This window comes from Salvia miltiorrhiza, chromosome 4, assembly GCF_028751815.1.
Source record: "Salvia miltiorrhiza cultivar Shanhuang (shh) chromosome 4, IMPLAD_Smil_shh, whole genome shotgun sequence".
Taxonomy (NCBI): domain Eukaryota; kingdom Viridiplantae; phylum Streptophyta; class Magnoliopsida; order Lamiales; family Lamiaceae; genus Salvia; species Salvia miltiorrhiza.
The window spans coordinates 31,323,930-31,467,741 of NC_080390.1; the positions used below are offsets into that span (position 1 = coordinate 31,323,930).

The following is a 143,812-nucleotide window of genomic DNA, read 5'->3' on the forward strand; positions in this document are numbered from 1 at the left end:
TAAAAATAATAGAGTCCAAACAATATATATATTAGCCCAATGGAAATAAAATAAGCAAAGCCCAATTGAATTAATCTCCGGCCCAATAAAATAAACTAGGCCCAAAATGAATTTAATTTGAGCCCAAATGAATAAATTCAAAGCCCAATGCATTAATAATATTAGGCCCAACATCAATTAAATTCTAGAGCCCAAATAATATAAATTCGAGACCCATTATTAATAAATAATAGGAATCCAAGTAATAATTAATGTGGACTGGAAAGAATTAATCTTAGTCCAATAGACACTTTAATCGGCCCAAATGACGAATTAACAGCTGGATTGAACTAAACAAATCTGAAACAGGCCCAATAGAATTAAATAAATTCCAGCCCAAGAACATTAAATAAATTCGGCCCAGTTAGAAATAAAAAGATGGCCCAATAAAAGAGTCCAAAAATTCTCCCCATAAATCTTCACTCTCGGTTCTCTCACTACCGACAATTCTCCTCTCTTTCTCTAAATTATCGGTTCTCTCCCTTTCTTTTTTTTTTTTTTAATTTAAAGCAGCCACTCTCTCTCTCTCTCAATTATCAAGAACACTCTCTCTCTCTCTCAATTATCAAGAACACTCTCTCTCTCTCCCAATTATCAGCCGCTCGGCTCTCTCTCTCTCAATCAAGAAAGAACACTGTTCATCATCTCTCTCTCTCGCTCGATTCTCCTCCGGCCGCCTCCTCACGAGCTCCACCGCGGACGGTTCCAGCGAACATCGTCGACCGGGAGTCATCGCCGCTCCGCCCTCTGGACGTTCCAGCCGTCGCCGAGGAACTCGCCGTCGACTGCTGCTGTTCCCGGAATCGCGGCCTGGAGTTGCAGAGCTCCGAAATCCGGCGAATCGGCCTCTATTGCGCCGAGGTCCGGCCCTCCTTCTCTCTTCCTCAACCTCTATCTCTCTCGCTCTCTCGGCCGCTGGACCCAGGCGCAGCAGACACCACCACCGCGGTGTGCCGCCATCGCCGGGCCGCCGCCTGCTCCCTCATCCTCGCGGCAGATCCGCCGCCGCCGTTCAACGCCACGGCCGCCTGGAGCTGCTGCTGTTCGCCTGGGGTCGACGGATCTGGCCTTCGGTCGTTCGTCTTGCTCGGAGTTCCCGCCGCCGTTGGCTTGCCCGGAGTCGCCGCTGGCTGGCCCGCGATCGACGGCCAGCAGCTCGCTGGAGGAGCGCCGCCGTCAGCCGCTGCCGTTGGCAGCAAGAATCCGGCAGCCGCCTCTCCTGGAGTCGCCGTCGCCGTGAGTCGCAGAGCTCCGACAATCCACCATCCTTTCTCTCTCGTTTTATCACTCACGATAGGTTCGTAAATTTGAATAATTTACAGAAAATTCAACTTTGTATAAAGACTTGATTTTGGAATGAAAACTTGGTTTTCTGTATTCTTATTTTTACAACATATCATAGCTCATTATGTAACACAGAAACGAATGGTTTGCTATATTTGCTATGTCCATTTATGCATATGTAGGTTCTCTACCATTCTGTATTCCTAATTAAACCGAAGCGTGCAAATGAGATAGTGAATACCTTGAAAGTTTTGTTTGTTGGTTGTTGTTGCTGAGTTATATATGGTGATCTTGTTTCGTCTAAAATTCTTTGCAGCTGCTAAGGATTTTAGGTAAGTGAGGATGCCTTTTATAGGGAGTAAATACTGAAGCTGCTAGTGTGAAAAATATGGTGAATAGTGCGGCTAAGTTTTAGGCGTGGTTGAAGAATTCAATGAGATTATATTTGCTGCTGACAAATTAGATTTGTCTGTTGAATGTTTGAGATTTAGCTTGCTGCAAACTGAAACCAATGAAGGTGTTCGGGTGTGAAAATTTTGCAGATATGCTGCTGGAGCTGGAGTCAAAAAAAAAAAATGTCAATAGGTGGCTGAGCATGCTTGAGCATGCTTAAAGGATATCTGCAGATTTTCTTCACACACATACACTATTCCATTTTTTTTTTTTTTTTTATGTTGGTAGATAGATAGAAAAATAGGGGTTTGTAAAGTGAAGTATAAACAGAAGCAATAATTCTTGTCTTGGAATTTCTATATCTGTAATATTGTATTGCGTTTTTAAATAAAAACAACTCCCGGGTTTTGTTAATATCGCGTGTTTATAAAACTACTCGATATCATGCTTCCGTGCTTAGCTAAAATAATTCTAAATTAAATCCGTAGATTTAATTCTTCATAAGCCGGAATAAATTCACGACTCAAGAAATAATAATAAAAATAGAAAAATAATTCTATTGTGATTAATAAATAACATGACTTAGCTAAGTCATTTATGAATCTGAAATGAATAATTATTGGTTTAAATATAATAAAAGAGCGGGTTGTTACATACTACCCCTCTTAACAAAAATTTCGTCCCGAAATTTGCATACCTATGTGAAAAGTTCTGGGTATTTTTCTTTCATCTGGTCCTCAAGTTCCCACGTTGCTTCTTCCGGTCCATGGTGTCTCCATAGTATTTTGACTGACGCGATCGATTTATTCCTCAACTCTTGCACCTTTCGGTCCAAAATGGCTTCAGGTTTTTCTTCGTACGTCAAATCTGGGTTAAGAATCATTTCATCTTGGTGAATCACGTGTTTGGGGTCAAACACGTATCGTCTCAGCTGTGACACGTGGAACACATTGTGGACGTTTCCAAAGCTAGGTGGCAGTGCCAACCTATACGCTACGGGACCTATTCTTTCTAGGATCTCATAAGGTCCTACAAAACGGGGTCTCAACTTACCCTTAACACCGAATCTAACGATCCCTTTCGAGGGTGATATTTTAAGGAAAACCTTGTCTCCAATCTGAAATTGTAATTCAGTTCGTCGGGTATCAGCATAAGACTTCTGTCTGTCCTGGGCCTCTTTAATTCTTGCTCTAATCTGGCGGATGGTCTCAATCATCTCGCTTACTGCATCTGGCCCAAGGATCTTTCTTTCACCCACTTCATCCCAGTAAAGTGGTGATCTACACTTCCTTCCATACAGCGCCTCATAAGGTGCCATATCAATGGTTGCCTGGTAACTATTGTTGTAGGCGAATTCGATTAACGGCAGCACTGATTCCCAACTTCCTCCTCGGTCTAGCACCACTGTCCTCAACATATCTTCAAGGGTCTGAATTGTCCTTTCTGATTGTCCATCTGTTTGAGGGTGAAAGGCGGTGCTAAAGTTTAATCTCGTTCCCAACTCTTTCTGCAAACTGATCCAAAATCTAGAAGTAAATTTTGAATCTCTATCTGAAGTAATGGATATTGGTATTCCATGTAGCCGTACAATCTCACGAATGTACAGTTGGGCTAGTTTCTCCGATCCATGGGTAATTGGAATCGGTATAAAATGAGCGCTCTTTGTGAGACGGTCTACTATTACCCAAATAGATGTGTTGCCCCTATTTGTCTTGGGTAGACCCGTCACGAAATCCATCGCTATGTGCTCCCACTTCCATTCTGGGATTTCCAATGGCTGTAATTTCCCATATGGTCGTTGATGTAAAGCTTTCACTTGCTGGCATGCAAGGCAACGCTCTACAAACGAGGCTATATCTCGTTTCATCCCGTCCCACCAAAATTTCTGTTTTAGATCTTGGTACATTTTGGTACTTCCGGGATGAGCGGTATAGGGCGTATCATGAGCTTCACTCATGATCACGTTTCTCAGTTCCTCGTTATGGGGAACACACAATCTTCCTTCAAAAAGAACTGCGTTATCCGTTGCCTCTTGGTAGCCTCCTGGCGTGCCTGTTCGGATCTTGAGACGAACTTTTTCCAAGCTTTCATCCGCTCTCTGGGCACTGACGATCCTTTCTCTGAGGTCTGGGACGGCTACTAGAGTTGCAATAATTGCTCTTGTCGTTGCCGGTGGCTGAACCACTTCTATCTTCAATTTGTCAAAATCCCTTACAAGTGTGTCCTCTTGAGTGAGAAGAAGTCCTAACTCGGATTGAGTTTTACGACTTAAAGCATCAGCTACTACATTAGCTTTTCCCGGGTGGTAGTTGATACCGCAGTCGTAATCCTTTACGAGTTCGAGCCATCTCCTCTGTCTCATATTCAAGTCTTTCTGCTCGAAAAAATACTTAAGGCTTTTGTGATCAGTGAAGATTTCACATCTAACTCCGTATAGATGGTGTCTCCAAATTTTCAAAGCATGCACAATTGCTGCCAGTTCCAGATCATGAGTGGGGTAGTTCAATTCATGTGGCCTTAGTTGTCGCGAGGCGTAGGCAATGACCTTTCCTTCTTGCATCAACACACAACCTAGCCCATTTTTGGACGCGTCTGTGAAGATCACGTATTCTTTATCGGCTGCTGGAACTGCTAACACTGGTGCAGTTGTCAATTTCTTCTTCAGCTCTTGGAAGCTGGCTTCACACTCTTCGTTCCACTTATACTTGATTCCTTTGCGAAGTAATTGCGTCATTGGTCTCGCTATTTTAGAGAATCCTTCGATGAATCTCCGGTAGTATCCTGCCAAACCTAAGAAACTTCGGATTTCATTAGGTGTGGTTGGTGATTTCCACTCGCGCACTGCTTGCACCTTGGCGGGGTCCACCTTGATTCCATCTGCTGATACGATGTGCCCTAGAAACATTACTTCTTTCAACCAAAATTCGCACTTGCTGAATTTGGCGAACAACTTCTCCGTCTTTAATGTTTCCAGGATGATTCTTAAATGATTTTCATGTTCTTGGTCATTCTTAGAATAGATGAGGATATCATCTATAAATACTAAGACAAATTTGTCTAAGTATGGATGGAAAACTCGATTCATGAGGTCCATGAATACTGCCGGTGCATTGGTTAGACCAAATGGCATGACAACGAATTCATAGTGACCATATCTTGTGCGGAAAGCGGTCTTAGATATATCCTCTGGTCTGATCTTCAGTTGATGATACCCAGACCTTAAATCTATTTTTGAGAATACACTGGCTCCTTTGAGTTGATCGAACAAATCATCTATCCTTGGGAGAGGGTATTTGTTTTTAAGCGTCAGTTTGTTCAACTCTCGATAATCAATGCACATCCTCATGGTTCCATCTTTCTTCTTGACAAAGAGTACAGGCGCTCCCCAAGGCGAGACACTGGGTCTGATGAAACCCAAGTCCAAGAGTTCCTGTAGTTGCACCTTTAATTCTTGTAGTTCCTTTGGGGCCATCCTGTACGGTGCCTTTGATACTGGGGCAGATCCAGGTTCTAGATCAATGGTGAAATCTAGTTGCCTGTCTGGAGGTAGTCCTGGCAATATTTCAGGAAAAACTTCTGGAAAGTCTCGTACTATTGCCACATCTTCCACCTTCTTGTCTTCACTAGCTTCCCCGTTTAGGTAGACGAGATAAGCTGTGCTTCCTTCCTTCATCATCTCTTTTCTGGCTTGTAATGCGGATATCACTGGTACTCTTTTCTTCATACCTATGCCGTGAAATTCCGTCGGTTCCTTTCCAGGTGGTCGAAGAGAAATTTTTCGTTCACTACAAAGGATGGTGGCGTGATTCTCAGCTAGCCAGTCCATTCCTAAGATCATATCTACGTCCCACATGAGCAGAATATTAAGATTGTTCGCTACCATCTTAAGTTCTCCTATTTCAAATTCTACGTTCGAGCAAACATGTGTGGTGGTAGATCTTTCTCCTGAGGGTGTAGTGATTTTTAAGGCACACTTAGCTCGTTCTGATTCGATTTCTAAGGTATCTACGCAAGGGGCAGATATAAAAGAATGCGAGGCACCAGTATCGAACAGAATCATTATGGAAAAACCTTTAAGCTTGCCCATACCTGCCAGGTTTCCTTGGTTTTTCTCGGGCTGGTTTTGGGTGAGAGCAAAGGCTCTCGCCTGCTGCGGCAATGGTTGTTGCCGCCTCTGTTGCTGCTGGCGCTGTTGGTTCTTGTGTTGGTATTGCTGCTGGTATGGCTGTTGTTGGCGGGGCTGGTGTTGCCCTTGAACTGCTTGCAGGGGCTGGGCATAAGTGGCCCTGATTGCCGCGCCCTGCTGTTTGTTGGGGCATTGTGACGAGTAGTGGCCCTTCTGGCCACACGTGTAGCAACTGTCAGTTCCAGCCTTACAGACACCACGATGTGGTTTGTGGCATTTTGGACAAAGGGGAACTTCATTTTGTCTTTGGCTGCCTCCAGCCGGGGCAGGACCCTGTTGCTTCCCTTGTCCTTGTTGCTGATATTGTCTCAACGGCGCATTTCCTTGCCATGGCCTCTTGTTAGTCTGGTTTTCATTTCCTCCATGGTCGTTCCAGTTGCGCTTCCCTTTAAAGTTCTGAGGGCGTGCAGGTGGGTTGGCTGGCGCTGAGGTCTGTGGCGGAGCCAACCTTTCTACTGGCATCGCAGCTTCGATGTCCAGTGCCCTGTTCAAAGACTCAGTGTATGAGAGTCCACCATGACTAGCTAGAGTCATCCGAATCTCGTGCCTCAGACCGGCACAAAATTTCTCCGCCATTTTCTCATCAGTATCCACCTGTTGCGGAGCATAACGCGATAGATCGCAGAACTCTCTGTCATACTCTGTCACCGTCTTCTTCCCTTGTTTCAGGCTATAAAACTCAGCCTCCTTCTTCTTTCTGTAGCTCTTGGGAATATACTTATCATATAATCCCGTCTTAAAGTCTTCCCAAGTGTATGCTGCCCATTGTTCGGGAGTCAGAGTCTTTCGGCGGGCTTCCCACCAAAAGTCAGCCGATCCGGCTAGTTGGAAAGACATACACGAGAGTCGCTCCTCTTCTGTGCAGTGTAGGAAAGTGAAGATACGCTCCAAGGCGCGTATCCAAGCTTCGGCCTCGGCTGGGTCGCCTGTCCCAGTAAATGTAGGCGGATTCTGTCGAAGAAACAGTTCTTCAGTCCTTCTAGCAGGGGGTGGAGGGGGTGGGGTAGGTTCCCTGTCGTTTCGCCGCCCTTCAGGTATTTCATCGCGATTTCCATCATTGTTAACGTTTCTCCTAGGGGGGCGACCTCGTTTAGGCGGCATTCTGCAAATTACAAACACCCTTTTTAATACATTCTATACAGGAATCTCTAAGGCAATTAAGAAAGAACTGTTTGTTAATTTTAACTTATCATAACTCCAAAACTAAGACATTAACAGGAACCGTTGTATATACAAGTCACATTATTCAAAGTTACTACATTCTTAACTGACTCGTGAAGAATAAAACCCGTAGAGAAACATAAAACATACACGAGATCGTCGTAGAAAACCCATGCTAGGGTCATTTATATCTCATGGAAAATTGTCTCATCGAGGGCTTTTACATTGTCAACCCAAAATGTAAGTAAAGTCTATCTAGTACTCCCTATGATGTATCGGCTTACTAGTTAAGCAATCACAAAAGGGTTTTTATTCGCGGAATGTCCTAGAGACCAACATTTCCGTACTAATGCTAGCTAAAAACAACATAATTAAAAACATAGTCATTGGAACGAATTATCATTTCCGGAGTACATTCACAAGCTAAAACTATCAAATCTGTGAACTCTGAGTCGCGGTACGACTGTTCCTCGGTGACGCCAGGGGGTCCTCTTCTGGATCCTCCTCGGGGTCTTCCTCCTCATCCTCGCCCGGCTCCCAGCTGGGCAACGGAGTCTCTCCCTGGCCCTCGCCTGTCTCCTGCATGATCTGGGCTGAGCGGAAGATATCGTCCGCAATCTCACGGATCGGATCGTCTCTGGTGCTGATCCTGGCCGTGGCACGAGGCTTGATCGGAGCTGGAGTTGGCACGGGCTCGGGATGAGTACTCCTCATCGTACCATACGGTACTGTACCATCATCCTCCTGTATAGGGGCTTTGCCCCTATCTATGAACTCCCTCAGGTTGGACATGACCCTGTCAGCGTTGGCCATGGCAGTCGAAAGCCTTGCTTCTGCCGTAGGTATCATTGGTGGTGGAGGAGTAGCAGCCCGGGCTGATGAGTCAGGAGGCGATGGGAAATCCCTGCGAGCCCGTGGACGAGAAGGGCCTGCCTCGTCATCGTGCCTACCACGGCGCCCTAGAACTGAGGCACGTGGTGGAGAATCTCGTGGCAAGGCCATCGGAGACTCAGGGGCAGTAGCGGGTGTCTCCGCTGGCAAAGGCGTCCCCACTTGTACATAGTCTCCCGGAAGGATGTAGGGCCCTAGAGGGGCGCGGCCCCACAAGGTGAAACAGATCTGAAGCTCCGCAATAAAGCTAGGGAAGTCTCCCATGAGGTCGTGGTAATCTTCTCGGCGAAAGATGTAGTGAGCAGAAATCTGTCTAGCCCATCCCTGCCACTCGGAAGGTAGCAGTAAGATCAACCTCTGGATACCGTCATACCCTGATACTCCATGTGCACTCGCCTCGACCCAGTGTCTGTGAAAACCTGCGAGGAACTGTCCGAGGTTATCCCCGTGACATGGAGCATAGGTGCGGTAGGACCGCTCGACCTCCTCTGGACTAGCCCATGGGGGCAGTGGTCGTCGTCGGGTGAAAACAGTCCTCGCCATCTAACAAAGGAAGTTCTATCGTCAAAAGTAGCACACGACAAGTAACTTAAGGCGATAAGGTTCTAAATATCTAAAATCGGAAAACAAGTTTGGTTCAATAACCATAACGTGCAAAAACACCTCATCATCTAAATCTAGCATTTACACAAGCCATACAGGTTCTTAATACTTAATCACAGATTACCAATTCGACTATCATATAGTTCTAGTGTCGTTGTTTCCCGAACTTAGGGCTTGTTATGTGATGATGATATTTTCTTAAATCTAGCAACGAGCACTAAAAGTTTCAACAAAATAAGTTCAAAAGGCCAAGCTAATTCGAGATCTCATCGTAGAAAAACACTCGAATATTTAAGTTATGCCCTTGCCATCAACGTATTATTGGCGTTCGTTACGCTGCTCAATCTTCATGCTCGTGGTTTCATCATGCAACCCTTCGTGTGATTCTTCTTTCTCTATTTCGACCATCATTGTCGATGTCATCGTAACATGAAGAAAAAGTTAAGGCATCTCCCTAAGTTCTCTTCTATGTTCCGTCGTGAGAGTGAGCATATATAACTTAACAGTTCTAAGTTCTTGTGATTCATACCATAGTCATACTTATTCATGCTTCATACATTTCAAGAAATTAACTTAATTAAAACTTGAAAGTACTTACCATAACCTCCGTTGAGCGTGACGAGATGTAGTGCCAAGCTTTTGTCAACTAGTTCAAAGTATATTTACTTACTTAATCTAGACTCAACTTAGAAGGAATGAGTAGTACTCAGAGCAAAAGAAACGCTCTGATACCATTCTGTCACGACCGCACTTGCTAAGGATAGCAAATTCGGGAAAATCGCGACTAAGGGAGGGAATTTAGGAGCGGGATTTAGAAAGGGCATATTCGTTTTCTTGATGACTCGACTTGTATAAAGAAATCAATCGAAATATCTAGATATCAATGAAGGCCACAAGGGGACCGTACATAATATTATTCAAAGGGGTACTCAACGAGTTTGAGTACATTATTAAATAGTACATATTGTTTTGACAGATAACATAATGTCTTAGTAAAATCAGTGTTTGCAGCGGAATAATAATTTGAATATATGTATGAAGACATATACTCTACTCTGAGGTACTCGTCCTAGATTGACAGAAGCTCCGCTTGCACACTACATCCTCGATCACCGCTCAACCTGCACATTTAAAAATACATGCAGGGCTAAGTACAAAAGTACTTAGTGGACACTTGCCGAAATTTACATACATGCATAATATTTTATTGTCAAGCCTTTCAACAGTAGTAAAATACGAGGGTTTTCCTTTAAAGACTCGTATTTACCAAACATAATATCATTTCTTTCATCAATAACCCGCGCAGGTATTTTATATCATTAATCACCATATCAGTAACTCGTGCCGAGAGGGAGGCCTCCCTCTACGGACACTATGATCGGCCAACCCGCTAGATGACTCACGATCACAAGGTGTACACTAATTCCGAAGGGATTTGCGGTCCCATCCAGAATCCGAATTCGATTAACATCAGATAGGCAATTAATAATAAAACATAAAGCATTTAGGCATTGACAATATCATTTAAATTCATAAGCATAAAGTCTTAACAATTCTAATATATAATTTTAGTTTATACGTAGAAAGCCTACCTGAATAGCAGACTCACGGTTTAGCTCTAACTCTGGTGCTTGACCTTTAATCCGAGAAAATAAAATAAGATTCTAATTCTCGAAAAATCTCAATAAATGAGGATGCGTGAAATGATTATGCATGACTCATATTCCTTTAGTTAAATTATGGGATGTTAATCCTATTTAAGGAATTAAAGCTCGTCTTATGAGGTCGGATTATTAATCTTTAATAATCTACTCATCTTAAAATAATCTAATTTACTTACTAATTAATGATTAGTAAGTCTTAAAAATTTATCACTAATAAAAATAATTAGGATTAAATAATGGGGCCTAAATTAATAAATTTCATTGGGCTTAACTAATAAATTTCATTGAACTTAATCAATTAAAATAGTAGAAGTTCAATTAATAAAAATAATAAATCCATTATTAACAATTAATAGAAGCCCAATCAAAATAAATAATAAGAGCCCATTTATAAAAATAATAGAGTCCAAACAATATATATATTAGCCCAATGGAAATAAAATAAGCAAAGCCCAATTGAATTAATCTCCGGCCCAATAAAATAAACTAGGCCCAAAATGAATTTAATTTGAGCCCAAATGAATAAATTCAAAGCCCAATGCATTAATAATATTAGGCCCAACATCAATTAAATTCTAGAGCCCAAATAATATAAATTCGAGACCCATTATTAATAAATAATAGGAATCCAAGTAATAATTAATGTGGACTGGAAAGAATTAATCTTAGTCCAATAGACACTTTAATCGGCCCAAATGACGAATTAACAGCTGGATTGAACTAAACAAATCTGAAACAGGCCCAATAGAATTAAATAAATTCCAGCCCAAGAACATTAAATAAATTCGGCCCAGTTAGAAATAAAAAGATGGCCCAATAAAAGAGTCCAAAAATTCTCCCCATAAATCTTCACTCTCGGTTCTCTCACTACCGACAATTCTCCTCTCTTTCTCTAAATTATCGGTTCTCTCCCTTTCTTTTTTTTTTTTTTTATTTAAAGCAGCCACTCTCTCTCTCTCTCAATTATCAAGAACACTCTCTCTCTCTCTCAATTATCAAGAACACTCTCTCTCTCTCCCAATTATCAGCCGCTCGGCTCTCTCTCTCTCAATCAAGAAAGAACACTGTTCATCATCTCTCTCTCTCGCTCGATTCTCCTCCGGCCGCCTCCTCACGAGCTCCACCGCGGACGGTTCCAGCGAACATCGTCGACCGGGAGTCATCGCCGCTCCGCCCTCTGGACGTTCCAGCCGTCGCCGAGGAACTCGCCGTCGACTGCTGCTGTTCCCGGAATCGCGGCCTGGAGTTGCAGAGCTCCGAAATCCGGCGAATCGGCCTCTATTGCGCCGAGGTCCGGCCCTCTTTCTCTCTTCCTCAACCTCTATCTCTCTCGCTCTCTCGGCCGCTGGACCCAGGCGCAGCAGACACCACCACCGCGGTGTGCCGCCATCGCCGGGCCGCCGCCTGCTCCCTCATCCTCGCGGCAGATCCGCCGCCGCCGTTCAACGCCACGGCCGCCTGGAGCTGCTGCTGTTCGCCTGGGGTCGACGGATCTGGCCTTCGGTCGTTCGTCTTGCTCGGAGTTCCCGCCGCCGTTGGCTTGCCCGGAGTCGCCGCTGGCTGGCCCGCGATCGACGGCCAGCAGCTCGCTGGAGGAGCGCCGCCGTCAGCCGCTGCCGTTGGCAGCAAGAATCCGGCAGCCGCCTCTCCTGGAGTCGCCGTCGCCGTGAGTCGCAGAGCTCCGACAATCCACCATCCTTTCTCTCTCGTTTTATCACTCACGATAGGTTCGTAAATTTGAATAATTTACAGAAAATTCAACTTTGTATAAAGACTTGATTTTGGAATGAAAACTTGGTTTTCTGTATTCTTATTTTTACAACATATCATAGCTCATTATGTAACACAGAAACGAATGGTTTGCTATATTTGCTATGTCCATTTATGCATATGTAGGTTCTCTACCATTCTGTATTCCTAATTAAACCGAAGCGTGCAAATGAGATAGTGAATACCTTGAAAGTTTTGTTTGTTGGTTGTTGTTGCTGAGTTATATATGGTGATCTTGTTTCGTCTAAAATTCTTTGCAGCTGCTAAGGATTTTAGGTAAGTGAGGATGCCTTTTATAGGGAGTAAATACTGAAGCTGCTAGTGTGAAAAATATGGTGAATAGTGCGGCTAAGTTTTAGGCGTGGTTGAAGAATTCAATGAGATTATATTTGCTGCTGACAAATTAGATTTGTCTGTTGAATGTTTGAGATTTAGCTTGCTGCAAACTGAAACCAATGAAGGTGTTCGGGTGTGAAAATTTTGCAGATATGCTGCTGGAGCTGGAGTAAAAAAAAAAAAATGTCAATAGGTGGCTGAGCATGCTTGAGCATGCTTAAAGGATATCTGCAGATTTTCTTCACACACATACACTATTCCATTTTTTTTTTTTTTTTTTTTTTTTATGTTGGTAGATAGATAGAAAAATAGGGGTTTGTAAAGTGAAGTATAAACAGAAGCAATAATTCTTGTCTTGGAATTTCTATATCTGTAATATTGTATTGCGTTTTTAAATAAAAACAACTCCCGGGTTTTGTTAATATCGCGTGTTTATAAAACTACTCGATATCATGCTTCCGTGCTTAGCTAAAATAATTCTAAATTAAATCCGTAGATTTAATTCTTCATAAGCCGGAATAAATTCACGACTCAAGAAATAATAATAAAAATAGAAAAATAATTCTATTGTGATTAATAAATAACATGACTTAGCTAAGTCATTTATGAATCTGAAATGAATAATTATTGGTTTAAATATAATAAAAGAGCGGGTTGTTACACCACCACAGCCGCTTCCCCTACCCCTTGCCGCCGCCACTTCCTCCGCCCCCTCTATCTCTCTTCTCCACTTGATTCCCGACGAAATCTCAGCCATATATAAAGCCACCGCCTGAATACCCCTTTCTCCTGTCCCCAATCGACCACATCTTATCGTCGTCGTCGATTTCCTCGTTGCCAGCTGCTGTTGGCACGCGGTGGAGGGGCTGTTGACGAAGAAGGTGGTGCCGAGGTAGACCGACGAAGATAATTCAAGCCGAAAATTGCAATTTGGTGTCTGAAATTTGGCGACTGCAATTTGGTGTCTGAAATTTGAGGATTGTAGAGTTGTGTTTGAGGTTGTTGGTGCGACGATTCTGTTGGTGGGGGAAGGCAACAGAGAGGGATAATTTGCTGGTGGGGAAGGCCAACGGAGGGAGAGGTCGGCAGAGAGGGAGAGTTTGCTGGTGGGGGAGGGCGGCGGAGGCGGTGGTCGGCGAAGCTACCGACAGGAGAAGTGGCGACGGTCAAGGGAAATTCCAGCTGAAGAAATAATTGTGAATCTAGGAGAGAGAGAGGTGACGTGTGAGAGAGAGTGTGGGGTGTGTGTGTATGTGAGAGAGAGAGAGAGAGAGGAGAGAGAGAGAGAGTGCGTGTGACGTGGTGACTCCGGCTGCCATATTGGCATTCCGGCTGTCGCGTTGGCGTTTCGGCTGCCAAATCAGATTTGATTTAGGCGAATTTGTAATTTGTGGGAAAATTGCGAATCAATTACAAATTGATGTATTTGAAAGTCAAATTAGAGGGTCATGGTATGTTGGGAACTTAATGGAATATCCTAATCCTTGTTTTGATGATACCAAAATCCATAGGCTTTAATTGTAATAGACTAGAATTGTTCGAACTCAAGTGTTAGAGTTCTTTTCTAGTTTAGTTGCTGTTCTGAAGACTGAAGACTAAAGACTAAAGGACAAAGCACAGAAGACTGAAGACTGAAGTTGCCAACGGAAGTATCAGTTGAAGAATCAGTCTGGAACTGATTACTTAATGCGTGCCACGAGGAAACAGCGGACTGATACTAAAGTCAAGTATCAGTTAAACATTCTTCCTCGGACTGAACTTCCAACGTTCAAAGGAAGCCACGTACTCCAGAAGTACAGCCGCATTAAATGCAGAGATCTCAGGATCCTCCTTTCTCTGCAGAGGTCATTCCTATTTGGTGGCTACTTTATCAGAGACGTCGCATCTCCTGCTCTTCAACATAGCCAGTCTCACCGAACAAGGAACCTCGAAGATTGAAGCCTCAGCCCAAATTCAAATTGCTCTCCAACGGAAGAATTCTTGAAGACCTTCTCCGCCAACGGATCTATTCAAGACCTCTCCAATAAATAGCGCTCGAGGATCACTTCAATCTTCACCGATTCAACAACTCAAGCTGAAGCTCTGCCAAAATTACGACTCAGCCCAAAGCTTAACCTCTCCAAAGCTTGAATCGAAGAAGAGAATACCAAAGCCAAAAATCAATCACTGCTGATTACATACATTCTCTTAGACCTTAGGCAAACCCCTGTTTACCCAGAGCCTAGGTCAAAACTAACTCCAAAGAACTTGTTCTTTGAAGTTTAGTTGGCAAGATTTCAAACCTCCCTTCGACCGATATAATCGAGTGTTTGAGTTGAAAAAGAGTTCAGGAAGGTACTCTGACTCCGTGAGATCCTAGTGCCAATTCGTGCTAGGAGTGAGAAATCTAACACGAGTGAAGTCGTTGGTACTGAAGATTGGATCTTCAGTTGATTCGGTTGTGTGCACTCGGCTAAGCACACGGATTCGGTTTGCTGTGCACCCGTAAGCACAAGCATCAGTTTGCAGTGCACCCGTAAGCACTTGCAGAGTGAAGTTGTTGGTCTGATCAACCGACCGTGGATGTAGGAAGTGTTTTCCGAACCACGTAAAAATCTCTGTGTTATTTACAGCTTTCAGTTTTACTTTCATACTTGTGTTCTTACTTTGATAAACTGAATACTGATTAATTGCAAAGAGAAACTTAAGACTAACAACGTGCTCAACAAAGGCTATTGCGAAACAAAAGTATTTGCGCTGCGTATGTTATCAGTCTGACTGATCTATCCTCTGATAGTGAGGAAGATTTATAACATCTCTGTTTTGGCAAACTCGACTGAAGCCTTACGTGCATCAGTTAAGTTCCAGTGACTTAACTGATAACTCATTACTGAAGAGTCTTTCAGTATCAGTCATCAGCCCTGTTTGGTCAAAACTCTTTTCAGTAAACAGGCGTCTAAGTTTGTGTGTAAAGTTTCGCTCTGATCTCTATCTTGAGATCCTTCTGATTTCAGAAAAATAGCCAAAAGGTGTATTCCCCCCTTATCCATTTTTTGTGCTAAATAACTAAACTACCCCTAAGATTAAAATTAAAAAAATACCCACACCTCATTTCTATCACACTCCTCTCTCTCTCTCTCTCCCCACTCTTCGACCACCCACCCCCAAGCCAAAAAAAAATCTTTTACTCCCCCTGCCCACCCCCGACCACCCACCCCCAAGTAAAAAAAAAATAAAATTCTTTTACTCCCCCATCTACCCACCCCCGATCACCTACCCCCAAGTAAAAAAAAAAAATCTTTTAAAGGGGTAAAATGGTAAGTGTGAGTATCTTTTTAAAATTTTTATTTTAGTGGATAATTTTTAAGTTTATTAAAAAAAATAGGCTATTTTCAAAATCCACTCTAGTAAAAAACCTATCTTTTCCATCAAAAGAAGAACGCACCCTTAAACGATTTTAGTGAGCATGCAAATGATATTCTAACAAATTATTTCAAGTAAGGTATCGAAGTACGTAATGTTGGTTTGATTATTTCAAGATAGGCGGGGACGGTTATTCACAATGGTTAATTGGTTATGTTTTTACTTTTTTCTAAATAATAATTTTTTTATCTATATTTTAATATTTTATTTTCTAATTATAAATGGAATAGTAAATAAATAAAGATTGGCCCTCACCAGCTGCCTTGCTTCGGATATGTGATCTGAATCTGTGGGATCAATTTGTTCAAATTTCAAGCTGCAAAGTTGGTTGGATGAGAGGGAAAAAAAAAAGACATCTTCACTGCACTGCGATTGGTTGTCGATTGAAAAATTTTAAATTCCTCTAACACCCACCCCAATCTTTTTTTTTTTGGTCAGAAAAAGAGATAAAATTAAAACCAGAAAGTCTTGGTACAAGAAGTACCAACAAGGTTAAACAAGAAAGTGAGAAAAATCAGAGAACCATGAAACAAAATCGGTTCCCAAATCAGCCAAACCAAAACTCTTGTTCCAACTCCATATCCTTGCTTTAATTTCTCCCATCATCTTGGTGACTTCCCAGTTCTTACCTCCAAATCTGCTTTCATTTCGACTTTTCCAGACGAGCCAAATGATACACACCCATAATGCTTCCAAGAATTTTCTGCTTTGCTTTCCCTTTCCAAGGTTAGTGAAAGAGTCGAAATGTGCTTCAATGTTGTTAGGCCGAACAGAATGGACTCCCAACCATTTTTGAATTCCATTCCAAATCATTTCTGTCTTCGGGCAAAGCAAAAACAAGTGCTGGACTGTTTCTTCCCGGTAGCAGCAAGCATTACACATGGACTCAGCCTCTTCAAGTGGGATTCTCCTCTTTTTCAAGTTGTCGCACGTAGGTAACCGGTTTCTGAAGCTTCTCCACATCGTCACTTTTGCTTTTTGAGGAGCACTAATTTTCCATGCTTTCGCCGACCTCATTGCATTAGCCTCCAAAATCCTCCCTGCCGTTCGCAAATCTTTGATTAAAGAGTACGCCGACTTAGTTGTGAACACACCTTCTGTTGATGCTTTTCATGTCCACCTATCTTCTTTACCTGCATGTGGAGAAATGGAGGAGATGACAGATATCAGTTCGTTTACCCGCCCACTTTCTCTCTGGAAAAGCTCTCTATTCCACTTCAGATTCCACGCCCAGACATCATCTTCCCAACTACCCATGTCACTGATGGAGTTTCCTTTCTGTGAACTAATAAAATAAAGTCTTGGAAACCTAATTTTTAACGGTTGATTTCCCACCCACCTATGCTCCCAAAACAACGTTTCTCTCCCATTTCCAATACTTTTCACAAGATTATTCTCAAACCACTTCGTTGTCACCCCTCTTCCTCCCTCGACGATTTTTCCCCACCAGCTACTTTTAGACCTCTGATTCCCTCTAATTTCCAGCCCCTCTGAACCCCACACCACATCCCCATAAACAGATCTAATAATTTTTGCCCACAAATTCCCACCCCCTGTAAGAAATCTCCATAGCCATTTTTTGACCAACGCTTCATTGAACCACTATAAATTTCTAAGACCAAGACCCCCCTCCCACAAATTTTCACAAAGCTCTGCCCATTTAACCCAAGTAATTTTCCCCGAATTCAACCTCCCGCCCCAAAGAAAATTACCACACAAAGAGTTGATAGAATGGACTGTGGTTTTGGGAATCAAAGCAAAGGAGAGATGGAAAACCGGAATAGCCTGCAACACCGCTTTAACCAAAGTGATACGCCCCTCCAACGCAAGTTTTTGATTCTTCCAGCTTTCAATTCTTCTCTTGATCTTTTCCTCTAAGAACTGCCAATCTGCGACCTTATTGTTTCCACCACCAATGATCTGACCTAAGTATGAAAAAGGGCAGCAGTCAACTTTGCAGTTCAGTTCAGCGGCCATGCGAGTAAGCTTGTCACCGTCAACCATTATGCCGATTAAGCTGCATTTCTTGAAATTCACAGTGAGCCCAGATAAAAAGTGGAAGAGCTTCAAGAGCCATTTCACCGCTTCAATGTTACCATCGGAGTCTTCTAAAAGGAAGATTGTATCGTCGGCATATTGAAGGTGTGACACTTTAATCTTATCTTTTCCAATCTCCATTGGTTGGATCATCTGTCTCTCCACAGCTCTGTCAACAAGGGACTGGAGACCCTCGGCGACGATGAGGAAAAGAAAAGGTGACAGAGGGTCACCTTGACGTAGGCCTCTTTCAAGACGAAATTCAGCCGACGGGGAACCGTTGACTAAGACGTTTGCCGTTGCCGAAGACAGGCAACCTTTGATCCATTTTTTCTCCAAGTCAAATTGAAATTTAACCGCTCAAGCATGACGTCTAAAAAATCCCATTCAACGGAGTCGTAGGCTTTTGCGTAGTCAATTTTGAACAGAATTCTCCCCCGATTTCTTTTCTTGGCTTCCGCCACTGCCTCATTTAAGATCGCGACCCCATCAAGGATGTATCGGTTGCTAATAAAGGCAGTTTGATTTTTCGAGATAATGGATTCAATAACCTTTCTCATCCTCCCAGCTAAAATTTTAGCTATCACCTTGTATAAGCTGCAGATCAATGAAATGGGTCGAAATTCTTCGAGAGCAGTCGCTTCCTCTTTTTTCGGAATCAAAACGATGAAAGAAGTATTACATCCTCTAGGTATCTTCCCGTTGGCGTGGAACTCGTTCATAACTTGTAGGAAGTCCCTCTTAATGACTTCCCAAGATGACTTCCAGAAATGAAGGTTGAATCCATCTGGTCCCGGGCTTTTATCTCCCTCGCAATTCCAAATTGCTTCTTTGATCTCCCCTTCCGTGAAAGGCCTGGTTAACCAGCATTTATCCTCTTCTGAAAGCCTTTTCGCCGTGAAGCTCTGCGGTAACTCTGGTAAGCATCTGTTCCTTTTCCTGTAAAAGTTTTCGAAGTGATTTTTGACTTCCTCCTTCATAGCGTTTGGTTCGTCCAACCATCTACTTCCAATTTGTAAACCTGCCAGTTCGTTTTTTTTCCGTCGGCCAACAATGGCTTTGTGATAGAATCTGGAATTGACGTCGACCTCTTTGAGCCATCTGACCTTACTCTTTTGTTGGAGAAGACTAATTTTGTGCCTTGACCGGAGGAAGAGTGTAGCTCTCACTTCGTTTCTTTTGGTCATCTCGTGATCCTCCAAGCCTTGCATTTCATCAAGTAAATCAAGCTCCTGGAGATCTTTCTTAAGGGCTTCGATGTTCTGATCGATCGATCCAAAGGTGTTTTTATTCCATTCTTTGAGAGTCTCCTTCATGTTCTTGAGCTTTTCTTTGAATTTAAAGCAGCTCCATCCTTGACATTCGCTTTCTCTCCACTTTTGCTTGACCAAGTCTAAGAATTGAGGATGTGAAGACCAAGCATTAATAAACCTAAAAGGTTTCGGACCCCAGTCCACTGTCTTTGTGGATAGAAGAATCGGACAATGGTCGGAGAAAGTTCTTTACAGTCCACGACCAATTGACGAAGGCCACGCATTGATCCACCTATCATTAACAAGGAACCTGTCCAGCTTACTTTTACGACCCCCGGTAGGCTGGTACCATGTAAACTTTCTACCTTGGATTCTAATATCAATCAAGCCATTATCACGAATAAACGAATCAAAATTTCTTGCTTCAACGATCCCGTACCTATCACTACTGCCCACTCTTTCTTCCTGGTTTCTAACCGCATTAAAATCTCCCAAAATACACAAACATATATCAACATTCTGGTTTACAATCATGTTCAGCTTGTCCCAAAGTAACAACTTCTCATTTCCGTCAATAGGAGCATAAATATTGACGAAGCAACAAGGTAAGTTACCTGATTGCCACCATCCATTAAGAACCACAGCTCCCGGGAAGTCCCAACTGCTTGAAGCAACGAACTTTTCTTTATTCCAAGCACAAAGAATGCCTCCTGATCTTCCTTCAGAATTCCTAACTGCCGTTTCCGTGGAGTTATGTCCCCACCAAGATCTGCACACTTCTTCTTTAAACTCGATCATCTTTGTTTCCTGAATGAAACACATGTCCACTTTCTGATTTCTGATGATGTCCCTTTGTTTGATGATGCTCCCCAAGCCTCTGATGTTGTAGGATAACACTATCATGATTAAACTCTTGTATGCTCTCCAAGCTTCGCTTTGATTTCCGATTTTTCCCCAAAGGAGGTGATGACTGCAGCCATTTCTTCATCTTGTAAGTTGCTCTGTAACCCTAATTCTTTGCCAAAATGCCAGATTTTCGCCCCTTCTGCGAAAGTTTCAACGGAGTTGGTCTCAATTGTAGCTGATTTTGTTGTACGAGGTTCCGGCGACATCCCACTCTCAGAGTCCCGCTTCGATTGCTCCCCCTCCGTTTCAATCTGAGCAATAAAGTTCCTCCACTTTCTATTTTCGATCTTTTTTTCTTTCAATTTTCGATGGGCCTTGGAGGCTTTTTTGTGTTTACCTGAACGCGCCTTTTCTTTCTCTCTGCTCAAGGTAACAGCTGCATTCTTTGTAACCATGGCATTATCATCTTGTTTGCTAGAGCACTGCTGCACCCTCAAAACATCATTAGAGGCTTGCCCTTTGTTCCTTTGACTATTCTGTTCATCTTGCTCCATCTGCGCATCTGCCCACTCGAGCTCTCTTGTCTCTTTAGTTTTTGAAAACCGACTTGTACTATCTCCTCTCGCCTCTGTCTCCTGCGATTCGAGAAATCCGTCTTCATTCTGATTAGAGAGATTAATTGGGGGAAAAAGGGAGTCTCTCTGTTCTGTCTGAATAATCTCCGTGTTTTGGACTTCGGTTTGGTCTCTGACTTGGGCTGACCCGATAAGTGGGCTCTCCTCCCGACTTTGGTTTGGGCCGTGTCTAAAGTTACCACCTTTTGAATCGTAGTTGAGGCCCACTACCTCCGTTGGGTTTAATGTCACGCCCACAGAGATAGCATGCGTATCTGAACTAGGAATTCTCGAAGGAGAAACAGCCGCCAAGTCTTTATTAATCGCCTCGTTTGTCGCTTCAATAACGGTGTTATTCTCGGTAACTGAAACGTCTCTGTCAAGATTGATTGTCTCCGACTTTTCAAGTTCTTCGAGGTCCCGCGCCGAAGGGAAGCCGATAGTTGCTTTCGCCGGTGACAAGGAAATTTTGTCCGACGACCATTCTGAGTCCCATTCCGAATCATCTTCTTCATCAACCTCCTTTGTTGATGGCATGTGGTAAGATTGCAACTCTTTGATTCGAATGGAGAAGGCTGCGCCGTCGATTTTACATTGCAGAATTCTATCAACTGGACTCAGCCCGGTCGAAATTTGAATGATTGCAACGTCCAGTCTATCTCTCTTACTCGTGCCTTCGTCGATCTTGAGAACCAATCCCAGCTTTGCACTTGCTAGATGAAAAAATCTAGGATTCCACACATGTAAAGGTACTCCGGTCCACTTGGTCCAAACTGTCCGTTGCTGGTTAACGTCAATGTAGCTCCAAGGTCTACACCACTCGAACCAGAACTCGCCCCATTCTTTTAGGTCTTGGAGGATATTGTCAACTGTTGTTTCCCCGACTCTTTGAATGAGCACTAAATTTCCTCCCAAAGAATTCACTTTAAGCAGCCCCTGACACTCGCTGTTGATTTCTTCCTTATAATATTCCCAAAGAAACTCATTTTTTAAATAGCCAGTGAAAGCACCTTCTAGCCACTGCTTTTCCTCTTGCATGGTTTGAAAATGGAACGTTTCATCCAATGTTGGGGCGGTTGATTTCTTCCCAGACAAGGCTTCAAGAAAGGAAACCCCCGTTTTCCTCATTTTATCTTGGAAGAAAAAGTTGGCCTTTTGGAATGTAGACGGATTCAGTTGCCTCCTTCCGTTATCAACAACATTCGGGGGGGCTGTCTTTCTTTCGAATTTTGGTTTAAAGACCCTTATTTTAAAACTTCCGATCCATAAGCTGTTAAGCTCTTTGAGAAGAGCCTCTTCCAGATCGACATTTTCGAACCTCACAAATCCAAACGACTTGCCTTTGATATCACGTTTTCTCGGGCAGAAGATGTCTTTCGGCTTTTTGATAGAGCTGAACTTTCTCATTAGAAAATCGACGCTGCAATCCTCTGGAATATTGTTGAAGAAAAAAGTGGTGACGCCAAGATCTTTCCCTCCTTCTGTTCTTGCGTTTTCAGCGTCCATACCCAGGTTGCTGAATGTAGCTCGGCTGTTCCCTGTCTCTGCTCTCCATTGCTTGATTTTTGGGTTCCTAGGGTTTGGTTGGAATTTTTGCCTTACCGGATTGCTCTCGTGACGGGACGGACCTACCCCTCTCCTCCTTACCTCTCTCCATTCTCTCTCCATCGCTCATCCACCCCAATCTTTAGTTGAAAACTATTCAGGGTCCTACACCACACACAATCTAAAGAAACTAAATTGTGAGAGACAATGTTAACCCCAATAATATTAGATGAAATATTGTTAATATTTTGTTATCAGTTAAATATTTTGAAAGTCTTCTTTAAAATTGAATTTTCACTCTTTAAAAGTAACAATATATTATTAATTTTTTCATTCCTTTTACATTTTCTTCTTCTTTGTTTATTAGTAACTTATTTTGAATAATTAACCATATTTAAATAAGTATGTCGAAAATATGTTAGATCATGGTTCAAATTAATGGGACAATTTGTTTCTATTTTTCAAGGAGGTGTCTTGGGTACACCCGGGTGTACCGTACAACCGGGTCACACCTTCACTTAAACTTTGACCCGCACTCTGATTTGAACCCATATCCTGACCCAACTCATATAAATAACACTATTTTGGGTACGGGTCAACCCGGTTGTACGGTACACCCAGGTGTACCCAAGATTTTATGTTTTTCAAGAACATGATTCAACCAATATTTCATAAATAGGCTGGTTGGCGATTTTTTAGAGAGGAATGCAACAGTTGTACGAGGGTTATAGAAGTGAAAAGTTGAGCAAACTTACCATAACATGAGACTCTATAATGACTGCGAGATAACTCTCTTATGTATAGCTTGAAAGTGTATTTTCACCGAGCTAACATTCATCACAACCATTTCGTCATTTTTCTACTGTAAAATATGAAACAATTGCTTCAAGTTTTGCTTGTCTCTGTATTTCCGAGAAGGTAAGGATTGAAGACGTCTTTATTATTTGATCGTTTAACCTTCGGTTATTCTATTGAGTTTTTTCTGTGTTGAATCAACATTTTAAGTACATTAATTTAATACTCCATTTGACAGCTAACTAATATGTAAAAGATGATCATTAAGTGATTGTATACTGTATCTTGTAATGTTGTTAAATAGAGTGAATTTAGCCATGAGTCACTCAAAGATTATTTTTATATAATACGTAAAAAAAATATCATTTGCATTTTTTTTTATTTTCCGTTGCGTGTTAGCTTGAATGTTATTAATATTCCTATTAACATTGTTCTTGGTACACATTTTATTTATATAGTAATTTAAGACACTAATTTTTTTATAATTTTTTTTTCTAATCACGTTATTTTGTAAATATTGTGATATTTTTGTTCTAGAAAAAATGCAGTATGGTTTTATAATTGAACATACGGACATCCTAAAAGGTATTGATATGATTGAATCCATAATTTTTGAGACATGATTTCGCAACTTTATTGTCGTCTAACGAGGTAGCAAAACAAAATTCATAGTCTAATAATCGGTAAAGTCTATGCTACGCTGAGTTTTTTACGCCCCAATGCCAAGATGATGACACCTGTACAACATACTTTTCCAACCAATTTGATTTTGACCCTCTCAAAAATCTTTATTTGCATAATAGACCCCTTACTTTGCTAAAAAGGCGACAGAAAATCCCAAATTTATTCTGGAAAATTTTTCTATAATTTATCAAAATCTTTTGCATCCCGCGATCCTTAAAATGGTATCAGAGCGGGTTTTAATTGAGGAATTATATTATATTTATTTTATTTTATGATTTTACCTTTGGGATTAACCTATATGGGGGGAGACTCCATAAAAGTATATGAATCCGGACGAATGTCCGAGATGTTTGGTTTACAGGATTTCTCTTCAATCTATGAAGAGAGAAAATGACCGCCTACTTGGCGCACTACGAGTGTACTGTCGAGCCTTAATGGTTCACATTAACGAAGACGAGGAAACTGTGCGTGAAATCATCACGTACATCCAGGGATACCTTGATGCCCTATTGGAGAATGCCGAGGCCATATCGGCAAACCGACGAGCGAGAGACAACCTCCATCAACAATATCATACTTGATGGAACCAAAAAACAAGGCAGGAGTAGCTTATCCAAGCTACCACAAGATCGAGCCAGACTCTTCCGAGAATGTCAACCTACGGGAGATTCAAAAGACGGTGGAGTATTACGGCAGCAAGCTGTATGAGCTACCGATGGAGATGAGCAAAATATCACTCAAACAAGAGGAAATACTAACCCTCTTGCGTGATATCCAGAAAAGAATGGAGGAGATTGAAAGGCGAAAACCATGTTCCGGAAAAATTCGGAATCAATGGTCCAAAGACCCAACGAATCTATCTCTATTTGATGCAACACCCAAGGAGTTGCAGCCGAAGGACATAATCCGAATCATGAAAGGCAAATATCATGAATAGCCTTGACAGAATCGGATTAGAAGATCTACAAGAGTTAGCAGAATCTTTTGCTAACCTCAATATGGTGGATCTAAAGATGAACCAAGGAGATGAGGTCCCCAAAACCGAGTCTCAAGAAGGAGAACCGTCGAAGAAAGGGTCAGCTCAAGACGATGCAGGCCAGTTCCAACGAACCAGACGACGGAGGCCTCAGATGCAGGACACTCATGTAGGAAAAGTCACACTGGAACCAGTCCATCCATATGGATTGATTCTCAACCTCGACGAAGCCAGTTTCAAAGAATGGGAGGGTCTCATCGACGAATGGGCTTCATCATTAAAAGTCGTGATTGCCACAATTGATTACGACAAAAAAGAATTTGCCAGAGTCTTCGAAGCTAGCTTGGCAGGCATGGCAAAACAGTACTGGGAAAAATTGGAAGTCATGACAAGGGAGGAGTTGTTTAGTAATCCGTCAATGTATGAAATCATTAAGGATACTACTAAACAGATTAAAATCCATTTCTTGGGAATGGGTTTTTTCGAAGGATCCGCAGAGGAGAAGCGCAAGAAATACCAACAGGCACTTTACAATCTAAGATTGATGGTGCTAGAGCCAAAAGCTCTCGATGAATTTCTGCGCCTATACACCCTATATGTCCATATGGGGGATATTGAAGATCAGAAGGCCATGGACCTTTTCTTCCCAAAGTTTCCAAGTCCATGGAGGGAAATGCTCATCAATGAGTATGTTTCACCAGGAGGATATCCACTTGATAGCGCTTCAAGGAGGATGTCTTATGTCCACAAGAAGCTGTCCGAATGGTGCCAGAAGGCAGCGGACCAGAGGAATCTCAAGAGATTGAGGAGACTCAATAAGAAATCCCCATTGATGTGCGACAACATTGATCTTCCAACAGAGATTGGTGCTGAGTTGCTGTATCAACGGAGGAGCAAGAAGAAACATAGGTACCAACCCTATGAAAGAAAGTCCAGAAGAAGTTCTTGGAAGCCAAGAACTATGTGGACCAGACAGAAGGCGCGCTCCTACAAATCAGGCCAACGGAGCGGACCATCTAGAAACCGATTCTCATCTCAAAAGAGAATCCCGGCGAAGAAAACTTTCAGGCGAACCCAAGCCAAAACAAATGAAAGTTTTAAGGATTGCAACTGCTGGACATGTGGTGCAAAAGGGCATATATCAACCAATTGCCCTGACAACGAGAGAAAGAAGATAAGGAGATTCGAATCCACACCGGATATCGAAGACGCTATCTACAACCAGGAATTGATACCCGTGTATCAGTTCGAAGATATATCCTCTGATGAGAGTATATATGAGCAGGAAGAAGTCTTTAGTTCTGAAGATTCGGAGATGACCGATGGATCAACCGGAGACGAGTCAGACTAAAGAAGAACACGAGGTCCACCACATCCAAAAGGAGGATCAGAATGGATTCACCAGCCATTTTCTGATTCCACAGGAAGAGGTGGTAAAGAAGCTCGTGAAAAAACTCAAGAAGGAAACCGAAGAGGTACGAGCATACCAATGGTTTTCCAATGGGAGACTGAATCGAGTTTTTCATAGCTTGATTCCAACCAAAAGGAAGCATCATGTCTATTTTGGCATCACAAGCCAAGAAATGGCGCTACCAATTGAGATCATAAGTAATCAGGTGGAAATTCAGTTGGTTCCAGCTGAAGATATTAAGCAGGATCTCAAGAAAATGAAGCCAGAAGTCGCAAGTACGATGAAATGGATTCATATTGGAGCAATTCAGTTGGTAATCAAATCCTCCCTCTTCCCAGGGACAGACCAACCGATTGACGTTGCACTTTGCGACAAAAGGATCAGAGATGCTAGAGCATCAGTTCTTGGAGCATTCTCGGGCAATCTCTATGCCAAGAGGATTATAACCGAATTCTACCCACAGATCGCTTATAATCTGCAGGATTCATCCTTCAGTCGAGCCCTGACTCTCTATCAGGACTACAAGAAGAAGGAACTTATGACGGGAGGAAATAGGCCATACTCACTGACTTATCAAGTCTCGTATGCCTTATCAAATTCCCATCATACGGAGTTATTTCTGGGAAAAGAATTTATTGAAATTCCAGAAATATTCAAGGAGGTAGCCAAGGCAGTCAATCCAAACCGAGTGGAGATTCCTCAGATCGGAGAAATCGACATCGACATTGGAGACAAGCAGGTGCTTAGCCATACCCAGAGTCTCAGATTGGGAGCACCAAGACTATCATTCCAAGGAAATAGGCTAACTTCAGGGCCTATAACAAGGAGCTTCTCTCATTCGTATGAGAGAAGGGCGATCCAGGAAACACCAGTTCCGGACATGAGAATCAAGCTCAAATGTCCCGAAGGATGGAGACAAGTTTCCACAAGATTTGATACAACAAGCAGGGAAAACAAGTTTCCTTGTAGTTCGTTGTATTATTTGGCGAATCCAGGAGACAACCGATACATCGGAACTCTTGAGGTGGGAGGTTTTGAAATCCAAACCGAAGGCCAAGCCGGACAAGAAGCAGATGTCCTGATCTTAGGACGAGATTTCCTTGACAAATATAAACCATGGTCATGGAAATCAGGAAGAATGGAGATCACAATCGGGCGTCAAAGATTGATGATCCAATGACGAGTCCATTCTCAATATACATCTCTGTAGGGATGAAATATGAGAAATTCAAAGCAGAATATTTTGCTGCTTATGTGGATTCAGGAGCAGGAATCTGTACAGCAAAGCGAGGAGTCTATCCAGCAGAAGTGGAAGAAGATCTACCTCGAATTGCAGGAAGGGATTTCTCCAAAAAGATCTTACTTCTATCAAAAGGAGTAAAACAAATGGAGATATTGATCGGAGGAGCAGGACAGACACCTTGGTACAAGGTCAAGACTCCACCAATCTATTTCCATGATACCGGAGCAGATATATTATTCGGAAATAATTTTCTACAAAGCTTCAAGCGGTATATACAAGACAATGAAGCCAGGAGGCTAGTGTTCACAACCAATTGTGACCACAAGATCATTGTGCAAAGGCTCAATGGAGCTTTTCATCGATCGATGCCAATCAAATTCCGCAGCAAGCGTGGTGATGATGGCAGACTCCAGAGACCTCAGATGAAGGATCAAAGGAGATTCGGAGAAGTTTTGCTCAAATGCAGAACTGAGGGATTCCCAGATCTCTCCGAAGAAGAAACTCAAATCCTCAAAGTATCCCTGATATCACACAAAGAAATCAAGGAAGAAGAACAGGTGTCCATTGCCGACGTCAAAAGAAGAATCCATAAGTGTTACCACGAGGATCCTTTGGCATGGTGGGACAAGAACCAGCTCAGGGCAACCTTGAAAGTTAAAATTGGAAAGGAGCATGAGTTCGTAAGGTTCAGACCTATCCTGATGAACCCTAGAGATCAACAGGATATGATGAGTATAATCAAGGAACATCTTGATTTAAAGCTGATCGAAGAAGGAAGATCACCCTACAGCAGTCCTGGAATTCTGGTGAGAAATCATGGGGAGATCAAGCGAGGAAAGCCAAGATTAGTCATTAATTATAAAGGGATTAATGACATTCTTGAGTTCGACGGATATTTCATCCCGAGCAGAGAACACCTCATTAACTGCATCAGAAGTGCAAGGGTATTCTCAAAATTCGATTGCAAGTCAGGTTTTTACCAGATTCGCATGGAGGAAGGGAGTAAGAAGTTCACAGCCTTCTCAACTCCACAAGGACATTATGTCTGGAATGTCATGCCAATGGGGTTAGCCAACGCGCCCCAGATATTCCAAAGGAAGATGGATAATCTCTTTAAAGATTATTCTGCGTTTATGTTTGTTTATATTGATGACATTCTTATTGCATCAAAGAACATTCATGAACATGTCAGGCATCTGGAGATCTTTGCGGATGTTTGTCAACAAGAAGGACTAGTGCTGTCTGAAAAGAAGGCAGTCATAGCCACCCAGAAGATGGAGTTTCTGGGAATTGAGATCGATGAATCTGGAATCATTCTACAGGATCATATTGTGGAAAAGGTCCAGAATTTCCCGGAGGATCTCAAAGAAAAGAAACAGCTCCAAAGTTTTCTCGGAGTTGTCAACTTTGCAGGAATGTTTATCAAAAATCTTGCAGAGTACCGGAAAGTCTTCAGTCCGCTACTAAAGAAAGATGTTCCATTCATATGGAAAGAGGAGCATCGGGAGGGTATGAAGAAGTTAAAAGAGATTTGCAAAAATCTCCCAAAACTTTCAATACCACAAGATGAGGATGATCTGGTCCTCTATACAGATGCAAGTGATTTCTGGTGGGCAGCAGTGCTCGCAAAGATCACCCCTTATGGAGAAGAACCTTGCAGATACTGTAGCGGTCTGTTATCCGACAACAAAGCTGTGCGATGGCACATCAACGAGAAGGAATTCTTTGCAGTGCGAAAGGCGTTTAAAAAATGGCCGCTTTTCTTACTTGCTAAAAAATTCGTTTTGAAAGTTGATAACACTAACGTTAAAGCTTTCTTAACAAAAAAGATTGAATCTAAACCTGAAAAGGCTAGATTACTTAGATGGCAAGCAGAATGCCAATATTATGATTATGATATTGTCATCTTGAAATCTGATCAGAATGTTCTTGCAGATTTCCTTACAAGGGATGGAGCTCCCTGAAGTGGAGGCCATCGAGGCAATACAGGGGCAGCTCTTTGAAAGTCTAGAGCTGCTACAACAAGAATGGCAAAAGTGTGTCCTACACACCAAACAAGCGGGAAAGATACAAGCGGCTGATGAAGCCCAAGTATCCAACCAAATCGATGTTTGCTTCATGAAGATGTTCAATCTTCAGGAAGTACTCAACAAGCCGCTCTTGCGCGTTATTCAGGATAACCGGATTAAAGCAATGCTTTCCGTACAGGGCGGATTACCTGTAGCAGGGGATTCAAGTACCCCTAGCACAAGTTCTGAGGCAATGGTTTCACAGCCGGACCCTCGAGGAAAAGATGTTGTTAAGAGGTCACACCCTGAATCAACATGTCAACCCTCCACCTCTGGGGTAAAAGAGGAAGAGATCAATCTTAGGCCCATGACAGGCCAAGTTAAGATTGATACTGACTTTATTGAAATTTCTCATTCTTGGCAGATGTATCAAGATAGGTGGGAGAAACTTCTCACAAGGAAGGGCATTAATCCGGGAAATTGCCGGGTTGATGTTGCCGGAAAATATCCAAGGGTTTGGACGACTCCAGGAGCCAATCCAAACGATGTCAAGGAATGGTATGAATTTGGGGCTTTGGCTTCAGTTTATACCACCGCTCCAGCCTTCACCGAGATCAAGGGTCTACCCAAATGGATCCAGAAAACGGTGTTTGACACATGGGAGAACAACGAGTCCCTCAAAAGGGGAGATGTTCTGGAATTGTACTGTTTTAGTGCAGCGCCAGAGCCAGTTGGAAAAGGAATCCGAGAAGCTTTCCATTTCATTAAGCTTCGGAGACCTGATACGGGAGCCCTTAATCGGATCAAAGTTCCAGACTTCCAGGCCGCAATCGTCTCAACATTCACGGAGGACCAAATCTCCACTAGACGAGCATGGGGTCTATGGGTCTGTCTCACAGAGATGGACAAAATGAAGTCCAGATTCAAGTTCTACCAAAGCTCGGATCTGGGAACGTTCCTAGTCAATACTATGACAGGAACAACAACTCCTTTTGCCGAACAATCCTTCGAGAAGAAACGGCGAATGTTGTGGGAGAACAAGATGGCGGGGAGCCAGGAGACTCGTCGCAAGTTTTGCAATATGGCTCATCTGGGCCATTGGATCGAGAAAGTCTGCGATCAATGCTCATCGCAGAAGGAGCCGGAATTCGGCAAAGGATTTTTTCCAAAGCCGGATAAAAGGAGGTTCCGGTCTGATGAACATGATAAGCATCAGACTCCGAAGGGAAGGACACCTCGGGCACCAAAAAAGTAAGGTGGCCGACAAAGCTAAGTGAATCATGTGATTCACAGCAAGGATCGCACCCACAAAAGAAACGACAAAAAGTGGGTGGAATGACAGGAGGACCACTCACCAAACGCTCCGAGACAAACGTGAGTGGAAGGAAAAGCAGCCGGCCCCTACCAGCATTATCACAAAGCGATAAAGCAAGGGTCCAGCACCATGTGATGACACTAACAAATGTCGGCAATCAAGGCCGACAAAAGAAGGTGGATGTCATATTCAAGAGAGCTGGCCACAAAGATGGAATCCGAGGCCACCAACCGAGCAATTATAGAGGGGATCAAACCTCTATATAAACACAAGTGCTGAAGAGAAGAGATTATCGAAAAATCTCAACACATTCACACATCACACTCTCTCTTCAGAAACTATCTTTGTATTTTAATTTTTTCAAAGTCTTTAAAATTTTAGTTTAGTTTCTTTTATTTTATGTATACAAGAATTAGCTACTATGAGTAGCTAAACAAGTTAGTCTCCTCCCTTAGGGAGATTATTATGAAATAAAATAAATATTTTATAATTCCTCTTTTAACGCTTTGTTTTTAGCCTAATTTCCGGTTTAGTAAAAATATTTTCTTTTCATTTATCAACAAATATATTTGACGACGGAACACAGTGAAGGAGGAAGGTTGCAACCATCTCTTGCGAGTGCGTGGTTGGACAGGAACCTAGAGGGTGGAAGGTCCGTAAAACGCGACAAAGACTGACTCTTGAAGGTGACCATTCGTCGAAAGGTATACTGTTGATTTATGTTTTGAATTATTTTGAAGTGTTACGGAAGCATGTTGGGCCATATTTTGTTAATTGCATGATTTTATAATTATTGAAAATGATGTGGACTTTTTCTGTCTATATTGAAAATTGTGAGGGGCTGTTGGTGTTTATAAATTTCTATGAAGGGCCAATTTGTTATTTCATGATTTTGGGGAAAAGAAGTGTACACTTGTCATCATCTTAGCCTTGGTGTGTAGAAAACTCAGCTTAGAGTATACTGAACCCTAATAATCTGCATAGCTCATGCAGATGATGAAATCGCTTTAAATAATTCAAATGTTACCAAAATCTTTCCTCCCGAATCCCAATCCACTCTTCTGCTTCCAATTGCCCAATTCTCTGTCTCTCTCTCACACTCAAATTAAACTCTTTATTTCAATAATTAATTCTTAATTAGCAACATTAGCTAGGAACAATAAGTGACATTTATTGTGCGTGTGTTGGCCAAACGATAAAGGGTTAATGCCTAAGGCGGCCAAAGGTCTCGAATTCGAGTCTCCTGTGGCGCGACCTTATAATTTCTTTATTTAATATTATAAATTTATCCCAAAAAAAAGTAACCTTTGCTCGAAGAAACATGTTAGCATTGTGCAGCTGTAGCTTGTGATACATCAACACCCATCCATCATTAATGGTGTCAAGTTAATTTCGTCAGAAAAATCAGTAAAGGAGGAGAGACCGTCGATGGAGCGAAGGTGGCTTAAGTGGCGGTGGTCACCGATTTGTGGCTCAGCTCTCTGATTTGATGTGCTGCTCTGGGAGATTTTGATTTTGATCGTGAAATTGAAACATTTTGATTAATGTTTTTGAATTTACAACCAGATCTATGAATTCACAACTTAATGTTCTTGAATTCACGATCAGATCTATGAATTCACAATTTAATGTTCTTGAATTCACAATCAGATCTATGAATTCACAACCAACTCGATGAATTAATAACTGAATCGTCAGTATTGGTTGTGAATTCGAATTTAAAAGCTCCAATTCACAACTGAGAGTGTTTTTGTTGTGAATTCGAGTTCTAAAACTAAAATTCACAACCAATTTCACGAATTCACAACTGAATTTGCTAGTGTTAGTTGTGAATTTAAGTTTTAAAGCTCGAATTCACAACCATTTCTATTGCTAATTGTAAATTTAAATTTAAAGTTTGAATTCACAGCTAGAAATAGTAGTAGTCATGAATTTGAGTTTTAAAGTTTGAATTCATAACTAGAAATAATTATAGTCGTGAAACTGAGTTTTAAACATTGAATTCACGACTAAAACTATTTCTAATTGTGCTCGAATTCACAACCAACACTAGCTACTCAGTTGTGAATTTGAATTTTAAAGCTTGAATTCACAACTAAAATTAGTGCTAGTTGTGAATTTGACTTGATTATGAATTTGTGGATAATTTTTAAGTTGTTTATGTGAAGGGTAAAATGGTAAGCGTGACTAATTTTTAATTTTTTATTTTTTATCTTAGTGGCCAATTTTTATTTTTACATTCCAAAGTGGCTATTTTCAAAATCCACTCTTTTTTTCTTTCATTTTTTTTTTCAATTTCAGTTTCAATTTCAATTTTACAATTATATATAATTTATTTCGCCCAATAAAATATAGGGTTAATTACGTAAAAAATCATGAACTTTGGGCCGATTTTCAAGTTTTCCATGAACTTTTTTTTTATCAAATTTTCCCTGAACTTAACCAAATGATCAATTTTTCCATGGTTTTCAAAAATCCCCAAATTGAATGCTGACATGGCACTTTTCAGTGACCTAAAATATGACATGGCGCCGCCGGACGGAAACCAAAACGACGTCGTTTAGTTGGGGGTAAAACGACGTCGTTTTACCTCAAATTCCAGCCCCCGTCTTCTCGACACCACCATCGTCGTCGGAAAGAAATCCGCAGCGACTACATCCGGTCCACCCCCAACTGAATCGCTTCTATTCCTAGAAGCCACCATGTCTGATAGGGCAGCGGCGCCTTAGGCGGCTAGGGTTTCTGCGTCGCCACCCTTATTTTCTAGGGTTTCCACGCAACCGACTTCATCTTCTTCGACGTTGGCTAACAACAGCATAGCCAGCAACCCTATCCGATATTTGCTTGATTTTCAACACCAGCAACGCTAACACACACACAAGATCAAAATCGAAAATTTCCCAACAATTAAAGGAAACCCATTCCCCAAATCGACAAATTTTCAATTCACCCATCTGATTCCTTCAATGGAGGCCCCAGGCTCATCGAAGAAGATGATAGCGATGCAGGAGGAGATGGTGGAGGCGAAAGTGCTGCTCATCCTCCTCAACAAATGCCAACAGACGGAGCTCTAGTGATGGGGGTGGAGGAGCGGAGGGCGTGGCGGATCTGGTGATGGTGGTGGGGAAGGCCGGTGGAGAAAGAGGTGTGGTGGTGGAGAAGGGCGGTGGGGCGGCGGCAGAATTCTTCAATTCCAGAGCTGACTAAGTATTCTTCAATTCCATAGCAAAGTATTCTTCAATTCCAGAGCTGACTAAGCCTTGCCAGAGTGCAGCGCTGCTAGAGGCAGCTCTGCTGACTCTGCCCGACTCTGCGACTCAGCTCTGCCGACTCTGCCAGAGATAGCTCTGCCCGACTCTGCTCTGCCGACTCCCCGAATCTACCCTGCACGGTCGCTGCCTTGCTGCCGTCAACCTGAGAAGAGATCCGAGGGAGAGAGTTTTCAGAGAGGATTTTGAGCGAATGGAATCGGGGATCTAGGGCTCCGGTGGCGGCTGGGTCGCTGTCAATCGGAGGGAGAGAGATAGAGGGAGGCGGCGGCGCCTCGCCGTCGCCAAGGAGGAGGAAGGTGGAGGCGGCGTGGAGGCGCTTTTCGCCGGGTTCAGTGAGGCAGAGGGTGAGAGAAAGGGGGGGCGGAGTGGCAGGCTCGTCGCTGCTGCAGTCGCCGGAAGAGAAGAGAGACTCCGAAGGTGGTAAGTCGAGCAAGGGCTCGGCGAGCCTGAATCCGAGAGGGAGACAGAGGCGGTGAGAAATGAGGGAGTCGAAGGGAGCGGCAGCTCAACATCGCTGCCCTAGGCCGGAGATCGGTGGTGGCGTGTGGCGGAACTCATGGCTGATGAGGAGACGCCGATTTTGGGAATTCAAAGAGAGGGGCTGAGCAGATTTTCTTTTGAGAGACAGAGAGAGGCGTGCGTTCATTGAGAAAGAGGATGAAGGGGAGGAAAATAATCGATTTTCTATTTTTTTTTTTTATCAAGTAGGCGCCACATCAGCTCGATATTACCACGTAGGCGCCATGTCAGCTCGGTATTGCCACGTAGGCGCCAGCTAAGACCGGACCTTCACCGGAGGTAAAAACCATGGCAAAATTGATCAGTTGGTTAAGTTCAGGGAAAATTTGATAAAAAAAAAGTTCATGGCAAACTTGAAAATCTGACCAAAGTTCATGATTTTTCGCGTAATTAACCCTAAAATATATACTCCCTCCGTCCACCAATTAAAGCCCCATTTGAGGGTGGGCACGGAGACTAAGAAAACTGAAAAAGGTGTTGTGGGTGAAATATAAGGGTAGTTGACTAAAGTGTTGAAGGTGTTGTGTGGTGGGTCCACTAGTGATAAAGTGTAATAAATATAGAATATAAAAATGATAAAGTTGTTGTAAGGTTGGTCCATTAGTGGCAAATGATAGTAAATATAGGAAAAAAGAAGAGTAAAAATGTACAAAAAACACAATAGGACTTTAATTGGTGGACAAAAATTTAAGTGCAAGTAGGGCTTTAATTCGTGGACGGTGGGAGTAATTATTTTTTATTATTTAATTTTACTTTTATTATCGTTTGGATTGATAAATTCATAATAAAGGTATATAAGAACTTTAATTTGTTGAAATAAAATTTAATATGACTCATAATATTATAATATTTTTTATAAAAATATTAAAATAATAAATATAATATTGAGATACGACAATACACAAAAAATTACTATAAAATATTAGATCCCATCTCACTTGATGGGGACTTGTTAATGTTATAAGAAAGTAATATAAAACAATACTTTTAGTACCTTATCTGTCCCAATAATAACGTTTTAAATTTTTTTTTGGGCGTTCCATTCATAATGTCTCAATTTGAAAAACGAAATAATTTACTTTATCTATTTTCTCTATCTCTCTCCTCATTTACTTTATCTCTCTCTTATTTTTTTCACTACTCTCTTTATATCTCTCTCCATTTACTTTATCTACATTTTCTTAATTTGCGCATCCTATTTTTTTGAGACATTATTATTGGGATGGAGGGAGTAATATTAGATGAAGCCCCATAAGTATAGCTGGCAAATTAGGCGGGGCATGTCGGCCAGGCCCTAAACCATCAGGTTTTGAGAACTTACTGGGTTGAATTGGGCTAGCTCGAAAATTTATCGGGCTACATTTAGTAAGCCCAACTCAGCCCATCTCGAGCTACTAAGTAATTGGATCAAATTCAACCAATGAATTTTTTTTCTTAAAATTTATTTTTGATTATAAAATGAGGAAAAATATAAAAAATTAAATTGCTCACATCAATTCACAACGAAAACCATAGAAAAAAATAGAACCTTAAAATCATACTACTCTGGGTAAACACAATGATAGTTTACTAAACAACACTTCAAAGTATATAAACAAATTTAAAATCTTAATAATGAACGATCAAAATATTCAATATCAATGACATTTGAGTCTTCCTTGTACGATCGTATTTCTTTATCTTCTAGTGCATTTATACCACAAGATTTTAAAAAAATATTAATAGCTTAGTGAAAAAGCCTTTAAATTTCTTTATTTAATACTGTTAATTTATCAAAAAAATAGTTTAGTTAAAAAAATTATAAATAATAAATAAATATGTTATGTTATAAATACAAATACTCTCTTCGTCCCTCAAATAACTTCCTAGGAAGAAGAACGAATTTTAAGACAAAATTATTGAATGAGTGGTAAAAATTATTTATAATTCATATTTTTCGTGAACGAAAAGGAGTAAGAGATTTTAAAAAGTAGAATAAAATAAAATAAAACTGCAGGCAACATAAATAGCAACATAAATACATTACACACGACAAAGTTTGAAGGGAATAGTATGGAGGTCAGAGCCAGAGCGCCTGGGAAAATCATACTCGCCGGCGAGCACGCCGTCGTTCACGGATCCACCGCCGTCGCCGCCGCCATCGATCTCTACACTTATGTATCTCTCCGCTTCCCCACTCCCGAGGATAACGACGATGCACTAAAACTCCAGCTCAAGGATGTGGACTTGGAATTTTCTTGGCCAGTTGGAAAGCTTAAGGAAGTTCTGCCTGAACTGGGCGGCAAGTCTGCTTCCTCACCTTCATCATGTTCATTAGAGACCGCAAAAGCAATTGATGCATTAGTTGAAGAGCTAAATTTAGCAGATGCTAAGATTGGACTTGCTTCAGGAATTTCAGCTTTCCTTTGGCTGTATACATCAATTCATGGTAATAAGCCAGCTAAAGTTGTTGTCAATTCTGAGCTACCATTAGGCTCTGGCTTGGGTTCGTCTGCTGCTCTTTGTGTTGCACTGTCTGCTGCCCTCCTTGCACTATCTGATTCTTTGAAACTTGATTTTAGCCATCAAGGTTGGCAAACATTTGGGGACAGTGAACTAGATCTGGTAAACAAATGGGCATTTGAAGGTGAAAAGATGATCCATGGGAGGCCATCTGGGATAGACAATACAGTAAGCACCTTCGGAAACATGATAAAATTTAGGTCTGGCGAACTCACACGTATCAAGACGAATATGCCTTTGAAGATGCTCGTTACTAACACGAAAGTTGGAAGAAATACAAGAGCATTGGTAGCTGGTGTGTCAGAAAGGGCAGCGAGGCATGGTGGTGCCATGACCTCTGTATTTAAAGCTGTTGATTCTATCAGCAATGAGGTGGCTGCCATCATCCAGTCACCAGTTTCTGATGATCTTGCTATAACTGAGAAAGAGGAAAAACTAGGGGAGCTGATGGAGATGAATCAGGGATTACTCCAGTGCATGGGAGTCAGCCACGGTTCTATCGAGACTGTGATCAAAACTACGTTAAAATACAAGCTAGCCACTAAACTAACAGGAGCTGGTGGAGGAGGCTGCGTTCTCACACTGCTACCTACTCTATTAGCAGGAACGGTGGTTGACAAAGTAATTGCAGAGCTAGAAGAAAGTGGATTCCAATGTTTGATCGCCGGAATAGGTGGAAGAGGCATGGAGATTAGCTTTAGTGGTTTCTCTTAACATAGCCCAGAAGCAACACCCAAATGTAAGATCTGTACCTCAATCTTCAAATAATAATTTGCAGATCAAATCATTCTATCCTTTTTTTTATCCTCTTGTTTCTGCGTCCGTGCGTATAGCTTTTTCATGCTAGCTACTTTTTCTTGTATGAACTATTACATTGTTGTTGCAATCTATATTTTGCATCTGTACCACTCAAAAGAATTGTAAGTAAAGAAACCTTTTCAATTTAAAAAAAAAAAAAAAAAAAAAAAAAAAAAAAAAACACACGACAAAGTTTGATACATACGAAATCGATATATTCCAATTGCTTATCTTCACATACACATGGAAAAATGAAAGGCTCAAAAATAGCTAAGGCCTCATTCAATTTTTTGCCTTTGTTGAATGGGGTCGCTTTCTTGTTCGCAACAATTTCGTCAAAATGCATTGAAAACTTTAACGTCTTTCTCCTTTTTCATCTCATTCATTCATGGCTCAGAATCAGAATTGATGGAACTGTTTCACCCAGTCTTCATTTAATACTACCAGGGTCCAGGGGAATCTCTCTCTCTCTCTCTCTCTCTCTCTCTCTCTCTCTTATCTTCACTGCATTACACATACTAGTCTGAGTTGCCTTGTCAGTGTCATGTGCTCTCTCCACCACTACCATCCTTTTATATCTATTTAGTTTAATTTTTATTCTCCCTCTCTCTCTTCACACAAACACACACACACACACTGCATTACTAGCTGTAGACTGTAGTGTGTGTCTTAATCTGTTGACAGTTGTTGGAGAATTTCAGCAATCTGATAGCAAACACATTGTTCATTCATGTAAATCTTGTGCTAGTGTAAATTTGTTTGGCAAAATGGGGTCAAGGTTTTCTTGGTTCTTGCTTCTGCATTGTTGGGTTTTTCTGATTTTGAGTTTGGGAGTGTGCTGCGATGGTTCTGAGGTGGCTGTGAAATTACTGGAGACTCCTCATGCATTCTCCAACAGAAATTACTCCACTTTCTCTTTCCAAGTTTTGGTGGCTGGCAATGACACCATCTGCTCCGACTGTTCCACCACTTGCAAGGTCACCTCTCATTTCACACACACACACTTGCACCAGACTAAAAAGAAAAGGGAATTTCTGATTTTATTATGTGCATATAACAAATCTAGATATGATGTAAAGGATGTGCTATATTTTCACCTTTCAAGATTTGTAGTTCAAGAAAAGAAAAAATCGAATCTTTCTCCATGAAATGATTCATTTCACATATAGTTCAGTGCAATTTCAGGGGCACGCTGAAAAAATCTTGATAAGATGCTATATTTTTTATATGTAGAGTTCGAGATTTTTAGAAGGCAATTTTTCTATGATTCCATTTGATGACAAGGGCTTTTGGATAAAAATTTGAAGCCCCCCCCACCTCTCACCTGTGTCCGCCATTGAGTGCATGCACCATAAAACGTAAAATACTAATGAGAAGTTTCAATTTTATTCATAGAGATAGGCTGTTTGCATGAGTTCCTGTTTGATTCCATAAAAAAGTAAAAATAAAAAGTTTTCTTGTATACCATGTGCAGAGGTAATAAATAAAAGGATGTCTGTTTCTGCAAACAAGTTGATTTTTTAATATGGTTTATATATTGCAAAGAGGAAAATAACTAAGCAGCCATTGTCCGGTTGTAGGAAGATTAGAATACTAGATTATGCTCTGAAAATTGAGTTTTCCTATGGCTGCATACAATTTTGCTTATTTTGTAAGAAAGGGAGAAACTTGCTAATCATATTCTGGCAATTTTGGCTCTGCTCTTTGGATTTGCCTACTAAGTTTTGACATATCCGAAAAATGCAGCTGGATCATGGCAAGGATTCAGCTTGTGAAGGTGGAAGGATATCGTATTCAAGATTATTAGATGGGAATCATTCATTTGAGGTGTGCACGAAAGGGTCTCGGGGAGTTGCCTGTGCGAGCTATAACTGGACCATTGGTACTCGAGCAACCTCCCTAATTCTCTTGAATCACGATAATTTTTCATTTCACAAGTCTATCTTTCAAGAAATATATGATTCTTGTCATAACATCTGTGAATGAAACAGCAATGTGCAATGCTTGATTTATGCTCCTAATCTTTTGTGACATGTTGATTACTCAAATAAGCAGCCTAGCATGGTCATAGACAGTACCTGATTGAGCTGTACCTCTATTTTGCAGACACGGTTAAACCCACAGCGCATCTAACAGGAGCGACGAGCTTTACAAGTGCTTCTCGTGTTTCAGTGAACATATCTTTCAGTGAGCCCTGTGGTGGTGGTTTCATGTGCCCTTCTGTAAATGCCTGCAACGTGAGTACGTGGTCAGCTAGGACTCGATAGCATTTCATATGTTTAGCTCGTTAGCAGGTTTTTTACTCGCAACCATAAAATCTATGATTCATGATTGTGTTCTTGCCCAACAGCTTCTTGTTTATGGTGCTGGAGAGGTCTTGCCAAATACACTCAACGTTATCGAGCCAAGCATGAAATACTCTCTAGTTGTCAGCGTATCTGAGAGAGTTCGATATGGACGCTTGATCCTGGTAATGGACAAAGATTTCTGTACAGACTCTGCAGGAAACCAATTTACAAGAACAGATAACTCAAGTTTAGTAATACATTTTGGTGAGTTTGATCATAAACAGTTGTGGTCTAATCATGTTTATTATTCACATTACTAATGTGCAGTTCTCTCTCTCTCTCTCTCTCTCTCTCTCTCTCTCTCTCTCTTCAGATAAACGAAGTGTGCTTGTGAACATGAGAACTCATATACCCGAAAGGCTGCTTCAGATAAGCACTGAAACTAGAACTATATTGGCAACTAACAAGGACAAGTTCTTAAAGATATATCTGTATTTCACCGAACCTGTCATGAATTCGTCTGCTGAAATCTTGAACTCCATCGACATAAATCAAGGATCACTCGTTCCCATAAATGGGAGTAGCCATGGACAGCGTAGATTTGGCTACCAGGTTAATTTTCACCTCTCTAGATTAACTCTACTTTGTTAACACCTTTTTTTTTTTTCCTACTGATATTTATTTCCTCTGGATTTCCGTGCAGATTACTAATATATCAAACATGGCTATTTTTACTGTGAGCCTGCAGTCGAACTTGGTGATCACTAGACAGGGGACCCCCGTTGCTCCCGTATCTCCTGTAACGTTTCTCTATGGTATGCAAAAGAATGCGAACACAGCTTCGAGGATAAAGCAACTATAATGTCTTTCCACAGAAATTGAAATTTTATTTGCTTCTGAATGAATTTAGATTCTCAAAGACCAACTGTTAGGCTGAGCACAACATGTGACATGCGGACAAAAGAGAAGAGTATTCTTGTCATGATCAAATTTATGAAGCCAGTATTCGGTTTCAACTCATCTCATGTATCAGTTTCTGGAGGGTATTTGCAGAGGTGATAGTTGCTGCTGTATATAAACATTCAACTACACATTTTTCCACAGCTGGTAAAATTTCTCTTGTTTATGCATTCCACAGCTTCCAAGAGGTGAGTAGGAGAAGCTACACGGCCCATATACGAGCAGAGACCGATGCCATATCCATTTATGTTCCTGAAAATGTGACATCCGATGTTTCAGGGAATGGAAACGGAGCATCTAATACTCTGCAAGTCAGGCACTGTAGGACTCAAATCTTTTCTTCTTATTACCATAATTTGCCATTTTTGCTCCACTAATTGTTCTCTCTTTAGATTCAGCACCCGTTGAATCTTTGGTGCTTTCGTACTTTGCCACCACTGCTTTTGGCATTACAGCTTTGGTTGCCGGCTTTCTATCTGTTTCGACAGCAAGTTTGCTATCTTCTGGAGCATACTCCAAACCGAGTGCTATCTTGTGCTTCGACCCTGCCAGAAATCTCTTTGTAATCTCCCATTATTACTACTATAATCTTTATTCTTAGATGAAGCTATCCATCATCACAAAAAATTAAGAAAAATCTGAATAAAAGGTCAAACTGATGCTGTTTAGCTCATGTTTGACATAGCATTAAGTGATCTTACGTTATCTTACTTGGTGCAGAGAATCGCATCGCATATTCAAATTTTTGCACTGTGTAAATGGTTAGGAGTCACCTTACCTGTCGAATATTATGAGCTTGCAAGAGGCTTACAGTGGAGTATTCCTTACTTCAATCTCCCATGGGAGAAGGGCGACCTGCATTTAGTCATGGTGGGCTCAACTTCACCCAAGGATCGGCTGATTCGTGCTCCCAAAGATCACGATTCAATATTCGTTGAGGGCCTTAAACCCGAAGCTGCAAATGTGGATTCAGCCAAGGTTTTTGGGTTGCCTCTGAACCCTTTGGAGTATGCATCATATTTTGAGGTAAAGATCTAACTACTTCTTTCACTCCAATCTTGCTATTTACTTCTGCATACTAATTGAGGCCTTTTAAACACAGAGCCAGTCTACCATGCCAGAAGCAGAATACATTTTGGATCCACAGAATTCACACGGGTAAACATGTTCGTTCTTACCATTTTTTAGGCCAAATCTGCCACTGCAGCTAGATGAATGTCTACTGTTTCTTCCAGATGGAGAGATTTCAGCAGAAGCATGTTCTGGCTAGCTGTAATCGGAGGCGGTTTGATACTGCTCCATGCTCTACTCTTCATGATCCTCAAATTCAAGAAGCAAATCAAGGATAAACAAAGCTATGGAGCACTCATTTTTCCAAGATTTGAGATCTTTCTTCTGATCCTAGCACTACCTTGCATCTCCGAAGCATCAGCATCACTAATCAAAGGTACACGTCGGAAAACACCACATTTTGCACACAAAAAAACATACTTATCATCTGAAGCAACATTGCTGCATGTCTGCATTGTTAGGAGCAACGCCTTCTGGCACAATTGTTGGTGTTCTCGTGCTAAGCCTAGTAGCTTTCATGCTACTCTGCCTGCTCATATTCCTCTCTTTCGGCATCACATTTGGAAAGCTGCTTCAATATAAAGAGGTTCACCAAGAGGGCCAAACATTCCACTGGTATCAGGAGCTCATTCGAGTCACATTAGGCCCCGGCAAGAGAGGCCAATGGACGTGGAAGAACGAGCGTCGTTCCATCTACTTAACCATCCTAGGCCCTCTCTTTGAGGATCTGAGAGGCCCTCCAAAATACATGCTGTCACAGATCTCCGGAAGCAGCCTCAGCAAGCCGGGCGACAGGATCATCGCCTCAGACGATGAGACAGAGGATGCAGAGGCGCCTTTCATACAGAAGCTCTTCGGGATCCTCAGGATCTACTATACCTTGCTAGAATCCGCGAGGCGCGTGGCTCTTGGCATCTTTGTGGGTGCCTACTCCCAAACATGGACATCGAGGACCCCCACAATCGCCCTGCTTTGCATCACCGCATTCCAGCTCTTCTTCATGGTGCTCAAGAAGCCATTCATCAAGAAGAAGCTCCAGCTTGTTGAGATCATCTCTGTCTCCTGCGAGCTCGTGATCTTTGCGTGCTGCCTTGTCCTCTTGGACAAGCAGCTCTCGCCCCAGGGCGAGAGGAGGCTAGGGATTGCAATGGTGCTGGTGTTCTTGCTAGCATTTGTAGTACAAATCATCAAAGCGTGGCATGCATTGTACAAGCAGATCAAGCAGTTGGATCCCATCACATATTCGTTTTTTCTTGGCCTTGAAACGGCAGCCATTGGATTTGCATTGCTGGTTTTGCCTCATTGTTGGATCAAGAATCTGCTCCGGCGGTTTCCCATCAACAATCCCGGTGAGACGGATACCACGAGCAGGAATCGGAGCTCTGGAAGCCGGAGCTCCGGGGATAAGCCGTGGCTGAGGCATATAAGGGAGATAGCGAGGTCTAGTTTCAGCAGAGAAGGAAGCAAGCCGTCCACTCCAACTGACCCCTCTTCGAGTAAGGTGAGGTGGAGTGGGTTCTGGAGGAATAAGAGAAGTGGGAGCTCGTCGGCGTCGGTGTCAGCGTCGGCATCAACGTCGACGGATTATAAGGCGAAGCCGAGGGGGCTGTACAAGGAGTTGGAAGACATTTTTGCATCCAAATGAGAGGTTTCCATCAAGCTTTGCATGCATGGGCGTGACTGATGAGCATAAACAGGGGATGTCAGCATTTTTCAGATCTTATTTTGTATTTTTCAATGATTCATGATAGATTGAGGAAAATCGGGGTAGCTCGTAAATTTTCTTCAGCCATGCATTGCATGCCTTGGTTTCTCTCATGAATTTGTATATTGTGTATACATCTGAAAAAGTAAATACAATCTGGATAAAAAAAAAAAAAAATACAATCAAAGGTTTAAATTATAAGTTGAGTTACAAATACGTAATAAATTATTGATAATATCAATCAAAAGCATAAATAGAATTGAGTCATAAATGTGTCAGATAATATCAATCAAACACCTAAAATGTTTTCCGTTATAAAAAGATTACTTGTATTTTTTGATTTTTTTTAATGTTAATTGGACAAAACAACATCAGATTTCGCTCACACGTCAAATATTTTGTAATAAACCATTTATTCATGTGGTAATATATCAAATTACCCAATTATCTTGAAGTATCTACCTAAATTACCCACTTTTTCGAATAGTTGTATTATATATCCATTTGAATATTTAAAAAATGGGCAAATAGCGTCAAAATTCCGGTAGTTTCATCTGTTTTTCCATGACCTAAAAATCACTCGTTAAAATCCTTGACCTTAATCCTGATTCTTAATTTTCCCTTAAAATTAATCCTCCCTTTAACTTATGCTGACATGGGGATCGGAATTCCACGTAGGCTTAATTTTCTGCGGCGAGAAAAACGATTGTGTTTAATTAATAAATATAAAACGTTGTCGTTTTATATATTATTTGAGGATTTATTGAAATCAAACTAAAAAATTGAGCACGAATAGAAAGAGTAAAATTTTGAAGTAGCCAAAATGAAGCATAAAACACAATTTATGGTCACACATTGAAAAAACATAAAATTTGGCCATTTTTATTGATTTGGATGTTTTTACCCTTAATGAGATGGACCGGGTAGAATCAGGCATGCGGGTCGCGTGCCGGGTCGGGTTAGGCACTTATGGCACTATTAGTGCCAAGATTTTACTTTGGTTTTATTTTGGATTTCCGTTGGCACTTTTGGCACTATTCTTATGGCACTAATAGTGCCAAAAGTGCCAACGGAAATCCAAAATAAAATCAAGTAAAATGGTCATTTTGGCACTTATGGCACTAATAGTGCCATAAATGCCATACGTGCAATAGAAACAACAGTAATAGAATCAAGAAATCATAAATGGATCATCTAAGAATGGATAATCTAAACTTTAAATCGAACATCTAAACCCTAAATGGATAATCTAAACCCTAAATGGAACATCTAAACCCTACAGGGAAGTGCTTAAACGGAAATTCAAAATAAAACCAAGTAATAAAATGATGCGTACGCGCAGCGGGCGCTGGCTTTTCCCCGTGAGCGCGCAACTCACCCATAAGCTTCCAGCGGCCGCGCAATCATCCAGCGGTCGTGCAATCACCCCAGCCGAGTAAAAAGGGCAAATTAGGCATACCACCTAATTAATGGCTATATTTTGATGTTTTAAGATTAGGGGCCAAAAATTGATTTTCAATCTTCATTATGGTCATTTGACTATATTGTTTCCGAATAGAAATTCCTTGTGAAATTAGGGTTCTTCATCAAAGAAAATCCCCAACCCACTGTAAGCAATTGAAGAAGAATGTGAGGTAGGGGCTGGAGGCGGGGGTGGTGGCGAGGCGGCAGGCTTGTAGAGATGGTCGCGGTGGCATATGGCGGCGAAGTAGTCGAGATTGTCCTTCTCCGGGATAGGTATCGCTGCCTCCAAAATTAATTACTTCATGGTTGAGCAAGTACAATCAAGAATTAAACCTTGGCCCAATCGGAGAAGCAGAGAGTGGGGCAATGGTGATGAAAATGAGCAAATCCTCAATAGTTATATATACGAGATAGAGATTGATTGGAGAGAGAGGGAGCCATATTGTTTTTTTTTTTTTTTTTTTTGATCGGGCAAAGTCATATTAGATGTTAGTAATTAGTTCCCCATCCACTCCAAGAACCACCTTATCTCTCCATTCACCAAAATCCACCTTATATCTCCCAATCTCCAATTCGCTCCCAAGAGGGATCGAACCCGGGTCACTTCACTTAAGTGAGGACCTGGTGGCCAGTGGGCTAAGCCCCCTGGTTAGAGGGAGCCATATTGTACCTTGAGAGAGAGAGAAAAATGGTCAAGTAAATTACAGAGAAGAGAAGAGGAAGAAGATAACGCAGCCATCATCATCATCGTCATCATCATAATAATGTATTAAACCATGAATCGATAAAGTAGGAAATTGGTGGAAAAAGAAAGTCAACGGCGCCGTTTTGGGCTCAGCAAAAGCTCCGCCACATAAGTGACACGTCATGTAATTGATGGCCGGAAAACGTCATTAAGGAAAATTAAGAATCGAATTAACGGTCAAGGATTTTAACGAGAAATTTTTAGATCATGGAGAAAATGCGAAACGAGCGAAACTACAAGAATTTTGATGATATTTTCCCTTAAATAATTGTTTGGTACACGCATGGGGAATATTGCAGTGGTGTCATAGATTTTTTAGTGCAAAATTGACAAAATTTAAATTGAATAAAAATTCTCCAACATTTGCCCAGAATTCTTAACCCACGATCTGGGTACCAGAGCGCATTCCTGATTAAATGTGGGTGCATTTTCATACGGTGCATAATTGTATATAGTTGGGGCGCATTTTGAAGGTGTTATTCAACTACTTATTAGACCATAATTAATTGGGGCGCATTTTTCCCTATGCAAAAACACGGCCAATCGCATAAACCATAAAATTCAAAACACTCTCCCACCATTTTTTTTGCAATTATTTTCCTTAGAGCACCCACAGTGGGGGCGCGAACCCCCCCCCCCCCCCCCCCCAATGCCGCGCCGTCCCCTCCGCACCCAGCTCTCTCCTCCGCGCTCAGCGCAAAGCATGAACTAATTGGGCACATGAATGGCACGATCCAATCACATATTTTCCTGCAATTTAATTTAAAAAAAATCGCAAATCGGAAAAAGGCAACGGTAAAATGGCAGATTTGTTGGCAGGGAGCCGTTCCATGCGGCTCTCTTCAAATTTTATTTTTTTTGCTTTTACATATCTTATTCTACATCTATAAATTGATCCATCTTCTATTCACTATCACACATAGGGTTGAGCAAAACCGGACCAAAACCGACGGACCGGACCGAACCGATCTGTTTTTTCGGTTCGGGTCGGTTTTGGTCCATGTATTGGTCCGGTCCGGTCCTATTTTCTTGGACCGAAAATATTTCGGTTTGGTCCCGGTCCCGGGGAGGCCAAAATCGACGAAAATCGGACCGAACCGAATATATATATTTTAAATATATAATTAATATTTTTATTAATATATTAATATTTTATTAATTTCTAATATTTTTATTAATATTTTTATTAATTTATAATGTTTTTATTAATATTTTTATTAATATTATTAATATTTTTATTAATTTTTAATATTTTAAAAACGGTCGGTTTTGGACCGAACCGGACTGAGGACCGATGGCGGTTTTGGTCCGGTTTCGGTTCGGTCCTAAGGTTTCAGTTGGTCCGGTTCGGTCCAATTTTTTTTGAAAATTCGGTCCTCGGTTTCGTTGGTCCGGACCGACTGCTCACCCCGAATCACACACAATTCTCATTCTTCTTCTTCTTCTTCTTCTTCTTCTTCTTCTTCTTCTTTATTTCATACTCCATCCGTCCACCAAAAATAATCCTAAAGGTGGATGGCACGCGTTTTAATAAAAATAGTTATTGTATTGTAAGTGGAGAAATGAGCTCACTTAAAAGTAGTGTTAATAATGATAATTAATTGTATTGTGAGTGGAAAATGAGGCCCACCATATAAGAGATAGTTTTCAAAAATGGAAAAGGACTAATTTTTGTGGATATCTCAAAATTGTAAAAAGGGGCTATTTTTTGTGGACGGAAGTAGTATTTTTTGTGCAAAAATCATGGAATGGTTGGGCTAAATATGGAGCAATCACTCCCAAAATCCCTCTCTCGGCTAGGGGTGAGCAAACCCAACCCGGACCCACTACACTGACTCGGACCGATGGATTTGGTCCGGACCAAACCGGCCCAATATGCATATTCGGTCCGATCCGGGTCTTTTTTTAGGACCAAATTTTTTTTGAGTCGGTCCGGGTCTGAACCCACTCGAATTCGCTGAAATCGGACCTAGGGCTGAGCATAGAACCGACCGAACCGAAAAAACCGACCGAACCGATCATTTCCGGTTCGGTTCGGTTTTAGAATTTCTGGTTGTCGGTTCGGTTCGGTTTTTAAGTATAAAAACCGATGGGGATCGGTTCGGTTGTCGGTTTTTTAGTTTTAGTTCGGTTATGAACCGAACCGAACCGATGATATATATATATATATATAATATTATTTATTTTATATTTTATATTACAAATGGTAAAATAAACCCTAGTCTCAATTTCTCATCCCATTTTCAACATACAGTCGCGGCGCCTCTCTTCTCCTGTTCGGAAACCCTAGTTTCCTCCCTCCCTCCCAGCCGCGCAGCCGGCAGCCGGCGCCTCTCTAATCGGCGGCCACCCCCAGCGCCTCCATTCTTCTTCTCCACACTGCCCAGCCAGCCGCCGCCCCTCTAACCGGCGACCACGCGGTCCACGCCCAGCGCCTCCATTCTCCTCTAGGACGACTGACGAGCAGACCAGGACGGCAGCACGCCAGCACCAGCACGAGCCAGACCCGTCGTCGGCCGCCCCCCGCTTCTGACGTCTCCAGCACGAGCCAGACGCCGTCCAGACCGCCGCTGAAGCCTCCCCCGCCACCTTTCTCCCCTCCTTCGAAAGGTAAACCAATATCTTATGCTTTCTATTTTCTATCTTATGCTTTCTACATTCATGTGTTTAGATTTAGGGCGATGGAATGTGTTTAGACCTTTAGGGCCAGATTTAAATTTTTTGTTGTTTGATAAATTGAATGAATGGACAGATTTGTCTTTAGGTATATGAATTTTAAGGTCAGATTTGGTTTTGATTTGGTTTTGTTTTGGTTTTGTTTCAGTTTAATGGCTGAAAATAGAAAAGAGGGGGAAATGGCACAGCTATTGTTGCATTGAGAAATAGATTGATTGCTCGTAATTGTTGTTTGGTTGGTGGTAGATTTGTGCATATGAGGTGTGTTGCTCATATTGTGAATTTGGTTGTGAAAGATGGGTTGAAAAAATTGGATAAATCCATTCAAAGGATTAGGGATGCTGTTAAATTTGTTAAGCAATCACCTGCTAAATTTGCAAGATTCATTGCATGTTGCAAAGAGGAAAATATTGAGTGCAAAAGTCTTTTAGTGTTGGATGTGCCTACTAGATGGAATTCAACATACTTGATGTTGCATGTTGCTTGCAAATTTGAAAAAGCTTTTGACATCTTTGAATTGAAAGATCCCTCTTATAAGATTGAACTTGAGAAGAGTGAGGGTGTACCTGAATTTGTTGATTGAGAAAATGCAAAAAAGATGAGCAATGTGTTGAAAACTTTTTATGAGTTGACTGTTAGGATTTCTGGGTCATTGTATGTCACTTCAAATGCATTTTTGCATGAGATCACCAATATGTATTGCTTGTTGAAAGAATGGGTGGCTAATTCGACCATAGATGTGAGGGACATGGGGGTGCAAATGAAGGAGAAATTTGATAAGTATTGGGGTGATCCAAGAAAAATGAACAAGCTCATCTTTTTTAGTGTTGTTGTTGACCCTAGATACAAGTTTGAAGTTCTTGAATTCATACTTATTGAGGTATATGGAGTTGATGTTGGGGAATCTATTGCCAAAAGTGTGAAGGAGGAACTTTATGAATTGTATGAAGCTTACAAATCTTTGCATCAAGCTCATTCTCAAGCTTCAAGTCATGGAACAAGTCAAGAAGTTGAGTCTTCACAAGACTCAACTTCTTCAACTCCTTATCTTTTGATTGACAAGTTCAAAAAACAAAGGCGAGGTGTAGGAGATAGTGTTTCTAATGATTTGGATGTCTATTTAAGTGAGAAAGAAAGGGGAGTTGATGATTCAAAGAATTTTGACATAACATCTTGGTGGAAGGTTAACCAACCTAGATTGCCTATTCTTGCTCATCTTGCTCGGGATGTACTATCGGTGCCTATTTCTACGGTGGCATCCGAGTCCGCTTTTAGCACGAGGGGAGGATTCTTGATCCTTTTAGGAGTTCATTGTCTCCTAAACTTGTGGAGAGTCTCATTTGTTGCCAAGATTGGTTAAGGAAGTCGAAGGAAGCCATAACAATCGAAGAGGATATAGAGGCCATTCAAAAGCATGAAGAAGGTCTTTTTACTTGTGAATTATTTCTTCATATCTCCTTATTTAACTTACATTGTTTAATTATTTGCTTGTTTTCTTTTTGTAGCTTTGGCAAGTCTTGGCATTGTTTGTGAAGAAGGGAATGGAGATATGATGGAGTCTTGATTCTTGAAGCCAAATGACGAAGAAGCAATTGAAGTTGAAACTTTTGTGTTGTTTACTTAAAACTTTTAAATTCTCATTTTTATGTTGATGTTGGATTATTGAACATTTGTATTAAGGACTTGAATTGATGTTTGGTTGATTTGGGACTTGTTTAGGATTTATTTGTTAAGGACTTGGAATTGATGTTGTTTGCTTGTTTAGTATTTTAATTTAGGCTATTTTAGTGACTTCTTTAGTGTTTTGAGCAGTTTTTTTATGGTTTTTTTTCGAATTTTACATGCTGTTATTTACAGAATTCTGCAGATTTTCGGTTTTTTTGAAAAAAAAAAAAATCGGTTGGTTCGGGAACCGGCCGAAACCGATCGGTTTCGGCCGGTTCGGTTGTGGTCGGTTTTCAGCCCTCACTCGGTTCGGTTCGGTCCGTCCACCTCCAAGGTCGGTTCGGTTTCGGTTTGTCCAAATTGGTTCGGTTCGGTTCGGTTTTGAACCGATGCTCAGCCCTAATCGGACCGACCTATACCTTTTATAAAATAATTATTTGATTTATATATCTATAGTTGATAACACTCATGTTTCCATAGTTTTTAGTGTTCATATGATGTCTATTTTATAGGGAATTGAGTGTTTGATGATTATTTTGTGCTTAAATTGTTTTATCTTGTGAAATATGATTCTTGCTCGTACTTTGATGAATTTTACAGAAATATATATTCTGAATTTGGACCGGTGGTATTAATTAAAGTTGTAGTTCATCTCGATACGAGTTAGTATGCGCAAACGATTTGCAAATCCGAGTTCGGACGAGGAAGATATGGCCAGAACAAGAAAGTCGCGCGCAGCAGTGAATAGTGCCCGATGGGAATTTCCGAATTTTCGAGTTCTACACTGTATTTATCTCCTGTGCCCATATATAGGTCATTTGTCTGACCTATTAGACACATCTCTTCACCTCTTTTCACCCATGTTCCTCATCTTTTCATATTTTTCAGTTTTAGATTAGAATTTTATAGCTTTCATAGATTAGATTTCTTTTCCTCCAAGATTGAAGAATTAAACATTCAAGTTGTTGTTCAGATTTCTTTTCGGATTTTATCAAGTTTATTTATTATGCTTTTGATTTATTTTCTGATGTCTGGCTAGATTTTTAATATGATTTTAGAGTTTGTAATAATTAGATTTATGTAATTAATTTGTTAATACATTTTTGCCTTCCAGTGTATGATTTATAATTCCTGGTGCTTGAATTCTTGTGAATTATCTGATCAATAATTTGCATGTGTAGCTATTCGGTTTGAGACCTAGCGGAGATAACTGTTTAGCGGATTCATGAATGTGTGATATGATATTAAACTTGAGACCTGACGGAAATATGTGGATCATAGGGAGCTATTCTTAGGCGCTTTCGGGAGTTAGTAGATTTTCTTGAGACCTGGCGGAGATAGATAATTTTACTAATTTACGATCGTTGCTGCTCTAGCGAGAGTAATTGACTAATTGTGTGATCTCTCATCATAGGTGGATTAAACTGGTAATTAGGATTAATAGGTTGATTATGTGAATTTGATTAATGAATTTACAACCCTGGGATCAGTCGTTTATCATCTGAATTTTATATTTAATTTTTATTCGCCCTGCTTTTATCTTTAATCGTTCCTTATTATTTTGGTTGCATGTCTACTGTGATAGTTTAATTTGAAAGTACTTAGAGTTATTTCGGTTATCAGTCCCTGTGGAGACGATACTCTGCTTGCTATTTATTACTATAATTGCGTTATGTGAGTTGCAGTTTTCATTGTTAATAAAATTGTGATCAATAATATTATTAACAAATAAATTAAATTTGACCTAAATTCTACCCTAATACAAAATATGAAGTGAATTTGTTCCCCACACTCCAATACCCTAGCCGTCGGATCTCACCCACCAGCCACTCCATTCCACCCTAATAGGAAATCTAAAGTGAATCTGTCTCCCATACCCCAATACCTAGCCGCTGGATCTCGCGTCGGACCTTCCCTCTCCGTCTCCAGCAAGCGGCGCCGCCCCGCAGCAGCCTGGCCAAGAGTATGCATTTTCTATGTTTGCTCCGTTCTAAAGTTTGTACTTTTTGTCATTTCGGTACGTCCCACAAGAGTATGCATTTTCTATTTTTGTGCATTACCCATTACATAATACTAAAAATAAAGTGGGTTTATTTCTCCACTCACAACACACTCATCCAACATTTATTAAAATTCGTGTCACAAAAAATTTTGCACATATATATAAGAGCATCTCAAGCGTGAGGAAAGAGAGCGTGCCAGACCGATCCGGCACGCTGCGCAGCGCCGCGCGTTGGTGTCCCCCCTCCCCCCAGCTCGTGCTCGAGTTGATGGATGGTGCCAGGCACAGAAGCTTTAAAATAGAGTGCATGTTGGCACACACTTGAAAAACAAAAACAAAAAAGCTTTGAAATTCGTCAACCGTTTGAACCCTTTTTTTCTTTTATTTTTATTTTTATTTTTATTTTTTTTATTGTTGCCCCAAACGGCTCTTTGCCCCTCCCCACTTTTTTAATTTCTTTTTATTTATGTATATATACTACTTCTTCCCCCACTTCATTTTTCACATCCAACACAATTCTCTCTTCCTCCCTCAATCTATTCTCTCATATTTAGTGTAAAAATGGATCGTCAATTCGATGATTACTTGAAGAAATACGCTGAAGGCTCGGGTGTTCCTAGTCCTTCTATGATGATGGGTTTGTGCCTTCTTTCAAGGCTCGAATATCTTTTCCCCGGGCTCTTTTCTAACCCCGGCGAACCCACCGCCCATCGTTGAAGCCGAAGCCGCCAAAGGCACGAAGCCAAAGTCTTCCAAGGCCCGCACTGAGTACAAGTCCACAGAGACAGAGATCATCTGCATATTATGGGCGGAGGCTACCCACAACTCAATATTGGGGACGGGCAAAAAGGCTATCCAATATTGGAAAGGAATCACTTCAGAGATTCAACACCAATAAACCTGAGGGAGCTCCTGCTTGTGAGAACATGCATATCAAATCCCACTTTCAACGCGTCCAAAAGAACGTCAAAGTGCGGGAAGCGATCTACGGAAAATGCAAAGCTAATGGAATGAGTGAGGAGCAAATCCTCAGCAGGTGCAAGAAATCTACGAGGCCAACAATGAAGCCCAATTCAAGCAATATTTCAAAGCTTGGATAATCTTGTGCGAATGTCAGGGATTCGCATCTCAGGGAGAGGGTGTACACTCCTCCAAGAAGTCGAAGGGCTCCGAAGGGCAGACCACAACAACATCTTCAGAGCCAAGTATCCCGACAAAGCCCCAAGGCCAGAAAGCAACAAAGCGTGATAAAGGCAAGGGGAAGAAAGTGGAATCCTCAACGGAAAAGGCACAATACTACAAGGCACTGGAACGCGTTGCACACGACATAGAAGAATTTATCATCCAAACTTGTTCCATCGCCGAAGCAAAATCCAAACCAACCAAAGCAAAAGTCAACGTAAAGCTAAAGTTGCTGAAGCAAAAATTAGAGAAGCCAAGGTGAAAAGGGAAAAGCTCGATTTCAAAATCATCAACACGGACACTTCGAGTATGTTGTAGGATCAATTGGCATGGCACCAGAACATGGTCCAAGAAGTGCTCAGGCGTAAAGGATTCATGTAGTGTAGATTTAAATTACCGTATTTTTTTTAATTAATGTTGAATTCAAATTTTAGTTATCTAAATTATTGGACTAGTTTTTATTTTAATTAATGTAATGTTTAATTTTAATTTTAATGAAATGTTGAATTTTAAAATAGAAGAGTAAAAATGAGATTAAATGGAAATGTAAATTATAGCGCCTCTTATAAAGCCAATGCAATGGAGTGAGAGGCGCTAAGATGAGGACCACCTTATAGCGTCTTCTTATAGCACCTGCCCACTGAGATGCTCTAAATAATTAATGATATCTTAATTTATGCGAGGACTAAATATGGCATTTCACAAAATTATAGATTCATTACAAGTTTAGTAAAATCAACTAGTTATAAGGACATATATAAATGGGTTAATTACAATAAAACTTATGAACTTCTCCCCAATTTTGCAACTTTTGAACTTTACATTTTATCTGGAATTCCATGAATTTAATGGTGCATTCAGTTTTGCCACAATTTTTATAAGGAAATATTAATTAAATTAATCTTTCAATTAATTTAATTCTTCTAGAATCCAACTTTTTCAATTTTCTTCATATTTGCTCAGCGATCCCAGAATTTTGACAATTGTTCCTCTTTATTCAAATCTAGCAATTTCTGCACAAAATCACACTTAATTGTGTATATTGAATTCTAGTAAAGTACAAATAATTCAAGAATATGAATAATTAAATATATCCATCAATTATGTAAGTCATACATTTGAATCATTTTTATTTACAAAATTACCATTAATAAAATTAATTTCACTTTTTTAACATAATATAGATAGATTAATTAAACAGGAAAAGAAAAAGTCAATAAACAATAAACAAGGGTTATTAGCCTGTAAATACACGAACTTTTTATATTTTCTGAAATTTAACATGACTTTTAATTTTAGTCCACAAATACATGAACTTAGCATTTTTTCTAGTTTTGACATCGATAAGAAAAAAATTCTAATTTACTATTAACGTGAAGGCCGGTATACCATGTCATTCACTCTCTAATCAAAATAATGAATCAAATTACTCTATTCAAGTGCATATTTCGTAATCCACGTCATGTATTCCGGCCTCCACCTCAACAATAAATAGAGTTTTTTCATGTCAATGTTAAAAATCAGAAAAAATGCTAAGTTCGTGTATTTGTGAGCTAAAAATAAAAGTCATGTTAAATTTTAGAAAATATAAAAAGTTCGTGTATTTAGAGGCTAATAACCCCAATAAACAATGAAAACACCTAATTTTATTACACAAGTTGGTTGTGACCAAAACAAAAAGAAAAAGATGATATTTCGTTCCCAAGCCCAACGCTACAAATAATAGAATCTAAATATGAAATTCTCATTCTTTCCTTTAAAAAAAAGAAGAAAAACAGAAAAATAGAACCCAACCAAAGAGAAGTTAATGCTCCGCTTGCTTTGATTTCAAGTTCAGAATCCGACATCTGTGTTTTTGGACACTAGGCAGATCCAAACACCCAACACCTGTTTCCTTCTCCCTGATTTTGCAGAAATATATAAAGCACGAGAAAACAGAGCTCAAAAATGGGATCACTATTCAGCTCAACGCTTAAAAGGGAAGACATAGATATGGCGCTTGCCAAGGCCAAGCAGATCGTTTCCTCAAATCCAGTTGTAGTTTTCAGGTAATTCCTAGAACTCTTTATTTATTTCTTACTATTAATTAATTAATTTGTATTTTAAAATTTTGATTTCTATGGTCAGAGTTTTGGTTTGGGGATTTGTTGTGGAAGATTGATTATTGTATGTGTTGTTCATGATTTATCGTTGTAAACTGAATTTATTGATTGGTGAAAAAAATTCCCTTTGTTTTATGATCAAATTGGCTAAACCATCATTGATGTGCGTCCAACATATTGATCAATAGTTGTAAATAAAAAGTAATAATAATAATCTCTGTTATTGACTCTGTTTTTTATTTTCTGGCAAGTTGGTATGTGCTTCTCTTTAAATGGCTATCAAGTTAGAAGATGTTTGTCGGATTCGAACTCGAGTTAGTATCTTATGTATACTACTCTTTTTTTGGATCCAAACATTACCAATCTTTGAGGGCTATCAGTAATCTTGAGTTATAAAAACTTATGTACACTCTTATTTCTCAAGTAGATGCATTGATTGATTCAGAACTTAGTTTGATCATCTTATCTTTCAAGTATTTAAGTGTATGTTTTTATCAATTTAATCTTTCACACAAATAAATGCCCTCATAGTGTATTGATCTTCAAGTCTTTCTAGTTATTTCATCATTCCTTTTGCTCAATAAGGTCAAGCTCGATTGCTCACTAGTGATGTATAGTAAGTTTGGATTGTAATCTTGTCTTAAAAGATTTTTTACTTTTCATGATTGATAAGATACATAATTGAGTGTTTTTATCTTCAATACTTGGAGTTCTCCAATCCTACCCTTTTAATGGGGATATGGATCAAGCAAAATTAGCTTAAACGATAGAAATTATCATGGAGGCTTTCTTATATCCCAAAGTTTCAATCCATTTTAGCGAACGATGGGTTAACTTATAGTACGATTTTTTATATATATAGGTTAATCTTAAAAAATAACCTCCTCTAATTATATTTGGTGCAGTAAGAAGTACTGTGGATATTGCCCTAGGGTTAAGAACCTACTTTCCCAGTTACAAGCAACTTATAAAGTCATTGAACTAGATGAGGAAGGTGAGTTTGAAAAACCACACTTCATCTGACTATACATTGTGCTTTTCCGTTATCACAGAAGCTGACAAGTTTCTTATTTGCTTCCTTAAGCCGATGGTGATGAGATCCAGGCAGCGTTGCACGAGTGGACGGGGCAGAGAACTGTCCCAAATGTATTCATCAACGGCAAACACATAGGTGGCTCTGATGGTAAGTTTTTGATCACTAATAAGTAATGCAGACAAAGAGGTATCTCTAGTTTTATTTGATGAACACTCGTAGTTTAAGTTGCGATTGAATTCTCTATCTGTTTGCAGTGGTTATGGCAAAACACCAGCAGGGCCAACTTGTTCCATTGCTGATTGAAGCTGGTGCAATTCCAAAACAAAGCATGCAGTCCTGAACTTCCATTAGTGGATGGAAATGAGCTTAGCTTACTTACTCCAACAATAAATCCAATGACATAAATTATGGAACTTGTGCATTAAAAGTTAGTAAACACTTTGTCCTAATAGAGTTGCTGTTGTAGGGCCTTTGTTTTTCAGCAGCATTTCTTGTAATATTCCGTTTAAAGTGGCATATTTATGGCTGCCTAGCTTGTATCATGATCGATGAGCTAACTAGCATTACGTAGTAGTGTGTATATTGGTCTAGTGGTAAAATAGTTAATGCATAAGGTTAAGGTCTGGTGGTAAAATAGTTAATGCATAAAGTTAAAGGTTTCGATTTAAATTCACCTCATCGTCATGTGATCTTTAAATTAGCGCGAATTACAAATGGCTAGAGTAACTTGGGGTGTCATTAGAAGTAGCTCGAATTACAAATGGCGAAAAGTCCTATTTTTAATGTATAAAAGATGAACCACGTTCTTATTCAATCGCTTGCTAATCATAAGAGATGGGTAAAGCTCACTTGGAAAATAATAAGGTGAGAAAGACGACAAGAATGAAGGTAAAAATGGATTTAAAAAAAGAAGGAAGGTAGAAATGGATTAAAGATGGGTATAAAATGACAAACCTTTGTTATTTATTGATATAAGATTATCATTTTCCTTTATCTCGAGATAATTTTAGAGAAATAAAAGCGTAGAGTTAAGAAATTCTATAAAGCAAAAATGTTAGAAAATCAACATTTCAGACACATAATTTTAGAGATAAAAAATTCTAGTGAAAATTTTGAAAAGAGAGAACAATTATTTTTAAAGTTCAAAACTCTATATCTATTTTAAAATGTCACTCTCGCGGTCTCATTAATAATCACCAACTTTCTTTTTCCATCTATCCCATTAATAATGGCTCAATCCAAAAGAAGGAAATTATTTTCTCTCACAAAAAGTTGTAGGCTCCAACATTTTCTATCATTTTTATTCTTTCTTCATAATAATTGTGTCGAATAGTAATAAGCTGTTATAGTGGGTTGGATGAAGTATCTTCCTAAAAAAAATTCAATAAATTTCTCTGAATAAAATTTATAATATTCCCTCTTTCTTTCTCTAAAAATATACTATTTTTTTTTAAAAAAAATATCTCTACAAAATTATTTCTTTAGAATTTTCCCTCTCAAAAAATTCATTTATTTAAAATTTATACTTTAAAACTTATTCCCTTTGTCCCAATCCAATAAGCCGCAAGGCTTGGGCACAAATATTAATGATGTGTGTGATTTAGTTATCTATTTTCGTGTCGTTTTGCCATTGATTTTTCCTTTATATTATCCAAGTTGTTGACATTTGGCGCATGAATTAGATGGACTGGAGATAGATCTCGTGGATGGAAGAAGTTGGTGGAAATCGAGCTATTGATGAAGATTAGAGTTGATTGTGGAGGAATTTAGATATTGAGCTTGGAGTTAATTATTTTTCATTTAATTAAGTCCAAAACTCTTATTTTAATTATTTTAGGTTGTGTTTTATTAAAAGGGCCGAAGCCCGTAGGGATTAGAGAGGCGGTGGCTTAAGGGAGTCTTAATTCCCTAATTTTTGTTTCCATATAGCCGCATAGTTATTATATTGATAGGAGGATTCTTGTTTTTATCTTTATCATTAGACATAGCCGCACTTTTAGACTAGAGTTTTAATAGTTGACTTTGATTAGAATTTTGATATACACTTTACTTTTTCCTTAGTTTAGTGCAGACGATTTCTTTTAGTTTACATGCATGCAAGGTTTTAGCTTTTAATATTTTACTTGTTTTCTAGCTTTGGAATTTGGGGGGGAGAATTGCGACTGGATCTTGAAGGAGTAATCGAGTTGTGGTTAATTTATTTCAAATTTAATTTCTTGCTTTTTAATTATTTCGTTAGTTTTAATTTGTGTATTATTTGTTTATCATATTTGATTATTATGTTTTCTTTTATTTCTTTGGTTGTTGTTAATTTAATTATGAGTAGCTAAGCTTTTAATTCGGCGAGAATAATGAAGCATTAATTTAATAATCCGTGAGACCTAATTGGTTTTAAAATTGATTCCTATTAATTCCGATTAATTCCTAGGGTTTAAAGATAATTCCGATTTTATTTAAGCCTGATCAACTTAGGTTTAATTGGATTATAGTCAATTAGCACTTCCAATCCGTAATTGTTGGAATAGGGCTGATTAGTGACAAAACTACCATGTTTGTAGTAGGAATTAATTGGTATATTAATTATTACTAGCGTATCTAGGATAATTGATATAAATTGGATTCCTTCATCTTAATGCTATTAGAATATTAAATCTAAGACTGGCGTATCCAGCTAGGTTATATTTTAATAAGGAAAATAGACAAGACTAGCGTATCTAGCTGTCTATCGACACAGTAAGTAGGAATTGAGGTATGTCAGTGCGTATCACGGTATCCTATAACTAATTGGTTAATAGGGATTAATTAATTATTGCGTCGAGGATCAGAGATTAAATTAGTGTGGATTTATTTGAGCCGAATTACCTTTTTAATTGATTTAATTCAAGAGTCTTTTATTTGATTAATTTTGCATTCTTAGTTTTAATTAATTCTTCTTAAAATTAAGGCGCGGTGGCATCACCAAAAATATAGATTTTAGGGAATTGAATGATTTTTATCTGCTCTCTGTGGGATCGACCCTGCTTACCATTATACTAAATTATTTTGGTAATTCCGCAGGAATTATTTGGTGGTATACGACGTCCACCAATTAACAAATGAATAATTTATAATAAAATAGGAGAGAGAAAATAACTTTTGTTGAGGATATATATGTGTCCAAAAAGTAGGAGAGAGAAATAAGGAAAATATAATTATGTGCGAAGTACAATGACATTTGGTGTAAATAATGAGTTATATGAGGATATTTGTTATGTATTGGCTTTCCATTTTGAGAAGTGACTTATTGAATTGAGACGTCCAAATAAGAAAATATGGCATATTGAATTGGGACGTAGGGAGTACTCCCTCCGTCCATGATATCGTTTCCACTTCTGTCATTTTGGTCCGTCCACGATATTTGTTATGTATTGGCTTTCCATTTTGAGAAGTGACCTATTGAATTGAGACGTCCAAATAAGAAAATATGGCATATTGAATTGGGACGTAGGGAGTACTCCCTCCGTCCATGATATCGTTTCCACTTCTGTCATTTTGGTCCGTCCACGATATTGGTTTCCACTTCCATTTATAGCAATATGGTCCACAAACTTCCACTCACAACAATAGTGGGACAAACTCCACTCACAACAATATCACTATTATCAACTACTATTCATCATTTTTTTAAAATTTGTGTCGTCCATAAAGTGAAAACGATATCGTGAACGAAGATAGTATAAATTTTCTCTATTAAGCCTTCTCTTAGAAAATTATCTCTAAAAATTTCCCTTTCTAAATTTTTCATTCCCTTGTATCTTCTCTTAGTAAATTTTTCTTGATAAGTTTAATCTCAATCTAAGTTTTATCTAAAATCTAACTTTTATTTCTAGAATTTTCTTTAACTAAAATCATTTTACCTCTCTAAAATTTTCTCTCTCTAGAAATTTATCTCTATAAAATTTACACTTTAAAGTTTATATCTCTATAAGACCATCTCTAATAGTGCCTCCCATTTTAAGGTTTTTGCTGATATCATCATAGATATATCATTACGTTACCTTCCTCTTATTTTCACCTTCAACAATACCTCCTCAAATTCATATTTTTGTTGACATTATTGTGACACACTTTTCACTCATTTTCAATTCACTTACTCCCTTTGTCCCAATAAAAGTGGTCACCTTTCTATTTTAGTTTATCCCATTATAAGTGGCTCAAACCCAAAATAGTAAAGATTTGGGCTTAATTAAGCCCACTAGGTCAATTTAATTATTCTTCTAATTTAAACCTACTACATCTATTCCTACCTAACCCTAGCTGCACTCAAGGGTTTCCAATTCATTTCTCTCTCGTCTCTCTCTAACCTGTCGCACCACGCCATGAAAGGTCAAGAATCTTCCAGCTCTTCATCGTCGATCCTTGGATCTGTACCCTCCGATTTCTTTCCCACCGGCCTTGTTGTCAAGGCGGAGCCATTGTGTTCTCCGTTTCACGAGGGGTGCAAACCGCCGCTGCCTCCACCGACCCGCCGTCTACAATGATAAGGAGGACCTCACCTCCGACACTCTAGCGTCATTTGAAGTCTGTCACCTCTCTGAGCGGCGTCGTGTTCCCCCACTCATCGGTGCTTTTTTTTTTTTAGCAAAACCTTTCCCAACAGTGGTCTCCCTGTGTCCGCCGTCGTTGATTGGCAACCGTTGACCATCGATTCACCGATCTTGACTCTCGATTCGCTGGGGCCAGAGGACGATCTCACTGGCCTCGTTGTCGTCGACTCATTGTCACCATGGTCCGATGGGGATTTCGGCGAAAATAGCGAGGATTTGGAGTCGGAAGGGTGGACGACATTCTTGGAGACGGAGGAGCAGCCAGTTCTAGAAAGGACACATACAAGCGCCGACATGATGAAGATCTTGCTTTCCTTGATCTTTACTTTGGTGAGAAGTTTCCTTTTACACTATATTTGTTGGCTTTAGAGCATCTCCAATGGTTCACTCTACATTAGAGTGAACTTTACTCTATTGTAGAGTGAAATGTAGAGTAATTTAGTTTTGCTCTTCAACAATCAACTCTATATTTCACTCTACAATGAAATATTCTATTTTGATACTTTCAATTATTATTAAATTAATATTTTTATATAGTTATTATATATATTATATATATATATATATATATATTAAATTATATTTATATGTATTCTAATTTATATTATTATAATATAATAATATAATATAAATATTTTTTTTATTTTTCTACTATGAACTATATTTAAATTGTTGCACATTAATTTATTTCAACAACATAAAAAATAACATTACATAATACTTGTAAAAAACATAAATTACATGATAAGAGCAACACTAATATTACATAATACTTGCAAAAATTTAAATTACTTAACAATGGAAATTAACGTTCTAAATTTGAATATTCCCCCCACAAATGATCGACCAATGCATCACGAAGTGCAAGATGAGCCGATTTATCTTTGATGCTTCGATAACGTGCAAGAAAATCTTGAAACTCACTTGCTTCATTTGGCACTGTTTCGACGTCTGGAGTTGGGACTTCTCTCATCTCTTGAATTGGTGCAGACAAGTCTCTTTCATCCTCAATTATCATATTGTGCATGATAATGCAGGATTTCATGATAAGCTCCAAATGCTTCTTTTGCCAAAAACGGGCCGAATTTGCAACAATTGCAAATCGACTTTGAAGAACTTCAAATGCACGTTCCACATATTTTCTACACGACTCTTGTCTCGCAGCATTTTTGTTGGGAACCTTGTGGAATATCCTAACCCTTGTTTTGATGATACCAAAATTCATAGGACTTAAGTGTAATAGACTAGAATCGTTTTGAACTCAAGTGTTAGAGTTCGTTTCTAGTTTAGTTGCGGTGTCAAAGACTGAAGACTGAAGACTGAAGACTGGAGTTACCAACTGAAGTATCAGTTGAAGAATCAGTTGAAGACTGATTATTTAATGCGCGCAATAGACTGATACTAAAGTCAAGTATCAGTTGAACATTCCTCCTAGGACTGATCTTCCAACGTTCAGAGGAAGCCACGTACGCTCAAGTACAGCCGCATTAAATGCAGAGATATCTCAATATCTTATCTCTGCAGAGGTCATTCCTATCTGGTGGTTACTTTTCAGAGATGTCACATCTCCTGTCCTTCAAAGAGAGCCGTTTCCACACAGACAAGGAACCTCGAAGATTGAAGCCTCAGCCCAAATTCGAATTGCTCTCCAACGGAAGAAATCTTGAGGACGATTTACGCCAACGGATCTATTCAAGAGTTCTCCTACAAATAGCACTCGATGATCACTTCAATCTTCACCGATTCAACAACATAAGCTGAAGCTCTGCCGAAATAGCTACTCAGCCGAAAAGCTTAAACGCTCAAAGCTTGAATCGAAGAAGAGAATTCCAAAGCCAAAATCAGTCACTGCTGATTACATACATTCTCTTAGACCCTAGGCATATATTCTGTGTACCCAGAAGCCAAAGGTCAAACTTGCTTCAAAGAACTTGTTCTTTGTAAGTATAGTTGGCACTCGTTTAAACCTCTCCCCCATAAGAGTGTTTGAGTGACTCGGAGATTCAGGAAGGTACTCTGAACTCTGAAAGGGAAGTCTGAGCACGAGGTGTGCTTAGCAGGGAAATCCTACACGAGTTGTGTAGGTGCTGAAATCCTATACGAGGTGTGTAGGTAGGGAAACCCTACGCGAGGTGTGTAGGTGCTGAAGAGAGTTTATCTTCAGTTTACGGTTTGCAGTGCACCAGGCAAGCACTTGCGGAGTGGATTGTTGGTCTGATCAACCAGCCGTGGATGTAGGAAAGAGTTTTTCCGAACCACGTAAAAGTCTCTGTGTTATTTACAGCTTTCAGTTTTACATTCTTTACTGTGCTATTTCTATTGATAAAACTGAACACTGACTAACTTCTAGAGAAACCCTAATCCAACTATCTGCTCCACCGAGGTTATTCGAAACTAAGTTTAATTTCCGTTGCGTGTGATATCAATCTGACTGAACTATCCTCTGATAGTAAGGAAGAGTGATATCATCTCTATCTTTGCAAACACGACTGAAGCCCTTACGTGGATCAGTTAAGTTCTTGTGACTTAACTGGTAACTCTTTACTGAAGAGCTTTCAGTATCAGTCGTCAACCCTGTTGGTCAAAACTAATTTCGGTTAAACAGGTGTCTGGTTTGCTTGTAAAGTTTCTTTTCTATCTCTGACTGAGATCCCTCTGATTGAGGTTGGTAGATAGACTAAAAATAGCCTATAGGTGTATTCCCCCCCCCCCCATACACCTATTCGAGACCCCCCCGGACCTAACAATTTTTTTTTTTTTACAGTACGTGGTTCATGAATAGTTTGCACAAGTGTGGACCATTTTGGATATATTCCGTCAGCTAAATAATAACCCACATTATACTCTTTTCCTTATATTACATAATATGCAGGTGGAGTGATACCTCTAGCAAGCTCACTGAAAAGATGAGACATTTCCAAAACATTAATATCATTATTGGACCTTGGCATACCAAAGTATGAATGTCATATCCAAAGATCATAATCGGCGACAATTTCAAGAATGATCGTGGGAGATCCACTACGACCTGCATACGAGCCTGCCCAAGCAGTTGGACAATTTTTCCACTTCCAGTGCTTACAATCTAGACTACCTAACATTCCTGGGAAACCACGTTGTTGACCGATATATAGTAGTCTTGCAACATCACTAGAAGTAGGAGATCTAAGATATTGACTTGAAAATATTTCCACAATTGCACGACAAATTTTTTTGACACATTTAATTGCAGTAGACTCACCAATGTTGATGTACTCATCATGGCATCTGTTGGTACTCCGTATGCTAATATCCGAAATGCATCGGTTATTTTTTGCAGTGTGGACAAGCTCAGTCTACCAGTACAATCTCTGCTTTGTTGAAAATAATTGTTACAATTTTTTACAGCATCAACAATACGAAGGAATAAATTTCGAGACATTCGGAAATGTCTACGAAACATTCCTTCATTAAATATTGGATTTTTAGAAAAATAGTCGTTGAAGAGACGTTGGGCAGCTGCTTTTCGATCATGATGGATCATCCTGCGACCTGGAACTGAACCTTTGTGGATTGTTGTAGCATTTTGGTTTTCGATGAGGCTTGCTACAATGAAATTATTGGATAAAATATGTCGAGACATCAATTGATGTTCAACATCGCATTCATTGAGTATTTCTTTAAGCTCTTCATCGGATGAGCTTGAAGAAGAAAATATATCAGAAGAGCCAGCAGCATGATAATTCATATCTTATGAGAAATTGATAAGATAAGTGTACAGATTATGAGAAGTGCATACTTCTTATATAATAAAATTTATTCAGATAGGTGTACAAATCTTATCTATCCAATAATAAATATCCACCGTCCATTATGATTTCCATTAAATCCTCACCATCCGTTTCTTATCTATTCTGCAACTTTATAACATCAAATCTGCACCACATATTCTATATCTTACGTACAAATCTGCAAGAATAAATCTCTACCATTCGTCACGATTTCCATTAAATCCTCACCATTCGTTTCTTATCTATTCTGCAACTTTATAACATCTGCACCACATATTCTATATCTTACGTACAAATATGCAAGAATAAATCTATGCCATTCATTAGGATTTCCATTAAATCCCCACCATTCATTTCTTATCTTATCTGCAAAATTAATCTCTATAAATATGCTCTCCGATTTTTATACTTCCACACACAATCTAAGCTTTTATTTCTTATTTTTGTCTTTTTTTTATTTGTTTGTTATTCTGCCTTTCATGGCTTCTACTCGACAGCCTAATTACACAATCGATGAAGATAAACATCTTTGTCATGTGTATGTGGATCTATCCCAAGATAGTGAAACGAGAATATATAAAAAAAAAGATACCTTTTGGAAAGACATTGTGAAGGTATATAATAGTGAAAAACCTTCTCCAAATTTTCTTGATCGTAACAAAAGATCGCTTGAAACTTGCATGCAAGTCATTATGAGTTCTCTTTCAAAATTCAAAGGATGTGTGCAACAAATCGAATATCTAAATCCAAGTGGAGCTTCTGAGAAAGATATTATAAGTAATTATTTATTTTTACAGTTGATTTAACTAATTAATTGTCGTGCTATTGTTAACATATGTTATTTATTATTCAGTTTGATCGTGCAAAACAATTACTGACGGAGGATCCAAGATATAAGAAAGGATTCAAGTTTGAGCATGTCTGGCCCATAATGAAAGATTTTGTGAAGTTTGATTGTCCGTCACAAAGGTCTTCATTTCAATCAGAAACAACACCAGAATCTCCTATCTCACCTGACGGTTTGTCTCCTTTTTGTATCAATTTAAGTGATGGTAGTGGTAGTGGTTCAGGACCAACAGAATGCCCAGATGTGTAAAAAAGGCTAAAAATAAGAGAAAAAAAGGCGAAGATATGTCTGGTATCCTAAAAGTAATTGATCAGGGAAATAAAATACTTGAAGAAATAATGGATAACTCATCCACAAAAAAAGATCATATCATACAACTACAACAACAAAAGATTGAAGCAAAAAAAACAAGCTCTTGCATTTCGTAAGTGGGAAGCAGATAATAAAATTTTGATGATAGACACCGATAATATTTCTGATCCCATTCGACGGGAGTACTTCAAACAAGAACAACCCAGAATCATATTGAAAAGGCAAGACGGTTCAGGTTCAAGCAATGCTTTCAACATGTTTGGTGATGAATTTCCAAATTTTGGCGGATCTGGAAGTGATGCTAGAGGATCTGAAGGGGATTTTGGACCTTATTGAATGTTTTCTTAATTTAATATTATTGTATTTCTATTTCTTGTAATTTTATGTTTATGATGTTTTTGTGTTGTTGTAATTTTATTATTATCGCAATTTTATATTATTGTATTTTTATGATGTTGCAATTTAAAAATTCTATATAATATCTTTTATAATTTATAAACATAAAAAATGAAATAAATTAATAATATAGAAAATAAAAAAATATATTCTGCACATAAAGAAGATAAATAAGAAGTATTTGTTATGAATAACAAAAACAAATAAAAATAAAACAACAAAAAGAAAGATAAAAGAAAAGGAAAAAAAATTAAACTACCCGCTACATTTGCCGGGGTACTATTCACTTACTCTACAATTTGGTGTAAAGTGGCGTGTTGCTAGAGAGAGGATAGCACTGCAATGTGACGTTTTACTCTAAAATAGAGTGCCATTGCAGTTGCTCTTAGTTTCTCTGATATTAGTAGGGTTCGCACGCACTGTTGGTTGTTGGTGTCTATTATGCTGAAATGATGATTATTATTCCCATTATTTTATTTGAAATTTCTATGATGCCTACACTATCTATTCTGAGAAATTTCTAGTTGAAGTATTGGATGCTTTGGTTTTTTATGGTTTAAGGCCGTCTGGTGTATTCATATATATTGATGTATTGTGTGTTTTATGGTTTAAGGCCGACCGATGCCTTCATATATATTGATGTATTGGGTGTTTATGGTTCACAAGGCTGCACAAAAGGTTTTAAAACAAACATGGTCTTCATACATTTAAAATAGAGTCTTTACAGCATCCTTTTAGCACTATGTTAAGTGTCTCTACAAAAATTAAATTTGCCTCATGTCTAGGCACAAAGTCAAAAAATAAAACAAGGCATGGTCTGCGTGTAGAATCATTTTTCATCAATGTGGACGGTGTTGTTCATGGTCTTAAACTTTAGAGCCATCATAATTCGGTCAAACTCCAATCCTTCTAAAGAAAACTGAAGTCGAAGCAACTTGTTGCCTGATTGACCCACCTCCAAACTGTGTTTTTGTTGTGATTTATTCCCACTGTCAACCTTCGTATTGTTGATCTTTTGAGTAGATCTAAGCTTTGAATTAGCTCTAAGTTTACGTGAACTCTTTTTTTCCTAGGTGCATTTGGTTTTGCACTTGTTAAGAATATTTGCTCACCTTCTGCCTTTTGTTTCTTGGCTGCCCAAAGCAAGTGACTGTACGCTTCGATGAGTTGAAGATGGTGACAACCTTCTTCATGAATTCTGTCTTTGGGTTGCCATTCTTCAAGTTTTGAAGCAAAAATTGCACTATGCGATTCCCTTTCTTGGTTTTGCTCACCATTGTTGGTCATTTTTTTTTTTTTAGTGTTGTTTGAAAGTCTAGAGCTTTCCCTTATTTGTAGATGTGTTTTAGGGGAAAGGTGAAATTTTATTTGAATTTTTTGGAGGCGGTGCAGTTCTCAATTTGGATGAAATGAAAATTTTAAGTGTTTTTGCCATTTTGCAATTCTGCCGCCATTTTTTGGCACTAGTTTTGCCCTCAATTTTGACTTAGTGTTCACACACCACTTTTACTTTTAATTCAACTAAATAAATTTAAATTAAGGTATTTATTCCATTAATATTTAAATTTAATTAAAATTTTCAGATTTTAAATAGTGAAATAAGCTGTTAAAAAGTTGGTTGTAATTAACACATTAATTAAGTCATTGAAAAAGTTAAATTCTAGTGGACCACACATAATTAAAGCATAACTATCATCTTTTGAATTTACGTGCCGAAAAAAATGGTCACTTTTATTGGGACGGAGGAAGTAATGTTTATTCACATTTTATTTAATTTTTATATTTATTTTTATACTTTAATATAAATTAAGAAACAATACATCCACGTGATCATTTTGAAGAAGCAAACACAAATTTTGTCCACTGATTTGACAAACACAAAATCTGACCATTATTTACGTTTTAGGACTGTTTTGCCCTTAATTAGGGCGGACCGGATTCGGGTTTGCGCGCAGGTTAGGTACACTTGGCACTATTAGTGCCAAAAGTACCAACAGAAAAAAAAATCATAAATTAGTACACTTAGCACTATTAGTGCCAATAGTACTATGCTCGAAATGGTACTAGTGACCATATGAGTGCCAATAATGTCATATACTTATGTTGATACACTATATTGTCTTATATAGATGAGTGCAGTTATATGACCATTTTGAACACTTCCATGCAGAGTTTAGATTCTCCATTTAGGGTTTAGATTCTCCATTCAGGGTTTACATTCTCCATTTAGAGTTTAGATTCCTTATTTAGGGTTTAATCATCGAATGATACTTTTGGCACTAATATTACCATTTGTGCCAAAAGTATCAATTTACTTGGTTTTTTTTTTTTTGGTAATTTTGGCAGTATTATTGTCATTTGTACCAAAAGTATCAATTACTTAGTTTTTTTTTTTTTTTTTTTTTCTGTTGGTACTTTTGGCACTCATAGCGCCAGGTGTACCTAACCCGCGCGCAAACCCGAATCCGATCCGTCCTAATTAAGAGGAAAACAGTGTTAAAATGGCCAAAATTTGTGTTTTTTAGACGTGTTACCAAATATTGTGTTTTACTGTTCAAAATGGCTTATTCAAAATGAGACTCATAAATTAAGGTGATAGATATTTTTTTAATTAATATAAAAATAAATTAACCGTTTTATGAATATTCTATGATAAAATTAACAAATAATATTTTTTATTTAAAGTAAACAGTACAATATGAATTCATGAAAAAAAATAGGAAAAAAAGATTATATGATAAAAAATAGAAATTCTTGAAAATAATCGCAAAAAGAAAAAATAGAATGAAAAAAATTGCAAGCCAAACATAGGAATACACGATAAAATAAAAGTAGAAAACAGTAATAAATCAGTTAATTAAAATTTATATTTATTCTTTATAATTTAATATAATCAATTATTGAAAATATTATGTAAAGTTTTTTTATTTAAGTAAAACATAACACATACAAACACAAAACCAATTTAAATTTAAAAAGTTAAGTACAATAAAAAAAAAATCTTTTTAGGAAAAAAAGAAAGAAAGAATAAATACTAAAGTAAAATGAAAGAAAAACAAAAAAGGAAGAAGAAATGAAAAGGGTTAATTGCACCAAATAACACCAACTTTGCCCGAATTTCATTTTTCCCATAATTTTAAAAAATTTCATTTTTTATTACACATTGAATTAGTCGTTCATTTTTCCTACGATTTTTTTTTCTTCCTTAGATCAGAGTTGACGTGGCGCTAATGTTGCTCGCCGGCACACGCCACACACGCTCCTCTCCGACGATTGAAAAAGTTGCATTTTTTTATTCCACCAAATATCACGAACTTTGCCCGAATTACATTTTTCTCATAATTTTTCATTTTTTTCACTCTTCACCCATGCATCCAGAATCCCTCTCTACCTTACTAAGTGTTACGTTCATGTATTATCGCTTTGGTATTCACGGCCCTAAATCAAAGGTAATATGTAGGAGATTAGTAACCAATAGTCATTTTCCAAAAATCCATTCATAAAAGTAAAATTATAATGAAGCAATAAAATTTCATCAAGGCGTTGATATTAGAGTTTATAGAGTAGCTCAATCAAAAAGGGTATGTCCAGTAGCTCAATCAAAAATTTCATCCAAGCCTTAATTACATTATTTTCTCCAATAATATTACTTCCACAACTACTTCGCTTGGCTTTCTTAAGTTAGTAACTCTTTTGTGGTTGATGCTCGATCATTGTCGGTCTATCACCCAAGCTATCTCATAATCGACATCTTCAGAATCACTATCACTACAAGTTTCTTCTTCCCCATTTTAGAGTCTTTACCCTCATCAAGAGCTTTCTCTTTCCCCTTAGCAGACTTGGTACCCTCCTCAAGAGCTTTCTCATTCCCCTTCACAGGTGCATCTGTGTCATCTTTCTCAAAATACACCTCATTGTTACCCTCATCGACATAGATCTCTAAGAACTTACATTGAGGTGACAAATATTGCAGCAAAAACATAATAACTTTATCATCAAGAACAAGGTGCAAATCATGGGTTTTAGGTACCTTAAATTCCAAACAAGCCCAACTTTTATACCCTAACTTGAAGACTTCATCCTCTAAGTCTAAGTAACCAAACTTGTCAGGATCAAATCCTGATAAAACAACAACCTCACCCCCAACATAGCAACTAGCAGATTTTCCTAATTTCACAAACTTAACACCATGATGCTATATTCCAAAAATGTCACTGCAATGACAAATTACAAAACTTTAAGGAAATCATCAGAAAGAAGTCAAACACATAACATACACAAAAGATAATGTAAAAGCTTACATTGTAGCCATGGCAGCCAATAGGAAGCAATTGGGCGAATTGGAGAGTATCAACCGGAAACACAAAAACTGTAAATCAAGAGCCGTAAAGAGAAGGTGAGTCCCAAATACATGAACAAATTAACAAAACTACAAGAACCAAATACTGATCATCTCAGCAAACACTACATAAATCATTACATGTAAATATTAACAAACCACTACATAATTACCCAATAAATTGATCATCTGTTGCAATGTAACTTTCTTCAAACTACTGTAGCTACGACCTTCACCAATAAATTATGGAAACTAGATTCCTACTAGCCTTTTGTACTTAACTAGCCACATCTTGAAAAAATCTAGTAAAAAGATATTGAACAGGCTTTTAGAAGTAGAACGAAAGTTACTAAGCAAAGGTTGTTACTAGTCTCAGAAAAGCATCACAAAAAATTTCCTTTTTCTTTTGCTCTATTTAATCTCAAAAGCCAATGAATCAACATCCACACTAAAAAAGCAAGCTTCGAAATTCTCATCAGATTCAAATGCCCCGCAGCTAATCCAATATATCAACAATTTGTACGAGTTGCTAATAACAGTGAAACATGTTTGGGGGTAAAATGAAGTTTGTGGATTTTGGTTGCTAAATGCAATGGACAAACTATACAGGAAGGACAATGTTGATTCAAAAGGGAAATTATGGATTAAAGTTAAGTGTAGGGCATGTAATGGGAATCAAACTGACTAGAGAACAAAATTGCAAATCAATTTGCATGATGAGATATGTGGATCATAACATAAGATCACGAGAAGCCTCTTTATTTAACCTTTGGGGCCATAATTCTCTAACATGAAAAGAACTCGTCCGTTCATTCACCCGGCTTTCGAAAAACAAAAAAAAAACTAGCGAAGAAATTGTAAAAAAGACAAAACTGGATTTGCTAGGAATGAAGTGTGAAATCGGAAAATAAACAGAAAAGGGGGATATGGAGCGACGAAGAGAAAATCGTCTGAATAAGATTGGCGGAGCTTCGGCTTGTTGGCAGGGCGGAGTTTCGGCTGGCGGCACGACGCGGTGGGTGCCGACGGCCCTCAGCGCCCCGACGGCAAGATGGGTGGCCACTACAAAAAAATCGTTGATTACCGACGGCGAAATGCCGTCGGTAACAAAAGACGGCCGCCGGTAAATAGTACCGGCGGCGATAACGGCGGCAAGCTCCCGCCGCTAAACGGTTCGTCGGCAACGAAAATAACGGCGGCGAACATCCGCCGTCGGCAGTTAACGGCGGCGATGCCGCCGGAATTGTCGCCGTTAAACGGCGGAGAGCCTAGCCGGAGAATTAGTGGCGGCAGCCATCGCCGCTAGTTACCGAGGGCGATTTTGCCGTCGGTAGAGAGCCACCGAAGTCCGGCAGTCCCTGCCGGAAAACTAGCGACGGCGATTACCGCCGCTAACTAGCGGCGGCAAAACGCCGTCGGTAACAGGCTACCGCCGTCCGGTGGGTCTTTGCCGGAGGATGGCCGGGTATTTACCGAGGGCAAAAGCCGTCGGTAACTACCGACGTCGTTTTGCCCACGGTAATGTTTTTAATTTTATTTATTTTATTTTATTTTATTTATTTATTTTATTGTATATTGTATATCCACAATTTATTTCCGTATTTATACGGTATTGCATACTTTAGACGAACTTCCCAGTCGGCGACCCGACTTCCCAGTGGGTCACCCATCTTGCTTGTGCTCTGTGTCAAGCACGCTTAACTTTGAAATTCTTTTCGAGTGATCATCAGTACAGAACACTCGTATTATTGATATATCTACATCTATTAATTCATTTAAATGCTATATACTCACTCATATAATTATAATCTTTGAATATGTGGAGATAATACCTGAAATATGTTGTTAATTAGTGATCGAGTTCGTTTCGGTCCTTATTTTTATCGTCGGTAAAATATTTAATTAATATTTAATAATTAATTAATTATTATTTTTTTTTAACATTAATACACCAAAAGTGTTTTAATTTGGTTATTATAATGTGATTTGAATTTATTTGTTTATGTTAAATGCAATCATCATCATCATTGCCATAAATATATAAAACATATATAGTTTTAATAATTAAAGCACTTGAAATATATAGTTCAATAAAACATAAATTTGAAAAGAAAGTGCAAATGTAATTTTGTTTGAAAACATAAATATATAGTTTTAATAATTCTAAGCATCATCATCATCATCATCATCGGCATCAGGCCCTGGAGGTGGCTGAGCATTATACATCCTCATAAACGCCTCCAATTGAGTCATGCGGTCCTGCATCTGTTGGCGTGCTGCTTGCTCTGCCGCCATGCGCTCCTCCATCTGTTGGCGTTGTGCTTGCTCTGCCGCCATGCGGTCCTCCATCTGTTGGCGTTGTGCTTGCTCTGCCGCCAATCGCTCCTCCAGCGTGGAGATCCGTGTCTCATAAAGCTGCTGAGACACCGCAGAACTGCCCGTGCTGTGGATAGACCCCCTACTAGCCTGACTCTGCCCGGCACTCCCGACGCCGTAGATCCGTGACCTATCCGGATGCACCACCTCCAAATACACCTCGTCTAGCCGGTCCTGTCGTCCTGTGGCAGCGGCCAGTTGATGAACCTCCGCCTAATTCATACATAACAATGCATAATTGTTAGAAAATAAATACATTCACTAGATATTTGAATAAACTTAAACACTTACGTCAATTCTTGCATCTCTCAGAGACGTAAAACTTCCGTCGGGGTACATGTGGAGGCGGAGGAAGGTGGCATAGTTCGGTGAATCCTGGGAAAAATCAGGCTCCAAGCCCTGTAGATGCATTTATATAAGATAAATAATTTATATTAGTCAAGATATTAATATAATTTACATACCATATACTGCTGCAGGATACGAGTCGACTGGGACCCGCCCACGTGCCTACTGATCCCTGTACCCTCCCCATCGGGCTCGGACATCCGGTTGGCACGTGCTCGATTTGAAACAGCCTCAACCTCGGGCTGATGCCAGTAATCCCGGAGTTCAGTCCAAAAATTTGGAGTCATCCAGACGGGTCTAGACATCTCTCTCCCTTGGCGGGTACACTGCTTGAGCTCTTTCTTGTAGTCGCTCATCATGTCGGAGTACCTTTTGCGGGCGTTTGTCTCCCACATTTTCCTCACGTCACGCTCATCGTCGGGCTGCCACATAAAATCTTTCTGTTGAAAGAAAGAGAATTAATTTAATATCTAACATTTTAATAATTTAATATGATATATTTATATGTATTATAAATTTAATTGTACATGTAATTCATCAAAAAATTTATCCTTCATCGCCGGGGGCGTCAACTTCCATGTGTACCCGCCTGGGTTATTAAACATCTTAAATGTGCGCGTGCAAGCTTTGGACAGGCCACTGGGCTCCAACAAAACACTGTGTACAAATTATTTTATCACTTAATCATGGTGTACGGGAAACAGTAATTTAAACTAAAATACTTACCCAGTCGTAGGATGCCTCTGAAATACCGTCCTCCCATCAGGTGCCTTAACCTCTCTCTCTCTAATAGCGGCAGCTGTAGGGCCCCTAGGCCTTCTAGCCCGTGAACTACTAGAAGCCTGGGGAGTCTCGGGAGTCCCAGAAATATGCGTCCCAGACCCATCAGATGTATCTGCTGTAGCTTCTGGCGTATTAACGCCAGATCGCCTCCCAAATCCCAAGAAACCTCGAGAGGTAGACATGATGCCTGTTGCATACAATTAAATTAACAAATATATAGCGAAACATAACATTAACAGTAACTAACAAACATAACAAATTTGCAATCAAATTCAACCAAAATGTGCATTTACATTTATTCATAAGCATCACTACTATCATCATCACTATCGTTAGATGTCAACGGGGGATCATCGTCTTCTGCTTCATCGTCATCTTCAATCTCAACGACTCCACCGAGGGGATGAAGGAGAAGTGGTTGTTCAATGCCTACACTTGTGTGAGTAGGCATAATAGTAACAACTTCTTCTTGAAATGGTTGATCTAATGTTGATGTAGATGCTGCAGTAGACACTTCAACCTTTGATCTTGCGTTGACTTTGCATGCTGACCACCAATTTTTCTTTGATTGGTTCGTACTGGGATAGGGACAGTAAAACACTTGAACTACTTGACTCGCCAAAACAAAGGGATCATACTTCTTATATCTTCGTGTGTGGTTCAGTGAAACTAACTTGAAGTCTGTATCAATAGAAGTTCCCTGAGCCGACAAGTCAAACCATTCACAGTTGAACAAGACTGTCTGCTTAATTGGATACCCCGGATACTCCAGCACGCAAACCTCTTGCAGACGCCCATAAAAGTCTAGCACATCTCTATCACTACCATAGACCGAGCCTTTTATGCAAACGCCACTGTTCACAGTCGCACTCTCTCTATCATGATCAGTTGTGTGAAACCTGTAGCCATTCACGAAATAGCCGGAGTATGTTTCAATCTCCCTTAATGGTCCAGCTGCAAGCGACCTAATATAAGGGTTCAACTCGTCGTTACAAGGACGACAAACCTGTTTCACACAAATATCATTTAAGTTTGCTAGCCAATTTTAGAGTAAGTAAATGTATATTTAACATAAATTTATCGTCTCTTACGTAATGGCTAAACCACACAATAAACTCGTTATGAAACGCGACTTCAAACTCTGCATCAGTCATGTAAGGATTTGCATATCGTTTTTCCTCCTCGAAGATCCTTGGATACAAAGAATCAAATAAATATGTTAACACCTATATATGATGAACACTTCTTATACGTAAATTGAACGAGAATACTCACTTGCTATATGTCTCTGCAACCTCTGCACAATTGCTCAATATATACATGTGTGCAGCAAGCCATTCGCGCTCATCCATGTATCTCTTCGTCCCTCGGCCAAGTGAACGCCCAATAGGTTTGAATATGGCGAGACAAAGAGGATCATCATTTTCAGCAACGGGCATCTCAATATTGCGAGGCAAAGTTGTCCACTTTGTAGATATTTGATCTTCAAAGTAAAACGAAGAGAAGGTTGACATTTCTGCAAGTAAGTATGCATTGGCGATGGACCCCTCAATCTTGGCTTTGTTTTTTATATGATTTTTTAATGTCCTCAAATATCTTTCAAAAGGATACATCCACCGATATTGCACTGGACCAGCTAATCGTGCCTCATCTGCCAAATGAACTGGTAGGTGCTCCATTGAATCAAATAAACTAGGAGGGAAGATACGCTCAAGTTTGCAAAGAGTAACAGCTATCTTCTCACTCAGTATTCTCATGTCATATATGGCCACGTTGCGGGATGTTAATTCTCTGAAGAAGAAACTTAACTCACATTCTTAGGAAGAAGTTCTTTAAATGCAACAGGCAGAAGGATTTGCATGAACACGTGACAGTCGTGACTTTTCATGTTGTGCATCTTCAGGGCGTTCATGTCAACGCATCTACTAATATTTGACACGTACCCATCGGGAAACTTAAGACTCTTGATCCATTGAAGTAAGATCTTCTTCTCTTCCCTGTCAAGCGTATAACATGCTTTCGGATACCCTCGAGTTCCATCCACTTTCTTCAACTCTTTCCGCTTGCAGAAGGTGTTCAATTCTTCTCTAGATTTTTCTGTATCTTTTGTCTTCCCCTTCACATTCAGGACAGTATTAAACACGTTATCAAACACATTTTTCTCAATGTGCATGACATCCAGATTATGTCGAATCAAAAGATGTCTCCAATAGGGTAGATCCCAAAATATGCTTTTCTTTTTCCACCCTACATCTTGATATTTGGCGAGTTGAGCGTTCCTGCCATCGAAGTCTTCGGTAACCTTCACGAAGCCTAACCCCTCGATTTGATTCAAGATTTGTATTCCTGATCTTTGTTCTGGTGGACCAACATTGCATGTCTTATTCCTCAAGAATGAAGTTTTGTTTCTCCTAAACACATGGTTAGGAGGTAAGAACTTCCGATGATTATCAAACCACGATTGTTTTCCACTCATCGGCAAAGTGAATGCTTCTGTATTCTCCATGCAATGTGGACATGCCAATTTCCCATCTGTACCCCACCCAGACAACATAGCGTACGCTGGAAAATCACTGATAGTCCATATCAGAGCTGCTCGCATCTGGAAATTTTGCTTCAACGATATGTCGTAAGTGTTCACACCAACCTCCCACAGAGATTTTAACTCGTGTATCAATGGCTGTAAGAATACGTCCAACTTCATCTTTGGGTTTGATGGGCCAGACACGAGGACTGTGAGGAACATGAATTGTTCTTTCATGCACAACCACGGAGGCAGGTTATACGGCGTGACAATAACTGGCCAAGAAGAATATTGACGCCCTGATTGTGCAAATGGGGCAAAACCATCTGTAGAGAGGCCCAATCTCACATTTCTGATCTCCTCGGTGAATCCAGGAAAGACTGAATTCAAATGTTTCCATGCCGGAGAGTCGGCCGGGTGGCGCATTATCCCATCGTCTGTGGAGGTCGCATGCCACCGCATATGTTCAGCAGTTGCAGGAGATGCAAACAATCTCTGCAATCGGGGCGTCAAGGGAAAATAGTGCATCTGTTTGGCGGGCACTTGTTTCTTTCTGCGACTCCCAGATGCACGCAAGCTGTCCTTATATCGTGATTGGTCACAGAACATACAACTATGTAGCTCACTAGTTTCCCCCCAATACAACATGCAGTTATTAACACAGCAATCGATCTTCTCTACTGGCAAACCCAAACCACGTAGATTTCTTTTCGTACTATAGAAGTCTTCTGGACAGTTGTTACCCTCTGGTAAAGCAGCTTTCATCATCGAAGACATCTGATTGTAAGTCCTCTCTGACATGTGGCTTTCAGTCTTTATGCTCATGAATTGAGTCATCCAACTTAATTGTGTGTACGTGTCACATCCTGCGTACAATGGAGTATCCGCTGCATCCAACATGTTATAAATCTGTTGAGCGTCATTATTGGGCGGCTGCTCCAGATTTGGAGGATCTTGATAATTACTAGGTCCAGCATGGTCATGCACCATCCTTTCGTAGTTATTGTATAATCCATCATCCTCATTCATTATAGCATGTTCTCTCGGCATATACAGCGGTGCTTCCCCGTGACAAACCCAAACTTTGTAATTCAGGACAAATCCACGCCTACTAACATGTTTTTTGACCGTAGGTACATCTAAATACGCTTGATTCTTGCACTTCTTACACGGGCACCTAATGTTACCTTGTCCATCTGTGTACGTCGTTTGATTGAACGCCCACTCAAGGAAAAACTCAAGTCCCCGTTTCAAATACAGTACGATCATTGTATCTCGCGTACATCCACGTACGATTATCACTCATTCTTGCAAATTCTAATTGAAAAAAACAAATAAAATATAATAAATTACTTGAAATCTAACAAAATTTCGACAGCATAACCCCACTATCCTAACTACCAAGTGCTCGACTGTACCAGCAACTATAGTGACCATAGTGGTCCTAATTTACTAAGCCTATACTAGGTCTACCCGGCCCCCCAATGTCGAAGCAATAATACAATACAAATAAAAGCAATAAAAATCATGGTAATTAAATTAAAAACAATCATTTGTTGGGAGAAGATCCTTAAGAAATAATCAATTTCTATCCCAAAGGGAGAAGATCCTTAAGAAATTGATTAAATCTATCCCACAATATTATCCAACATATATAAATTATTCTAACAAACAACTTAAACTAAATTGATTAAAATTAATATAATTTAAAATTAATCATGCTTCATAATTTAAAACTAAACTAACAACATATACTAATTGATTAATATAATTTAAAATTAATCATGCTTCAATTGATATAATTTAAAATTATTCATGCTTCATATAATTTATTTATAAACAAAGCCAATTATAAATTAATTATTAAACAAATAAATCTATTTAATTAACATATAAATACATAAATAATTAAATAAATAATTAAACAAGAGAGCGTACGGTGGTGGTTTCCGGCGGGTGTCGTGAAGAAAGCGGCGAAACGAAATCGTCGAACTAAAATAAATTAATAATATAAGTCAAAATTTAAAAATTATATATATATATATATATATATATATATATATATATATATAGAGAGAGAGAGAGAGAGAGAGAAAGAGAGTTACCTGGGCGGCTGGGCACGGCGGCGGTCGGCGGCGGGGTTCGGCGGCGGCTGTCGGCGGCGGTGGTTGGCTGGTGGAAGCAGCAGGCAGCAGCAGCAGGGGCGAAGCGGGGATCTGTTCTGCGCAAAAGTGAAAAAAGAGGTTACGCGTGCCCTAATATTGGCCATTACCGACGGCAATTGCCGCCGCTAGCTAGCGACGGCATAAACGCCGTCGGTAATTGTGTAAATTTAATGTTTTATTATATATTCGAAACTTACCGGCGGCATCGCCGTCGCTAGTTAACGGCGGCGAGTTTGCCGTCGGTAACTGGCCGGTAATTTCGAAAGCTCGGGTCGCCTGGAATGCCGCCGCCGTGCCGCCGTTAATTACCGACGGTAAAATCACCGCCGGTAATTTTCGCCGGTAATTACGCGTTTTTTTGTAGTGGGCGGCCGGCGAGATTGGGATGGAGGAGAAGAAGACAGCCTATTTTTATTGAAGAAGAAGACAACCGTTTTTTTCTAATTCAAATGATACTAGAACACCCACCCGTGCGTTGCACGGCAAGTGCTGCACGTTGAGTGTTATTTTTAAATAATATTTTAAATAAATAAATATGAAAATAAGACATGATATTCATATAAATTAAATTTAACTATAATTAAATGCAAAACAATAGCACACATATTGTCATACATTTTGAAAAACTTTCCTATACACAACATTTGTAGTAGTAGTATCATAATTTCTACCATCTTCAGAAAGCAATATTTTAAGTCCTGCTCGACTTCGTACTCTTGACACTGCAACGTACAATTGGCCATGTGTAAAAACTGGTCTTGGCAAGAATAAACCAACATGAGAAAACGATTGCCCTTGACTTTTGTTGATCGTCATTGCATAAGATACAATCAGGGGGAATTGTCGTCGTTCAAACTTAAATGGCAATCTTGGATCAGCAGGAGTCAATGACATTCTTGGAATCAAAATTTTTGTATTTGCATTATCTCCCGTAAGAATTTGTGCTTCCAAAACATGTTGTCCAAGTCTTGTTATTTTCAATCGAGTTCCATTGCACAATCCATTTGCATGATCAATGTTCCTCAACAACATAACCGGAGTTCCAACCTTCAAATATATTTCGTGATTTGGTACTCCTGAATATTTGATGTTATTCAAGAATTCTGGAGTATGCACCTGTTGTACCAAATCAGTGATTGAATCTGATCTTGAAGTTGAGTCTGAGCTTCTATATAAACGTCATTCACTTTTGTTCAAAGAAATCATGTATTGATTTACAGATTCAACAGCATTAAGAGTAGGAGCAAGTATTGCTCTCTCTTGTAGATAACTTGTATCTACATTATTGGAACAATCTGATGGATAAATGGTGTTAACTATGTGCTCAATTGGATTTCCAGACCATTTTATCAAAAAATCTGTTCGAATATCAATATTGACATTACCATCATTCGCACTTCCAATTGTTCCATCGCCTATACTCGCAATCCATTTAGAGAACTCTTCCAACTCCACAGCTTCAGCACTGGAGCCCATATTTTGAAGCCTTATATTTTTTGTCAACCATAAAACCTTGCACTATTTCCAGAGATATGAAGAATTTATTGTTGCAAAAACAATATCTTGCCTACTTCCTTTTGGTATAACATGTAGTATCTATCTGAAATCACCCCCGAACACAACTGTCTTTCCTCCAAAAGGGGTGGATGCACTTGACGGATTGACAAACCGCATTATATCTCGTAGACCTCGATCCAATGCTTCAAAACAAAACTTGTGCATCATCGGTGCCTCATCCCAAATAATAAGCTTACACTTAACAATCAATTCTGCAAGTGGAGAACCTTGATTGATGTTGCACATGGAATCCTCATTGACATTTATGGGAATTTTGAATCGTGAATGAGCTGTTCTTCCACCAGGCAACAACAGGGACGCAATTCCACTTGAAGCAACATTTAAAACAATTTCTCCCTTTGACCTTAGAGCTGCTGAAAGAGTGTTCCATATGAATGTTTTTCCCGTACCTCCATACCCATATATGAAAAACATTCCTCCATAATTTGACCGTGTCGCATTAATAACAGTATCATAAACACATCGTTGTTCATCGGTAAGCTTAGAAATCAAAGCTTTGTGTTCATCTGTTAATGCTTTTCGATCATATCTTAGTTCATCACTGATCAATTTATTTTGATCAGTTTCGAAGAATTCAGAACTTGGATAAGGAATGCCTTCAAACTCTCGCAAAGTCCTTCCAAAACTACTCAACAGTTTTTCAATTTCCAGTAGTGTATAACACTTGATTTGTTCTTCAGTTAGTTGTAGTTCTGCAATTTTTAAAATATATATATAATCCCATAATATAATGTAATTATAAAAAAGAAAACATGTAAAATGATAATATAAAACTCTGTAATGATTTCACCTGGATGATGCAGCATAGTTCTTTGATTGTATAAGATATCATCTGATAAATATATCCAGCATGCATTCCAAACATCTGCTACGCTTCCAAAAGAGTCGGACGACAATAATGTGACGAATAACATTCTTAAAGACTTAGCAGATGCCCAACAACTTGCTTCAACTATACCATCAATGTATTCTCTATCATCATTCAACAATCCCATTGCATAGCAAGCTTCCTTAAATGAACCATATACAATCCCATTAACAGTTCTTATGTCCGCATAACATGTAGGTCCACGTACTATGTTGAGTAAACATCTCAAATAATACATTTCTCCACTCCCAGGAGGTAAATAAACAACTCTTCCAATCGAGTACCTTTCTTTTCTTGGTTCCCATGCATTTATTTTCTTTGCGTGCCAAACAAATTGTGTTGGGAATTCTGCATATGTAAGTTTCCTTGCTTCTTCTTTCAAAAAAAAAAGTTTCCTTGCTTCTGGATATATCTTATTTGCCTCAAACCACTTTAAGAACTTGGTTTGTCCAATTGTAGGTTTACTCAAAACCTCATCTAATGTATCCGACTCTGAAAATATTATGTTTTGCTCATTCGGAATATGAAAACTCAACCTTTCAACGGGAGGATCTTTGTACTGTATTTCAAATCCAAAGATTCGCCATGCAGCCTCACATGGTGATATGTATCTGCAATCATAATACATATTCACTTCATCCACATTCTTTTCCATATGTCCATCATCCGTGCTCTTATAGAAAGATGCAGTAACACGATCATTTCCTTTGTTGATATACTTGAACAAATATTTGATCGACCGTGACTGATTGCACCATTCAACATTTATATGTGCTCCATACTTCATTAGAAGATAACGATTGTGCGGAACAACTTATCTATTGTCCAAAGGCACACCATTCTTCAGAATTGTTCTCCCATTATTTCTACGCCTATATACTGGATAACCATCTTCATCAACACTCGTTGTCTCAACATATTTTTTGGAAAAATATTTTGTGCAACGACCATTTGCCATGCAAGGCGAATTTTTATTTGCTACTCCACATGGACCATGAATCATGAAATCATGTACAGCTGTATAATACTTTGGATCTAAATCCATGTCCGGTATTTCAGCTGAAATAATTTCGTTGATATTATCTGGTGAAGGATTTCTATCTTCATTCCAAAGGAAGAGCAGAATATGTGCATGTGGAAGTCCTCTTTTTTGAAATTCAATAGTGTATACAACTGTGACAATATAAATATAGAAATATAATAAATTAATTTACGAAATCACATAAATATTAATAAAATAATATAATGCATAAAGTAATAATGTAATCTAAATATAATACCTGCTCTCACAATGCCGAATATTTTCTCTTTACGTAGATCATTAATCAAATTATTTAACTTCATTTTGAAAACTCGACAAACAATATCAGGGCGGTCTTCCGGTTTCAATCCTCGTTTTTCAACATATCTAACAATCTCAGGCCACTTTGGATTACATGTAAATGTGATGAATAGATTAGGATATCTAGCCCATTTACATATAGCCATCGCATCTTGATAATTTTGCACCATGTATCGAGCTCCCCCAACAAAACTTGATGGCAATATCACTCTTTTTCCTCTGGTTGCTGGATTTGTTTCACCTCTTATTAGAGCATCTGTGAGGCCTTTATACAAATCAGCCCGCATTTTTTTCTGATTCATGCGTATATACATCAATCTAGATGATTCAATCATAGTGTATGCATCAACCACAAACTGTTGAAATAGACGTTTAGAAGTCAAAATTGTCGTCACATCAGATTCTCTTTCATGCAACCGGAAAGCAAAGTAATCTTTCATAGTAACATTACTGCGAGCATTATTACCACTTGAACTTCCCGGCACATTTAAAGGAATATCTTCACGAAATCCATCTTCACCATATGGGAATAACAATGGATACTGCAAACCAAGATACGTTGCATGTAATTCATTAATGCGCTTGAGTTCTCCGGTTTGCGTTTCAACAATTAAATCTCTATCCCCCATCGATTCATCAAAATCACCAACTACTAAAGCAGCCACTTCAGATACGGTTGGTAGATTATATGTTCGAGCATCACCATGTCGTCTACCAATAAGCTTTATCTTGACATCAGATTGACTTTGATCAATAATCTTCTCTTTTGCCATTCTAAATGTCTTCACTAACACATTATTTTCATCCAACATTATCTTCAAATCAGAAACAATTTCAGCATGTAAATTGTTTTTATCACTTTTTTTCCTACACAAATAAAAATAAATAACTTTAGATAACTAAAATGAAATAATAATAATAATAATAATAATAATAATAATAATAATAATAATAATAATAATAATAATAATAATAATAATAATAATAATAATAATAATAATAATAAAATCATTACATACTTCATGTAAACATTGTAGTTACCTCACAGACTGCATCCTATTAGCAACTTCGTTTTCTGTATCGTAAATATACAGTTGAGCAAACTTTGGTGTAGTACCTTCAGCCGGTATCAAACTGCCCATCAAATGATAGTTCTGACCATGCAATCGAAATGTTGGCGGTGAATTACCAGTATTTAAACTCAAATCAATCTTTCCTCCCATTGACGTAAATGCAAACATACTATTATAAGATCGAATATGATCTTGAAAATGTTTGCTCTTTGCATCTTTTCCATGAAGAAAGTTATTCAACAATGTTGGAGGAGGATTAATTTTCGGAAGTTCTATTTTACCACTACGACAACATAATGAGTATGTTGGATTTTCAGTATCGCAAGACTTCCCTTTTCTTTCATCATACCAAAATAATGCATTGCAAAATTCACACCGACAAACTGGATCACCAAGATCGTAGTATTCTGTTAAATTAAATTTAGAATTAATCATTAAAAATATAAATTATAAGTATACAAATAAAACTAATTGATACCAAAACATTCACTATCAACAAATATTATATAAAATGATAATATGAAAAATTAAGAAAATTTATTTACCTTCTTCCGTAGCAACCAAATCTGACAGATAATCTGTGTCATTTGACTCTTCATTTGTTAAATCAGTGACTTCTGATCTTTCATCATTTCTTTCACTTCGAGTTTGACATTCATTTGTGCTCGTGCTTGCACAATCCATAAATGAAGAAGATTCTTTGGGACATGGTTCGTCATCTGTTAAATCAATTATTTCTGGAATCTGACTACTCCCTTCACATGTAGTTTTAGTTTGTTTCCTCATCTTATTCGTCAGTACAGAAACTCTGATGGGATTTTGTGGTCTAATTCCAACCACTACATTACAATAATGACAAAATATATTACAATTTAAAATAACAATTATAATATGAATAATATGAACAACTTTTATTTTTAATATCTATTTTGAAAAGAACTATAATTACCGTTAGGTGTATCATAAAGATCGTCTTCACTTTCACACTCAAATTCATCCTCTGATTGACGATATTTTGTTTTTTTTGAAGCATGCTCCATGTTATCTGCAAAAAAAAAAAAAAAGGTTAAGAAAAAAATCAATATTTGGTTTCCTAATTTAAATGTATAAATATATTTAACTATAAAAAAATCTTTGAGCTAAATTATTTTCTTGGCTCAACGGACTTTCTTTTATTTTTAAAATTTAATATTAAAAATGTAACTATTATATAATATAAAATCAATCAAATATAAGATAATATATAATATATTTGAAAATAAAACATATTTGAATTGGCAATTCAAAAATATATGACTAAATATAAAGTACAAATTTATGAATTTTGGCTTTTTTGACGTCTGTTTTGTGACGTTTCGTTCTTTAATTATCAAACTCAGTGTTATAGCTTTGATTATTTTCTTTATATTTTTCTGAGTGAAAGAAGCTGCGCAAGACTGAATCAGCGAAATTACTGTAGCGTGAACAGTAATTTTTTTTGAATTCGTTCTCGCCTCAGAGTTCGGACTCTCTCGCGACCGGCCGGTGGCTCGAGCTCGACGCCTGAGCTCCACGCCGACGTGCAGCTGCCACAAGCCGCTGGAGCTGCTGCTCGCCTGGATCGATGCTACTCTGGTAGGTGAAATCAATTTCTGGGTTTATTTGTGTTTGCCTATAAGGTGTTTGATGAAATGCCAGTGAAAGCTTTGTGGTTTCTTTTTCGCATTCCGGCGTCCTCTCTTGCTGAATCATGTCGGGCAAAGGGGGCCTGAACCTTCCACTCGTTTCTAACAATTTTAACCCGAATGCTCGTGATGTTTCTTCCCCAAGGAAACACCCTAGTTTGGTTTCGCCTGCTACTTCTGCTAATCCGAATTTAGCTTTGAACAACGCCAACGAACAGTCTGGAATGATGGTCTTTTCTCATGGCTCAAAGGGACCTCAACGTACGCTTGTGGTTCCGGATGGTACTTCCCTTACGCAAGCACAAGGGAATCCCAATCCTAACCCTAATGGGGCGGCGGCTTCCTCTTCGACAACTATTCCCACGAATTCGGTTCGTCAACAAGTTACTGATATGGGAGAGAAGATTGATGCCCACAAATCCTATGCGGAGATGGCTTCTAACAGGGGGCAACGACGCTCTGACGTAGCTGCTCATAACTTTCATGCACTATGTCCCATGAAGGAGGGTGATCAGTTCTGTTTCAAAATGCCCAAAGATCTTCTTATCAAACAAGTTTCGGAATTTCAATATGCTTTGACAGGAAGTACTTTTGCTTCGTAAAGGTGAAAAACCGAAGCCGGCAATGATGTTAAAAAAGGAGTTGAATGATTTATGGGGAATTGCTTCTTCTTGGCAACTTATTCCCCTTGGAAAAGGCTACTACACTTTGGTTTTTCAAAGTGAGGCGGACAAAACCTGTGCCAAGGTTAAAAACACTTGGGAACTTCTTAATGGTCATCTTCGACTCAGGGAATGGTCAAGGAATTTCGATCCCTTCAAGGAGCATTCTTCGTTGGCTAATGTGTGGGTGAGAATACACTATTTGCCGATAGAATATTGGCACGCGGAAGTGCTGGCTGGAGTTGCGAGATATATTGGGCATCCCATTAGAATCGATGCAGCTTCAGTGAAGAAGGATTTTGGACAGTTTGCGAGGGTCTTGGTCGAGTTAGATATGTCTAAACCTCTTCCTACTACTCTTCTTTTTGATGAAGGAGATTTCGCTTTTTATATTGAGTTCACTTATGAAAAGCTCCCACTTTACTGCAACAGGTGCAAAATAACAGGACACTCTCCTGATAGATGTTTCAAAGCTATTCAAAAGGAAACTGACGAGACAACTACTCACGTCAAGATTGCCACGCAACAGCCAAGGGGAAAACAATGGAAAGAAATTGAGCATATTCAGACTACGAACAACGAACATGAAGCCGCCTTCCATGAGCATAGAAATCAACCTGTCGGCGATCAACAGATTCAGCAACATTCGGTTAAAGATAAGCAGTGCTCGGGGACTACGATTGGAAACACTTTTGCTGTGTTGGAAAACCTGAGAGGTGAAGAAACTGGGTTACAAATCTTGGAGGCTGAGCAGATAACTGATAAATCCGCGCGCGTACAGCAGCAAGGTTCCGGTGAGGACAATGAACCAAAATCTACAACTCAGAAGGTTGCGCAGCCTTCGCATCGAGGCTCTTCGCCTCATCTGTTGGAGCAGGAGGAAAATGCTAAGAACAGAATCAGTGGTGAGAATGTTAGATTTCAGTTGAGGAATAATGAGGATATCAGAGGGCCGGATATGTTGGACGCTATCACCAACAATGTGGAGACATCGGTGTACGATAGGCCGCTTGAAGTTTATGTTTCTGAAAGTTCAGAAGAGGAGGAAACAATTGAAGCGGATGTTATAAGTGAGGAAATTCATTCCCGACAGCAACCAACTGATGCGGTTGCTTTTGAGAATGCTATGAAGGCTCAGAGATTGGAACAAATTCTGGCATTGGCTAAGGAGCCAATTACTTCGGGTATGGCAGCTAAGCGGCGCGGTAGGCCTTCAAAAAAACAGCTCGCAGATCGTGCAGCGGAACAAATCTCAAAACAGGCAGAGGAGAGTATTAAACATCGTCTTCGTAAAGCTGGAGATGCTGGCAATAATCCGGAAGCTTTTGTTATTGACAATAGCAAGAAAGACTGTATTCAGGCGATGGAGAATGTCGCCCGTGAAAGCTGGTCGGCTGAGGTGGAAAGATGCGGAGGCTCCTCCGCCCATTTCAATCAATCTTCATGAATATCATCGCCTGGAATGTCCGTGGTTTGACGGACGAATCCAAGCGGTTACTTAAGGAGCACTGTAGCTCATTTTCTCCTATTATCTTGGGTTTGATTGAACCTAAGAAGGCGTTTCGTAAGGTGAGGCAGAGCTACTGGAATTCTTTAAATATGGTGCCTATTCATCAAAATTGTCGAGCATCTAAAAGTTCGAACATCTGGGTTCTTGCTCATCCTGATGTGATTGCAACCATGGTTTTTTCCTCTGACCAATCTGTGATCGTTGATTGTATTTGGCAAACTTACAACTTCCGTGTAGCTATTATACACGGAGCCAATGACCAGATCCTCCGCCGTCAACTTTGGCATGATCTTCTACATTTCACGTCGGGTAATACTGTCCTTTATTGGTGATTTTAACGCAGTCAAAGGCTCTAATGAGAGGATCAGTTCTAGGTCCCCTTCAAGAAGCTCATGCTTGGACTTCTGCGCTTTCATTGATGATTCTCAATTCATTGAATCTCCGACTGAAGGGATTCGCTTTACCTGGTCTGGACGTCGGTTTTTTCCCCGTCATGTTGAATCTATCCTTGATAGAGCATTTTTTTCCAAGGGTTTTGCTGATTTATGCGATTCTATTGTTACCACGGCGCTTCCGAGGCTCACCTCTGATCATTCTCCGTTAGTTCTGCAGTGCCGTCAGGTTACTCCATCTGGCATAAGACACTTCAGATTTCTGAATATGTGGACCCTTCATCCTTCGTTCTTAGATATGGTGAAGAATTCGTGGACGGTTGCTGTTAACACTAGCTGCCCTATTCTGTGTGTTATGTTGAAACTCAAGAGGCTGCGTCATGATATTAAGGTCTGGAATAAAGATGTTTTTGGCAACGTTGATAATTCGATTGGTCTATTTCAGAATCATTTGGCGGTCACCCAGAACCAGATTTCTGAAACTGGATATACTGATGAGCTCTTCGATGAGGAGATTCGTTTGCAAGCTGAGCTTAATGTTGCGCTTTCTAGAAAAAATAATCTTCTTCAACAGAAAAGTCGTGCCTCGTGGTTGCAAGATGGGGATAGAAATACGACTTTCTTTCACAGAATGATAAAATTCAAACGGAGGAATACTTTGATTACTCGCTTGAATATTGATGGTGTGGATGTCTATGATCCGAGTATTATTGAGCAACATATCATCGGGCACTTCTCGGCTCTTTTCATGGATGATGGAAGCCCGAGCGCTGACCCTTTGGAGATTGAGGCGCTTTTTGATCTGGCGGTTTCGGATGCTCAGAATAATTTTTTGGTTAGTATACCTGCGGAGAGTGAGATTGCGGCGGAGGTCTTTGGAATGGACGCTAATAGTGCCCCTGGACCTGATGGTTTCTCTGGTTCCTTCTTTCAGACTTGCTGGGAAATTATTAAGACGGATGTGGTCAGTGCTGTTCAAACTTTTTTCCGGTCTTCTTATTTACCTACTGGTTGCAATTCCAGTACAATGATTCTTATCCCAAAGAAGAAGGATGTTTCAACTGTTGCTGATTTGAGGCCCATCGTTCTGTCGAACTTCTTCTTTAAAATCATTTCCAAAATCTTGGCGTCAAGGCTTAGCAGGATTGCGTCCACTCATATCTCTAATAACCAATTTGGTTTCATTAGTGGTCGCAACATCCATGATTGCATTATGCTCAGCTCTGAGGGATTCAACTCGATGCAACGTACGAATCGGGGTTCGAATATGGCTTGCAAAATTGACATTCGTAAGGCTTTTGACACCATTCGCTGGGAGTTCATTATGCAAGTTTTGAGAGCGAATGGATATCATGAGAAGTTCGTCAATTGGATTTGGATCATTTTTAGCTCTGCCCGGCTCTCCATTCTTTACAATGGTCAGCTTTCGGGGTACTTCTCTTGTTCTCGTGGGGTTAGGCAGGGTGATCCGTTGTCACCGATTTTATTTGGGATTGCGGAAGACGTCCTGAGTCACCTTATCAGCAGTTGTGTGGAATCGAGACACCTTAGTCCGATGGGTTTCAGCCGGGCCACTAATTTTCCAACACACTTATTTTATGCTGATGATATTATCCTTTTTAGCACTGCTACGGTTCGTAATGCTCGAAAGATCAAGGAAATTCTGAATTATTATGGTTCGATTTCTGGTCAGGTTTGCAGTCAGGAGAAATCGAATCTCTACTTCGCTAGGGGCGTGACTACGGATAGGAGAAGGGCTATTCAGCGTGTCATGGGTTTCTCTGTGGGGAATCTTCCGATGACGTATTTGGGAGTTCCTATATTTGTTGGTCGTCCGCGGGCCTCGTATCTCATGCCGATCTTTGATAAAATTGTCCAAAAGTTTGCAAGGTGGAAAGGTCTTCAACTGTCTATCGCAGGCCGTTTATGTTTGGTGAGATCTGTGATTCAGAGTTCGATTGTGCATTCGATGATGGTTTATAAATGGCCTAAATCGTTATTGCATTCGCTTGACCGTAAATGTCGTAATTTCATTTGGACGGGCAGCATTGATCAGCAACCGTGTTGTTCTGTTAGTTGGAGACGGGTGTGCGCTCCTAAAGAGGAAGGGGGTCTTGGCATTCGTTCTTTTACCTTAATGAATAAATCTTTTTTGATGAAGCTGGCATGGAAGATGATAAAAGGTGATGATTGGGCTCATCGGATTATGAGGTCCAGATACCTCACAACCTTCAGCTATGCTAAGCAAAATATTGCTAATTCAACTATTTAGCTCGGCGTGAAACAGGAGATTGATCCCTTGGTGGTTGATTCTTACTCTTGCATCAATAATGGTGCTAATACTTATTTTTGGAAGGATGATTGGCTGGGTTACATTTTGGTGGATAAGCTCAAAATTCCTCACTACATGCATGATTATCTCCATTTCTCTGTGAAAGATTACTACTACGATGGTCTGTGGCATTTCTCGCCTTCGTTTGTGAATTATTTTCCTGAGGTGGTGGCTGATATTTTATTGATTCCTATGAGCGAGGAAAAAGATTCTAGATATTGGAAGCATTCGCTCAAGGGGGATGTCTCGGCGGCTTTAGCCTTCTCCAAGAATTGTCATCCTTACACTATGGTGAAATGGGGGACATGGATTTGGGAACCGTACATTCCGATTCGTCGTTCGATCTTATGCTGGAGGATTCTTCATGGGCGTCTTCCAACCTTGGATACTCTCGTTAGACAAGGTATGGTCACTCCTAATGGTTGTCCCTTTTGTTATATGGATGCTGAAACCATTGAGCATATCATGTGGAGCTGTCCTCGGATTAGTTACATTTGGGAAACGTTTCTGGTCTGGTTTCATAAAACGGATCTGTTAAGTTGCTTGGATATTCACACTTTTTTAGTGCTGGCTTGGAATGCTTGCTTCAGCCCCCAAATTTTGGCTTTTTGGAAAGGAGGCATTATTTCGATCCTGTGGAAGATATGGGACTGTAGGAATGCGCTTGTTTTCGATGATCTCCGTTTTGAGGCTCGGTCGATTCTTACTTTTGTTAAAGCTTATTTTAAAGAGATGGATTCTAATTTTTCACGGCTTGGTACCATCAAGAATAATTGGACTGACTACGTGATTGTTAGAAGTCTTGGAATTGGCAGTCGAGCTGCTCCTCCCCCTCGCATGGTGGAGGTTTATTGGTGGCCTCCGGTGACTCATTGGATTAAGGTCAACACCGATGGCTCTGCTAAAGGGGCTCCTGGTCGTATTGCCGCGGGAGGAGTTTTTAGGGATAATTTTGCCTATGTCCGTGGCTGTTTTCACATCAAGGGTGGTAGTGGGTTTGCTTTTGAAGCTGAGCTTCTCGCGGTTATTACTGCTATTAATATTGCTCATGATCGTGGCTGGCTTCATCTTTGGGTTGAGTCCGATTCGATGTATGTGGTGCGGTTGTTGGAGAATCGCTCCACGAATGTTCCCTGGCGTTTCTTAGCTTCCTGGAAGCAGGTTCTTCGTCGTCTTCATGGTTTTTCTTTGATTGTTACTCACATCTTTCGGGAAGGAAATCACCCCGCGGACATAATGGCCAATGATGATAGACAAGAGGGATGGTGGCCTTATGCGATTGACGATATTAAACATGCGGTGGCTCGTGATTTTTCTACCCATAGCTTTGTTAGAATGGTGCTTTAAGGTGTTAGTGTTTGTTTCGAATAGGTTGGATGCTTCTCGCGACAGGTGCGGTTGCTTCGTTGGGGTTTCGGTTGTCTGTTGGTGTTGGGATGGTTCCTACTTCTTCCGTTTACATGGTTTTTCTTGGTCTGCTGATTTTCCTTTTAGCTTCGCTAGTTGTGGTTGGTGTCGTGCTGTTTCTGGTTTTCATTTTGGTTCCTTTTTGGTTGGTTGTGTTTTTGCTTGTTCTTTGCTTGTTCTCTTTTGTTGGTTTGCTTTGATGTGTTCGGGAACCGAGCTGCTTAGGGGTGATGGTTCGGCCGGAATCTCTGAAGTTGTCTCACTTCCGTTCCCACACAGCTCCTTGTTTAGACGAGTACTCTTTTTCCCTTTTAAGGATTTTCCGACCAGGTTTGCCTTAAAAAGGGTTTTAATGAGGCTCGGCCCTTAGTTTGTTGTTTGTGCACTCAAGGGTTCTTGGTTCGTTTTTTCTCTTTCTCTTTTTAATAAAAATTAATTTAATAAAGTACAAATTTATTACATATTTAATTTACATTTAAATATATATATATATATATATATATATATATATATATATATATAGGGTTGGGTTCCGGTGGATCCCTATGCTTATAATAGATCCGTAGATCCAAATCTAGACCACACATTTATGACATGTGGCGCATCAAGATGGTGACACGTGGCAAGGCATTTCAAGGCAAAATCTGGAGAGGGGTAAAATTGGAATGTAATTTTCGAAATTCAAAAAAAAAAAAAAAATTATATTTTCTCAAAATAGGTATATTTTAGACGCATAAAGTTTCATACGAGAATGCATGAACTTTCATATAAAAATGCATAAAGTTTCATATAAATATGCATAAGATTTCACCCCACCCCAACCCCACCCCCCACACCCCAGAACCCCACCCCACCCCAGAACCCTACCCCCACCCACCCCTACCCCCCCCACCCCCCCACCCACCCCCCCAAAAAAAAAAAATTTTTTTTTTATTTTTTTAAAAACTGATTTTCTGACCACTGACCCACCCCTACCCCCACCCCACCCCCCACCCACCCACCCCCCCACCCCCCCCCCCAAAAAAAATTTTTTTTTTTAATTTTTTTATTTTCTCAAAAACTGATTTTCTGACCACTGACCCCCCACCCACCCACCCCCCACCCCCCCCAAAAAAAATTTTTTTTTTGAAAATCAGTTTTTAAAAAAATAAAAAATAAAAAAAAATTTTGGGGGGGGGGTGGGGGGGGTGGGGGTGGGCCAGCAATTAGAAAATCAGTTTTTGAAAAAAAAAAAAAAAATTTTTGGGGGGGGGGGGGGTGGGGGGTGGGTCGGGGGGGGTGGGGGGTGGGTCGGTGGGGGGTGGGGGTGGGGGTGGGCCAGCAATTAGAAAATCAGTTTTTGAAAAAAAAAAAAAAATTTTTTTTTGGGGGGGGGGTGGGGGTGGGGGGGGTGGGGAGGCAGGGGGCAGGGGCTGGGGTGGGGTGGCGAAACTACCAGATTTATTAAAATGAAATGCATTTTTTGTATAGTTTAATGCATTTTATGTGAAAACTTTATGCATTTTTGTTTGATTTTATATGCATGTGAAACATGCCTATTTTTGGGGGGTGGTAATGGGGAGGGTTGGGGGGTGGTGTGGGCTGGATTGGGGGTGGTATGGGGTGGGGTGGTGAAAATACCAAAACTGGAAAAATTAAATGCATTTTTCTGTTCAAAGTTATGCATTTCATGTGAAAACTTTATGCATCTTTGTGTGAAACTATATGCATCTAAAATATATCTATTTTGAGAAAATCTAAAAAAATATATATTTTTTTTAATTATTAAATCCGAAAATTACATTCCAATTTTACCCCTCCAGATTTTGCCTTGGAATCCTTGTCACGTGTCACCGTCTTGATGCGCCACATGTCATAAATGTGTGGTCAAGATTTGGATCTAGGGATCTATTATAAGCATTGGGATCTATATGATCCCATTCCTATATATATATATATTACATAACATATAATAATAAATGGACCTAGGAGCTATCTTAAATGGACCGAGAAGCTCTCTTTTGTAATTTTAATTCGGATGATAATTTTATTAAAATATTGAATTGGGCTGAAATCAATGTGCCCATAATATCAGCCCAGTAACTTTACAAATTTTAAATTTTTTCGTTGAGTTTATGGCTTTTATTACATACTCCACGCCGCATAGTTTATTTGTTTAAAATAGCTTATGTACACGCGGCATCAGCCCTTTAGAATGAATATATATGCGTGACACGTCCATTTCAATTAAGATGAAAATGAAATTAAAATTGGAGCCCATAATATTGGCCCATTCACTCACCCTAAACCCTAATATTTTTTATACTATAAATATGTGTAGATTGCACTATTTCAGCTCATTTTTGTCCGAAACAAATCACATCTTCTCATTCTTTCAACATTCCTGCTCTCCTCTATCTCTCTAAACATATCACAACCTCTATTTCGACTTTTTCAGAGTTTACTTGTATTTTTTCTTGTTCTATCTTTGTTTGTGTTTTTAAAATACTTTCACAGATCGAAGCAATCTTTTATTTTTATTTTATTTTTGCGTGATTTATATCATATTTTGTTTAGATTTTTCAATATCTAAACAAAATAATGTTTAAACGCAAAATTCACATGATGGTAGATCTATGAATATCTACATAAGAAGTGTAGTGCTTAAAACAAAATTTGTAGAAAATGTACACAAATTCGTGCTTATTTTTTTTTTTTGTAATTTTTGTGTCTAAGGCATCACTTTTGAATATCTATATATATATATATATATATATATATATATATATATATATATCTGCATAAAGATGGTAGATCTATTAATACAGATGATAGATCTATAAAGATCTATGAATATTGTAGATCTGAGATCTATAAGGATCTATGAATATTCATAGATCCGAGATCTATAAAGATCTATGAATATTCAAAGATTTGATTCTATAATGATCCATGAATATTCGTAGATCTATGATTTCTACACAAAGTGCTTTACAAATTAAAATTTACTAATATGAAATCTAGCCTAAACTGTCAGTCTTTTCTTAAGTATACATAATTAGTGTTTGAGTTGCAGAAATAGTTTTATCCAAAGAAATAAAGTCTTTTGTTCTTTTCCTTTAAAATTATTCTATAAAGATCTATGAATATTCATAGATCCGAGATCTATAAAGATCTATGAATATTCAAAGATTTGATTCTATAAAAAACTATGAATATTTAAAGATCTGATTATAGATCTATAAAGATCTATGAATATTCGTAGATCTATGATTTCTACAGAAAGTGCTTTAAAAATTAAAATTTACTAATATGAAATCTAGCCTAAACTGTCAGTCTTTTCTTAAGTATACATAATTAATGTTTGAGTTGCAGAAATAGTTTTGTCCAAAGAAATAAAGTTTTTTGTTCTTTTCCTTTAAGATTATTGGTGTATCATTTGGAGAACTTCTCCTTTGTGAGGTTCATCTTATATTTTCATTTTATTCTAAATGTAGTTGTCCTTTGTTGTATTTGTTTCTAAATGTAGTTGTCCTTTGTTGTATTTGTTTATTTTGGGTGACATAGCTAAATCATTTTGTAATAATACTACACAATTATTTTCCTAAAATTGGGATCTCCACAATTTTTAGTACTTCATCCCTATACATGGAGGCTTTGTTCAGTTTCCATATTGAGGCAAGTTGCATTTCTATCACATGTTAATTATATTTTCTCTTCTGATTTGGACAATTTTTGTATCTAACACAAGTTTAGTTTCATATTTCAGATCCAACACTTCTGTAAGGGCTGATTTGGTATTTTGATCTCGACTGTCGAGGAAGAAACCTTTAATAATTGAAAAATATTAGCTATTTTGACAGTCAGTGTGGGATTCCATTAGAGAAGGTAAACATTATTATGTGAACCGGTTTAATCATCTTATGTTCTTGAAATACAATTTTTGATTTGACTTTCTAATTGTAAATTTATTTTGTTTCCAGATTCGTATGAATTCTTCCTACTATCATTCAAGAGTGAAAAAGTTAAGTATAATCTCTTATTAGTTTTATATATTTGAACAAAACCTATTTACTCTGCAGTTTATAATATGCCAAATAATTGTGCTAATGAATGTTTTAATTTTGACATCAGGCAATCATTCAAGAAATATTGAACGGAGCAGCACTGCATCACAGGTAAGTTAACAAATCTATATTCTCTAGAGTTTATCAAACATGATCTTTAAAAAATTTGAAAACAGACAACAATATTCATGCAAATTCATATTTATCACATGCTTTGAAAATATGAATAATTGAATTAAAACTTACCTGAATAAATATGTTGGATCTTTAGATCATATAATTCGTGTTCCTCTTAATGATTCATGAGAACTGAGTATAACTGCATAATGATCTGTGTAACTGCTTAATTGTGTAACTGCTTAATACTTAATGTAATCGTGCATATAATCTTATGTAATTTTATGTTTGTGGGCCTGTATGTGGGCCTATAGCTGTATTATCATGTAAGCATTTGTCATTGGGCTTTTTTTTATATATTTTTTGGTATTATTTATTTTATATAATCCTGTGCATGTGGGCCTGTAGTTGAAATATAATTTCGACATTTATTATTGGGTCTTTTGGTTCCAAATTTTTATTACAATCTTTATTATAGCTTTTATATTGGATAATTTTTTTTTCTATTTATGTAAACTTATATGGTCTGTAGTTGTATTATATCACGTTTGATATCAAAATATGTAATTACCTATATATACTATTAGTATTCTAACATTGTATCCTAGTTTTTAAAATATTTTATCTATTTATCCTATACTAGTACATTCGCCCGTGCGATGCACGGCGAACATAGTTTTGCATTAAAATTAAACGATGTAGTGTGTGCATCGGTGAAGCGATTAGGGATTAATGTCTAAAACCGAAGGTCTTGGGTTCGAGCCTCATGTGGCGTAGCCTTTAAATTTCTTTATTTAATCATGTTAATTTATCAAAAATAAATAAATTAAATGATGTATCAAATAAATAAAAAATAAATATTAAATATAGTTAGAATATAAGTAAATGTAAATTAATTTTTCTTAAAAAATAAAATTATCTACATCAATTACTTAGTAAAGATCCTTAATTTTATGTTATAATTTTGAAAAGTATCGTTTTTAATTTTCCATCTATTTGATGGAAAACTTTATTTTCTTCCCTAAAATTATAGAATAAACACATCATTCAAATTAAAAGAAACGAATAAATAATAAAAAAAAGAGTTTTCACATCACAATATATATTTTTAAAACATGAGCTAATCATGCATAATATTATTTTTTCTAAGTTAGCTCATTACCTATGTCATCTTATTAAAAAAGCTTCAATTGATAAGTAGGAAAATAAATTATATTATTAGAATTTATTAGAATACTTTTTATTAAATAGAATTTTTATAAAAGAGGAAAATAGAAAAAGACGGCGGAACCAAACCCTTGAGAGTACAGAGGGGAGCAAACTAAGGGCCGAGCCTCATTAAAGCCTCAACAAGAGGAGAATGAGTACTCGTTAAAGAAAAGGTGCCTAAGAAGCTGAGTTGGAAAATTTTCAGAAGCTCCGGCCGAACCATCGCCCCTAAAAAATTCCGGCTCCCAAAAGCACAGAAAATGAACAAAACAACAGAAAAGAAAAGAAGAGGACGGGTACATGGCCGGAAAGACGGCGTCGCCGTGACCCCTCGAAACCTCAGAGCAAACAAAACCGAGGGCCAAGATGAACCGCTCCACCCAAGCGCAAGCCAAACCACAACCAAAACTCATCAATAACGTAAACGAACGTGGCTGTGAGAAGCCATGTCAAGACCTACCGCCGTCTTGATAGCCTCAATCGCATGGAGCCACCAACCATTTGGCACCACATCGCTTGCCATAATATCCGCCGGCTTATTTCCCTCCCTGTAAATATGAGTGACCTGAAAGTTGAAATCTCTAAGCAAACCCAAGGTCTTCTTCCAAGCAGCCACGAAGCGCCACGGAACCAAATTATCCCGCCTTCCAAAAAGATTCACAATATAAGTAGAATCTGATTCCACCCATAAAAACCTCCAGTTCCGCTCATGCGCAATTTGAATCGCGAGAATGACCGCAAGAAGCTCTGCTTCAAAGGCAAACCCTTTGCCGCCATCTTGATGAAAACACCCACGGACACAACCATGATTATCCCGAAAAACCCCGCCAGCAGCGATCTTCCCCGGAGCTCCCAAAGCAGAGCCATCAGTGTTGACCTTAATCCACTGTAGAATCGGAGGCCACCAATGCACATTCACAAAAATAGGAGGCGGCGAGACTTTAGAGGCCACCCCAATCCTCCTAATAATCAAATAATCCGACCAACTGTTATTCATACAACCCAACTTGCTGAAGTTAGCTTCAACTTCTTTAAAATCAATCCTAATGTGTTGAAGCAAACGCTGCCTGCTAAAAACCTTCCCTTTGAACACACACTCGTTTCTTTGATGCCAAATTGCCCAAAGAAGATAAATAATACCAGCCTTCCAGTACGTCAGAACTTGAGAGCTAGGCTTATGATTCCACGCTGCAACTAAGAAACTATGGATATCAACATGTTCACCATTAAAATTAAACCAGTTTAGGAATTCCTCCCAAACATGTCTAAGCTCGCTGCATTGCCAGAAAAGATGATCGATAGACTCCCCACTCCTATAGCAAAAACAGCAAAAATTAGGCATAATCAGTCCTTGCTTAATGAGGCAATCAAAAGTAGGTAAACGTTTATGAATCAGCCTCCAACAAAGCAACGAACGTCGCACCGGGATGAAATTTTCCCAAATCCAAGAACCCCACTTAACAGAAGGAAACCCATGACAGCGTTTTGAGAAAGCTTGCGGCAGCAGCAGAATACTAATAAAAGAGTTGAATAATTATTTGATACAAAATCAAAGATCTTGCATTTAATTATCTTTAATTTAAGATATATATAGAATATTTTTTATAAATAAAATTTGATTTTTTAAAAAAATCATCAAAATATGAAAAAGAGAATATGAGAGAGAGAGGGGGGGTAAAGAAAATTGAAGAATGCGTATGTTGAAAGAGAGAAGAGGGGAGAGAGAAAATATATGAGATTTGTTGAGTTTTGTAAATACCCTTTGATTGATTCTTTAATTACAATTTTGCCACAAACTGTATTTTCATATAATAAATAGATGTAATCACCTTTAAATATTTTAAGTTTTTATGCTATATTATATGAACATTAAAATTGTATCCTAGTTTTTAAAGTATTTTATTTATTTATCCTATATGTAATCACATTTATATCTTTAATTTTTCACGCTATATATTATGTTGTATATTGTTTATATATATTCAATTTGATTTGGTCTGCATCTTTATCTTATTTAATGGGCTTACAATTTTGTCAACGGTTTGTTTATTATTTTGTTTTATATATAAATATGTTATTTTGTCAAGATGTAGTTGCATTGTATATTATAGGGCAAAGGTGCAGATTCCCCCCTGTAGTACACCCTCCTAGAGCTTTTAGCCCCCCAAAGTCGGTCAAAGCGCGCTGACCTCCCCAAAGTCCCGGAAGAAGGGTGCAATTAAGTCCGAAGGTCTTAATAAAAATAAAAAAAAAACAAAAAAAAAAAACTCTAGGGGGTGTACTACAGGGGGACTTAATTGCACCCTTCTTCCGGGACTTTGGGGAGGTCAACGCGCTTTGACCGACTTTGGGGGGCTAAAAGCTCTAGGGGGGTGTACTACAAGGGGGAATCTGCACCTTTGCCCTATATTATATTATGGTTAACTAATTCTGTATTTTTTTGCTTTTATTTGATGGGCTAAATTAATTTTATTGGAAAGTGCAAATACTAAAAAACCAAGCAACATAATACTGAAATTGTATGAAACTGAAATCCTGAAAATGAAATTTTAAATTACAATTCTAAAGTACGAAATTTGAAAGTGAAAATCCTAAAGTACTAATTACTAAAACATCATAAAACTAAATGCTACTTTAGGGCTTCTCCTTCTTGATCACAACTCTCTTCCCTCTTTTATTCACGAGTTTTGGGTCAGTTGATGTTTCTTCTTCGAGTTGTCTCTTTGTTGCCTCATTGTCACTGATGTTCACTGATTCATGTACATTGGTAAAGCTGCTACTCCCACCATCATTTTGAACCTGAAATATTTTATATTTATAATAATTGTTTTCAATTTCAAAACCAATCTATATAATATTTATTTAATCAATACCTTAATGTTTTCAATTTCTTTGTCTTTCAATTGAGTTTCCTTGGTCGCACTTTCAACTATTGACCCACAATATTTATTCAAAATATTTGGGTCGCAGTTGATTTTTGTCACAACATATGCTCCATCAAAAATCGTTGATTCTTCAACTTTAATTTTAAATAGAGCATTTTTGTTGGTGATAGCATCTATCTCAATTGGCAACTCATTGCTATTAGGATCCTGCAAAATTTTTAATTTAAATTAATAACTTCAGAATTATCTCCATAATTTTATTTACAATTTCATTTTGCATTCACTTACATATATTATTTCTTCAGCAGGTTTTCCAATTAGTTTTAAGCACTCCCTATCCCATAAGCTTAAAGAAACACCTCCAGAATTATCAGCAACATATACTCTTAGTCTATACCTATTTTTTTATTAGATAACATGTTAGTAAGTCATAAACAATAGTATTTTCCAAATATCTTAAAATGGATTTACCTCATTTTTCCTGAAACATCAAAGGTTGCACAGTTGTCACAAAAAAAATTATCATCATTTGCTTTCAGTTTTTTTAGGCATATGTTGCATGCTAAGTAAGCCCAAGCTCGAAGCGTTGATACAGAACATATTGTGCCATATATCCAGTACATTTCCCTCTTAAAAAACACGAAAATATATTATTTAAATGTTTCGAAAATTTAATATTAAAAAATATAAAATTATATAATATTAAACCTATTGACCAGTCAACTCTGAAATAGTCATGAATTTTGCACTACCTTCATTTATTTCATCTTCAATTGTTCTAATTGTTGGTGCTGCCAATAACTTGAGATTGATTGATCTCTCCTTGTGAAGTTTGATAAAACTGCAATTGGAAATAATGTGAACAATAATGTATGCCGATGCAATTAATTTTTATTTTTTAAAATACTTACTTGTCCTTCATCTTCTTGATTTCAACAATGTTTTCATCAAAAAGTATGTTTGACACATGATATGAACTTGATATGCAAACTTCACCTGTTTCATAAACCAAAATATATTAGCACAAATAGATAATAGATAATGATAATAAATTTTTTTTATTTTTTCTACCTCTGAATATAGATGGGCGACAGAATTGTACTATAATACATATTGGCATGTTTGGTTCCGTGCACAGATATTCATGCATTTTATCTGCATACTGTTCCCAAAGTGTGCATGTCATAGTCTTTCCCCTGCAATTAAATACAATTTAGGTTAGTCATTCACATATATTGAGATATTTTATTTATGCAATTAACATAATTAAAAGTATAATAAATATTACTCCAAATCTTCTATGATGATATCCATAAGCTTTGTTTCCTGTCCATTGAAATCTTTGATTATTGGCTGATAACTTGAAACTACGATTCCCATGATATCTACAATATAAATTTGAAAATAAAATTCATAAGATGATAATAATTAAAATAAAATGGCTGAAAAGTTTTTACCAAACATGACCACATTCTGGACGTCAGAAATAGAAGAAATTTCTCCAAAATTCTTGATGTTGAATGTGTGATTTGGGAATGTATCATCATCGAGTTCTACAACTCTTGTGTGTTTGAACAATAAAAGCTTATATTGTGACTCTGTGGTTTTGTATTTCATAGTGTTGTTGGTGATAACAAAATCCTTGATTGCATAAACATGTCCTTCTGTGAGGAGTGGCTTAATTTGCTGTAGTGATGAAGTATTAATTGTGGCATGGATTCGATCACCCTGTAAAAATAAACAAAAATTTTAGTAAGATATTTGAAATTTTCGAAAATATACAAAAATAGTGTATTGAGTGAGTACCTGTAACACCCCGTACTTTTCCTTATGTTGTGAGATAGTGTTTTAACACTATTGAGAATACTGAGATGTCGAGATGTGAAGATTATGAGTTATGAGTGGTCAAAACCAATGATGGAGTTAGAATGATGAGATTTGAGAAACGAGTTGAGTTAGAGATGCTGATTGAATTGAGAGTGATGTGCGAGTTGAGATGGAGATGGTAAATTGATTTTGATGTTGAGATGAAAGATGAGAGATAGAGTCGAGATAGTGATTGAGAATCACTATAAAGAGGATTTAGCTAGAGTGACGATTAGAGTGATGATGAGTGATGATCCGTTAATGTGATAATTTTGTGAGTTTTGTTTGACGTTATGTGATTTATTTACGTGTGTACTTATTTTTGAGTCAGTGTGATTTTCGAAAATTAGCATACATGATTTTAAAATACCGCCGCACACATTCCTACACTCACCACCGATTTATTTTAATCTTTTTCCCACATGGGGATAATTGGCGATGAGACTTGCTGCTAAGGGGGAAACAAGGCACTATTCAAGCATTTAATGCTACTTATCTTAAGGGAATAAGAATCTTGTTAAAACCAAAGAGTTTCTCTCTCTTTCCGTCATTCTCATTATTTTCGGCCTTCAGCTTCTTCTCCCCCCCCCCTCACGCCATTCCTTCTCTCCCTCCATTGGAGACTAAGCTCAAGCTTCTAAAGACGTATCTACGATGAAATACTCCACTAAATCTAGCCCCTAAACACTTTCTACTCTTGGTTCGAGAAGATTAGTGGAGTTTGATGCTTGAAGAATAGAGAGAAAATTCCATTTTTTCTCCAAACTACCTGAGTAAGTGTTTGAATCATTTGGGATTTAGACTTTATTATGTGAAATATGTGTATAGAAGGATGATTGAAGCATGAGAAACTCCCCCTCCACCATTTTCTTTACTTTCGAAAATTAGGGTTCATGCCCTTTAAAAACCTTTCTGGTTCTTTTCTAAAATTGGGGTGAGAAATACGTTTTATGTGATGATTTGAAGTGATTAAGGTGTATTTTGTAAAACTGAGTCTTGAGATATGAGTTTTTGAAAAACCAGTTTGATGTAAGAGTTTGGGAAAAATCTGAGGTTATGTTTTGAATGACGATTTGATGATGAGCATGAATATATGAAAGGATTAACGTGATGTTGATGAATTAGTGTTTAAAATGAGTTTTGAGCTGATCATGATGTAGAGTGTGAGTATTTTTGATGTTTGAGAGTGTTTGATGATTTCTGGGAATGAAAAAGTTGATGAGTTTTTCGAGTTGCTCTTGATTGCGTCGTTCTGTCTTGAGCCTTGCTCTACTCAGCCGAGAGTTCATTTCCCCACTGGCATGCCAGAGAAATCGTTTCCCCGCGGGCATGCCAGAGAGTTCATTTTCCCGCTGCTCTGCCAGCGAGTTGATTCCTCTGACAATCGATTCCTCTGACGATCGATTCCTCTGACGATCGATTCCTCTGATGTCTGATTCCTCTGACGACGAATCCTCTGACGATCGAGTCCTCTGATGTTTGTTTCCTCTGACGTTCACCATTCCTCTGGCGACAGAGAGTTCATGATTTCGCTGCCTTGGCAAGTTGATTCCTCTGCCCTGGCGAGTATTTTCCGCAGTACTGCCAAGCTGCTCCGCTCCGTTCTGCTGAGCTTTTCCACCTTGACCACCGAGCATCTCTCTGCTCTGGTCTCCGAGTCAAACTTATGATTGATTGTTTGTGATATGTTTATATGTGAAGTTGCATGCTTATGTGATTGTGCATGCCGATGTGCTTATTTGCTTTGAGTATGGTCCGAGTTGAGAGTTAAGTCGAGAGTAAGACGTGGGAATCCTTAGAAGTCGAGTATGCCTAGGGATTTAGTTTTACTGAGTAAATAGACGTTGAGTGAGAAGTATTGTTGAGACGAGATTGGATTTCATCAGTATTGAGTACTAACTAAGGTTGTTTTATCACATGAACCTTCGTGATGATGTTGATGATTTATGAAGACCCGAGCAAGACGAAGAAGTAAGTCCCCTGTTCCTATCCCAGCTTAAGCGAAGGACTCCAGGTGGGCATTATTTTGAGTATACAGTTTAAGAGCTTTTCTAAACTGTTTTAAATGATGATGAGATTATAAGATGTTTTGATGTTTTGAGATAAATGATGTTTATGAACTGTTTGACTTGCCAAAATTTTGATGATAAGTTTGTATGTTACCCTCTATTGATGAGACGAATTCGGTCCTACCACAAGCGGGATTTTGTGCACAGATGTGACTGTGAGCCGTCTTCGGGTCGGCCGGTCACGGTACTTGAGAGGGAGGCCTACTTCTCAGTATCGATAATAATGATGATGTTGTAGACGTGGTACATACATGATGAATATTTTGACTGCAGTCATTTCTTTACGATGATATGATGTTTAAAACTGCATGCACAGATTCTTTGATGCTAAGCTTATTTCTGTGTATTGCTGATGTTGTGGCAAGCTTCAAACATATAGCTCTAAGAGCGCCTTTGATGTTTTCCGGCGTTTGCCCACTGAGTATTATTACTCACGCCCTGCATATATTTCTAAATGTGCAGGCTAAGCAACGGAGCGAGATTGGACTGGTGCTGGTGGGGATGGTTTCACCAATGAAGTTCTCCTTGATTGTTTTCCCTCGATGTTAGAGTCTTAAGGATGTTGATAAAACCTTAGTGAAATGTTACAATGTTTTTCTTGAATCAAGCAATATACTCACAGTTATGTGTCTCCATACATATAATCGGTTCGCCTTTTGCTGCGATACTCTGCATTTTATGCTTCCTGATGAAAAATGAGCTATACCCGTTTTATTTTTGTTCGGGAAATTCCTGATAATTAGAAAGTTATGACGATGTTGACGATTTTACCCTTGGGTTCATGTGTGATGATTTTCTTAACACCTTTGATGCGAGCTTCCTCTTGATGGTTGACTTATACGTCTTATCTTCTATTCTTTTAAAAATAGTCGTATCGATACTCGTACCCCGCTATTACTAGCATTGGGAAACGGGCTGCGACAGAGTGGTATCAGAGCAGGTCGTCTGCTCTGAGTTAATTACTTGATTTAGTACTGGTCTAATTTGAGTTCTTAGACTAGCTTGAGAAAGAGTCTTTTGAAACAAAACCTCAGCACCCCATCTCCTCCGGCTTAACGAGGTAAGAGGTTGATGTTGTTTCTTATCGCTTTTCTGATGAGAACTGAGTTTGATGCACTAATGAGTTATGTATTGTTTTGATGACGAAGTTGTTTGATGATGATGAATTCTGATATGAGGAAGTTGATGTGGAAGATGAGGAGAGATGTTGAGGCTAGTGTAGCCAATGCCCCACCGTACCAAACGAGGATGAGATGCCGAGTTACATTGAGACAACGATGCAGCGATGGTCCAGGGAGTATATCCCGGACGAGGATGACACCTTGAGTGAACTTCTGGCACACTATCAGCAACGATGGAGGAGGGCTATTCCCTATGAGATTGATGGTGCGGAGGCCATTACGTTTTTGATTCCACAACTGCCACCCAAGTGGCAAGACGGGCGGCTTCGCTGGTGCCGCAACATACCTTGAAGACTGAATTCGGGCGTTCGTGAGCGCCAATTTTTGTGGCTTCATCGCAACTTCGAGCCACCTTCATCGCTGTATGGAGAGCCTGAGGGACCAGCCCAAGGAAGGGAGTTAGCTGTTATGCCCCCACTTTCCGAAGAGCCGTTTACGATTGCTTCTCTACCCCCAGCTGTTTCTATCGACTGAACGACGAGTGCGAGAGTCAGAGCCGAGTGAGGATTTGGAGGATGATAATGCGACGAGCAGGATTTCAGGAGACGATGACTGGCGACCACGTGTATCTAGTAGACGCGTACATATGTGAAGATGTATAGTTGATATTTATATATCTATAGGCACTTAGTACCTATGATGCTAGTATAGTTAGAGCATCATTTTGGGTTAGAGCCTTGGTACATAAGACCTTGAGAGAGAGGTAATTTTCCCTTTCATAGAGAGATGACGTTGATGACTAGAGAGTTTGGTGTCACATTAGAGTTTTGAGATTGATGATTTGATGCATGATGTTAGATGAACGATAGAAATGACGAGAACCATGAGAATTCTATAGCAGAAATATAGAATTGAGTTGAGATATAGAGAACTGAGATGAGAATTTTGTATGATGATGTAGATGTTTGATGATAAATGAGAAATAGAGACTGACGAGAAATTCCGAATGATGACGAACGAGAACTAGAGGGGACGAGAATTTCGAGATCACTTATAAGGTATAGAAGCGAAGTGAGAAAGAAGAGGATTAGTATTTTATTTTGACGAATGACTAATTCAAAGTCGATAGTTATATAATCCTTTTCCTTTATGGTATGTCTCCGAGAAGAAGAGGGAACGGAAGATATATAAACCGAGAAGAAGATGAAGAAGAGAAGCAGAGAGAGAGAGAAATTGACATAATGCGATAAGAATTAGAGTTTTCATCGCGATTTACAGACACGACCCTAATAGGGCGAACGTATTGTGGAGACCTCATAGGATGCATAGATACTTTTGACCAATTGTACTTCGCAATAGAGGTACTTTTACCGGGACTTGCGTTTATCATCGCTAGAGTGATCATGAGAATGGACTTATTGAGTCCCTATCCCTCTTGGTCTTATTTGAACTTTTCTACATCCATTTGAACTCCTATATGAGATGAACTACTTGCTATTGAGAAATGTTTCCAGATCCACTGTGTTTGAGCCTGAGCCGTTTGTGTTGGAAAAACCTTACCCCTTGCTTTAACAGTGGACAATTTATTCACTTCTCCACTTAGTGGATTGTTTCTACTTCCAGTATTGATTTACTCCCATCATATTATATCTCAGTTTTGATCCTAGTTTCTGTTCTAGCTTTTGATCTTCCTTTGATTGTAACTTCTTCATTATCCTTGAGATAGCACTGGCTATTATGGAATCATTCCATTACTCGAGCTCGTCTTGTTCAAGATCAGACATTTTATTCATCACATCCTAGTCCCTACCACATCCGACAAGAGATAAGAATGTCTAGGTAACTAGGATGGCATGATAAGAAGAGAATTTTGGAAGAAAACACGAGTTACGGGAGTAGACGTAGAATGTTTTATTACAGGACGAGCACAATAGTTTGATTGTGGATTTTCTTTTATTAGCCAAGTATGCAGAAGCTAACCATTTCGAGGATGAGAAGAAGCGATGCTAAGCCAGAATAGGCAATAGCAGATTCAAGGAGATCGAGATGACAGATTAGAACATATGACGTTTTCCTACGATAGCAGACTGAGATGACGATCAGTATGGAAGTAGCAACGGCATAGTATTACGGAATGTTTTATTTCCGTTATGCCCCGCGACTTGTATGAATTCTCGAGAGGGAAAATTTCTTTATGTGTCTATACGACGATGACCAGAGAGCCCCTATGCTTGAGTAGAGCTTTGAGCTGATGTTACGATGATAGACATGAGAGATGTCTTTGACGTTGAGTTATGAGGATTGAGGAAATAATATGATGATTGAGTAAGAGTCTTATGATTTGTGAGTTATGAGAGTTAGTTCTAAGGTTGATATATGTTCCCTTAGACTTTTAACGAGAAAGAGAAACCGATTGAAGAAAGAAATAGAATTGATGATATGAGATGAGGCAATAAAACCGTAGCTGATTACGAACGTCAGTTTCACGATTTGGTCCGGTATGCCACATATCAAGAAGAGATGAACGAGAAGATGTTAGAATTGTTTAGAGCAGGTTTGAGATAAGAGGTACGAGACGATTTAACGAGTTAGAGTGTGATTATGTGCACTGAAGCACTAAAAAGAGCATTGAATATAGAACTGGCAATGCAGCCAGAGAACGCGATTTGAGCTTCAGCACCCCAAACGAGTTAGAGCACTCAAATGTGCAATCTATCTTTTCTGGGCGAGGGCAAGAAGGGAAGAGAAAATGAGACGACCGAAGTCAAGGCCCTAAGAAGCCGTGGCAGAGTTAGAATGTGCCACCGCAATATCTGAACTGAGAAAAACGGCCTGAGGTTGGCCCAACTGCCCCAGTAGCAGTAAACCTTCAAGAACCGCGAGGGATGTCGCCTTGACGAAGAGCAATAAGCTACGTTTGAAATGATGTAAGATGGAACAGAACAGCGGTTACACCTGCAGAAGGGTCGGGCACTACTCGAGCTAGTGTCCGAATCGTCAGCAAAGTGGAAGCGGAGGACAACCGAATCAGATCGGCCACAACATAAAGCAAGGAAGGGAATCCTAACACTACCTCCACCACAGCGACAACAGCCATCCTTTCGACCACGTCAGTCAAGAAGGCAACCGTCAGCCCCGCAGGCGAATCAACCGCATCAACAGAGACTGTTCGCGCTTGAGCAGAAAGCACCAAATAAGAATCGAGGAAAATTTCCAGAGATAGACGAATTGAAAGATGTGCCCATTGTATTTTGTTCGATGCCGAACGAAGAGCCTGTTCCACTACCTCTAAAGAGTAATCACACCCATAGGCTGAACCACTACGGTTTCATCCGTGTGCCCTAATTTAGAATTCGAGTTGAGATCGATTAACTCGAGATGAGGGACCTGAGATTGATGCCTATATGGCACTTGAATATAATTCTTGGAATGGACTGGTTAGAAGAAAACCATGTGAAGATACAATGAAAGAAGAAGCTGATTATCTCGGCACTGCAAGCAAGAAAGTTCTTGCGGAGAAATGATACAACCGTGTACGTTGTATACTTGAGCCAGAGAGACAAATCCAAAGCAGAGGTTGATGATGCCAGTCGGGCGAGAGTGTAAAGATGTTTTCCCTAAGACTTTACCGGGATTACCCCAAACCGACAGTTTGGGTTACGATTGATGTAGAGCCTGGCGCGTCACCGACGTCAAAAGCGCCATACAGAATGGCCCTACAGAGTTGCAAGAGTTAAAACTGCAACTACAAGAACTTCTAGAGATGGGTTTCTTATGACCTAGTGTTTCCCCGTAGGGAAGCACCAATTCTTTTGCTAAAGAGGAGGATGGAAGCTTGAGGTTGTGTATCGATTTTCGAGAGTTGAATAAAGTAATGATAAAGAATAAGTATCCGTTACCCCGGATTGATGATCTGTTTGATCAACTACGAAGAGCGAGTACTCTTTCAAATTTTGAATTGAGAACGAGATACCATTAGCTGAAGATACGATCGGAAGATATTCCGAAGATGACATTCCGTACGAGATATAGACGCTACGAGTCTTAGTAATGCCTTTTAGATTGATGGATGTCCTGACCGTGTTCATGGACCTCATGAATCGCGTTTTTCACGAATATTTAGGCAAGTTCGTGTTAGTCTTTATGGACGATATCCTGATTTTACTCGAAGAGTAAACGAGAACACGAAGAGTATGTGATGATCGTGTTAGAGAGACTGTGAGTTGAGAAGTTTTATGCGAAGTTAGCAAATGCGAGTTCTGGCTTAAAGAAATCAATTTTCTTAGCCATTTTGTTTTTACAAGAGGATTTGAAGTGGACCTAGTGAACGTCCAAGCAATACAGGAGTGGAGATTGCCAACTACACTGCACGAGATTCTCAGTTTTCTGGGATTAGCAGAGTATTATCGATGTTTTATGGAGGGCTTTTCGAGAATCGCTAAGCCATTGATGCACCCATTAAAGAAAGAAGTCAAGTTCGTCAAACGAACGAATGTAACGAGGTTTTCAAGAGCTGAAGAAGAGACTTCGTATGCAAATTGCATCGATGCATTGAAAGATGGTCTAGGTGGTGTGCTAAAGCAAGAGGGAAAAGATATCTTATCTTCCGATGATTTGTAGCCGAGCTCTGCTCTGGAAGCAGAGCTGAAGTTGAGCTCTGCTCTGCACTGACGACAGAGCTGAAAGCATCCCTCTACACTGAAAGCATTCCTCTGCTCTGACAGAGAAATCACGATTCCTCTGCTCTGGCAGAGAAGGATGAGAAGATGGAAAAGTGGCGAATGTAGATTCGAACCGAGAGAGTAGAGAATTATCAAGAGGCGGCAAATGATGCCGTTTTGTTTAAGGAAAAAGGCTGAGGGAGTCTGATAAGAAAACTGAAGAGTCAAATCACGAGCGAACCCGTACTTTTATGAGTAGTGGTAGTATCAAAATACTACAGAGAGTACTACGGTACTGAGATATGAGATTGTAATTGAGATGAGATGGAGTTATGATGATAAATAGAGATATTGAGCATTTGAGTTACACTTTTAATGGGATGAGAGCGCTGAGATGTAAACATAAGTTTTGACGAGGTGAGAGATCTGCGCCAGAGCGGAAGTCATTTCCCTGATGACTCATTCCGCTGCTCTGGCATTGGGTTTCTCTGGATTCTTGATTTCGCTGCTCTGACTAGTAATTCCTCTGCTCTGGCAGGGAAATCACCATTTCTCCGCTGACACTGCGGACAGAACTCGAGAGAAGACTGCTGAAGTATTATGAATGAAGATGACGTAAGTGCAAAGGGTTATGACATCGATTAGCAACAATCGAGAGAGGAAATCCGATAGTTGAGTAATCACCGATAGATTCTTTTGACGTTAGAAATGATGTTTATGTTTATGTAAGTTTTCCCTATTCCAGGGAACGAGTTATTTTCGAGTTAAGGAAAGACTCAAAGCGAGGTATATAAGATCTTCTAATGTATTAGAAGAAGTAGGCCAAGTAGCCTATAAGCTAGCGTTGCCTCCGAGCTTCACGAACGTCCAAGACGTTTTCCATGTTTCTCAACTGAGAAAGTATGTGTTTGATCCAAAACACATCATCCTTTAAAAAGAAGTGTCTCTGGTACCAGTTTTGAACTACGAAGAGAGAGACTTGATGCTAGACTGGACCGGAAGATTCAGCAATTGAGGAACAAGTCAATTCATTTGGTAAAAATCCAATGAAGACATCACGGTCGGAATGAGAGTCAACATTCAAAATGAAGACTTGGGAATTTGAAGAGAAGATGGTGGTGAGCAGATGTTTAAAGCAGTAGTTACGAAGTAACTGCAAAGCATAAAATTCTAGATGGCTAAAAAGCGAAGCGTGGAAGCGTAGAAGAGCTTGATAATCACCCTTGATGGGTTACTTGAAATCTGCGGGAGTGTATTTCCCCAGAGCTCGAAGAGAATATGAAAGAGAAGTACCCAGAGCTTTATCCCGAAAGAGAATAACTCAAATTTCGGGACGAAATTTCTTTTAAGGGGGGTAGGATGTAACACCCCGTACTTTTCCTTATGTTGTGAGATAGTGTTTTAACACTATTGAGAATACTGAGATGTCGAGATGTGAAGATTATGAGTTATGAGTGGTCAAAACCAATGATGGAGTTAGAATGATGAGATTTGAGAAACGAGTTGAGTTAGAGATGCTGATTGAATTGAGAGTGATGTGCGAGTTGAGATGGAGATGGTAAATTGATTTTGATGTTGAGATGAAAGATAAGAGATAGAGTCGAGATAGTGATTGAGAATCACTATAAAGAGGATTTAGCTAGAGTGACGATTAGAGTGATGATGAGTGATGATCCGTTAATGTGATAATTTTGTGAGTTTTGTTTGACGTTATGTGATTTATTTGTGTGTGTACTTATTTTTGAGTCGGTGTGATTTTCGAAAATTAGCATACATGATTTTAAAATACCGCCGCACACATTCCTACACTCACCACCGATTTATTTTAATCTTTTTCCCACATGGGGATAATTGGCGATGAGACTTGCTGCTAAGGGGGAAACAAGGCACTATTTAAACATTTAATGCTACTTATCTTAAGGGAATAAGAATCTTGTTAAAACCAAAGAGTTTCTCTCTCTTTCCATCATTCTCATCATTTTCGGCCTTCAGCTTCTTCTCCCCCCCCCCCTCACGCCATTCCTTCTCTCCTCCATTGGAGACTAAGCTCAAGCTTCTAAAGACGTATCTACGATGAAATACTCCACTAAATCTAGCCCCTAAACACTTTCTACTCTTGGTTCGAGAAGATTAGTGGAGTTTGATGCTTGAAGAATAGAGAGAAAATTCCATTTTTTCTCCAAACTACCTGAGTAAGTGTTTGAATCATTTGGGATCTAGACTTTATTATGTGAAATATGTGTATAGAAGGATGATTGAAGCATGAGAAACTCCCCCTCCACCATTTTCTTTACTTTCGAAAATTAGGGTTCATGCCCTTTAAAAACCTTTCTGGTTCTTTTCTAAAATTGGGGTGAGAAATACGTTTTATGTGATGATTTGAAGTGATTAAGGTGTATTTTGTAAAACTGAGTCTTGAGATATGAGTTTTTGAAAAACCAGTTTGATGTAAGAGTTTGGGAAAAATCTGAGGTTATGTTTTGAATGACGATTTGATGATGAGCATGAATATATGAAAGGATTAACGTGATGTTGATGAATTAGTGTTTAAAATGAGTTTTGAGCTGATCATGATGTAGAGTGTGAGTATTTTTGATGTTTGAGAGTGTTTGATGATTTCTGGGAATGAAAAAGTTGATGAGTTTTTCGAGTTGCTCTTGATTGCGTCGTTCTGTCTTGAGCCTTGCTCTACTCAGCCGAGAGTTCATTTCCCCGCTGGCATGCCAGAGAAATCGTTTCCCCGTGGGCATGCCAGAGAGTTCATTTTCCCGCTGCTCTGCCAGCGAGTTGATTCCTCTGACAATCGATTCCTCTGACGATCGATTCCTCTGACGATCGATTCCTCTGATGTCTGATTCCTCTGACGAAGAATCCTCTGACGATCGAGTCCTCTGATGTTTGTTTCCTCTGACGTTCACCATTCCTCTGGCGACAGAGAGTTCATGATTTCGCTGCCTTGGCAAGTTGATTCCTCTGCCCTGGCGAGTATTTTCCGCAGTACTGCCAAGCTGCTCCGCTCCGTTCTGCTGAGCTTTTCCACCTTGACCACCGAGCATCTCTCTGCTCTGGTCTCCGAGTCAAACTTATGATTGATTGTTTGTGATATGTTTATATGTGAAGTTGCATGCTTATGTGATTGTGCATGCCGATGTGCTTATTTGCTTTGAGTATGGTCCGAGTTGAGAGTTAAGTCGAGAGTAAGACGTGGGAATCCTTAGAAGTCGAGTATGCCTAGGGATTTAGTTTTACTGAGTAAATAGACGTTGAGTGAGAAGTTATTGTTGAGACGAGATTGGATTTCATCAGTATTGAGTACTAACTAAGGTTGTTTTATCACATGAACCTTCGTGATGATGTTGATGATTTATGAAGACCCGAGCAAGACGAAGAAGTAAGTCCCCTGTTCCTATCCCAGCTTAAGCGAAGGACTCCAGGTGGGCATTATTTTGAGTATACAGTTTAAGAGCTTTTCTAAACTGTTTTAAATGATGATGAGATTATAAGATGTTTTGATGTTTTGAGATAAATGATGTTTATGAACTGTTTGACTTGCCAAAATTTTGATGATAAGTTTGTATGTTACCCTCTATTGATGAGACGAATTCGGTCCTACCACAAGCGGGATTTTGTGCACAGATGTGACTGTGAGCCGTCTTCGGGTCGGCCGGTCACGGTACTTGAGAGGGAGGCCTACTTCTCAGTATCGATAATAATGATGATGTTGTAGACGTGGTACATACATGATGAATATTTTGACTGCAGTCATTTCTTTATGATGATATGATGTTTAAAACTGCATGCACAGATTCTTTGATGCTAAGCTTATTTCTGTGTATTGCTGATGTTGTGGCAAGCTTCAAACATATAGCTCTAAGAGCGCCTTTGATGTTTTCCGGCGTTTGCCCACTGAGTATTATTACTCACGCCCTGCATATATTTCTAAATGTGCAGGCTAAGCAACGGAGCGAGATTGGACTGGTGCTGGTGGGGATGGTTTCACCAATGAAGTTCTCCTTGATTGTTTTCCCTCGATGTTAGAGTCTTAAGGATGTTGATAAAACCTTAGTGAAATGTTACAATGTTTTTCTTGAATAAAGCAATATACTCACGGTTATGTGTCTCCATACATATAATCGGTTCGCCTTTTGCTGCGATACTCTGCATTTTATGCTTCCTGATGAAAAATGAGCTATACCCGTTTTATTTTTGTTCGGAAAATTCCTGATAATTAGAAAGTTATGACGATGTTGACGATTTTACCCTTGGGTTCATGTGTGATGATTTTCTTAACACCTTTGATGCGAGCTTCCGCTTGATGGTTGACTTATACGTCTTATCTTCTATTCTTTTAAAAATAGTCGTATCGATACTCGTACCCCGCTATTACTAGCATTGGGAAACGGGCTGCGACAGTACCTCTTTATCATGGAACACACACTCATGAGAAAATGTTTCAGATCTGTTGTTGAACTTGAAGATGTCATAACTTCTTATCAAGCGCAATTGCAATGCGATCTTGCTCTTTCCCGGTTCCAATTCCTTGATGACGCCGAACAAAGGAGCCATTTCAACGTAAAATGAAAAAATGAGAATGATTTTTGTGGAGATCGATTTTTTGGCTATGGAATTCGTATTGTGATAGGTAGAATTCGTATTGTGATAGTTTGTGAGGTTATATTTATAGATGGTGGAAATTATTTATTTTGTTTTAAAAAATTATGGAGTAACTGCTGCGAATTTATTTCTATGCACCGAAAATTTGGAAGTCGACTAAAGCATGACCTCCCTACGATTTTTCTCCTCGCAAAACCCTAAACCTAACTGCTGATTCGCCGCCGTCTTTCTGGTCTCCGGCGATGCTGCTTCGCCAAGCGTCTCTCCGGCTGATAGGGGGGCTTAACCTCCCGCCGGTGTCGAATAATTTCCAACCCCAGCAAGTTGCTACTGCTCGAGCCTCTCCTCGTCAGGAAAACGCCATCAACCCTACAATTCTGACCTCGGAAACTACCGCTGACTTTGATAAATCTTCTGCTCCTAAAGATTCCTATGCAAAGGTCGCTGCTCCGCAACGTATCAAAAAACTTGATATTCCCGCGCATAAGTTTCAGGCTCTTCGTCCGATCAAGCAGGGAGATAGTGGAATTCTTAAAGTTCCACGTGATTTGCAACTGTTCCAGGCAAACAAATTTCAGCATGCGCTTATAGGAAGATTACTTCTGAACAAAGGGGAGAAACCACGCACTACGCGCGATCTTAAGGCTGAACTTCAATCTCTTTGGGCGATTAAATCTCCTTGGTTCTTAATGCCTATGGGAAAAGGATATTATACGTTAAAATTTACTACTCCAGAGGATAAAGCCACAGCGAAAGCTCATGTCATATGGGATTTGGCGGCTGGTTCTATACGCCTGCGAGACTGGGTGCGCTTTTTTAATCCTTACAAAGAATCATCCTCGCTAGCTCAGGTCTGGGTGAGAATTTATTATCTTCCGGTGGAATTTTGGCACCCGGAAGTCCTTACAGGTATTGGTCATTGGCTTGGGCAACCTTTGAAAATTGATGGCAACTCGTTGAATGATGAAGTTGCACAGTATGCACGAATTCTTGTGGAAATTGACTTGGCCAAGGCACTCCCGGAGAATATGATTATTGATGGGGGTGAATATGCTTTTAAAGTGGAATTTAGCTATGAATATCTTCCTCTTTTTTGCACTCGATGTAAAATTACAGGACACTCGGTGGATAAATGTCGTAAGGGAAGAAAGGAAAAGCTGTCGATTGAGGAGGGCCCAGCTATTAAAGAACCGGAATGGCAACCAATAAAAAATGTGACGCAGCAGGTGGAACTTGAGGAATCTACTGATGGGGATGCTAATCACAAAGATCTTTCAGGCCCGGACTTGCTGGAAATTCTTAGCAAAAAAGGAACTCCACAAACTGTTAATCGCTTTGAGGTTTTAGAGGGTTTGGAGCTGCAGGAAACGTCAGATAGGGAGCAAGCGATTGATCCTTTACCCAGTAACCCAGGGACCATAGTGGAGAATTGTATGATGCCGCAGGATAGATGCACGCATGAGAGAGATTTGCAGGGGCCGGGTGAGATTTGTAAGAATAAGGAGACGTTGAGCAGCAAGACTACTGAAGACCACATGAAAGCTATAAGTCAAGCCGGAGTTCCGATGCAGCCAAATAATCTTGACCATCGTAGGTCTGTTGAGCAAGAGAACCCTTATTTGTCTCACAAGGAATACGTTTTGGTTTCACCACACCAGATCACTGACAAGAAACACATAGCTCTGGAAAATGATCAGAAAGTTCAGCAACTGAAGCATTTAACTATCCAGGAGCAGGCGGCCCAATCGAATTTGTCCCAAGAACAATCTGAGTTGCCGAAACGGGGTCGGGGAAGACCTACCAAACAAGATCAGGCTGCACGCAACCACAACAAAGCCTTGTTGCAGCAACAAGAAAACATCAAAAGCAGGCTTAGAAAGTCGGTGGAGTCGGGACATAAACCAAGGGATTATATCATTGATTATAGTAACACGGACAGCTTTAGTACGATGGACAATATTGCTACCAAAAGATGGGCAGACGAAGTGGAGCTGGGGGAGACCCAGTCCAGGAATACTCTCTAATCACATGAATATGCTTGTTTGGAATGTCCGTGGCCTGACGGACGAGTCCAAAAGGCTTCTTAAGGAGCACTGTAACTCCTTTTCTCCTATCATTGTGGGTTTGATCGAACCCAAGGTCAGGTATCATAAAGTCAGACAAAGTTTTTGGCGTTCTATTAACATGGTTCCTCGGCATCAAAACTCTCGGGCTACTCGCCGACCTAACATTTGGTTTTTAGCTCATTCTTCTGTGGTTACTAATATTATTCACTCTTCGGAGCAAGCTATTATTGCAGATTGCAGTTGGCAGACTTTTCATTTCCGGGTAGCAGTTGTTCATGGTGCTAATGATCAGATGATTCGCCGGAATTTGTGGGCGGAGTTGATTTCGTATTCTCATGGGAATACTGTGTTTATTGGAGACTTTAATGCCGTCAAGGGAGCTCACGAGAGAATCAGCACGGTTAGGCCTTCGAGGAGTGCTTGCAGGGATTTTTGTGATTTTATCGACGCTACTAATTTTATTGAGTCTCCCACGTCGGGCTTACAGTTCACCTGGTCTGGTAGGCGCCTCCTACCTCGGCATGTTGAGTCTAGACTTGATCGTGCTCTCTTCTCGGCCAGTTTTGCTGATATTTGGAATGACATTGTGACGCATGCTCTTCCCCGTCTAACGTCAGATCACTCTCATCTAATCTTTAAATGTAATTCGACTGATAATGCTAGTCGCCGTCCGTTTAAATTTCTGAACATGTGGGTGTCCCATCCGAGCTTTCTTGATATGGTGAGTGCTTCTTGGTCTGCTGCCGTGGAAACTCGTTGCCCTATCTACAGAGGTATGGTCAAGCTCCGCAGGCTTCGCGGTGATATTCGTCTCTGGAATCGTACTACTTTTGGGAACGTTGACAGGCAAATTCAAGAGGGTTAGAGAGCTCTGATGGATGTGCAACACATGATCTCCGAGACGGGTTACACGGATATCACTTTTAACGAGGAAGTTTCTGCCCAAGCTTAATCTTAATGTCACTTTGACAAGAAAAAACATCCTCCTTCAACAGAAAAGTAGAGCTAATTGGTTAATGGATGGCGATCGAAATACTTCTTTTTTCCATCGTATGATTCGTTTCCGGAAGCAGAACCATCGTATAGGACATCTGAGAATTAATGGTGTGATGTCTTATGATTCAGACATGATACAACAACACATCATTGCTTACTTTTCCACTCTCTTCAACCATGATGGGAATCCTACTGTTGACCGTGTTTTATTGGAGGCAATTATCGATGATTGTATCACTACGGAGCAGAACAACAGTCTTGTCTGCATTCCTAACGATGATGAGATTACCGCGGCGGTTTTTGGGATGGACTCGAACAGCGCACCAGGTCCGGATGGTTTTTCTGGGAGATTTTTTCATAGTAGCTAGAGCATTATTAAGAAGGATATTATCTCTGCGGTGAAGGCCTTCTTCATAAACTCGTATCTGCCAACTGGGTGCAACTCCAGTACGCTGATTCTTATACCCAAGAAAGAAACTGTGGATACGGTTGCAGATCTGCGCCCGATTATTCTTTCTAATTTCTTTTTTAAGATCATTTCGAAGATTCTTGCTACTCGTTTGAGTCTGGTGGCGAAGACCACTGTCTCGGGTAATCAATTCGGTTTCATTGGCGACCGTTCTATCTATGATTGTATTGCGCTGGGTTCTGAGGGTTTTAACTGCATGAATCGCACGGGTCGTAAATCCAACATGGCTTGCAAGATTGACATCAGCAAGGCGTTTGACACTATGAGCTGGAGTTTTATTATTCAGGTGCTTCGGGTCAATGGTTATCATGAGAAGTTTATTACCTGGATTTCTATCATCTTTCAATCGGCTCGTATCTCCATTTTTTACAATGGGAAATTGAGTGGTTATTTCGCTTGCTCAAGAGGGGTGAGGCAAGGGGACCCCCTCTCGCCAATTATTTTTGGCATTGCGGAGGACGTGCTCAGCCATCTTTTCATAAATTGTGTTAACTCACGACATCTTGTTCCTATGGATTTCAGCCGCGGTGCTCACTTCCCGACTCATCTGTTTTATGCAGATGACATTTTGATTTTCTGCAAAGCTTCGTGCAAAAATGCACGCAAGATTAAGGAGATTTTGGACCTTTACGGTGAGATTTCGGGGCAGATCTGCAATACCTCTAAATCTAATATTTTCTTCTCCAATGGCGTCACCAGCAATATGCGTGTGGGTATCAAACGTGAACTCGGGTTCTCCTTGGGCACGCTTCCGGTTAATTATCTTGGTGTGCCGTTGTTTACTGGTCGCATCCGTGCCTCTTATCTGGCTGCTATTCACGACAAAATTGTGAATAAATTCTCCCGTTGGAAAGGTATGCATCTCTCCATGGCCGGGTGCATTTGCTTGGTTCGGTCGGTGATTCAAAGTTCTGTGACTCATTCCATGATGATTTATCGTTGGCCAAAGTCTTTGATCCATAATCTGGATAAATGTTGTCGCAACTTTATTTGGTCTGGTAGTGTGGATACTAAACCTTCTTGCTCGGTGAACTGGTCGCGAGTTTGTGCTCCTCGTGTTGAAGGGGGTCTTGGAGTTCGTTCCTTCTCTGCTATGAATAGTAGTTTCTTGATGAAGATGGCCTGGAGGATCATTCAAGGTCAGGATTATGGTCCTTCCATTCTTAAAACGCGTTATCTCACCAATTTTGGCTACGCTAAACCCTATTTGGCTTCCTCTCCTTTTTGGACGAGCATAAGGCAGCATGTTGATGATCTGGTGGACAACTCTTATGCGTACATTGGGACGGGTAGGAATACTTACTTTTGGAAGGATGATTGGCTGGGATATAAGTTGTTGGATAGGCTTCGTATTCCTCCTTTTATGCATAACTTTTTGAATCAAGCTGTTGAGGATTATTATTATGATGGTATTTGGCATTTCACAGAGGCGTTTGTTATTAATTATCCGGACGTTGTGGTTGATATTCTTTTACTTCCTATTGGTGATGAAAGAGATGCTAGATTGTGGAAGTCGTCTGTCCATGGAAATGTCACGGCGGCCTTAGCCTATGATCGGCAAGGGCCTCATTTTCCTGAGGTTAGATGGGGACGCTGGATTTGGGAGAAGTTCATTCCGGAGAGGCGTTCTTTGATCTGCTGGTGTATTATTCATAAGCGCCTACCCACGTTCGATGGTTTGATGAGGAGGGGTATGATGGGGCCGAACAGATGTGCGGTTTGCGGCATGGCGGAGGAAAGTATAAACCACCTGTTCTGGGAGTGTAATTCGATTCAGCCTATCTGGAGGGAGTTCGCGAATTGGTTTAACAAAGACTACTCTCATTACATGGATATTCATTGCGTTCTTGTTGCCGCCTGGAACGAGAACTTCAGTTCGCAGGTTCTTTCTTTCTGGAAGGCAGGAATCATCAATTTATTGTGGAAGATATGGGATTGTCGCAATAATATTATCTTCAATAAGATGAATTTTCATCAACAGATCGTCACGGGATTTCTTAAAGTTATGTTTAAGGAAATGGATTTGAACTTTTCAAAGCTTGGGAACACCAACAATTCTTGGTCGGATTATCTTGTTATGCGTAGTATTGGTGTGACGACTAGGGCGGCTCCTCCTCCCACCATGATTGAGGTTCACTGGTGGCCAGCCGTTGGTCAATGGATAAAAGTAAATACGGATGGCTCGGCGTTGGGAGCGCCGGAAAATATCGCAGCTAGGTGGCGTTTATCGCGATAACTGGGGTTGGGTTCGCGGCTGCTTCCACTACAAAGGTGGTGTTGGATTCGCCTTCGAAGCGGAACTCTTGGCGGTCATGTATGCGATTGCTATTGCTCATAGAAGAGGGTGGGCTTTTCTTTGGATTGAAGCTGATTCTTCTTACATTGTTAAGCTCCTTCACTCTCGATCGGAGGCTGTCCCGTGGCGTTACTTGGCTTCTTGGAAAAGCACCCTTCGGCTGCTTTTGGATTTCCGTTTACAAATTTCACATATCTATAGAGAAGGGAATACGGCAGCTGATATCATGGCGAACCAGGCCCGTTCCGAGGGTTGGTGGCCTCATGCAATTGAGGAAATTAAACATGCTGTTGCCACGGATATGGCGACACATAGTAGAGTCAGGATAAAACATTGACTTGGGTTTGTCTTGGCTTTCTGTCGAACACCTGGTGGGCGTGTGTTTTTGGTTAAGTTTTCGTGGGTGGCGTCTTTGCCTCATGTTTTGCGTGTTTGGTTTGGGGTCCGGCATTCCTCGGCTTGCGGTTGGGACCGATCTTGATTGTTTTGCTCTTGTTGCTCTTGCTGTTGGGAGGCGTAGGAAGCGCAAGCTTTCTCTCAAACAGTTGGTGGGCTTTTCTTTTGGGATGTTTTTTATGGATTGGATGTTGTGCTGTTCTTTACCAGATTACTGGGGTCCTTCGCATTTGGGTGAGCTGGATCTTTGGTTGGAAGGCGCTGGACTTTTTGTTTGGCTGTTGTTGTCGTTGTTTGCCTGGCTGGTTGCACGGCGGGGGCTGTCAAGCTTGCATGGTCTCGGCAGCCGGCTGTGGCTGAATGCTCTTTCTCTCGCTGTGGCTGTTGCCGACTGGTCTTCTCTTCGCAATGGTGTGGTTCTGCATCGGTGTTCTGTTCCTCGTTGCTCGCAGGGAGTCTTGTGCGCGAGCTGCTCTTTGAGGTTTGGTAGTTTTGGCGACAGCATCTCACCGGCCAAAACTACTAGCGTTGGGATGCTTTGCGGTTTTCTTCTGCTGGAGGTGCTAACGGCGACGGCATATAACCGGCTGTTAGTTACCTCTGGTCTTGACGGGCGTGGCGTTTTTGTTGACTTACGGCGACGGCATCTTATCGGCCGTATTGTCTCTTTTTTCTTGCTCACGTTGCGTTTTCTCTTCTTGGTTGGCTGTTGGCGACGGCGTCTCACCGGCCCTCGGCCTACCATTCCTTTGTTTCGTTTTTTGGTTGGGTTAGAGCCGAGATTGTTTGGGGACGATGGTTAGGCCGGAGTTCCCGAAACCCTCTCTTCCGCTCTTCTCCTTCTGTTATTTTTCTGTTAGACGGGTACTCTTTTTCCTTTTTACGGTTTTTCCCACTGGGTTTTCCGTAAAAAGGTTTTAATGAGGCTCGGCCCTTAGTCTGCTTTTCTTGTGCTTTCAAGGGTTTTTTTTAAGTTCTTTTTCCTTTTCTTTTTTATATATAAAATGCATTTTAATAATATGGAGTAACTGCTGCAGTTATGGATAGGATTTAACTAAATAACTGTAATAGATTTGTAAATTGTGTAAATTATTTATTTTGTTTTAAAATTCGTTGATTAAGACAGTTATGGTTGGGAGTTAGTGGGAGTTAATTAACTAACTCGGATACATTGAATGGGTTATGATTAAATAATTGTATTTATGTTATTAAGACAGTTATTTTCGAAAAAATGAAACATATTAATTTGAAAATTTAAAATTTGGAGAGGTAGGTGGCGGGAAAAATGACCGTTTAACTGGTCTTTAATATGATATATAGATTACCGCTTTTTTGTGTGATTTTGTTATTTGAGTAATTTTAAATTAATATATATTCCACGTCAATGTTATGTATAAATTTAAATCCATGTCAGCGCCACATCAATTTTCCAGTCACCGATGCTAAAAATCATGAAAAAAAATGAACGATTAATTCAATTTGTGATAAAAGATAGTAGAATTTTTTATAATTATGAAAAAGAATAGATTTTTGGCAAAGTTGGTGATATTTACTTATTTAGTGCAATTAACCCAAATGAAAAATTCACCTCCCTCTCCTACGTGTGAGAGCCTCTCTCCTCTCTCTTCTAACTACATCCTGAAACTAAACACCTCCAATGGTCAATTGTGGGGATGCAACCCCAATGCATCTCCTTGTTGAAGATGCTCTAAATTAAATTTCTACTTTTTCAAAATTTTCTCTCTTGATGTTTTCTCTCAAAAAATTCCTCTCAAGTTTTTTGTCTAAATTTCTAAATAATTTCTTTCTAACTTTTTCTCTAATTTTTTTCCTCCCTAACCTTTTTCATATATAGAGTTATTCGGTTAAGTAATGTTAATATATATAAATAATATCAGGCATATAAATGGGGCGTGGATAGAATGAATATTTTTATTAGGGAAGGAATTGTGATTCCACATAAAATGATGATTCTAGATTATAAGACATATAAAGTAAATGAATAGAATGAAATTAAGAACCACAATTTTATTTCCTCCTTCATTCCATAGTATTAAGGACCTTCTAAGAGCATCCATATCCGTTGAGACTTCCACCTTGCATTGGTATGACTTATTATGCTGGCTTATATTCATTAGTTTTGATTTTTGCCTTTTTTATATTTAATTTAAATGGCATCAATTTAAATGATAAATTTAAACAACACAATTTTTAAAATTAAAATTTCATTAATTTAAAATGCTAAAAATTAAAAATTACATAAGATTAAAAATGCATAAACTAAAAGATGATAGATTGGAGATAGATGAGAGATTGAAGAATAAATTTGAAGGTAGGAGGGATGGGGTATTTATAGGATAAGAATAAAAAAAAAGGTAAAATAGACAATAGCTGTTGGAAATAAAATAAATAAATAAAGAAATTTTAAAGATGTTGTGACCAGTGCAAAATTAAAAGACAAAAAAAAAATCGCAAACTAGCCGTTTGAAATTCAAAATTGATTTTTTTTTTTTTCAGGCGCGTGTCTTGCACGCATAGGAGGAAAATGGTGGATGGACCCAGCTCATCCATATGAGCCGCAACTCCCTGGGTAGGCTGCATCGGCCGGCTCATTGCAAGGGCTGACTTGATGCAGCCTAACCCGACTCAAGTCAACCCTATGAGCCGACTAATATGGATGCTCTAAGATACATTGAAATGTTAAATTTAACCTTTATAATCAAATTCGAATTAAAAACTTTATCTTTTCTAATATTCATTATACAAGGGGAAGGTTCAACACATTCTCGTGTGGTTGAGACTCAATTCTTGTATGGTTGAAATGATCCGAGTCTGTATCCTATTTGAGTGAAGGTGGGTCTTATATTTATTTATTTATAAAAAGGCAGTCCCCATAGCATACAAATACATGTAGTATACAACTCTAGCGACTACAACAAGCAGATTTCATTTCACGATTTACATCTTCACTGAAAAGGGGGGGGGGGGGGGGGGGGATGCACGATTACAAACTTCCTTTATTCTTTTGTTATGAGGCCTACATTTTGCAGCACGGGTTGAGGCACAACAGCTATCAGCTCTTGGATGGTATTTACGCGGGAACGACCGCATCAATAACCGCTTCTTCCACCTTCTGAAATAGATAACCATGTCTGTTAGCTTTCTTTCTGAGAGAGATTTAAGACATACCTACTGCATCTCATCTTCTTACATTCGACGTCTCGATCCAGCGATGGAGGGTCTTGAGGGCTTTCCCAGATTCATGCGTTTCACGAGCAAGATCCACTCCTTCTGCTAGATTGTTTACACGCCCACTTACAAGAAGAGCAGCTGCCGCGTTCAGCACCTGCGCAAGAAGAATTCCAAATGATGATTGCAATTTGCAATCACTAAAAAATACTAACAAATCTAGCTTAGTCTGCTTTGATGTTGCATTCCCAACATTCTCTAGACTAAAGTGGTCTCAGCATCATCAATTTACATAGGCTATACTGCATATGTGACTTTATTGATTGGATAAAGATTAAAGAATTTCGTTTAAAGGTGTGTTCTCTTTGATGGAAAAAGATGAGAAACATATATTTTAAATTTTTAACCCTTTTCATTCTTTTCACATATTCTGTAGGGTGGATAGCTTTTTCCGAGCATGATGGAAAAAATTTCTGACAGCCCATTTTTTCTCATTTTTCACTCCAATTCATGATAATATTGTCATCATCGGATATTGATGTGATAATATTTTTCAATTTGAGAACATGTACTATCATGGGCTGTCCTTTTACCCTTGTTTTCTTTTCACTCTAGAGATCATGGGGTAAAAAAGGTAGGTACCACTAAAATGTCAAAAAAATTGCTCATCTTTTCTTATCTCTTATTTTCTTATGATAAATTTGTAACTAAAGAGAACGTATCCTTAACAAGTACTGAAACAAAGATAAGAGTCTATATACCAAGGCATCAGCGATAGACCCCTTTTCTCCTGCTAGAACGCGCCTCAGCACGTCTGCGTTGTACTCCGGCCCCCCACCTCGCAAGTCCTCCACTGTGCAGCGAGGGATTCCAAAGTCCACTGACATAAACAGAGTTGAATAATGGAGTTAGCGGTTTTTATGATACAATTTGCTAGATATAACCTCAAACAATGAGTAAGAACAAGGTAGAAGGTAGGCTCTTACATGGATCAAATGAAAACTTTTCTATCTTATCTGGAGTGACATCAAGAACTAGTCCTGGCCCTGTTCAGATTTTCAGCAATTTCTGAGTGAGTTTCATATAACTAAGAGCATAAGCTGCTGCCAGAGTAATATATGATGCATCAGAACCACGCAAATCAAGATCCACTACAACGGGTACGTAGATCTGATTCGTTCTGTTGCAACGAAAACCACGTCTTACCAAGGGGACTCATCTCGTCCAGTCCCTCAGAGTGAACGATCAGCGCTCTTTTCATGCCAAATCTTTGAAGTGCTTTTGCCATTTTATGGACCTTGCAAATGACAGTAAAATATTATCTCACAACATGATATACTCGCTTTCGTCAAACCGATACAAGATTTAACAAGAAAAGAAGATGTGTTCTCGCCCCTCATACTTCATCTGGCAGAAAACTAAAACATATAAAAACATATTCAAATCCATAAATAATATATCCCGCGACACTGCAGCTTGAGCAAACATACTTACCAGATCTTCAGTGTACACCCCAACGACAGCGAAAGGAACTCTAGCTGGATTCAACATGGGCCCTAAGATGTTAAATACAGTCTTTACTTTCAGCTTTGACCGGACAGGTCTAACAATTTTCATTGCAGGATGATATATCGGAGCCATCATAAAACCAATTCCTGCTTCATTTACACACCTTCTAACACCCTGCATAGAGTGAATGTATTAAAAAGAAATCCATGGGAAACTCTGTTTGAGAATGCTCTTTAACTCTTACAATAACAAGAGGAAAATTGCTATGTTATTCTGTATGTATCTTCCTAAGGAGGCTTCCAGGTTTCTGCCCTTCGCCTTGCCGCATATCAAATATGTAATAAAACAAATTCCTAATATGTCTTAATTCTTCGTTTATACATACGAGTATTAACTATCCATCCTGTTCAGGTACTCATTTAGCATCTCTTTTCCATAACCTTATGTTTCAAACTATGAGTATCTTCTAGAAAAGTTTATGTTGAAGATTCAAACTACAGCTTCCAATTAGACGACAGCATTGTATCAAACGAAACAGCTTAACTAAATTGTGAAACTGTGTGAGATCTGTATTTGATTGCAAAGAGAGCATCAATTAATAGATATTTAAATCAAGATTCTCTCCACAAATACCTCTGGTTCCAAGCTAATTGCAACCCCTAAAGCTTCGAGTACATCGGCACTACCACAAGCAGATGAACTAGACCGATTCCCTTGCTGTTGATGCAATCCCAAATTTCAAGAAATCAGTTCAACCAAACAATCTGAAAACATAAATTGTTGTAAAAAATAATATGGACGAGATCCCACCTTAGCCACTCTTGCGCCACTAGCTGCAGCAAGAATCGAAGCTCCGGTAGAGATATTAACAGTATTTGCGCCATCACCACCAGTCCCAACAATGTCAACAGCATCAACCAGCCCTTCCACTTTTCGACAATGCTTTACCATTGCTCTGGCTAGCCCAACTACCTATTTAATGGTGTGTGGTCAGTATTTATTTCACTGTCTTTTATCACAGGGGCATTTTCAAATGTCACAACAAAAACAAGTTAATGCACCCTGCTACCTCCCAATTTGAAACGGCTAGCTCCGTACCTTACAACAAAAGTCATCCATATATGGAAATGAACCATAGAGCACGTGCTGTCGAGGTACATTCTTATATATTCCCCATTTTAGATTGAAGTTCAGATTTATCATCAAAACTAGTCAGTTATGAATCAGAAAGATCACAAGATTTGTGCAGATCTTAGGCATATAAAATTAGGTCAAACTGGGTTACAAACATATGCAAATATTGGCAGAAAAGGAAATCGCTTACTTCTTCATAAGTTTCCCCTTTGGCTCTTAATAGCACCAAAAATGCGCTAATCAAAGCCTCGTCAGCACCATCCAACAAGAAATCAAGAGAGGCCTCGGCTTCAGCTTCCGATAAATCCACCCCGCTTATCAAAGTCTCAATCAACTACAGAACCCAGAAAAAAAAATGGAAAAAATTCAGATAACATCGAGCATACCTCTCTCTCTCTCTCTGAAAACATGATCGATTGAAAAGAACTAATTTTCCTACCTGGCTGAACGAAGACAGAGGGGACGCATGGCTGCTTGAAATCGGCAGAGCAGACGGCAAAAAATTCGAACACTCGACACCAAAAGGGGCGCGAAAATTCGGATTCTTGAACCCGTATCGCGGCGTAAAACGGTGGTGAACAGCTGAGAAGCACTGAAACCGAGAAAGAGATGGAATACTATGGTGTGAAGCAGACATTTTTTTGCAGCGACTTTCCTCAGAAACACCAGGTATTATTGAAGATTGAAGGCAGTGCTGCAGTTGGGTTGGATTACTGCTCTGCAGTTCAACTGCAGCTATAGATTTTTATATTTGATTGAAATGCTGATGAAAGCTGCAAATCGTGCCAAAACGATTGAAATGTGGATCAGGTGGGCGGTGGGGGAAGGGTAGATGCGAATTGATTAGGGTTTGCAAATTTTCTACAGCGTACGATGATTGATGAGGCCCTCTTGGCTCTTGGCGAGTTGACGACGATTATATCTCACTTCGTGATTTCCTTCTTGATTAGAGGAGATGTAATATTTATTGCTTATTAATGGAAACAGTAATTGCATTGCATACTAGAAAATCAAATATTTATTGACACAATTTTAAAAATGGTCCCCCTCATAGAAAATAGATTTAAAGAATGGTATTCGAAATTAATGGGTTTTTACTGTGTTTTCTGTTTGCTCCGTCCAAAAAAAGGGAAAAAAAAACATATTTGTCCTTTTTTGTGGAATTTATCCATAAAAAAAAATTCATTTAACTTTTTGAACCATCACATTATATTTTTTCTCCTATATTTAACTATAAATTATACTTTTATTCTATTTTTTAACTAATAATATACTTTTATTCTACTTTTTTGTATTATCACTACTCCTACAAATTGTACTTTTATTCTATTTACAATAATTTTAACAATTTTATTAAAACTGTGTGTCCACCCTCAAATAAAACTCTATTTTGTCGACGAAGGAAGAACTATATTATAGACGAGTTTCAATAAAATATGAGTAAAATTATTAGTAAAATAAACTTCTCACTCTAAATGTGAGTGAGATTGTGTACACATATTACTATAAATTAAAATAATCAATTCTTGTCATCACATTGTAGATGTAAAATATGATTATAATGTAAATTATTTCATGGTTTAACAAATAATTAATTATCATTTACATTTTTTTTGCAGCGCACGAGAAATATAGTTATAGATATAAATAGTTGATACCAATTCAATTATACTATTTAAAAATATAATAAAAAACTAATTTTAACTGAATACATTTAAGCTGAATATTGAAAAACAAAAAAAAACAAAGAAAAAATCAAAATAATAATAATTGATATTATGAAAAGGTAAAAAAATAAATTAAAAAATATAAATATAAAAGAATTAAAAAAATAGATTTATTCAAAAAATGATAAGAGATGAAAGAGAATATTTTGCAATTTTAATCTTTAAATAAATACTCCATCCGTCCACGAAATATTGTCTTAAGGGAGGAAGACACGAATTTTAAGAAATTTGTATTGTTTATTTAGTTAATGGAGAAAATGGCCCACAAATGAAGAAAAGTTGAAAAAATTAATTAAGTTAGTGAGTGGAGAATGAGGCTCACATATTAGTGAGTAGAAAAATGAACTCACAAATTTACTAAAAATAGATTAGAACAACTTTTTGTGGAAGGACCAAACTAGCAAATTAGGACAACATTTCGTAGGCGGAGGGAGTATAATTTTACATTTTAAATCAAACATTTACATAAAATGCACTCCCTTCGTTCATGATATCGTTTTCACTTTTGCCATTTTGGTCTGTCCTCGATATTATTTCATCTTCCATTTATACAGTAGGGTCCACATAATACTTTATTTTCCTCCACACATTTACAGTGGGACCCAAACTCCACTAACACCAAAATTCACAATCATTAACTACTATCCACCATTTTTAAAAAACTTGTGTCATCCACAATGTGGAAACAATATCATGGACTGAGGTAGTATAAAATTAAAACTCTTATCGTGATCTTTAATTTAATATGCATATCAAAAAATTTATAATTAGTCGAATTTCACAATTTTAGAAAAAATAAAACAAAAAGTATGAAGATAAAGAAAATAAAAATAAAAAATATGGGGTTATTGCCAGAAAATACATATACTTTGTCAATTTTCTGGTTTATATCATGACTTTATAATTTGGCCAAAAAATACATCAATTTTCAATTTAATTGCAATTGTAACATGACTTTATAGTCTGGCCAGAAAATACACCAAATTTCAGTTTATTCTCAATTATAACATGACCTTATTTAAATTATTTTTCATCATAGATGTATTAATATTTATTGTATTTATATTAAATTTTTATGTATAAAATATTTTTAATTGATTGATTAATTTTTATAAAAATTAAGTTAGATGATTAATTATTTCATAATGTATATATATATATATATATATGTATTTTTGAGCCATCAATATAATATCTTGTTATATATATATATATATATATATATATATATATATATATATAGGGTTAGGTTATATTGAGAAGCTCAAATGTGTTGAGAAGTTGAGAAGCAATCTAATAGATGAACATGCCAATTAGTTTTTATGAACACGAGTTTGATCTGGGGTTCGATGCTTGTCGGTGACGTATTTTTTAACAAATTAAATAGATTTGTATGTTCGTCAGTTATATTTGGTATGTTCAAAGAATTTATTGATCTAGGGTCTAATTACCATGTTCATCAAAATGTACTAACATGTTCATCTATTACATTGCTTCTCAACTTCTCAACACATTTGAGCTTCTCAATTGAACCACTCCATATATATATATATATATATATATATATATATATATATATATATATATCTCTACATTTTCAACACACAAATGCATATATATATATATATATATATATATATATATATAGGGGAAGGCTAAAATAAGAACGCTTCTTAAAATATAAATTAGGAACCATTTTCAGCCCTTAGATCATCAAGATCTACGGTTGATTCATCACCTTGTTTGATAAATTCATGGTCCTGAGTTCGAATCCCAAAGGTAGCAAAAAATTATTTTTCGCAATTCATGCCTTTATACAGTTTATTCATGCGTGTTATACATAAAATTCATGCATTTTTGCTGGTTTGTAATTCTTAAAATAAGGGTGGTTTATTGAATAACCGCCCCCTATATATATATATATATATATATATATATATATATACATATATTATATATATATATATAAATTTGATTTTAATATTCTATTAATATATTATATATATAATAAGTATTTATTTATTTAAATTCTGAAATTATAAAATATTAGGACCAATTAAAAAAATTTACGTACATATATAATAGAAACTATGTTAAAAAGTAAATAATATTATATATTATTTACATATAGATGTATATTTATCAAATATATATGTATTTATATATAGTATATTGTGAGATGAAAAGAAAATTAAAAATATTTAATGTATTAAACTTGATATTATTATACTAAATTAATTACAAGGTCGTGTTATAATTGAGAATAAATTGAAACTTGGTGTATTTTTTGGCCAAACTATAAAGTCATGTTATAATTGCAATTAAATTGAAAATTGATGTATTTTATGGCCAAATTATAAGGTCATGATATAAACCAGAAAATTGACAAAGTATATGTATTTTCTGGCAATAACCCCTAAAAAATATATTATAATTTATAAATAATCTTCAATTTTATTATAATTAAAAAATTATCGCTTAATTTTAAAATCAATTTTGAATTGAAATCTTAACTTTGTTAATAATAATAATATTAATAATAATAATAATAATAATAATAATAATAATAATAATAATAATAATACAGAGCAACTTTACTATTAGATTATTAGATTGGGAATGAGTCGCTATAAAAAAAAAGGGAACCATTATTATTATTATTATTATTATTATTATTATTATTATTATTATTATTATTATTATTATTATTATTATGTATTTTTTTTATTTTTTTTAAATACAGAGCAACTTTACATTAATACCGCATGGACCACATGACTAGTCCGCCATGAAAGAAGTAGTGACTGTATGCCTAACTCTACTTCTTGTGCGGAGTTCTGTGATTTCATTGAAGCCTCCGGTTTCATTGAGGCGCCTACGGTTGGTCTGCATTATACGTGGTCTGGTCGTAGATTTATGCCAACCCATGTGGAGTCTCGTCTGGATAGAGCGATTTATGCTGACTCTTTTGCGAATCTCTGGAGTTCGGTTTTTGTTCAAGCTCTTCCACGTATTACCTCGGATCATTCGCCGCTTGTTCTTCATTGCATGGTGGATGCTCCTCCTCGCCATCGTTTCTTTAAGTTCCTTAACATGTGGACCTTACATCCGGATTTTCTCAATACGGTGGAAGGGTCCTGGCATATGGATACCGAGATTGGTTGCCCGATTTTTAAAGTTATGCATAAATTAAAGCGTCTTCGGCAGGTTCTTCGCGAGTGGAATCGGAATGTTTTTGGAAATGTGGATTCTTGTATCATGAATACTCAACAAGAGCTTTTGGAGATTCAAGATCAGATTGCCAGGGATGGTTACACGGAGGATCTATTTGATAAAGAAGTGGAGGCCCAAGCTAAGATCAACGTTGTGCTTTCCAGGCAGAGCTCGCTTTTACAGCAAAAAAGTCGGGTGTCTTGGCTTCAAGACGGAGACAGGAACACGAAGTTCTTTCATGCAATGCTTAAGTTTCGTCGTAAACCTCACATCGTTTCTCACATGGAGATCAATGGTGTTATGAATTATGATCAGACGGCTATTGGAGATCATATCGTGGTTTTTTTCTCTTCTTTGTTTTCGACTAGCAGCCATACTAATACTGATATTACGGCAGTGGAGGCGGTTATTGAGGAGATGGTTGAAAATCGTTATAATAATTCGCTCATTCGTTTGCCGGATGAAGAGGAATTTTCTGCTGTGGTTTTTCAGATGGAGCCGAACAGCTCACCAGGGCCAGATGGTTTCTCGGGTAAGTTCTTTCAGCATTGTTGGTCGATTATTAAAGTGGATATTTGGTGTGCTGTTCAAGCTTTTTTCAGGAATTCTTATCTTCCTCAAGGCTGTAATTCTAATACCTTGGTGTTGATCCCTAAGAAAGATGTCGTCAATTCGGTCTCGGATCTGAGACCGATTGTTTTGTCCAACTTTCTTTACAAGATTATTACTAAGGTGTTGGCGTCTAGACTGAGTCAGGTTGCTGCTGTTTATGTTTCCCGTCATCAGTTTGGTTTTATTAGCGGCCGTTCCATTCACGATTGTATTCTGATTGGGTCGGAAGGAGTGAACTGTATGCATCGTACGTGCCGTGGTCAAAACATGGCTTGCAAGATTGACATCAAAAAAGCTTTTGATACTCTTAACTGGGACTTTCTGCTTAACGTTCTTCGTGTTGCTGGCTATGATCCAAAGTTCATTAGTTGGATTGAGATTCTGCTTCATTCGGCTAGGATTTCTATTCTGTACAATGGTCAGCTTAAAGGCTATTTTGCGTGTTCAAGGGGTGTTCGTCAGGGCGATCCTCTTTCTCCGATTCTTTTTGGAATCGCCGAGGATATTCTTGGTAGGCTCTTTGCAAATTGTGTTAGCGCGGGCACCCTTACACCGATGCAAATGAGACAGGGAATTAATTTTCCCACTCATCTTTTATATGCGGATGATATTCTGGTTTTCTGTCATGCCACGGTCACGAACGCTCATACCATTCAGAAAATTATGGAGTATTATGGTCAAATTTCTGATCAAATTGTTAGCCAGGATAAGTCGCAAATTTTTTTTACGAGCAAAGTTCCATCTCAGACCTGCAGGGCTATACGAAGAATATTGAGGTTTTCTCAAGGCAATTTTCCGATTTCTTACCTTGGGGTTCCTATCTTTAAGGGCCGTGTGCGTGCTTCATATCTTCGACCGATACATGATCGTGTGATCAACAAGTTCGCGAGATGGAAGGGATTACAGTTGTCGATGGCTGGGAGGATGTGCCTGATCAGGTCGGTTATCCAAAGCTCCCTGACGCACTCCATGATGGTTTATAGATGGCCGACAGCTCTTATTAAGGAGCTCGATGCGTGCTGCCGTAATTTTCTTTGGACTGGCAACATCAAGCAAACGCCGTCTTGTTCTGTGAGTTGGAAAAGGGTCTGCTCGATTAAGGAGGAGGGCGGTCTCGGGGTAAGGTCGTTCGAGCTCATGAATAAGAGCTATCTCATGAAAATGGCGTGGAAGGTGGTTGGTGTGCGTGAGTTCGGATATGATTTAATTAGAGATAGATATCTCGATCGCTTTGGGCGTAGTAAATCTCTGGTGGCTGCTTCTACTATCTGGATGAGCTTACGTGAGGAAATTGATGGTTTGGTGGCGGATTCGTACTCGTATATTGGTGATGGCGCTTCTACTTCGTTCTGGTATGACGACTGGCTTGGGTATAATCTTTTGAATAAATGCGGTATTCCACATTTCATGCTTCCGTTTCTTACTCAATCGGTGGCAGATTACTTCTATGATGGGGTCTGGCATTTCACGCAAGCCTTTGTTAATGCTTTTCCTGAGATAGTGTGTGATATTTTGCTCACTCCTCTGGGCACTGACGGAGATGTGCGTTTCTGGAAACCCTCGTTGCACGGGAATGTCACTACTGCGCTGGCCTTCAACAAGCATTGTCATCATTTTCCGAAGGTGTCTTGGGGTTCTTGGCTTTGGGAATCCTTTGTTCCGATTCGACGTTCCTTGATATGTTGGCGTCTTCTTCATAATAGAATGCCGACTTATGATCGCCTTATCCGCTACGGTATGATCACGCCTAACGTTTGTTTGCTTTGCTTAAAAGGAAGTGAGTCTCAGGATCACCTTTTCTGGAATTGTGAGCGTGTGAAGAATATTTGGGTAACGTTCCTTGGGTGGTTCAATTTCAATCAAGGGTTGCAAGAGAGTGATATTCATAGTTTTCTGGTGGTAGCTTGGCAGTATAAACTTAGTCCCCTCATCGGTAATTTCTGGAAAGCGGGTATCATCACGGTCATCTGGGCCATTTGGATGCAGAGAAACAATTGTATCTTTGATAATCAAAAGTTCGAAGCACGTCGTGTCATCCACACTGTGAAAGTAGCTTTCAAAGAGATTGATAATAACTTTGCTAAATTAGGCTACATGTGGAATTCTTGGTCGGATTATCTGATTCTCCGGGCAGTGGGTGTTAATACCAGGAGTGCTCCTCCTCCGGAGTTTGTGGAGGTACATTGGTGGCCACCGGTGGCGCCGTGGATCAAAGTGAATACTGATGGTTCAGCGACGGGAACTCCGGGCACTATTGCTGCAGGTGGGGTGTTTAGAGATAACTGGAATGTGGTGCGTGGTTGTTTTCACTTCAAAGGTGGCTCGGGTTTTGCCTTTGAAGCAGAGCTACTGGCAGTTATCTCGGCGATTCAAATTGCTCACAATCGTGGATGGCACAGACTTTGGATTGAAGCCGATTCCACCTACGTGATACTCATTCTTAATTCTCGTTCTTTGAATGTGCCTTGGCGTTTTAAGGCGGCGTGGAATAGGATTTTAAAGATGTTAGATGATTTCTCGCTGCAGGTTTCTCACATCTTTAGAGAAGGAAACAAGGCGGCCGATTTAATGGCTAACCAACAACGTTCGGAAGGGTGGTGGCCGCACGAGATTGAGGAGATTAGGGCTGCGGTTCGTCTTGACATGGATTCGCATAGCCATCTGCGTAAGAAACGGTAGTTGGGGCTGATGTGTGGATGTTTGGTTCTAACCGCCCGTTTAGTTTTTTTCGTGGGGTGAGAGCCGGGCTAGTTTGGGGACGATGGTTACGCCGGAGTTCCGGAAACTTTCCCTTCCGCTCTTCCCTACTTTCGTTTTGTGTTTAGACGAGTACTCTTTTTCCTTTTCACGGTTTTTCCCTCTGGGTTTCAGTGAAAATGTTTTAATGAGGTTCGGCCCTTAGTCTGCTCCTTCTGTGCTTTCAAGGGTTTTTTTTAGGTTTTTTCTTTCCTTTTTTTATATAAAATCGTCATTTAATAAGAAGTCCGCCAAATCAATAGTTATAAAATAATTAACTCGGTATTAAGAACTGCACATTTATTGAGTAAGACTTTGTAGGAGCTAAAATTTGTCTACACCCAGCAAGTTGGGTACTCCTTTTTTGTTTTCATACATGAGCTGTCAAACTTAAAAGCCCCGACACGAGTCTAATTAGAATGTGTTTAGTTAGGTTTATTTGAAAGAGTGCATCAACTTTAACGGTTTATAAAATAGTTCAAGAACTTATAAATTATTAAAGTATTTAAATAATCGAATTTGTCAGATGAAGATTGAAGAGAGAATTTTTACCTATAGAGTATAGAGAGCAAATTTTTATTAGAGAGAAAATTGAATAAGAACGAATTTGAAATATAATGAAAATAGTAAATTATACTCCCTCCGTCCCAGCTGAAATGTCCTGTTTTCCTTTTTGGGTTGTCCCACTTAAAATGTCTTGTTTCCTTTTTTGGTAATACACTCTCTCTATGTACTTAATATTTAAATAATTTCCACCAACCCACTTTATCTACTTTATACACATTTCTTAATCTCCGTGCCGAAAAGAAACAAGACATTTCAGTTGGGACGGAGGGAGTAATAAAATAATATTTATAAAATAATTGTTGCATATACGATTGAGGTAGATGAACTTACTTTTTGATGAGCTTATAAGCTCTTGCAGCTTATTTTTAAAACTTATAAGCTATTTAAGAGCTTGTCTTGTCAACGACTTTGAAAAAGCTTATAAACTCTTAAACAACTTTTAAGTTATTTTAGAGAGCTTAGAGCAACAACAGTGCGGCTCGTTGGACGGGCTCTCGCCGTGCTCCAGCAAACCCGTTGTCGTTGCAGCGCCCCACGGCTCGAGAACTAATCGAATTTTCGCGTTGAGCTCGAGGGTTATATAATTAGCGCATGCAATGAACACGCTTATTTAAATAAATATAAAATATGATTTTTTTTATTTTGCCAGGGTTATTTCGATTTATTTTTTTAAAATTCACCGTTGAAACCAACGGCTCTTTTGTTTTTAATATTTTTTCTTTTATTTTTTCTATAAACACCACTTATTCATCCTCCGTTTTTCAGTATAATTCACACATTTTCTCCATTTCTTCTTATTCTTCATTAATTTACAACTTCTTCATCTCATTTTCCTTTTGAATAAATGAATCATGACTTTACTAGTTTGTTCAATGACCAAGCAAATTTGTTGGGGATCTCGACTTCTTTTTCCATGGGCTTTTCGCCGTTTTATCAAGAATCCAATACCTTCAACGCGACAATTTTTGATGGTATTAATTTGAACGACACTCAATTCGTTCAAGATGATGAAGTAGTTGAGATTCTTTCCCTTCCAAAGACGACTAAAGGACACGCCGGCTACACCCTGACAGAGATCGAGCTTATTTGCTCACTTTGGGTTGAGGCGACCCACAACGCTATCAAAGATGTCGATCAAAAGGCCCTCGTCTATTGGGGAGAAATGACCAAGCATTTCAACGAAGGTCGACGCTCCGACACTCCAACTCACGACAACAAACAAATCAAGTCGCACTTCCAACATGTCCAAAAGGACGTGAAGCTTTGGGAGGCCACCTACGATAAATGTCGAGCTAATTGGGGGAGCAGCATGAGTGATAACCAAATCACCCAACAAGCTCAAGATTTATATCAATCCAACAACGGGGCTCCATTCAAATACTTCGGGGCTTGACTTATTCTCTGCGAATCTCAACGATTAGCCTTCGCCGACATCGATGTCCATTCATCGAAGCTCTTGAAGAATTCCACCGAGGGGGATACAAGATGATGTCCTCCGATCCGAGCATCACAACAAGGCCTATAGGCCAAAAGATGACAAAGAAAATTGTAAAAACGTATAGTCGTCGGCACAAGGGGAAAATGGGCAATACTACAAGGCAATGGATAGAATCGCAAACTCCATCGAAGATTTCAACAAGAAGCAACGCGAACTAATCGACGTCCAAATTATTGAAATGAATAAATCAAAAATGAGCCCAGAGAATTGGCCATCCAAAAGACAATGTTTACGGAAATTTGCAAACATCAAGGATGAAATCAATAAATTTTGTATAAATTGTAATTTTTTAATTAATTATTATAATATTTGTATTTAAATTTAATTAAATGTTTGATTTCAAAGTTTAATATGAAAGACCTCTACCTATCCAAATACACATATAAACCTCGCAGCTACCCAAGATGGTACCAAACGTGATACTGAAACACAACAGATAGCAGATATAGAAATAAACGTGGATACACGAAATTGGTAACCCAGTTCGGTGATAGAACACCTACGTCTGGGGGGCCTTGCCCAAGGAAAAATGATTCACTATGAGAGATTAAATTACAGTTGAACTTACACAAGACTCAATCTTTCTATGCCTCTATAATTTTCCAAAACCTCAACACTAGAGAAAAGTCGAAAGCTAGATAACACTAACCTTCTAAGTGTGAACCCCGACGAACACACTTATTCCCTTACGACTCGAAATTCAATTCTCAAAGGAGATAAACAAAAACAATACTTTTTCACTCAACAAACGTAAAAGCAAAGAGCTAAATACCAGAACATTCGATCATAAAATAATGTTCTCACGCTCAAAACCTTGTTGCACACCCCAACTGCTTGAATAAATGCTCAAAACCGCCAACCCTAGCTGCTGGAAGAGATCAACCTTATATACAGGAGAAACCCTAAGTTTTCTTCTTGAATAAGGACTCATACTTGATAGCTTGCAAGTCAATCCAATAGATACATAAAGATCTCTTCGAAAATCACTCAAAATGGAAAAAAAAGATCCTCAAGATATGATCTTATCTGCAAGAGAATTTCTAAGTAAAACTGATTTGACTGAAGCCCTACTTGAACTATCAAGTTCAAGTGTGTCGACTAGTTCTTCGCACTGAAGTTACTCTACTGAACCAATATCAGTATCAGCATACACCCCTCTTAAGTGATCTTCATCACACTATTCACTTCAGTCAACTCATTTCAGTATCAGTTCCAATACTCACTTCAGTTTATAAAAGAGGTTTTAAGTTTTATTTTCTAAAAATAGCCTACTGGTGTATTATCCCCCCCCCTTATACACCAGTTTAGTATCACTAAGGGACCCAACAATACCACTAATCCTTATTATTTGTGCCTAAACTTAATAAACTTGTAGGGTTTAGCACAATAATCTTTATGAGTTTCTAGAGGGGATATAATCACCCTTAACGGATGTGGTATCAAGATACATACTACCAAGAATCATACATGTATTGTTGCCACCTAAGATACAAAGAATATTAATTCCAGACCGATTCTCGCTCATAGTAAGTCAAACGGATACACAATACACATATACCATTGTAATCTTATCAAGAATAATGTTACTGATAGTCACTGTGATCTCTCGTTCTTCTTCATGGACCACTTAAGTAGAACACACCTCATTGTGGTCCTGACTACATAGCAACGTACGAGCATAACTAAATAACCAAGACAAGTCATTTACTTATTATGTTGCAGCCTAAACTGATAATTTGTCCGAAATTATCTTAGTTGTGATTTAATATTTTATATCTGATAAAGGTTAATCCAAACATATGATCTATCTGTGATTTAGGTATCACCATATGATCTATTTATATAATGAGATAAAAGGACATATACATATGTAATTATAAACAATTCAGTTTGGAGAATAAATAGTGGTCTTGTTACAACACCAACAATTCTCCCACATATACTAAAACAAACATTTAATATACAATTAGTGAGACTATCTACCAACACCTATACAATCATTACTTCTCCCACTTATGTGAAAGTTTTCTTAAGTAAGTGGGAGGCACCGCAACCCAAGTCCTTTAAAGTACTTGTCAATCCACTAGATTCTCCACCGTGTGTATCTTCTCAACAACCGCATCCCCTATCTTTATGATTTCTCGTATAAGGTGGTATTTTTTTTCTCTATGTGCGTACTTGCCGTGTGGGCTGTTATCTTATATATTTATAAGCCGCAAGTGTACGAGTGTAATTCTGTATAATAGCAAGCAATGTCGTATTCCATAGAGATTAAAAACCTTAGTGAAAACTATTATTCTTTATCTAGAGGAATGTTAAAAGAGTTGGTTTTTATAATTAAACTAAACAATAATAATGAATACAACACTAGAAAGAAAATGAGGGATAAACAAGAAATAAATGTATCCTAGAGCTTTGGCTTCAACAGATTTAGGAAATCAGACACATTAAGATCAATTAATCATTCTGGGACTCAATTCTTCCTAAGACAATCACCAAATAAGTTTATACCCACTCATGTGGCATACAAACCGTAGATTGCATGCAAGACAATCGTCCCCGGATCGTACTTAAACATGTAACTCCCAACAGTTTCTAATATTAAAGCCTTACACAAATCTCAAGACCTCTCGGCTAATATTGACAAGCATGTTCCATATTCTTAGTTCAAGCATTAATAATCATCTGCAGATACCAAATTAATGCAATAGATAATGCGAAATTGGTGATTAGTCAATCAAATAAACATTAAAGCTCAAGAACATGAAAACGAAATAATAGGCCTAGATTAATCAACCAAAATAATTATGAAATTATTCACCTGTTTACTTTCTAACCCTAGGACAAAATATTACTAGCCACACATAGATATGTTGACTAGCAAACTAAAAACAATGGGAAACAAAATCATAAACAATAAAACCTGTAGGAACAATTACAGAATCTCGCTATATCTTGCTTTGACTCCATGATCTTCTGTTCTCGTCTCTCAAGCTCCACAGTGTAGAAATTTAGAAAATAATGGTTAGGTCCTTTGCCTCGATCTTGTTCCGGTTTGAGTATATGGGGCTATTTTGGATAAGGTTAAACCCTAGGAATCGGGGCTGCAGACCTGCGAACAACGCTGTTTTAGGGGGAATTCGGTTAGATTTGTTTTAGGGGGAATGGTTATGTCCTCATCGTCTCTTAATTATTTGTAAAAAAAAATTAAACATTTGCAATGGGACATCTCATCATGAAAACTGAGACATTTGTAATGCGACGGAGGAAGTATATCACTGAACTAGGAGTTGTATTAAATATCATCAGCAATAAATTTTAGTATCAATTTTTCCATCATCGTATGATTAAGATTTTTACTTTGTAACAAATTTCTTTGTTTGGAGTATGCATCAATATTGTAACACTTTCAAGACAAACCATTTTTCTAATAACGAGCTTTTAGTCACCATCAAATTTTGCACATGTACGTACAAGTGATAGATCTCTTCACGCTAATCAAGCTGTACATTATACTCATCAGTAGAAGGATTGTCCCGCATTGATCGTTAATCTGATAATGAAATTCCTATAACACATAGTTATAACATTTCAACTTTGCTAGAGTTTCCCAAATTGATGAAATTATATTTTCGTTTAGTATAATGAATTTTTAATACATTTTGTATGAACAAATAGTTATATATGAATAACAAAATAACACTCAAAAGCTTATCACAAGGATATGAATAACAAAGAATCAATTGACAAGGTTTAGTTCATCAATTCGCATGAGTTCATATCTATGAAAAATCCCCAAAAAAATAAAATGTGAACAGTTACAGAACTAATTCTAATAAATCAATCGATTACAAACCGTCTCAAAACAGATTGAATCATGCACACAAAATCCAGAAAAAAAAAAAACAAAAAAACAAAAACAAATCTATAGCAGCAAAATCGTCTGACAAATTCTACAATCCCAGTTTTTCCGATTAGACGAATTCTTCAGTCCCAGAATGAGTTCGTTTGCCCTTGTTGCCACCGTCTGACTTGGGAAAGAGGGAAAATGGAGGTGGTTGTTGGAAATCCTTGATATCATCTAATGATACGCAAGCGGAAAATACAATCAAGGATTAGATCTAGATTTACAATTGATTCATGTGTAGAGATTACAAACACACAACAATTAGAATAACTTACTTGTTGTGTAGCAAACAATCTTGTAGCATTTCTTCTAGCAATCCTGCAGTTGAATCCACTACTATGGCATCCACGTATATTGCAGATTCGATGCAGGAACAATTCCCGATGCACAATTCAATCATCGAAAGCTAGGAAATCTCCGATTGAATTCTATAGTGCTCTAAGTGTTTTCTCTCTTGTGATTTTATGTATTTCACGCGTGTTCATCTCACAGACAAAAGAAATATATTCCTATTCTTATAGGAATAAGACACGCCTGTAAACCCTAGGTTAAACAGACCAGGCTTTTCTTTTGTCTCCAATTAATTAATCCAATAGTCAAACTATTTACTAATTAATTAAAGCTTATTAGAATATATCAAATATATCCTAATCTAGTCCATATATCTTTCAATCTCCCACTTGGACTAGCATTAGATTAAACACCAAGCACTATCTTTGCACCCTTGAGCGAATCAACAATACACATAAAGTGTGACCTAATAGGCCTCCATTATCGTCGATAATCAAATTAAAGTCTACACAAAACTCCTAGACTGCGTTGTGTAGCGAACTCGATATATGGAGAACGTTTACGTGGATTCTGTAAACAAAACCTTTATGCGAAGATATAGTAACATCCTTTCATTCACGAACCACTCGATAGAGCCTAGAATTTGCCATTGTGTCTTTCTAATAGCTCTATCAATTTATCTCATCTTTATTAAATGACCCATATCAATCATGTTCAACATTTTAAAGTTCGAACATATCAACTGCACTGGCCAGTGACTTAATGGTCAAGTAATATAGAAAAACTGAGTGTTCTTCTCGAAATATAAATCGAGGAATGAATCCTATCTTGGCACAACTACCACCTTCCCTTATATCCCGACATACCCAACACAAGCCGTATCTACCCCTTTGGTTGGAGTGCAAGCATTGTACTTGGTCAAAGTATATCATTCAATAAGTAAGATAAGTATTGCCCTCAAGTCAAAGGACTGTCACAATCTCCACACACCAATAATCATAGACACCAAAACAAATGATATATTGGTAGGGTATGCCAATACTCTCTAAAGTATCCATGCATCTATCACGAGTATCTAATATCTCATAGTCGTGAGAACAACTACATTCTCTAAGAATGTGATACAGATCGCATGCCAACTTATAACATATCATCAATATCCCAATCTTGACGATCTTTAGTTGGGGTGCTTTAAAAGTTATACTCTATTGCTAACCTCCCACTAAATTAGCAATAGTATTAACTCATGGGAACATTTAATTGAATGAAAACAAATAATCAAAGTAATCAATCAAATAAATGCATAATGTCATTAGTGACATCAAATGTCATAAATGTGATCAAGTAATAAGTCTCAACACATATTATTTCTAGACATATTACTTTTACTCCCACTGACTAAAGCTAGTCTCGAAGATATCCAATGCCCAAACACTCAAAGTGCTTGTTATGATTCACAATGCATAACAACTAGTCAAAAGGATTAGATATGTCCCTCTTATGTGGGAACATGCGCTAACATAATCTCTTGTTTCTAATATCTCTTAAAATCTGTCAACGATGCTAAGCACACACACTACACCCTGTGTAATGAAAATCATGACATTCATGACCATCCTATTGCCCTAGCGTTAGGATCATTCTTTGTGCATTAAATCTCATTGTCATTAGAAGGACAATCATTTCTTGACAAATAGATGCCATATTCCATCAGTAGATGTCCTTTCGAACTTCTTCATGGAGTATCGCCTTAGCACCTTGTCTATGTAAATGGATTTTGATAGCCTAACAATCTATTAGCTCAAACTCAATAGATCTTGATCCCACGGATATAATAGGCTTTACTCAAATCCTTCACCATGAAGGAAATTAACAACTAGTCTTTCATGGATTGCATCATGAGTACAATAATTTTCATTTTCAATATGTCATACATAAATGATGATGAAAATTGTGTTCTCATTCTTGTGTTTCCTATAAACACAATACTTTCTTTACTTTTGACCAAAATCAAACGATTTGATTTCTTTGTCAAAACATTTGTTCCATATTCTAGAAGCTTGTTTTAGTTCATAACAACAAGTAAAATCTCAATGGACTTGACTTTTGCAATTGGCGAAAAGATTTCATCATAATCAATGCTCTGGCACTGACTATAATCTTTTGCCACTAACCTTGCCTTGCAGGTTTGCACATTATCATTAGCATCAATTAGGTATTACCCCAAATGATATCTTATTTATGGTCTAACCGGTCCATTCAGATTTTATGGCTTCTTGCCACTTCTAAGAATCTATGACTATCATAGTTTTGCATAAATTCTAAGATCATTACCAGTTTCAAATTCTTTATCGTATTGATCTTAGACCAATAGATTAATTCTTTGATTGGTTTACGTTCCCTAGAACTTATACGACGTTGCATTTGTGCAGACTCATCGTTATTCTGAACTTGAGGAAGTTGATCCGCTATATCATGATGAAGAATCTTCGACATCCAATGTCATATCTCCCCCCGTATTGAAGAATCTTGCATTTCTACAAAATCTTCAATACTGGTCTTATTGGATGTAGATGACGCTCTAAGTAGTGCATCAATACCAATGAGATCATGAACAGCTCCCACTAAATCCTTGTTTAAACCATCTAACAAGTTTTCTTCATCCATGTTGACTTTATGGCTCTCAAATCTTATTAAGATCTAAGTCATAACGATCTTGTTCCCTATAGACCAAGTCTTTTCAAGAAACATCGCAATCCTAAAACTGAGAACTTATATTTTCCAAGAAAATAATAGTATTCTCTTGTTTTCTTCGGATGTCCCACAAAGTAACACTTCTCACTTTTGATTCCAACTAATCAGTGAGCATTTTCTCTACATATGTAGTGTAACCCAAGGTT

General features: G+C 38.7%; 10 protein-coding genes, 3 long non-coding RNA genes and 1 pseudogene across 15 annotated transcripts; 6 read left to right on the top strand and 8 right to left on the bottom strand.

The window, feature by feature from the left end:
• Positions 1-16,221: 16,221 nt before the first annotated feature.
• Positions 16,222-17,907, bottom strand: LOC131023283 (uncharacterized). Its single transcript, XM_057952830.1, has 3 exons — positions 17,442-17,907; positions 16,863-17,282; positions 16,222-16,769 (listed from the first exon to the last, which is right to left on the bottom strand). The coding sequence occupies exons 1-3, from the start codon at positions 17,905-17,907 to the stop codon at positions 16,222-16,224; spliced, it is 1,434 nt and encodes a 477-aa protein (XP_057808813.1).
• A 1,361-nt stretch (positions 17,908-19,268) lies between these two features.
• On the bottom strand, positions 19,269-19,922 carry LOC131023285 (uncharacterized). Its single transcript, XM_057952831.1, has one exon. It carries the CDS (start codon positions 19,920-19,922, stop codon positions 19,269-19,271), a length of 654 nt encoding a protein of 217 aa, XP_057808814.1.
• A 16,371-nt stretch (positions 19,923-36,293) lies between these two features.
• LOC131019907 (mevalonate kinase-like) lies at positions 36,294-37,554 on the top strand. Its single transcript, XM_057948530.1, has one exon. It carries the CDS (start codon positions 36,301-36,303, stop codon positions 37,462-37,464), a length of 1,164 nt encoding a protein of 387 aa, XP_057804513.1. The 5' UTR covers positions 36,294-36,300; the 3' UTR covers positions 37,465-37,554.
• A 246-nt stretch (positions 37,555-37,800) lies between these two features.
• LOC131019899 (uncharacterized) lies at positions 37,801-43,655 on the top strand. 2 transcript variants are annotated; one of them, XM_057948518.1, is made up of 13 exons: positions 37,801-38,525; positions 39,295-39,430; positions 39,655-39,785; positions 39,899-40,100; positions 40,210-40,448; positions 40,540-40,651; positions 40,747-40,891; positions 40,975-41,117; positions 41,189-41,358; positions 41,517-41,822; positions 41,899-41,954; positions 42,032-42,243; positions 42,329-43,655. In XM_057948518.1, the coding sequence occupies exons 1-13, from the start codon at positions 38,316-38,318 to the stop codon at positions 43,510-43,512; spliced, it is 3,246 nt and encodes a 1,081-aa protein (XP_057804501.1). In that variant the 5' UTR covers positions 37,801-38,315; the 3' UTR covers positions 43,513-43,655. The 2 variants fall into 2 exon arrangements, with proteins under 2 accessions (XP_057804501.1, XP_057804502.1); XM_057948519.1 differs by lacking the exons at positions 37,801-38,525; positions 39,295-39,430 and having other exon boundaries at positions 39,654-39,789.
• An 11,307-nt stretch (positions 43,656-54,962) lies between these two features.
• Positions 54,963-56,986, top strand: LOC131019922 (glutaredoxin). The gene is made up of 4 exons (XM_057948548.1): positions 54,963-55,354; positions 56,314-56,402; positions 56,493-56,591; positions 56,699-56,986. The coding sequence occupies exons 1-4, from the start codon at positions 55,254-55,256 to the stop codon at positions 56,782-56,784; spliced, it is 375 nt and encodes a 124-aa protein (XP_057804531.1). The 5' UTR covers positions 54,963-55,253; the 3' UTR covers positions 56,785-56,986.
• A 3,749-nt stretch (positions 56,987-60,735) lies between these two features.
• On the bottom strand, positions 60,736-61,526 carry LOC131019925 (uncharacterized). The gene is made up of 2 exons (XR_009100546.1): positions 61,119-61,526; positions 60,736-61,071 (listed from the first exon to the last, which is right to left on the bottom strand). It is a non-coding gene; the product is annotated as an uncharacterized LOC131019925 (long non-coding RNA).
• Positions 61,527-62,361: 835 nt separating this feature from the next.
• Positions 62,362-65,633, bottom strand: LOC131019913 (uncharacterized; annotated as a pseudogene).
• Positions 65,634-69,885: 4,252 nt separating this feature from the next.
• LOC131019926 (uncharacterized) lies at positions 69,886-71,748 on the bottom strand. Of its 2 annotated transcripts, XR_009100548.1 has the most exons (3): positions 70,868-71,748; positions 70,657-70,724; positions 69,886-70,569 (listed from the first exon to the last, which is right to left on the bottom strand). It is a non-coding gene; the product is annotated as an uncharacterized LOC131019926 (long non-coding RNA). The 2 variants fall into 2 exon arrangements; XR_009100547.1 differs by having other exon boundaries at positions 70,657-70,923.
• An 8,738-nt stretch (positions 71,749-80,486) lies between these two features.
• Positions 80,487-83,451, bottom strand: LOC131023286 (uncharacterized). The gene is made up of 4 exons (XM_057952832.1): positions 82,617-83,451; positions 82,217-82,509; positions 81,259-82,117; positions 80,487-81,160 (listed from the first exon to the last, which is right to left on the bottom strand). Exons 1-4 carry the CDS (start codon positions 83,449-83,451, stop codon positions 80,487-80,489), a joined length of 2,661 nt encoding a protein of 886 aa, XP_057808815.1.
• Positions 83,452-86,039: 2,588 nt separating this feature from the next.
• Positions 86,040-87,524, top strand: LOC131023287 (uncharacterized). Its single transcript, XM_057952834.1, has one exon. It carries the CDS (start codon positions 86,040-86,042, stop codon positions 87,522-87,524), a length of 1,485 nt encoding a protein of 494 aa, XP_057808817.1.
• A 7,937-nt stretch (positions 87,525-95,461) lies between these two features.
• On the top strand, positions 95,462-114,426 carry LOC131019923 (uncharacterized). Its single transcript, XR_009100544.1, has 3 exons — positions 95,462-95,585; positions 95,681-95,875; positions 114,150-114,426. It is a non-coding gene; the product is annotated as an uncharacterized LOC131019923 (long non-coding RNA).
• Positions 99,490-100,551, bottom strand: LOC131019920 (uncharacterized). Its single transcript, XM_057948545.1, has 4 exons — positions 100,447-100,551; positions 100,264-100,372; positions 99,964-100,182; positions 99,490-99,889 (listed from the first exon to the last, which is right to left on the bottom strand). Exons 1-4 carry the CDS (start codon positions 100,449-100,451, stop codon positions 99,725-99,727), a joined length of 498 nt encoding a protein of 165 aa, XP_057804528.1. The 5' UTR covers positions 100,452-100,551; the 3' UTR covers positions 99,490-99,724.
• A 2,064-nt stretch (positions 114,427-116,490) lies between the features above and the next one.
• Positions 116,491-121,019, top strand: LOC131023288 (uncharacterized). The gene is made up of 6 exons (XM_057952835.1): positions 116,491-117,232; positions 117,498-117,704; positions 117,864-119,719; positions 119,819-119,990; positions 120,740-120,940; positions 120,982-121,019. Exons 1-6 carry the CDS (start codon positions 116,491-116,493, stop codon positions 121,017-121,019), a joined length of 3,216 nt encoding a protein of 1,071 aa, XP_057808818.1.
• A 2,352-nt stretch (positions 121,020-123,371) lies between these two features.
• LOC131019906 (anthranilate phosphoribosyltransferase, chloroplastic-like) lies at positions 123,372-127,413 on the bottom strand. The gene is made up of 10 exons (XM_057948529.1): positions 126,801-127,413; positions 126,552-126,695; positions 126,038-126,199; positions 125,861-125,944; positions 125,213-125,401; positions 124,925-125,015; positions 124,705-124,764; positions 124,480-124,598; positions 123,741-123,875; positions 123,372-123,662 (listed from the first exon to the last, which is right to left on the bottom strand). Exons 1-10 carry the CDS (start codon positions 126,996-126,998, stop codon positions 123,621-123,623), a joined length of 1,224 nt encoding a protein of 407 aa, XP_057804512.1. The 5' UTR covers positions 126,999-127,413; the 3' UTR covers positions 123,372-123,620.
• Positions 127,414-143,812: the final 16,399 nt, after the last annotated feature.

Excerpts from the sequence above, each read along its gene's own strand:
- LOC131023283 (XM_057952830.1), bottom strand. The coding sequence starts at position 17,907 with ATGGAGATTGGAAAAGATAAGATTAAAGTGTCACACCTTCAATATGCC. Across the intron at positions 17,283-17,441 it reads TTCTATCAACTCTTTGTGTG|GGGGTGGGAATTTGTGGGCA; the intron begins GTAATTTTCTTT and ends GATTTCTTACAG. Across the intron at positions 16,770-16,862 it reads CTCCATTTCTCCACATGCAG|GGAGGATTTTGGAGGCTAAT; the intron begins GTAAAGAAGATA and ends TGCGAACGGCAG.
- LOC131023285 (XM_057952831.1), bottom strand. The coding sequence starts at position 19,922 with ATGATAGTGTTATCCTACAACATCAGAGGCTTGGGGAGCATCATCAAA.
- LOC131019907 (XM_057948530.1), top strand. The coding sequence starts at position 36,301 with ATGGAGGTCAGAGCCAGAGCGCCTGGGAAAATCATACTCGCCGGCGAG.
- LOC131019899 (XM_057948518.1), top strand. The coding sequence starts at position 38,316 with ATGGGGTCAAGGTTTTCTTGGTTCTTGCTTCTGCATTGTTGGGTTTTT. Across the intron at positions 40,101-40,209 it reads AAGTTTAGTAATACATTTTG|ATAAACGAAGTGTGCTTGTG; the intron begins GTGAGTTTGATC and ends CTCTCTCTTCAG. Across the intron at positions 42,244-42,328 it reads ATCAGCATCACTAATCAAAG|GAGCAACGCCTTCTGGCACA; the intron begins GTACACGTCGGA and ends CTGCATTGTTAG.
- LOC131019922 (XM_057948548.1), top strand. The coding sequence starts at position 55,254 with ATGGGATCACTATTCAGCTCAACGCTTAAAAGGGAAGACATAGATATG. Across the intron at positions 55,355-56,313 it reads AATCCAGTTGTAGTTTTCAG|TAAGAAGTACTGTGGATATT; the intron begins GTAATTCCTAGA and ends TATTTGGTGCAG. Across the intron at positions 56,592-56,698 it reads ACACATAGGTGGCTCTGATG|TGGTTATGGCAAAACACCAG; the intron begins GTAAGTTTTTGA and ends ATCTGTTTGCAG.
- LOC131023286 (XM_057952832.1), bottom strand. The coding sequence starts at position 83,451 with ATGGCAAAAGAGAAGATTATTGATCAAAGTCAATCTGATGTCAAGATA. Across the intron at positions 82,510-82,616 it reads ATTCGGCATTGTGAGAGCAG|TTGTATACACTATTGAATTT; the intron begins GTATTATATTTA and ends ATATTGTCACAG. Across the intron at positions 81,161-81,258 it reads AACTATGCTGCATCATCCAG|AACTACAACTAACTGAAGAA; the intron begins GTGAAATCATTA and ends TAAAAATTGCAG.
- LOC131023287 (XM_057952834.1), top strand. The coding sequence starts at position 86,040 with ATGATGTTAAAAAAGGAGTTGAATGATTTATGGGGAATTGCTTCTTCT.
- LOC131019920 (XM_057948545.1), bottom strand. Across the intron at positions 100,183-100,263 it reads CTGCTGAAGAAATAATATAT|GATCCTAATAGCAATGAGTT; the intron begins GTAAGTGAATGC and ends AAAATTTTGCAG. Across the intron at positions 99,890-99,963 it reads AAGAAATTGAAAACATTAAG|GTTCAAAATGATGGTGGGAG; the intron begins GTATTGATTAAA and ends AAAATATTTCAG.
- LOC131023288 (XM_057952835.1), top strand. The coding sequence starts at position 116,491 with ATGGTTCCTCGGCATCAAAACTCTCGGGCTACTCGCCGACCTAACATT. Across the intron at positions 119,720-119,818 it reads ACGAGAACTTCAGTTCGCAG|ATCGTCACGGGATTTCTTAA; the intron begins GTTCTTTCTTTC and ends TTTCATCAACAG. Across the intron at positions 119,991-120,739 it reads TCACTGGTGGCCAGCCGTTG|ATTACTGGGGTCCTTCGCAT; the intron begins GTCAATGGATAA and ends GTTCTTTACCAG.
- LOC131019906 (XM_057948529.1), bottom strand. The coding sequence starts at position 126,998 with ATGTCTGCTTCACACCATAGTATTCCATCTCTTTCTCGGTTTCAGTGC. Across the intron at positions 126,200-126,551 it reads AAGGGGAAACTTATGAAGAA|GTAGTTGGGCTAGCCAGAGC; the intron begins GTAAGCGATTTC and ends ACCATTAAATAG. Across the intron at positions 125,016-125,212 it reads GGGTGTACACTGAAGATCTG|GTCCATAAAATGGCAAAAGC; the intron begins GTAAGTATGTTT and ends GTCATTTGCAAG.